The following is a 129915-nucleotide window of genomic DNA, read 5'->3' as shown; positions in this document are numbered from 1 at the left end:
TTTCATTCTTGCGTTCGCATATTATGTGTGCAGTGACATCTCCCAAAATACGTCCTAAAAAGTGCAGTTGCTCCTGGTGCTTTTGCATTGCCCGAATTATCCGGATTTACTGTGGTCGCGACACGTCGATTGTGTCGTCTCTCTTTAAATGTGAAGAGTTCCATTTGAGCTTGCAACGCACAGATTCTAATGTTAGGCATATTCATCAAGGCAGACAGTTGAGCAAGTTTGTAAACATTCATCTTGAGAAAATAAAACCTCTACAAACACGAACACAAGGGCACTATCCATGTATATCCATGTCTGCGCATTTATTGGTCATCCCGTAGCTTTGCTGCAGTCGGCACTTCGTCATGCATACAATCCTGAAACACTTTTCACTGAACCTCATAGCCGCGAGAGTGAAGAAGTCTTACCTTTGAAGCCTCCGTCTTACCGTATTTCCTTCTTTTTTAGCACAAGCTCAGGTAAAGACTTCGCCCTACTGCACTTTGGAGATTTCAGAGCAGCACGGTAGACGGCCCGCTCATTCGCTCCAATGAGCTTGCGGACTTTGCGGCATGTGGACGAGATGGGAAGCTGAGGCTGACTACTTCTTTCACCAGCAGGTACGTTTCACACCATACCATTTGTTTACTTTGACAACCATATCGGTTGTTCAATCTGTGATCTTCTTTGCCGATAGAAGAGGTATGACTTCGAACTACACAGCGGGCAGCGAAGTGCAGACGCAGTCTTCTTTTCGAGTGGCGGGAGTTTCAAATACCCGAAACGGACATGAATCCAGAAAAGCCGAAAAAAAAAAAAACACCTCGCACTCACGTTCCAAAGCTAGAATAAATGCATTTATATTAGAAATGCGGTCAAAATCATAAAGCTTGCTAGCTTTCTAAGGCGCAGCTGCTTATGTTAACCTAGGACTAAATTCAGCTGTGCCGGAAAATTATGCGTTTCGGCCCCGTAGATCTCCTTGCGCTGCCAAAAAAACTGCCGCGGAGTATACATCGCGCTGTTATGACTTATGACACTTTAACCATATATCTAACCATGACTATGATTGAAAATCCTTGACTAACCATGACCATGACTAGCTATGAATATTGTCACGAAGGCAGGGATTCATACGAAAAGTAACAGGGCAGAGAAACAGAGTCAAGGGCTGATCTACCGCAAGTCACAGTTAGAAGGGCAGAGCGAGTGTCCAGCTGGATGGAGTATCGGAGCGTCCCCTTTGAAACGGGGTGGTAGCAGTAGCTATCATGCTCTTCGTCTCAGCTTCTTCGTCTTTAGGGCGCCACCTAGAGCCACCAGGTGGCATTAACTACTCAGCACGACTAACTGGCTATGACTAACAATGACTATGACCTCGTGACTACGAATAAGACTCATCAAATCCTATTTATAATTATTAATCATCACCCATTGATTTCATTGTCTACCTCTGAATGATTGGCAGGTGCGAAAAGCGTTTTCTGGTTACACTTTCTGGTCATACGGTCGAAGCATGAGAAAAGAAAGGTTTTCACCTTAAAATTCGGATGACCCTGCCGGAATTCACTCGAGTAGAGCCAAAGCCGAAGACAACGTGGTGTTTCAGTTGTATTAATTCTTGGCTAATCTTTCAACAACATACCTCATTTTGATGTCAAGTTCGGTACTCGGGAAGAAACCACTCGAACTAGTAGGAATCGCGTTGAAACTGCCTTTCTCTGCGTCTCCACTTTGTCAATACAGGTGCAGTGTATTCTTGAAAGCGTGCCACGTACCGCAATGAAACCTGTTACATGCAATAAATCTGCTACGTAAACGTCTCTACGCAATGTCACGGTGTCCAGGGATATCGAAGCCTGTAGAATTTGCACACGCACGCCGTAGCAAGAATTATACCTGTTTTATTTCCGTCTATTTACATATGTACACAATTCACTCAGTCACACAGACGTGCACCAGTGTAAAAACGACGGCTATACAACGAGGGCCGGGGACTGGCCATTTTTTTTCCTCACCTCCATTACAGTATTGTACACACAGTGTGTTATCACAGCAGACCGAGTACTGCATGCCAAGAGCTACTCTGCAAACTAAACGCTAACCACCTAACGCTCTAGCGCCGCCCCGACTCCACAGGGGCAGTCGCTTGCGCACTGGGGCCACTTGACTGCGCCGCAGGTTGGGGCCACTTGACTGCGCCGCCGGTTGGGGCTAGTACTGCATCGAAGCAACTATGAACACCCAGAAATATCTCGCCTTGGTCTGGGGTGCCGGGAGACGAGAGTAGTCGTGTTGATGGCTGAATATTTCAGTGGACTGCAGTTATTTAAAACTTTAACCGATGTCCTTAACTTAAGCACCTGTTCTGCTTTTGCTTAGGCTTGACTGTGCTATAGTCTTTCGGAGCTGCTACCATCTGTCTTGTGCCGTTAGATGCATTGACGTACCGATACTAAGTGCACTCCTGAAAAATTGCCGATGACCGTGAACTTCACTAAAAAAAGCGGGAAGCGTACAATAAAATTCTGTAACGCAATGGGCAATGAAAATGCCTTTTAGGTCTTCAAGGCCCTCGCACAGATAACGCTTTAAGCATCTTTTCATTTTTTCCTCCGCATGGAGTTAAATTTAGCCTGCTTACTGCATCTAGCGCTCCGTAGTTAGACTTCTTTCGTGCAGGGGCCGCGGTCGTCATTAAAGTTCATGAACGGCCTTTAACCGCTTAGAATACTCAATCTCCGTGTGCTGTCTAGGCGTCGGGCCGGCAATACAATCTTTGCCAATGCACGCAGCTTGTTCACTTGTGAGCTCAAATGTCGTAGGTTAGCTTCAGTAGATGTCTGAGAATTTTTATAAAGCACGAAGTTTCAAAACATTTTAACACCTTTTTGCAGTAAAATAAAACAAAATACCACTGCCAGGTGAATCAACATCAAGCACTGTGTTTGTATGCATAAGGCCGGAACAGTTTTCATAAAACTTGAGTATATTCGTTCACAGAGCTTACTATGAGGGCAAGATTTCAGGAAATAAAAGCAGAAACAAAACAATTACAGCACAGCCGTCTTACTGAGCTCGCTAGAAGTTTCGACGGCTCATGAACTGTCCAAATTAGGGACAAAAAGGATGCAACAAACTAAATGTGAGCGCACACCTCTAATTGAACAATTGCAAATGTGTAGTCAGTGAACCTATGCATATATTTCAGGGGAGGAGCGCAATATAGCCCAGCCGGCAGCACATAGTGGCACTGCTGCAGTCTACGGTTTTCAAAAAAAAAAAAAAAGCAAGTGGTTTTATAGTGAAAAGTATTTTTTAAACCAAGCTGCTTAATGAACAACTGACCAACTTCAATTCGTCTCCATGCTCTCCGATCGTGACACCTAGAGAGTCTTAGCCAACTCTCCTTTTTTTTTTTTTGGTGCAATCTTCTTGAAGCCTCGTCTAAAATTGTTTTTTCCGCGTAAGCTTCGGCCGGGCACATCATAAATGCTAGACTCTCTAGGGTGTCTTGGTTTGCTTCAGTCGCTTCCGTAGAGTGCAACGGAGTATAAACAAGAATAACGTAGTTGATCAGGAAGGAAGAACATTGGAAACGTTAAAAAACTAGAAAGCTTTTTTTTCAGTGACAAGTTACGCTACAGAAAAGGCTACGGAAACAAATGTTCGGTCATCCTAAGTTTATACTACACTGTGTGCCACTTGTAGAACTAGAATTCAATTGTATAAATCAACAGACAGCTTTACAGAATACTAGTGAGCGAAAATATGTAAAATGGCGCAAGGGCATATAAATGACTCTATTCCAGGTGTCACACATAGCGCCGTCTATATATATATATTTTTTTTGCGCTGAAAGAGAGACTTCGGATCGGCAGAGGCCGAAGTGCTGCCGACTGAGCTTCTACAACCAACGCTTATCAAGGACACTAAGTGCCCCACACCGTTGCAAATGAATCACCTCTTTTCACAGTGACAATGTGCAGCACAAACAAAGATAAGCCAGTTTAAGAATATGCCTTGAAATAATTGTGTGACCATGTTCCCTTCCCACTTTCGCCCCTAATAACGAACTGACTGAAGTACAGTTGCGGGCGTAAGTAAACGGAGCACTCGCTGTTTTGGGCGAAGTGCAGTGAAACCTGCTAAAGAAGAAATAGGGACGCATTGCATATCCGCGGAAAAGGCTACCACCTAGCTCAGTTTTCATTTACAGTACGCTTCGCACAAATGTTCGAGCGTGTAGCCTGGACCGATATTCGCATCGCTCAGCGCTAGCTGGTGTGCCTGAAATCACCTGCACAATGTTTTGGTAACCGTGGAGATCGCTGGTGCCCTTAGCCAGGTACATTACAGTGCTGAGCGGTGCTTAAACTCGTCGAGGCCACTCGCTAGAGCATTCGTGTATTCAGGATGAGCAAAAGGAAATGCAGCCACGCAAGTGCCATTTCATACAATTTCCACCTCATTTGGTTGCCGTACATACAAGCACGTACCCAATATTAACCTTCCCAACTGTAGCCTTAAGCCACCCGAAAAAGATTATGTCATTCGATCGGATTGCGGCTCGCATATCCTGGTGAATTCTGTTCCGGTAGCACATGTCATACCTTCAAAATTTCATAGCGCAAAGCGTAGGATTCGCAAGTAAAGGTGTAATCAGTTGACTTAGCGTTCACACTGGTACATACATAAAATGCCAGCTTCAACCCCATCGTCTTTGATTTCGCTAGCGGCTCTTTTCACTCCTTTCGTTATATAGAACCACAGTTCAAGCGCGGTAACTGAGTGATATGCCAGCGAAAAGAAGTCTATGTCGCCAAACAAGCACCACGAACTATGACAGAAGCACCAGCAATAGGTTTGCGCACATACCGCTCTTATGCCACGGGCTGAGCAGTAAAACAGGGATGTACCTCAAGCAAAAATTTCGCACTAACTGCGCTTGCTGCATCCTTGCTAAGAAACGCTCCCTTTCAGAAGCAATGAGAGATGATGCAGCATTGTTAACCCTTATGTGATGTAGCCTTTTGAACACATATAGGCTGTCCGCGCCCGTGTGCCGTGCGATGTCAGTGAACGTTAAACAACCCCAGGTGGTCGAAAATTCCAGTCCTCCACTACGGCGTCTATCATAGCCTGAGCCGCATTCGGACGTTAAACCCCACAAACCAAGCCAAACCAAACATATAGGCTGCCCGTGGATCTCACGCCTTGTGTCGCGCAGGTGCCCATTGGTTCACAGGAAGGGAAAAGCACAGTATCTGTCACACTTGATCTGTGGACACCTGAACCGCGCCTTGAGCGAAGGAAGGAAGGTGGGAGTGAAAGTAGAAAGAGTGAAAGGGAGCCGTAGTGGAGGGCTTCGGAGTAATTTCGACCACCTGTGCTAACCGGGAATTGTGTAGTCTGTGCCGGAAAACAAATTGGCCAAAAGGCAACGACTGTGGAACGTGTTTCCTTAATAGGAAATGGATCCCCAGGTGTTCGAAATTACTCCGTAGCCCTCCACTACGGCTCCTCTTTCTCTCTTTCCACGTTCACTCCTACCTTCCTCCCTTCCCTTACGGCGCGGTTCAGGTGTCCACAGACGCAAGTGTGACAGATACTGCGCCTTTCCCTTCCTGTGAGCCAATTATTTATTATTATTATTAAGTAATAAACAACGTTCTCCAGACGACTGTAGATGGCGCACCTGCTTCACGAGGACTTTTTTGTCTTACAGAGCCAAGCGGACAGTGATAGCTGTGATTTCATTCTGCTGGAATAAGGTTGTTTTGCCCTTAACTGCATTTTCGCAGCTTCATTGCAACGGAAGTGACAGCTGCCATTGATGATAAAAAAATTGTATGAAATTCGAAAAAAAAAAAATAATCAAATAGCACCGACCAGTAGCGTTGTGACCAGAGGAAAGCGATTCCGTCGCATGACTCCAAACAAGGCTGGAACCATGCGGCCATTACTGTTTAAGTCTGAGGACCAAGAAACTTCATCATTAACTTAGCATGTGCCGCTGCTCATGAACAGTATTGCTTCGGCAGTGAAAGGCTTTTGCCGGCAGATGGTTTCTAAAAAGAAGGCGATCGTTCAAGAAATGAGACATTTGCAACATGAGCACATTTGTTTTTGCCGGAGCATTATGAAAATGCGTCAGCGGTGACATTACTGCATTCTGCTTTGACCACCTTCAAGACAGAAAAGCCATTGGACTGATATCACTCCGACCATTACCTAATCGTAAGTGGTGCCACTATGGTTAGAACTTCACCGATTAAGTCTTCTCCTCTGCTACCTGATACTGCTGCTATCTGGCACGGTGTGCAGTGAGATGCTGTGACGAGCTTTTTCACGACACGTAACGCAGGAAATATGGTGCACAACGCGAGAACCACTGCGGAATACAACAATTGCTCGATGTGACTGGTTCAGTGTTGCGAAACCCGCCAACCATGCACAAAACTGAACAGCTTGAGCACACTGGGGTGAACGAAATCCGAGTGACGCTAAATACAAATCAGGGGCCACAAACATCTGTTATTTTCAAGCACCTAATTACTACATGAAACAAACAGCGCTTGCCGAGGGTCTGACTAATCTAAACGCTTTCAACTGTTTCTGCCATTTTCGGAAAACTCCAGCACCTTCGTTGCATCAAAGCCTCTCTTAGTCTGCGGGGCCTGCGACTCCAGCTCAACATGAGTCCGCGAATTATAAGCCTGTCGACCAGCAAAGCCTTCACCGAAAAAAAAAAAAAATTCCTCTTGAATTCGCAGTCCAGTGACCCCAGTGACGCAACCATAGACGACGGCGAACGACGGCACGTTAACAACACCCACCAAAAACTACTTTCCCGTCCCGAACACGGTCGGTCGGGCTCTTTCAAGGCGCTACCGCTAGAGGGCTACACGAACCGTCCGCAGCTAAGACCCTCCCTAAACGGGCCTCAAGGACAACGCAAACGTCTTCCGCATTGAGGCTGGCGATTGCGTTGTCAGTGCATAGATGCCTACAGCTTTCACCGGGCACACTGCTCTCTCAGCTGCAGGAGTGATGGCGATCGCGATGGCAGGTGGCGTCCGCTTTGACGTACCCTGCCTCTGCGTTTACATCAGTGCAGCGCCTTAGTAGCAAGGATTCCAAGGCAAATCAAAACGAGACGCGTCCATGTCCTTTCTGGAGATTCTTTGAGGCTCAGCAAGCGTCTTTCCAGAAGTAGGAGATCCAGACCTATGGCTGAAACTTCATCGGGAAGTAGCTAGCCCGCATTCGATGGCAGCAGGTGGGGCCTATGATAAGGATGCCTGCCCATCCGTGCCACGTCTTTCATCAGTTATACCTCAACACGTGAGCGGCCTTTGTCGTCTCACGGTAGCTAACGATGTGAAACAACGTAAAAATGAAAGCCTATGAGCACTTTCGATTCATCTACAGTGGATTAAAAAATTAGTTCTGTACTGGATTTGTTCATCAACCCTGTTTGCAATTGCTCCAAGAAATGCGAGTTTGAAGAACTTTTGGTGGCATATGTAGCGAATAACCATTATTGCACATCCACCAATTTGTTTGTACTGAATCGTGAGGACAACCAGCATGCTTCAAAACTAATAAGATGACTTGGTGGTACTGATTCACCTCTTTTCTGCGTCGCAGTTTCTGTGCTAGGCATCTTTTCAATGCAGAACTTTCATTGGTTTTTGGCGAAGCGCGCAAAAGGTGAGACGGGTTTTTGAATGGGCGATCATTCTACGAATATTCGGCATTGACATACTGCAGCATGTCCCGGAATAAGTGGCGTAAATGCCTACGCTCCCATGCAAGATTTTATAGCTTCGAAAATGAACTATCACCGCGGGGCGATGAAGGAACAAAATTGACTGGCAATGTAGGATGAAGACAGGACGGAATCTGCAACTGAAAAACTACAGTAGTGCGGTGAAGTAGTTTCGAATCTTCTTATTTCAACGGCCAGTCAAGAAAAAAAGCACGTTTTGAAATCATTTCTCGTTCACCATCCGATGTTAAGGCTGGTAACACCAAGACACTGGAATTCCCGAATTAGGAACAGGCCGGCTTGTCCAAGATATAACACAAGTGCCCATTTTAGCTCTAGGGATCCCACAGGAACACTCTCCGTGACAACTAGCTTTTAGTAGCGAGAAATGGTTAGTAGCTTTGTCGCATTCATGTTGCCATAAAGTGGAAGTGCTCAGCTACATGTTTCTCGCCTCGTAGCACTGATCACATTCGCTTATAGTTTGACATATTCTTTAGTTGAATGGGAAAAACCTTGATATACTCAAACTATTATTTCACTGAAGTTCTTTTAATGGTGAACTTATTAGTTATTGGCTTACTCAAAGCGCGCGAAGCTGAGTCGGGTTTTGAAATATCCTATTGTTCTGGAACATTTCGGCAATGACATACTGAAACGTATTCAGCGAGAAGCAGCATCACGTTTTACGCTTGCAAAAGAGGATTCAGCTTGGAAAAGGAGCAAGGCATGAACATGACAAGCTTGGAACAAGACATGAGCCAGACTGCGGAAAACTGGGGAATTGCCGTGAATTGTCTCTCTAATATCAATAAAACGGGGAATAAACTTCTTTCGACAGTTTTGCGAGAGTAGGACGGGTCGCTGTTGAGTTGATTTGAGCAAAATGACATTCCTGCATGGGCACAACAAACAAGAAATCGATTTGCTTGAAACACGCCAGACTTGCGAAGATTCGTCCTCAAGTACAAAAAGGCCCATTCTCAATAGAAATATCTTCTCCTGGGTAGAAGGGTAGAAATGCTGGCGGGCCAAAATCACCATCCCACGCGTCCACTGTTTTTTTTTTATTATATAGCGTCTAATAGTTCATATGCTGAGACCATCAACGTTTCATGTTGAATAAATAGTCTCGGCAGCAACGGCCGGGTATATATGCTGAAAAGCAAATCAAGAGGAAAAACCGCTAGCAACAGCAGGTAAACCAGGAAGAACGGCTAAGTATAGCTGTGATTTCTTAGATTCTTTCGATTTAACATTTCCTTTAACATCCTAGCGCAGTGAAAAATTCTAGGCTTCCGTACATTCAAGAAACAAATATTAGGAATGGTATCTATACCTGAAAATGTCATTGTGGATGAAAGGTAAAAAAAAAAAAAAGATGTTCATTGTGCTCGCGGAGCTGCTCTCAACAAGAAGCTGCTGATGCGCTGCTCGTTACGGTTAGCATAATTAATCAGTAAAGTGTACCGGATATCACCGAATTGTCGTTGATGTCATCGAAGGTTGTTTGGTAGGTGGCAGGTTGTAGATGGAAATTTTTATGAACATCAGTTTTGGTAGTTTTTAAGTACTTAGCGCGATCGTACAGCGGAAATAAATAAAAACAAACACGGATGCTTCCTTTCTTTCTCCCCAAATGCTTTTCTTAGTTTTGCCAACCCAGCATTAGAAGTTAAAGGCTTCTGTGAGCTTGATTCCAGCGTCGCTTAGAAAATAGATACAGTCGGGAACTTGCAACAAGAAGAGAATGTAGTTAAACTCGGCTAATACATTCTTTCCAACAACAGCCATAGCACAGCTTATCGGTTATCCTTTCCTGGGCCTCTTTCTACCATGAGTGTAAACGGCATGTGCCGGCGCTCTTCCAGGCTCATGAAAACTCGGAATGGTAGTCTGTAACAGCCCGAAGATGCCCATACACTGCTGCCGAGTAAACCAGTGCATATTCCCAATCAGGCTGCACATTACTGAGAAATAGCCACCTGACCCAGCGTTTCAGACAAGGCTTCTTGCACACTTACTGACCGAGGTTAAAATCAATTCTGAAAGCTCAATCGAATGTAGCTGCTGTTCAGCATTTTTAAGAGAAGGAAGGCAAAAATGAAAGTTCTATCCTTCCTCTGCTGGCCGCCATTTTGTGTCCCTCGCGCAGGAAATGCGTGTCAGTGTGTCCATTGCACGTGACACGCCGATTTTTTTTATGGTGGCATTTTTAATTCTAATGAAGACAATAGAGACTTTTAGTTTACCGCTGCCGCTTACCGCGGCATTCTGCCGCTACCGCGTGCCGTCAGCCTATCACGAGCTGATTGGTCCCTGCGTGCGGAGTCCGGCGGAATTTGACAGGAACGTGGCGTCATCTGTAGGCCTCGGGGTTATCTGCGCATGCGTACTAACGCTCGCGCCGTAGCAGTAGACGGTAGCGGTGAGCGGTAGCGCTAAACTAAAAGTCTCTAACACCTGTGTTATGTCTCCACCTAAGGGGGTCGAATAAAGACCAACACACTCTTGAAATGCTTTGCGGCGAATTGGGAGTTCGCTAGATATGGCGGGCCTTTGGTTCATTCCATTCGCCGCGCCCTCCAAAGGTTACGGTAAAGGACCTGTGAGCGAGCACAGGTAACGGCTTCCTGGAGGTGTCCGAAGCTCACGGCAGTTTGCAAACATAGCGAGAGAAACACGAATATTTCTCTCGATGCTTGACTGGTAAATTAGAACGTGCCTTAGAAGTTCATGAAGTAGAGCTTCCTTTAAAAGGCTCCCTTTCTCGTGCCTCCGCACGCAGTGGCGGAAGTGTTTGTGAGCATTTGTCGTTAGTTGCACGCATCTTGCGGCTGTTTCCGAGTCTACAGTGCGATAAAAACATCACAGATTGGTGCCTTGAGGTACTGTCCGCTGGGCTCAGCCTGGTGTACCGGTGACGTCCGGTGGATGGCGTTGATGCCCATGCAGTGGCGATCTATCTTTGCAGCCGCATCACGGGCGCTGGGTCAAGTGCATTCTTCGAGTGCTTCCCGAAGCGTGGCGCAGATTTCCGTGAACGTGGGTCGGTCTTCGGGCCTGGAAAGAAACAAATTTTTTATTAAAAACTTCAATTTTTTCGTTTACCATACAATTCATTCTCTAAAAAGAGTAAATGTTTGGCCTGATGCTTAGAAGAAGCACGAAAAAAAGCAAGCAATAGTGCACACAATTCACCCTGTTTTCGAAAGTGTATTTGGTAATGTTCTATCGAAATTGATTTGAGATGGGAAGGCGCTTTTTTCACTGACATGCCCACAATGGCGCTAGCTACCCAGGGAAAGGCTAGAGGCTTAGATACACGTACCAATTACTGTATCTCGACAAGATGAATATATACTCCAGATTTTACGGAAAGGTTATCATTGTGTGCTGATCATCCGCGTGCAGGAATGGTTTACATATCGAGGCCTGGTAGCCTGAAATTTTGATATTCCTTCGGACCTATTTCTGACATTACTTATACCGCCCACGCTTTATTTAATGAGACGAAACAAGTAGGCAACTTGTAAAAGAAAGTGAAAGTTTTACAATATTTGACTGAACGCCTTTTCATCGTTCCGGGGTACCCAGCGACTTAAAGGCCAAAGGCCAAAAAACGGGGGGGGGGGGGGGGGGGAGGAGCGCGCGCCGCTGGATTCAGTCTGGCCGTGGCGAGGGAAAAGCGCGCAGCGAGCGGTAGACACCTATCCTTCGCCCGTCAGTCAGCGAGACGGACCAATGGACCGTCGTTCTCAGGAAGTACGTCATAACTGTGGCTCGACGGGCCAGCGCAGGAAATGGGGAAGCTGGCTTCCCGAAGGAGAGCATGAGAGAGCTTTGATTTGTATTTTCGTTGCTTTGCGGCGCGCTTATCACTGTAGCATTTTGCACAGACTATCTCCGGTACCTGATCGAAACACTGGGCTCCTTTGCTTAAAAGGTCCTTCCCTGGACAGTGGCCCTTTAAGAGCTTTAAGAGAAATCTGAAAGCTCTATGGTTTTGGCAACTTAAGGACAGTGATATCGGCATCTCAAGAACGACGTAGTTAAATCATCACGAATTTCTACCCAAAATCATGGCCGCATGAATAATTATCTGTGACAAGCTGTTACTACTTGCTGTTACCACCCAAAAAAGCTGACCACGAGATAAATTACAGGCACAAGGAGTATGATGTGTCTGGCTTGTTTCATAGTCTGACATAGTAGCACGTCAATTCCGCGCACTGTTGTGACAGTGCGCGGAGGCGTGAATCAACAAGATGGATGTCATCAGGGGTCTCAACTGCTGCTTTATAAGTTGTGCCTTAAGATATGTGTCGATTAAATTCTGTCATGGTAGCTGTATGTAACATAAAACAGAACCTGGTAATCTTAACTCAAGCTTTGTGCCAAAAGTGAATGGGCAGGCCTCCCTTTTTATAACCGCCAACTGCTAACGTCGTAAGAGCTTCCCAGCAGTGTTGTTTTCAACGCAGCGTAATTTTCATCTCACCTTTACTGCTATTTCATTATGTATCTTGTGGGTAAATCATAAGAAAAACCAGGTTCACGACTTCGTATTTAAGTAAATGCAGCCTAGTCACACATTCCGCGACCGCGCCTGTATCGGTGCGACTTACTTGTACTGCCAACAGGACTGCATCAGCTGGTAGACGCGGTCGGGACATTCTTCAGGCTGTTCTAGTCGCTGGCCACTCTCCAGCATCGCCAGGATGCTCTGGCCCGCAAGGCCCTATGTTTAGAAAACAAGAAGAGGAAATGAGACAGTCTGGGTGCTCATTAAATTGGCAGTTACTATCAGCCATACACGTCTTCCTTCACTGAAAGGGTTCACTCGACTGATGTTAGCCACTTTCTACTGGTGGAGTGCTGACAGCGTGCTTCCTGAACATGTTTAAAACGCAATCTAGCAACAAGTGAACTGTGAAACTGTTAAAACAGATATAGCACCTATACTCGTAACATGTTCAAACGAGCCTTCGAACACTATCGTCGTGCACGGTCATGACCTCTGAACGTACCTGATATGGCCGCTCTCCGTAGGACATGGCCTCCCATAGAGTGACGCCGAAGCTCCAGACGTCTGACTTAGTGCTGAATTTGAAGAAGTAGATGCATTCCGGAGCGTACCACTTCAGGGGCCACTTGCCTGCCGCTTGGGCCTGCGTGTTGCGAGGTAGAACACAGGGTAGAATTTTGTCTCACTGACAGAAGGTGTGTCCACTATCCTTTCAAGGCAGCACCGGGAAGGTTGGTTGGTTGGTTCATAGGAAGGGAAAGGCGCAGTATCTGTCACGCTTGCTCTGTGGACACCTGAACCGCGCCGTAAGGGAAGGGATGAAGGTGGGAGTGAAAGTGGATAGAGAGAAAGGGGAGCCGTAGTGGAGGGCTACGGAGTAATTTCGACCACCTGGGGATCTTTAACGTGCGCTGACATCGCACAGCACACGACGCCACTTCGTTTCGCCTCCATCGAAACGCAGCCGCCGTGGTCGGGTTCGAACCAGGGAACTCCGGCACAGTAGTCGGGCGTCTTACCACTGCACCACCCCGGCGGGGCGTGGTAAGGACGAAAAATTATATTTGGTAAAAAGCAGGATGATCCGAACAGAAGTCATGAAGGAACAAGCCGGTTCCTTTTATTGTATTTTGGTTGTGCTATACGAAGCATGTAATGCCATTAAGGCTATGCGCAAAAAAGACAACACAAAAAACAGAGGCAACGACAGGACGAGCGCAACACAGGATGAGCGCAATCCTCCAGGTTGCGCTCGTCCTGTCGTTGCCTCTGTTTTTTGTGTTGTCTTTTTTGCGCATAGCCTTAATGACATTACATGATTGAAGCCAACTAGCCCGACAACAACTCTTGTTGAGGCTATACAAAGCGCAAGATTGTTACGAGCAATGCAAGCGTGGTACCACTTTTCAACCGGGGTGGCAGTTGGCGCATGTGTTGCGCTTTCTTTTGGAGACCGGCACATTGACCACCCAAAACACTGGTAAGCTCTTTGTTCAGTCGCCACTCCCTGCGCGCTTAGGAATTGCCTTGATTGTAAACATTGAAAGCCCACTGTCAGGCCTGAGTCGTGAAAGTGGTGATTTCTGTCAAGCTTCAGGTCTGAGAAGGCACCAAGGCACTTTGGGGTTGGTTAATTTCTCATTGACGTTTTATTTGAAACCGTGCTTGTTTGGCCTGGTCCCACCTTTTCCTTGACTTAAGCAGAAGAATGTGGATCAGTAAGTGCCCATTAATTTCGACACTAGCCTCAACATACAGCCCCATTTCTCAGCGTCACAGCCATTGAGAATCTGCCAAGGTGTTGGATGTCTCTTATACTTCTGTCACACGGGAAAGTCTGAACTCCCTCGAACTTCTTTTCCATAAAGGACCACGCAGGGAGTTCAGCCCCAAAGGAGTTGTCGCCGTGTCACACGGCGAAGAACGAGCTCCTCAACGACACCGTCACGGTCCCATTAGGCGCTGTTCGTTTTGTGTATGCATACAAAATAATCAAGTTAGAAACATGTAAAGTAATTTTTATCTTCTTTCTTTTCAACAGTTTGAACTGAATTTAAAATATAAATGTACCTTCATTCATATAAAAGGAATGCTATGGTACTTTTATTAGCATAGTGGGTTTTGTCCTTTCTGCTGGCCACAATGTGCTTGCAAAATTCTTGCGTGTATGCTTAGATATTAGCGCATTTCCTTTTTTCCATGCTCTACGTTGTGCTACAGTATCAAAATTAGTTAAAAACGCAAATTTAATGCATAAGTGCTTCTTTTAAAACCTGCATTAAAGCTCACGGGGAACCAGAGTACTCCCTTTACCTGCTCGAGGGAGATGATTGGAACTCCTTACGCTAGGAACTTCCTTAAACTTCCTTTCCTAAAGGACTGCCGTGTGACACGGTGCGTATCTCCATTGAGATAAAGACTACCTTGGTTGAAGGGAGTTAAAAGGAGTTCAGCCGTGCCCGTGTGACAGCAGTATTAGTGTGGATAATAAAATAAATGAGAAATGTAGCGGCCTTTCTACACAGCTGCAGGACGTATCCCATGTTTGCCAGGACAGAATCTGACGCCTTCGAGGCACCACCATATGAATAGATAGTTGCACGCTAGAGAGTAGGAGTACCTTGTAGTAGTCCTTGCCGGAGCCAAGCGCTCGAGTCATGCCGAAATCCGAGACCTTGGCGAAGCGGTCGTTGACCAGGAGGACATTGCGTGCGGCCAGATCCCTGTGAACGAGCTGCCTCGCCTCCAGGTAGGCCATGGCGCCACAGATCTGCGTCGCCAGGGACAGCACGCGGCCGGTACCATCTTGTTGCAGCTGAGACCTGCGGCCGGGGACACACGCGTAGTCATTTCATAGACTTTTATTAGTGCGAATGTGGCCTCGCATGGGTAATTCGAACTGAGTCTAGTATAACGGCTCCAGCATGCGAATCTTCCCGACGGGTCTTTCGAGTTCGCCAACCGAGACAGTGATGGAGCGTATGATTGATCATGACCGCTTGTAATGTTTTCACACTAAAAAAAGAACATCGGAACGGATTCGAGCCTGGGCATTCGGGTTCAGTAGCCGAGCGTCTTCTGTGTTTTAACCATGAACCTATGTGGTTGGTGCTTCCGCTCGTTGCGACCAAGTCTAAGAAGAGTTAAACTTCCGCAATTTGTCGCGGCGGCTCCCAGATGGCACAACAGGTAGGATTCAAGCCGTGGCCTTCGCGATCAAACGTGCCGTTGCACCGAAGTTGATCGTGGAGGCCACGGTTAAACTTCAGCCATTTCACGTGCGGCTTGCATATGTCGCTACATGTATAGCTGAAAAGGAAACGAACAGGCCCATAGCCACAGAAAGTAATGGCAATCTAGCTTTCGGTTTCGAACGTAATGAATTTATGGGTAGAATATCAATTGATTTGACTGGATCTCATATAGGTGCAACTACAGATGGGAAACTTGCGAGATTGCGTTTCTCCAGCAGGCTTAATCCTCATGCCAAAAGACAGTTTAGATACTTACTCGCGCGTAGGTAAATACAGATTTTTAACGGTATCCCAAATGATGCCACAAACAATCTTTACATTAGATTATATTGTTCACTAAGTACTCACAATAAAAGCCAGCAAGCGAGTATGATTGTTTTAAAAGTTCCGATGCATTATCGCCAAGGTTCATTCGCCGAAATATCATCACTGCCTCAAGAACTTATTGCATCTAGTCCATTCCACGTTTTGCCTCATTTAAAGTAGCCATGTATATAAAATAAAGCAGTGTTCCTTTATGCACCAGAATTCCTTCTCTTTGCGCTTCCTTCAAGCAGCTCCCACACGGGCCCACGTATTCTTCAAGCTGTCATGTGTGCTTCCATATAAATGAGTGTTGGCCTCTTAAACAGAAAAGGTTGGACTTGTTTACAAGAGACGGGTTCCCAATGAAGCATTTCTGTTGCAGCGCTGATTTACAGATGTTCATCGTCCACACAAGTGCTCCTACGCATGGGAGATAAGCACAAACGTGAAGCGGAAGTCGGCTGAGCTTCACAGGAGCGTAACTGTGGGGACGGCGGGAGAATAATGAGTGGTCATCGTGGGGCCAGAGAAAAGGAGATTGAACAAGCAAATCCCAGCGTGCGACCGTGTACTGCATAGGGAACAATAATTTAGCTATTAGAATTACACAAAGAGGAAATGGGCTCTCACCTGTTGAGCTTGAGGAAGCGGTTGAGTGGCCCGAGCGGAGCCAGCTCCATGACCAGCATAAGCGACTGGCCTTGAGATACGCCTGCACACATGAATGACACAAGCAAAATACATGATCAGTTTCGCTGGTAACAACGACACTCCAAGGTGTTCGTCTTGTGAGCGTCCATTTTTGCAGCAGACAAAATAAAACATTCAGCGAGGGGAAAAAACGTGGCAGGGCCTTATCCGAATAATCACCTTATTCCTAGAGTCGGTACGAAACTTATTCCTACTAATCGCTTTGCCGAAGAGTATTTCTCCTGTTTAAGCGAAGGCAGCCAAAGATTCTATTCAAACTCAAAGGCGCCAGAGCAGTCATATCAAACCATCGTTTCTAGCGTTCATTTGTTGTTAGTAGAAAAGCTCTGCGCAGCCTTTTTGTCCCTCTTAATGCCAGTCTTACCAATCAGGCGAACGATGTGCGGGTGGTCCAGTTGGGCCATCGTCTGTGCTTCGTTCATGATCTCTTCCTGCGGTGGATAAAAATGGAAATCAATGAAACGTATAAGCATACAAATCAAGGCTTCACTGGAGATGCCACGAAAATTTGTCTTCCAGAGCTTTATCAGTTGTCCTGTTAGCATAAGTAAAACTTCTGCCGAGTCAATCAAGGCCCACAGCAGTAGAGTTCCAAAGGCGAATTTAGCGACGCTGGAATTAAATTCTATTATAGGCTGTTATTGTGGCCCCATTAATATATATGACTCGAAATATGGGCAATGTCTCTGCGATAAAAGTTATTTTAAGTGCATTTCCGCCCAAACAGTATAGAAATTCGTTCTGAGTGCAAATGGTGAAAGTTCACAAAGCCTATCGTATACCATTCACTTTCATCGCGCTGGTACTGGAAACTTCACTACTCCAACCACATGTTCTGTTCCTTGTATTCGGAGTGCAGTTCACGAAAAATACGCAGTGCGAGAACGCTGATCCCTGAGCAATGACTAATTTTCTTTCTAGCCTCAGATTTTGCAGTTCTTAGGTGCCTGCTCAATGCTCCTGGGCATGTGTATTGCAAGAGTGCCTATGAATGAGAATCCCTAGAATTCCTCTGCAGCGTGCAGCAGCACACAGAAAGCCGACTGAATATATATATATATATATATATATATATATATATATATATATATATATATATATATATATATATATATATATATATATATATATATATATATATATATATATATATATATATGAAGGAAAGAAGCCAACAGTCGGCGAGGCAAAGGAAGCGTTGGGGATGGTACTTTATGTCTTTTTTTAATGTTTATTTGGATAATCACAAAAATTAGTAGTGTAATCTGTTTAGGGGAAATATAATTAAACACAAAGTAGAAGAAAAAACAACGTGCCGATGGTGGGAGCCGAACCCACGACCTCCGAATATCGCGTCCGGTGCTCTACCAACTGAGCTACATCGGCCGCTGTCCCGCCTGCTACTTGCTTAGGTATTTATGTTGTCTGTATACGAACCTTGAGAGTGTTCACCAGCGCCACCCTCAGCCAAAGCGGCGGACGTGGAACGTCCTTTGTTACCGCCAGCGTCACGTAGAGCGTGATCAAGAGCGAGGGCGAAAGCTGTGCTAGAACCCTCTTACGCTACCTATGGCTTCAAGACTGCCAGAACCGAGACCCTCGTAAGCTACAAGCAGATCAATTAAGGGGAAATGAGGGTGCTCGTTATAATACATGAAGGAAAGAAGCCAACAGTCGGCGAGGCAAAGGAAGCGTTGGGGATGGTACTTTATGTCTTTTTTTTTTAATGTTTACTTGGATAATCACAGAAATTAGTAGTGTAATCTGTTTAGGGGAAAGATAATTAAACACAAAGTAGAAGAAAAAACAACGTGCCGATGGTGGGAGCCGAACCCACGACTTCCGAATATCGCGTCCGGTGCTCTACCAACTGAGCTACATCGGCCGCTGTCCCGCCTGCTACTTGCTTGGGTATTTATGTTGTCTGTATACGAACCTTGAGAGTGTTCACCAGCGCCACCCTCAGCCAAACCGGCGGACGTGGAACGTCCTTTGTTACCGCCAGCGTCACGTAGAACGTGATCAAGAGCGAGGGCGAAAGCTGTGCTAGAACCCTCTTACGCTACCTATGGCTTCAAGACTGCCAGAACCGAGACCCTCGTAAGCTACAAGCAGATCAATTAAGGGGAAATGAGGGTGCTCGTTATAATACATGAAGGAAAGAAGCCAACAGTCGGCGAGGCAAAGGTTGGTTGGTTGGTTTGTGGGGTTTAACGTCCCAAAGCAACTCAGGCTATGAGAGACGCCGTAGTGGAGGACTCCGGAAATTTCGACCACCTGGGGTTCTTTAACGTGCACTGACATCGCACAGCACACGGGCGCCTTGCTTTTCGCCTCCATCGAAAAGTGGCCGCCGAGGCCGGGATTCGATCCCGCATCCTTGGGAACAGTAGTCGAGCGCCGTAACCACTGCGCCACGAGGCAAAGGAAGCGTTGGGGATGGTACTTTATGTCTTTTTTTTTAATGTTTACTTGGATAATCACAGAAATTAGTAGTGTAATCTGTTTAGGGGAAAGATAATTAAACACAAAGTAGAAGAAAAAACAACGTGCCGATGGTGGGAGCCGAACCCACGACCTCCGAATATCGCGTCCGGTGCTCTACCAACTGAGCTACATCGGCCGCTGTCCCGCCTGCTACTTGCTTGGGTATTTATGTTGTCTGTACACGAACCTTGAGAGTGTTCACCAGCGCCACCCTCAGCCAAAGCGGCGGACGTGGAACGTCCTTTGTTACCGCCAGCGTCACGTATAACGTGATCAAGAGCGAGGGCGAAAGCTGTGCTAGAACCCTCTTACGCTACCTATGGCTTCAAGACTGCCAGAACCGAGACCCTCGTAAGCTACAAGCAGATCAATTAAGGGGAAATGAGGGTGCTCGTTATAATACATGAAGGAAAGAAGCGAACAGTCGGCGAGGCAAAGGAAGCGTTGGGGATGGTACTTTATGTCTTTTTTTTAATGTTTACTTGGATAATCACAGAAATTAGTAGTGTAATCTGTTTAGGGGAAAGATAATTAAACACAAAGTAGAAGAAAAAACAACGTGCCGATGGTGGGAGCCGAACCCACGACCTCCGAATATCGCGTCCGGTGCTCTACCAACTGAGCTACATCGTCCGCTGTCCCGCCTGCTACTTGCTTGGGTATTTATGTTGTCTGTATACGAACCTTGAGAGTGTTCACCAGCGCCACCCTCAGCCAAAGCGGCGGACGTGGAACGTCCTTTGTTACCGCCAGCGTCACGTAGAACGTGATCAAGAGCGAGGGCGAAAGCTGTGCTAGAACCCTCTTACGCTACCTATGGCTTCAAGACTGCCAGAACCGAGACCCTCGTAAGCTACAAGCAGATCAATTAAGGGGAAATGAGGGTGCTCGTTATAATACATGAAGGAAAGAAGCCAACAGTCGGCGAGGCAAAGGAAGCGTTGGGGATGGTACTTTATGTCTTTTTTTTTAATGTTTACTTGGATAATCACAGAAATTAGTAGTGTAATCTGTTTAGGGGAAAGATAATTAAACACAAAGTAGAAGAAAAAACAACGTGCCGATGGTGGGAGCCGAACCCACGACCTCCGAATATCGCGTCCGGTGCTCTACCAACTGAGCTACATCGGCCGCTGTCCCGCCTGCTACTTGCTTGGGTATTTATGTTGTCTGTACACGAACCTTGAGAGTGTTCACCAGCGCCACCCTCAGCCAAAGCGGCGGACGTGGAACGTCCTTTGTTACCGCCAGCGTCACGTATAACGTGATCAAGAGCGAGGGCGAAAGCTGTGCTAGAACCCTCTTACGCTACCTATGGCTTCAAGACTGCCAGAACCGAGACCCTCGTAAGCTACAAGCAGATCAATTAAGGGGAAATGAGGGTGCTTGTTATAATACATGAAGGAAAGAAGCCAACAGTCGGCGAGGCAAAGGAAGCGTTGGGGATGGTACTTTATGTCTTTTTTTTTTTTTAATGTTTACTTGGATAATCACAGAAATTAGTAGTGTAATCTGTTTAGGGGAAAGATAATTAAACACAAAGTAGAAGAAAAAACAACGTGCCGATGGTGGGAGCCGAACCCACGACCTCCGAATATCGCGTCCGGTGCTCTACCAACTGAGCTACATCGTCCGCTGTCCCGCCTGCTACTTGCTTGGGTATTTATGTTGTCTGTATACGAACCTTGAGAGTGTTCACCAGCGCCACCCTCAGCCAAAGCGGCGGACGTGGAACGTCCTTTGTTACCGCCAGCGTCACGTAGAACGTGATCAAGAGCGAGGGCGAAAGCTGTGCTAGAACCCTCTTACGCTACCTATGGCTTCAAGACTGCCAGAACCGAGACCCTCGTAAGCTACAAGCAGATCAATTAAGGGGAAATGAGGGTGCTCGTTATAATACATGAATAATATATATATATATATATATATATATATATATATATATATATATATATATATAAACAACGTGGCGATGGTGGGAACCGAACCCACGACCTCCGAATAACGCGTCCGGTGCGTCCGGTGCACGTTGTTTTTTCTTCTACTTTGTGTTTAATTATCTGTCCCCTAAACAAATTACATTACTAATCTCTGTGATTATCCAAGTAAACATTAAAAAAAAAGACATAAAGTACCATCCCTAACGCTTTCCTTGGCCTCGCCGACTGTTGGCTTCTTTCCTTCATGTATTATAACGAGCACCCTCATTCCCCTTAATTGATCTGCTTATATATATATATATATTGTTACGATGAAATAGCAAAGGGGTGTTTATTTACAGTGATATGGCAGTGGGATAAGGTGAAGCCTACTAGCCCCAGGCACCAACGCTTCGTCTGCTTCTTCTGCCTCACCATCACCATCCCTCATCGTCGTCATTAGCGTGACATTTCCCCCCTACTCAGACGAAGCCCTTTGGGCGTGTTCGTGAGTCGTGCGAGGCTGACACGGCTTCAAGCGGGCAACATGACACAGTTCGGTTTTGGCAGACCGGCGACCCGATGCTGTCAGGCGGGCTATCCCATAAGTTAAATCACTAAGGCGTTTGATAACCACATATGGGCCGTCATAATGGGCCAAGAGTTTTTGATGTAGGCCACGGCGCCGAATTGGACGCCATAGCCAGACTAAATCACCTACAGAGTACGTGACCCGCCGGTGACTGGAATCGTATCGCACTTTGGAACGTTCTTGTGAAGCACCAGACCGTAATCGGGCGATTCTCCGAGCTTCTTCGGCGAGACAGAGGGTCTCAGCCAGGCAGGGGTCTTCACGGCTTGTGAAGGGCAGGATAGTATCCAGAGAGTAGCGTGGCGGTCTGGCGTAAAGCAGAAAAAATGGACTGTATCCAGTCGTCTTATGCGTGGCGGTATTAAACGCATACGTGATGAAGGGCAGTATGGTGTCCCAGTTCTTATGCCCTGCGTCCACATACATGGCTAGCATGTTGATAAGCGTTCTGTTGACGCGCTCAGTCAAGCCATTTGTCTGGGGATGGTATGGCGTCGAGTGTCGGAAAGTTACGGCGCATAAACGCATGAGCTCTTCAACAACATCAGCAGTGAATTGTCGGCCCCGGTCAGTGATGACAATTCGTGGCGGCCCGTGTCGTAAGATGACTGAGTGCAGCAAGAAAAGCGACACCTGATGCGCCGTAGCAGATGGAAGAGCGGCGGTTTCACAGTAACGTGTGAGATAGTCCACGCAGATTACAATCCAGCGATTTCCATCCACGGACTTCGGAAACGGACCTACGAGGTCAATGCCTACTTGATCAAACGGTGCTGTCGGGGTCTTCACAGGGTGCAGCAAGCCAGACGGAGTTGCAGTTGGACGTTTGTGGCGTTGACATTGCTTGCAACTGGCAACGTATTGTTCAACCGTCGAGCGCATTCTGGGCCAGTAAAATCTTTCTTGAGCACGGTGGAGTGTTCTAACCGATCCCAAATGCCCAGAAGTTGGATTATCATGCATAACACGCAATACGTCCGTGCACAACGTCTTGGGAACTACGAGTAGGTATCGCTGGCCGACAGGCGAATAACTCTTTTTCCATAGGAGGCCATCATGCACACAAAAACGGCTTGTAGGTACGTTGGCTTGGGCAAAGAGAGGCTGCAGACTGGTATCATTTTGCTGTTCCGTTTTGAAAACATTCGTGTCGGGGAACGCTGGCTCGAGGGTCGATATATAATTGTCGAAATCGTCGCTTTCAGGTCCAGTCGTGGCCATTGGCATCCTAGAAAGACAATCTGCGTCTGCATGACGCCTCCCGCTTTTGTAAACCACGGCAAAGTCATATTCCTGTAACCGGAGGGCCCAGCGTGCGAGGCGACCACATGGGTCTCGAAGGTTCCGCAACAAACAGAGTGAATGATGGTCAGTTACGATAGTAAACGAACGTCCGTACAAATATGAACGGAAACGCTGCACAGCGAAAACTACAGCTAGGCATTCCTGTTCGGTGACTGTGTAGTTTCGCTCCGGCTTGCTCAGGGTACGACTTGCGTACGCGATAACATGCTCTCGTTCATTGTGCCGTTGGACAAGGACTGCACCAAGACCGATTCCACTAGCGTCCGTGTGTACTTCTGTCATTGCAGTAGGATCGAAGTGACGTAAGATGGGTTTCGATATTAAAAGAAACTTCAGTTGACGGAATGACGCGTCGCAGTCTGGTGTCCAGTTAAAAGTAGAGTTTTTGTGGAGAAGGCACGTCAATGGGTAAGCAACGTCAGCAAAGCGATGTATAAAGCGTCTAAAATACGAGCACAACCCTAGAAAACTGCGCAACTCCTTCACTGTCTGCGGGGGTTTAAAAGACTCAACAGCGGCAGTTTTCTGGGGATCCGGCATTACACCATCACCATTGACAAGGTGTCCTAGCACCAGCGCTTGGCGCTCTCCAAAGCGGCACTTTTTGGAGTTCAGAATTAGGGCGGCGTTGTGCAGGCAATTCAAGACACGTACTAGACGGTCATTGTGTTCTTGGAAGGATTTCCCAAATATCACGACATCGTCCAGATAGCAAAGACAAATGTCCCATTTTAAGCCGCGCAAAACTGTGTCCATAAAGCGTTCGAATGTAGCTGGCGCATTACACAGCCCGAATGGCATAACATTAAACTCATAAAGGCCATCTGGCGTTACGAAGGCTGTTTTTTTCTTATCTGCAGGGTCCATTGGAATTTGCCAGTAGCCAGATCTGAGATCAAGACAAGAAAAATAGGACGCACCAGAGAGGCAGTCGAGGGCATCGTCTATGCGAGGAGGAGGATAGACGTCCTTTTTCGTAACAGAATTTAAACGCCGATAATCGACGCAGAATCGCCACGAACCGTCTTTCTTGCGTACAAGAATAACAGGGGCAGCCCAGGGGCTAGATGACTCCTGTATCACCTTTTTCTGTAGCATGTCCTCCACTTGCTCATGAATGACTTTGCGCTCAGATGGGGACACGCGATATGGCTTTTGACGAATGGGACGAGCCGAACCAGTGTCGATGCTATGATGGGTCCGATGTGCAGGGCGAGAGGTTGGTCCATCTGTTTCAGAAAAGTCAAACATAGGCGAAAAAGGTAGAAGAATATCCACAAGAGTACGGCGTTGAGGTGAGCTGAGATCGGCGCTGATCATGCGGGAGATTGAAGTTTCATCAGCAGGCAAAGGTACGATGGCACTCGTAGCATCTGTGACCAAAGCAACGACGTGGGGCGCATCGGGTCCACAAGAGGCAAGCTTCAATCCCGTTGGTAAAACTGCGGGCTCGGACGATGGGTTGATGGTCCATAACGAGGCACTACCATGATGCACGGATATCATACAGTGAGGGATAATTACATTTTTCTTCAGGCATGCTGAGTGAACTGGGTGCACCATGGCCTGGAATGAAACCTTCTCAAGAAGTGGAACGGACACGGGGACGAACATGGCAGACAAGGGTGGAACTACTGTGTCTTCGGTAATACTAAAAACTGTTTCTTCATCACGGCCACTTTCAAAAAGTGTCGGCAGATGCGAGCCATCAAAATGAACCTCTTGACTTCGGCAGTCCACGGTAGCGCCACAAAACTTCAAGAAGTCCATTCCTAAAATGATGTCATGCGTAGAGTGGGGTAAGACTACGAATTCGGCTTGAAAAATTGCACCACCCACAGACACTTGCGCACTACACACACCCAGTGGCCGCAACGCCTCTCCACTCACACCACAAAACGTTGAAGCACGGTCATATTCAAACATCACTTTGCGTCCCAACAAGCGCCTAAACTGATTACTCATCACAGACACAGTCGCACCCGTATCCACCAAAGCTAATGTATACACACCATCAATAAACACACGAATTTTGTTTTTGAGCATTATAGTTGGAGGGATGTTGGCACACAGCACATTTCCAGCGGCCTCACCCCCATTGGTCGCGCTGGTTAGTTTTCCTGCTGATGATGCTGAGGCGACATGGGGCGCCGTCGTGGTGATGGAGAACGACGCGCACGGAAGGCGGGTGGTGGAGTAACACTTCTATCAGATGCAGGGGAGTGGTCGCGGATATTCTGGTTATGGATGTTGCGGTAATACCCACGCTGAGTATTTGATTGTTGAAAAACGGGATTGTATTGCCGATTGTTGGGTACTGTTGGAAGCGCCGGACGGTTATAGCGAGGTGGGAACCTACTGCGGCAGTATCTGGCGATGTGACCTTCGACGCCGCAGCGGTAGCATATCGGCGGAGAAGGTAGAAAATGCTGTTGCGAATAAGAGCAGGGAACAGCTGGGTGCGTCGTAGGTCTGTCTGAATGCTCATACTGCTCAGGAATCCTGGTAGATCGAATGGAAGATCTATGGGCACTTGAGGCGACGTCATACCTTGGGGCGTCAGGCACCGACGCATTCCGGTTGGCGAAATGCATAGGAGGATAGTCAATGGAAGCTGCAACTTCAGGAGCTTGTGGGAAAGGCTGAACGGTAATCGCTTGTGGTGGTGAAGCCGGCCGTCTAGATACCCTCTGGACAGAGACCTCAGCAGATTCGTGCAGGGGAAGTGGGTTGAGCCGCAGGAGTTCTTCCCGCACGATTTGCCGGATCGTCGACGGAAGATCTAGTTGGGCGTGGTCATCAAGGCTGGCCACGGTAGGCACGTTGGCCAGCCGCCCAAATTTTGGCACAATACGACGCGTTCTCAGAGCTTGAAAAGCGCGGATGTGTTTAATGACATCGGAGACGGTTTCAAGGCTGTCTTTGGCGATTAAAAAGTTGTATACGTCAGCCGCGATACCCTTCAAAATGTGGCCGACTCTATCTTCTTCGGGCATGTTGGAATTGACACATCTGCACAATCGGAGGATCTCTTCTGTATAAGTGGTACAAGTTTCATCCGGCAACTGAGCTCTTTGGGCAAGGGTCTGCTCAGCCCGTTTTTTGCTCGGTACAGAGTCACCAAAACGCTCTTTGATCTCGGTGGCAAACCGTTCCCAAGTTGTCAAATTGTCCTCGTTATTCTCGAACCATGTCATCGCCGTGTGAGTTAGAAAGAAGACGACATTTGTGAGCATGGTGATAGGGTCCCACCGGTTGTACCGACTAACTCGTTCATAATGAAGTAGCCACTTCTCAACGTCCTCACCTTCCTCTCCTGCAAAAGGTCGTGGTTCCCGGTAAGGCTGGCAGGGAATAGAGCTGGAGGGGGCAGGCCTGTCACCAGCCTGGCTTGCAGCGTCGCGGCCGGCGCGGTTAGAATCGCTGTGGTCCATGATGTTTGGAAGCGGTGGCAGTCCAGCAAGGCGGCGACTACGTCGAAACTCCAGTGGTTCTTGCTGCGCCGTACTTGGGGATCGAACGGAGCACCTTCCACCAAGTTGTTACGATGAAATAGCAAAGGGGTGTTTATTTACAGTGATATGGCAGTGGGATAAGGTGAAGCCTACTAGCCCCAGGCACCAACGCTTCGTCTGCTTCTTCTGCCTCACCATCACCATCCCTCATCGTCGTCATTAGCGTGACAATATATATATATATATATACATACACGTGTGTGTGTGTGTGTATCTGCTACTACGATAGTTTACTTGCCACAGGTCGACAGTACACGTACACACGTACATGCACACACGCACACGTACACGCGTACACAAACACACACACAACACACACACACACACAAACACGTACATACATACATACACACACACGTACATGCATGCATACATACATACATACATACATACATACATACATACATACATACATACATACATACATACATACATACATACATACATACATACATACATACATACATACATACATACATACATACATACATACATACATACATACATACATACATACATACATACATACATAAAGTACGTACGTACGTACGTCCGAACGTACGTATACATACATACATACGTACGTACGTACGTACATACACACATTACATACGTACATACATACACACACACATACATACATACATACATACATACATACATACATACATACATACATACATACATACATACATACATACATACATACATACATACATACATACATACATACATACATACATACATACATACATACATACATACATACATACATGCGTGTCGACTTGTGGTAAGTGAACAATCGTAGTAATCGTAGTAGAAGATACATCGTCAGCGAATGAGTTACCAATCTCGAATAAATAATGGCGACAAATTTATCTACTCAGACACAACTTTTTTCCAAACGCTAAGCTTCGATTTTAAGGAGAGACAAAATAAATGTGCTAAAACTATTACAAACGTAAACTATGAGATTGCCAACAGGGTTCACGTAATTCGAAAAATGTGCCGTTATTCTGCGTGCAGCATCTGTTGTTTCTCACCCCAGCAACAATATACTAAACATGATATTTCGGATGTCCCTTCCCACTTTTCGGTGACCAGCGCCGAACAGAGCAAGCGTCTTTATGGATGGAGTTTCCCGAGTTGGCTTCTAAGATGACATAAAACCACTGGGCGCATAACATACACCCTAAACTTGTGCAGACACTCTCTAGCTGAACAGGCATACATCGAAGCCCAGTTTAATGGCTGTCAGCCGCTAATTGTCATCCAAATCGACGTTCTCATCACGTAAAAGAGATGTGGGAACACTAAACGTTTTGAGCAGGTTGTGCTGCACCCTCCACAACGCAAGCGTCTACGTAACAGCCAAGCGAGCGACATGATGACGCTCAGGGAGTTCGTGTTGAAGATATCTTCGCTAGCAAGGTTAGTTTTAGGAATCGTCTTGAATTATCGGCTTCATATATGGTGCATCAAGGACACTTGGCCACGTAGCAACAAATTTGTAGACGTCGCTTTCATTGCTTCCTTGTATTTTCATTTTGGTCAGAGTGGGTATAACAGTACCTTAAACAGTTTCTAACGCTCAGATAACACGTATTCTTTAGGACGCTGCATATACTTTTGCGCACACTCACAATACCGAGATTATCCATGTGAAGGTCGCACTGAAGAAGGCAATGTGCATGTCACATGGTCGTTGTCCATCCAAGCGGCGCGATATTCGCATAACGAGCAAGGTTATCTGCTTAAGATCCACTAAAGTCTCAAAGTTTTCGTTTGTTTACGTTCGCGTGGGCGAAATAATCTTCTCCGTAGCCGACAGTGCCTTACCCGATGGTCACCGACGATCGTGTCTCTGAGCCTCTTCACTGCAATCTGCACCTCGACGGGGCTGCTGCCGAACAAGGCACGGTGCACTTCGCCGAAATTGCCCACGCCTGCGCCAGGAAAGCACCAATACACTGTGTAGAGCACGCGAAAAAAAAGCAGCATCTGCTTGTAGAAGTCACGTAGTTTCATAGTTTCGTTTTTTCACGAATTACGGTACTAATCTTGCCCTAAACATTTACTTTTGCTTCTACAGTTGGTGCACTGACAAAAGTACATAATTTCCCAGTCAAAAAAAAGAAACGGCAAAACCGCGTCATCAAAAATACGTCAATATGTTGTGCAGTTTTGTCACGTCAGGCTTTTCGGATGTTCTGTAGTACCTTTCTGTAGTTCTGTAGTGCTGTTTTGTTGTAGCAAAACAAAATTATATTGTTACTACTGAAAAGTCTGGCATTATTACAAGATGTTCATTCTAAACAACAGCACATATATTCTGTTTTAACAACAGGAAAGTTTTTGTACATTTTTCCTACTGGGTGAGGTCATATATAAAGTGTACTGGAAAATTTCAGAGAACACGATGCCACCCCCCCCCCCCTCCCCTCTTCACCGTCCTGAGGAATGAAAGACCTTTCAGTGTCGTCACTGTGCACAGGTAGTTAATTCAGATAATGGCCTCCTAAAGAGGCTATAGTTAGAATTAAAGCATGCGTATTAAGGCTTATAGATTACGGTTCGGGCTAAATTTTGCCCGAAGTAGCGATGATATGGTGCGCATCTGCCAGTATTGCTTTTTGCACAAGCTTACAAAGATTTGCGTTTTGCATAGGCATGATAGCATTGGAAGCGAGCCCGTTGGAGAGGATCGCCGTGGCACTGACCGATTCTGTCTTTGAGAACGATGAGCTTTGGGTCGACGCTCATGGGGCCGCTGACAAAGCGCTTCATGGCTTGGTAGGCGGACTCTGACTCCTCTTTCGACAGCCACGGCTTCAACAAACCTGCGGTAAAAGAGCAGCGCAAAGAGTGCTCACTCTTGAGTCAGTTTGAGGAATTGCCCACCGCCACATGAAAATATCATTAAATTTCGCCTTGAAAATTTTGGCTCCTAACTTAGTTAAAAAGAATGGTCTTGACTGGCTCGCGCACAGAATTGGTATGATTGAAAGCGATTGTGCGGGCTATTAGAATCAAAACCCGATCTTCATTTGCGATTTTGAGGGTGGACACAAACTTGATTAACAAGCCTTTCCGTATCTTCCGTAGTTTTCCAAATGTCGAGCGCGTGAGTTGAATGAACCACAAAATGAGCTCTCTGTGCTCTTCTAGCCACTAAAATCGTCGTCTGTAAATGTTTACGAAAGAATGGGCCCCGAAAAAATAACAAGTTTTTACAGTATATTGTGCCCCAGTTAAAAATTAAGCATGCTGAACCCACATTAATAAAACGACCAAGTGCTGCCAGCACCATGACAATTCCGTCCGCCTGCTTAGCTTTGCCAGAAAATCGAGCATGTTTTGTTATTTTAGCGTTGAATTTCGTGCTAGTTGGCAGGCCTACATTGCGACCCGCTAGGCTATCCAAAGAGGTTGCACATTAATCAGATAATACTCAACTTTCTTTTTTTTACGACAGCTAAGCCTCGTAATTATATGCAAGTTGTAATGAATACTAAAACGAAACTAAGCTCAGGACACCTCATTGTCGTTGCCATTCTGAGATGACGGTTAACCCTTTTGTGTTTGCAACTGGCGCTTTTTTGCAGACGCTCAGTCTAACTAATGTCTCTATCATCGTCTTTCATCCTATTTCATCATGAGCATAATATCGTTGTTAGTGTTCAAACTTGGCAATTAGCAAAGCTCGTCCCGACGACGTGGTTTGGTGCATACGATGTGTTAAAGAACTATCGGACAGCGACGACTGCTGACGAGAAAGCAGAAATCCTGTGTTTTTTACTTTTTTTTTCGAACAAGAAAATCTGTTGCACGTTCGTCGTAATCAGCCGAGCTAATCCAGCACAGGGCAAAGCTCTTCGCCTTGGTCTTCAACAAAGTACATCGTGTGTCTTGAGCTTTGTCATGGCATGCTTATTAATCTCGTCCACTCAGCTGGCTGTGTTCTTCCGCGCTACGCCTCAAACATTTTAGAATGCACTGCTTTTTCCTAACGGACTGAGAGTTATATTGACTTTGTATTATGTATAAAGGCCATCACCTTCCTGATTAAAGTCAATATATTATTAATTCGCCTTTGTTCCCTGTACCTTTTTGTCCCTATTTCTATCAATGTCAACTCCAATATTTTCCTCTGCATATCTCACTCTGCTTTCAGGGTGTAAATGTGATATACGTTCACCCTCACCATCTGAGGTGGCGGCTGGTGGTAAGTATCGCTCTGGCGATGCCGGGGCACTTGAGTCTTTGTCCTTGGGCAGGGGGGGTATGTCTTGGACAACGTCTATGAGGCAGCCGATGGTGGGGCTGCCGCCGCCGCTGTCCGAGCCTGGCAAAGTGGCAGAGTCCGACAGGCTGCCCGCCGAGTCGATTTCCTCATACGGACCGTCTTCCAGATCGCCGCACTGCGATTCGAGGGTATGCACATTCTTAACCTTCCATGCCACTCTTACAGCCAGTATCCCGTGTTCTGTATCATTTTCCCGGATAACTGCATACACACTCTCTTCTAGCATAACAATGATCAAAAGTGGTCTCTGTGAGATGGCACATATTCACACTAGAAGCCTGTGCCCTTAATCCATTCTAATCCCCCCCAAACAAAGCACATATTTCTCAGCTTTTCAAAAACAGAACAATTTTGATTTCATTTGCACCGCTAGAAAATCGGGTGAGATAAACTCGTAAGCCCTACATACCAGTCGACTTACCCATGAAATGTGAAATGAGCTTTCCTGTATCTGTCTTCCCAGTTCAGCCCCTCAAGCGCGTGGGCATAGTTTGGTTGAAGTTCCGGTATTCGCCACCACAAGTTAATACCAATATCGCCAGCCTCATGTAGCTTCCATCAAAGTGAACAGTATGTCCAAAATAACGAGAAGTATAGAGCATAGGCTCAAAACGTAAGTCGGTATAGGAGACCTCAGAATACAGCGTGGAATTTTGGTTTCCCTTGGCGCTGCCTTATTTTTCACTGGACAGTCATGTGCACCCCGCGCAAGCACTCTGGAAGCTACAGCGAAACCAATTTCCGACTGTCCAGAAGGATGAAATTTTGACAGCTCCCTCCCCCGACGCAAAAGGTCTATACTTGATTCCAAGGTTAGATGATCCCTTTTAATGAAAGGGATGAAGACAACAGAGCACACTGTGTTTCAGAGAGCCGCGACACTCATTGTGTATCAGAGCCTCTTGCGAGAAATATTTTCCATGGAGGGAAAACACTGAATTAATTACTCTTGAATAATTATTTCCCGACTAATTTGAGCACTGAGTGAAAGTCGACATGCTAGAGCAGAATAAATATGCGTACAAACCATGTTTTCCCCAACAAGTTACAAAATACATGCAGTGTACCGGTCGAGTGCTAAAGCTACCTGTGCGCTTGTGTTCCTATATTGGCGTAATTGCATGTACGTCTGTTATTGTATCTGCTAGTAAAGAGAGCTTGCGCCGACTTTGATATAGCCGTCTTATTAAAGGAAGGCAGGCAGCCTGCGTGTTTTTACAGTCGGTATATCACCATCAGTATCGGCCTGCCCCGCGAAAAAGCTTAGCATGCCTTAACATAACAGCGACAGATTACGTGACATGCAAGTTACCTGTCATCTTGAGTACGCCCTAATTAAATGGACTTGGGTGGTATCCTGCACCGCTTTTGTACTAACAAGAAAAGCGCGCTCAGCAGCGGTGTAGCTGACGTAGGAAAACGCCGGACGATTAACAGGGCCATTTGTTTGATCTACACCAGCTACACCTGTGCAGCAAAAATCTATTGTAGGTATAGGAGATTTCCTACACTGCTGTAGCTGGTGTAGATTAAACAAATGGCCCTAGGGTGTTATCGTGCACCGTTGTTACTAACAAGAAAAGCGCGCACGGCAGCGGTGTAGCTGACATAGGAAGACGCCGGACGATTAACAGGGCCATTTGTTTGATCTACACCAGCTACACCTGTGCAGCAAAAATCTATTGTAGGTATAGAAGATTTCCTACACTGGTGTAGCTGGTGTAGATTAAACAAATGGCCCTAGGGTGTTATCCTGCACCGCTTTTGTACTAACAAGAAACAGCGCGCACGGCCGCGGTGTAGCTGACGTAGGAAGACGCCGGACGATTAACAGGGCCATTTGTTTGATCTACACCAGCTACACCTGTGCAGCAAAAATCTATTGTAGGTATAGGAGATTTCCTACACTGGTGTAGCTGGTGTAGATTAAACAAATGGCCCTAGGGTGTTATCCTGCACTGCTTTTGTACTAACAAGAAAAACGCGCACGGCAACGGTGTAGCTGACGTAGGAAGACGCCGTACGATTAATGACGCACCTCTGAGAAGAGTATAAGCGTGGGCGAAGGGCTCCGTGCCTCGTCGGGTAGCGGCACTGGCTGAGGGAAGGAGTCAAGGTCAGACAGCACCAACGCCCGCGTCGCCACACTGGGCGACGAGGCACTGCGCCGGCATGGGCCGCCGGGGTTGCACGAGGACGATGTTGCCGAAGAAGCCAGCAGAGGAGGACCCGGAGGAGGGCTCTCCAGCTCGATCAGGGGCGCCAGCTGAGGAACAAGAACGTGCTGGCAACAACCACACAACTAGCTTGAAGCCGTGACGAGCAGTTTTTGTTAGGGTCATTTGGGTCACGATCAAGTAGCTGCGTGAGCGCAAAAAAGCAAAGATGAACAACAGAAATAAGACGAAACACGCGACATAAATAAAAAAATGGCGCCTTCATTGCAAGAGAAAGAATAAGCACAGTCAAAGCATAACCTGACCTAATCTTGTTTTTATTAGCAAGACCTTTCTGTATACAGCACGTCTCATTCTGATTTAACCCTTCAAGCAGTGCAGGTTTACCAGAATCACTCCGTATAACTCTGGATAGGCTGAAGCCCCATGCATGGCCCAGCCGTTCATCAAAAGAAATGCCTTAGCAACACATACCCAGCCGTTCATCAAAAGAAATGCCTTAGCAACACATATTACAACATTGTTACGGTGTGTAGCCGAGATGTCGGAAGACGACGAGGATGTTTTTTGTACGCTGGGTGGTACGACGACGACACTGAAGCTTAAGTTGTTGTGTTGCTGTACTCTCGTGTTGCGGAGGTACTTCTGACACTGAACTGAGAGTCGTACCGCTGCGGAATGCCCCGTAACAATATGACTGAGTATCCTTGTCGACGTAGGTCACCTGTAGAATTCTACCTGTCTGCATCTGCATTCGTGCTTGCGCTGGTGCTGTGTATTTCGTTTGTAGTAATTTCGCCTGCTCTTTCTCCGTTCTGGACCTTAAGTTGTAGGAGAGACTATGGTGAAGTAGAAGAATGACAGAAATCGAAGTAGGAATTTCCGCTTCATGTTCAAAGAGGTGATTGATACCGTGTCTCTCACTTGTAAGTAGCTTGGACTTCTGTTTCGCATACTTCACTGCATGTCAGGGAATAATCTGGGACAAAAGTTTTCAGGACACGATAAAGGCAACTTTGCCGTGCAACTGAGCAGTTGCTTTTCCATCAGTAGATTTTAATATTTCATGTGACAGAGCGCGAAACGGACTTTCACCTCGACAGGTCAGCCCTCCAGACGTCTACTAATAACTGAGCTATCCGAAACTTTCCTTCCCGACCGTTCATATTGCATACATTATTTATGACACCTTATATTTCCTCACATAAACACACACTATAGGTATCCGCAATATACCTAAGTATGGCTCGGTAGTGAGACATGCATGGCCAAGCGGTCTGTGCGGAACTTCTACGGGCTGAGCTTATAAGAGGCACAGCTGCGATACAGTACAACTATCTGTGATGAGGTGTTTTGCTGCTAACGACGGGAAAAATGTAGCAAATTCTATTCTTGTTTATATGTCTTCTCTTGCCACAAAAAAATAAGGCACTTCGTGGACCCGGTATGTGTCGTCGAAGCGGACAAAACCAAGGATGGAACTCATTTAACGTTATACATGGGACGAGAGTCCGCGACTGTTTTGTTTACTCTATCCTTGTGGTTATACCTTGTCTAGTGGCTCCAATAGAGGCCTGTAATAAAATGCATAAGCAGTGATACCCACTCCGTTATCAACTTCCTCTACACACAGAACGCGCGTACTGCAACTACTTAGCTCCAAATGCGGCACTCTTCGTCTTCAAAACTTAGTACTCTGTTGATAAGACAGGTCACTGAAAAGCAGCTTAGGCGTACTGACTCATCTCACCTCATTACACACTATTAAAGGGAGGGCTTACGCCACCTGCACTAATGCAATCATGAAAGCGGTGTTTGTTCCTTTTTTTATATCCCATTCAATGATTGCCGAACCTTACAGGTATTATTTGAAACAACACTTTACCCTTCACAGGCAACTTGCCTTATCCTCTGGCTTATTTCTAACTCCTGCATTCAACCTTTCTACCAAGGGTTACTCGCGCAAATGGTCAGAATGATATTAAACTGGTAATGTTAACGGGCCAGATGTTTCATACAGATGTTCACTTTTCCCACCTCTTCTACGGGCTTCTCCTCTGGGACTTCCAATAGACGTGGTTCCTCCCCGACTGGCGGAGACGATACGGCCTCGGATGCAGCGGCAGCAGCAGCAGCAGACGCGGCCGCAGCCGCGGTCGCGGCTCGCTGCAGCAGGGCCTGTCTGTTGGCATACACCGGGTCGTCCTGGTAGTCCCGGCGCGCCAGTGAATGTCGCGGCGCAGGAACAGGCCGTTCGCACGAGTACTCGGACGGTACGGACGGCACGCGACGGGGCAAGGTCTGCTCCATCTCCGGCAGCCGTTTTCCGCCCGAGCTTTTCCGACGGAGGGTCTGCAATGCATCGCCAGCAATTTCGGAGGCGTGGTTATGCTTCAGGCAGTTTAAGAAGCTTTGTAGTGAGCTTGCTATGCTTGGGGGGTCATGGCAACGCCAGGACATTGCAATTTCTTGGTTGTTTCAGCCAAATCGCAGGAGCGCAATATTTAGTGTCACCATAATCTGTGCGCAGTCAGTATTGTGGGTGGTGTCAAAGACATTGAATTGCAATTATTCTCCTGCTCAGTACGTTTCTGTATTTGACGACTGCTTTCGAGCAGTTGCGTTGAAATGCTTTCGAATACCCTTTGACGTAATCACTGCCTCTAACGCCGAATGGCAAAAATGACATCTCTGTTCATATCTAACATTTTACGTTTTCGGGTCAGCTGCAATTATTAACAATGTTTCCGCAAGGACAAAGAGAGCATAATTTAAGGCGGCGTATGGTCCCCCCGCGATGGCTGGGTAGTTGGGGCTTGATCCTGGTCGTGACGACAGCATTTCGATGGAGGCGAAGCGTAAGACATTCATGAAGAGTAGTATGTTACAGTGCACGTTAAAGAACTCCACTTGGTCGAAATATTAATTCGGAGCCCTCCACAACTGCGTCCCTAAAAACCGCAGTTCATTTGGGATATCAAAGATCATATACCATACTATACCATACCGTACCATACCATACCATACCATACCATACCATACCATACCATACCATACCATACCATACCATACCATACCATACCATACCGTGCCATACCATACCATACCATACCATACCATACCATACCATACCATACCATACCATACCATACCATACCATACCATACCATACCATACCATACCAACCGTACCGTACCGTACCATATCATACCATTTCGTACTGTGCCGTACCGTGGCACAAAATACTGTACGTGGAATTTTTATGGTATATTGTGAAAAACAAAGGTATTTAGGAGCCTTATCAGCGCTGAGAATTTCCTGTGATATTTCAAAAACGACCGTTTTGCAGCCATTTAAGTAAGCTTCCCGAGACATTGCTATTTTGAACAGAATTTCACTTTAATGTTGATAAACATGTACACAATGTCAAGTTTCAGGAACGAAGGAACCGAACTTTAATTTGAAATAAATTTACTGCCACGTTCCCAGGGGTATTTTTGATGCTTCAAAACTTTTTCGTGCACCCACAACATGCCGGAGTTTCTAGCATAGATGCACCTTAAGCAAAGTTAGTTACATTTTCGACTATTCAGGTGCTTAGAATCCAGTTTTAGTCTTGTTTGTAACACTAACGTATACAGCTAGTATTTATTCTGAGCGTGTTTGAGGCTTGGAGCATGCTAACGCGTAACTCCGTGCCGCGTTTGGCAACTAATAAAGCCACGGTGGTGCGAGGGAGCTTTATGGCGCAAATCTACAAGCACTAGCTGAAGGGCATGAAAAATGCGTATAACAAGAAAAACAATGGTCACTGCAGTAAAGGAAAGCATCGGAGGCTTGAGAGATTGTAAAAAGTATATGGGCTTTGCTGATCATGTAAACTGAATAAAAACCGACCGGAGAACATTACACTTCTTTCTAACCTTTGCGCTTCGCTTTCAGTGTGCCTACAATGCATTACTATCACATGCACGCTCATTTGAATAGGGACGAACGAAAATAACAGTTTTTTGAAGTTTTTGACACCGACAGCCAGAAATTGTGTTCCGGTTTGTCTATGGGAAGCCTCCGCATGATCGAATACCAGTAACGGCGGCCGCATGTCAATGGTGGCGAAATGCAAAACACGCTCGATTCCGGCACAACATGAATGCACAGTAAATGACGGCATGTCATCTAAATTATTATGGAAAGATGCACCAACGCTTCTTTCATCGTCGACGTACCACCTGGTGAACTGAATCCCATTCCACCACCTTTAAAATGCCATACGGTATCCTACAGCACAATATCGATCTATTCAGCACATCTGTGCAACACATTTTATACTCCATACTAGGCAACTTTCGACAGCGAGCGCGATAACTTAAAGAAAAAAGTTTATTCTTTTTTTAAGGAGACGCCCCACTTCTTACGAAACGCGAAACGGGTATAGTAATTCGCTCAAATAGATGTACTTTGTGCCTCTGGCTGGTGCTTCACACCAAGTGACGTAGAAAGTGCACGTGACCGAATCACCCTTGGAGAGTTCGCCGTCGTACCCTCTGCCACCAGCGCTCCGGGCTTCCCGAGTCGCAGGCACTCGCCTTTCGGTCCCCGTCTCCCGAGAACAGGTAGCTGATGAAGCCCGGCAGCAGATGGTCGAAGCTGGACGCCTTGTGCAGCCGGCTTCCGGTGGTCGAGCGCCGGCCGCCCGAAGAGCCGTGCGCAGCCGCCGACGAGTGGCCGGTGGTGGCACACGGCGCCACCACCGGAACGTGCTGCTGCGGCGGTGGCGATGAGCACGACAGCCGGGATGGAGCCCGAAGCCGAGGCATGGTCCGCGACCGCTCCATCGACTGCTTTGGAGGTGTAGGAATCCACAGAGACCCAATGAGAATAGATGCACTGCATAGATGTACGTCAGCGCTGTCTACAACTCCGGGCAAGCGCCTATAGCGCAGGTGTTTACGCGGCGCTTCCGGGTAGCTAGAGACACTTCTTGCCCGCACTATCGACGAGTGTGTGCTTTTAGCACGGTTGCAAACAGGACAGCTGCTCAAGGAGCGTTGTGCATTTGTACCACCGCTCTGTTTTTATCGCTGCCAATGCCTCTCTAGTGACCGGCCAAATGATTTTTTATTAGGGTGACCGTCCCTGCCCTTGCTTTATGCCCGGATAATTAATTTTTCAGTGGACCGTATAGACCGGCCTCAAAGGCAACCACTGTTCATTCATTCATTCATTCATTCAAGCTTTATTTTTCAAAAAGAAAAGAAAAACTGGATGGCCTCTTGGACTAAGAGTTAAGTAAGTAGCTTGACGGGGCCCACGAAGCAGATACAAGGCAGTGTTGCAAGGAGCAAAAATACATAAACATTTACAGCAGTACATACCACATACTCAAGAAATTAACAGCAAGAACACGATAAAAGACAATGTAATTAAACATGCATCACAATAAGACAGGAACTGAATATTCAATAGACAAAGTAATATAATATTACAGTGTGATAGTATAGGATGACAAGCAAGCAAATATCATTGTTCATAATTTCGCAGAGTATTGCTTTGGCGTTAGGTCGTTTGTGTGTTAAAAATTGGCGCTTGAAATTAGCGCGGAAATGTGGGATTCAAGCCATATAATTTTCGTCAATCTCATCGTAGACAGAAATCGGCTGAGAAGGAGGGGTAAATGTTAGTCTGCGTGGTACGCTCTCGGCTCTTTGAGTAAGCTTTTGCAGAACGGTGTAGGTGAAGCGGTTCGCGCGCATTCCCGAATCCGCCGTTCAACTACCCACTAAGTGAATGCATATTCTGTGCTCACCTGTGGCGCGATGCTGGCCACCAGCCGGTTGAGGATGCCCGTGCGAGTGGTGGTGGTACCGAAGCTCCGGCGTGCCTCCACCCGTGTGGCAGCCGATGATTTGTTGGCCGCCAGATGGCAGTCGGGACGCACGCACGCCTCGGTCAGCGGACACCAGAGGCCGTCGCTGAACAGCGTGTAGTGGCTGATCAGCTGCGTCAGTAAAAAGAGACGAGGAGGGGCTTCAGCGCAGCCCATGAATGCATGTACTTTGTGCCTCGAATAATACCTGATTTATGTTGTAATCCACTGTAGAGGAAAGGTGTTGTCCGACTATGGACTGCGCGGGATGCAGTGCGCGACGAAAAGAAAACGAGCTTACTGGATCACCGAAAGTAAAGCGAACACAAGAAGAAAAGTACAACGAATAGCGCCCGGCTGACAAGTGCGGCTTACTAGAAGAAACGACCAGCCCAGCAAACCAAATAACGCATGCGTATCAAACGCGCAAACGAAACACGCAAACGAAACACATACGTGACGAGTCATCAGAGTACTGCGAGTACACTGAAATTTATCACCACACATAATATATGTTCCTTACAACCTACAAGCGCGCACTTGTGCTTAATAACCTAACCTCTTTATGTGTGAATATTGGTGACGATGCGCCCATGCACTTGTGAATTCCTTCCATAACGTGCTAGGCCGTGACAGGTTATTGCTACTCACAAATAAAGAAGTTAGCTTATTAAGCAACAATGTGCAGGTGTAGGTTGTAAGGAACATAAGTTATGTATGGCGATTGATGACAATGTTCTCGCAGTAATGCGATGAGTCACCACATGTGTGTGTGTGTGTGTGTGTGTGTGTGTGTGTGTGTGTGTGTGTGTGTGTGTGTGTGTGTGTGTGTGTGTGTGTGTGTGTGTGTGTGTGTGTGTGTGTGTGTGTGTGTGTGTGTGTGTGTGTGTGTGTGTGTGTGTGTGTGTGTGTGTGTGTGTGTGTGTGTGTGTGTGTGTTTCGCACGTCTAATATGCATGCGCCATTTCGTTTCCTGGTATGCTCGTTTGTTCGAATAAACCGCGGATGTTAGTCCAGCGCTGTCCAGAGTACGCTTGTGTTCCCTTGTCCTTCGCTGATCCAATATGTTAGATTGGAACTAATTGGTCCATATGGTCACCAGGGGAAAGAGCAAAACTGTTATGGCAGAAGTATATACGTACCTGGCTCTGCTAATTTTCAAAGCAGTACGGCTTAATTCGCTTTTTTTTTTTGCAATTTCCTTTCCGCTGTCAGTTGCCTCCACCCAGTTGTGAGCCTGCCTCTACCATTATCTAATACAACAAAGACTTACAATCGCCTCATTTGGCAGATAGTAAGGTGAGGCCAAAAGAAAATATCCCCAACCCGCTCCCCTAACGCGTGTAGAACAATGTGACTTTGCCCCTTTCATCGTGAAAGTATACCAGAAGCCGCTTACATAAAGTACCAAGGGCTGGCACTAATAACAGCCCGAGTCCCACTCCATCAAAAAAGTGTTTATGGCAGGATGTAAATGGAAGCAATGTGTGAAGCTCTAGATGAATGATTACCATAAATCGTAAACAAGAATTTTCGACATTGCAACATCCATTCAAGACTACGAATAAAATACTCGACAAGGTCACTGTCACATATAGAAAACCTAATAGTTGCAAAGATGAAAACATAATGTCCGTCGGAAGCTATTTGTTTTATTGGGATTCGTTTTTGGAGAACGTTTCTAGTAGCTTCATAACTACAAACGTGAAGATGTACGGTATAATGTTCATACGCGTACACGCCTCTTAAGCCGAGAGCTTCACGGGTATAAGAAAAGAACCACCGCATATTTCTCGCGTTCTATTCTGCTGTAATGATATTTCTGTAGACAGAAGCATAGTATCAATGCGGTTACAAGAGGATTTAGTGAAGGTACGAATAGGACTCAGTGTTCAATGTAAAAGTGCGCCCTGTAATCCCTTTTTCCTCAGTTTTCATCGACTGTCCTCTTTGTGTAACAGTCGAAATATTCAAATAATACCAGGAATTGATCCAAACCACGGCTCTGTGTTAATTAAAATGCATAAAATGAGAAATTGTTGCATGTACTTTTATCTGTGCTAATGCATTACGACAAATAAAAGCAGTTTCTAACTGCTAGAACTTTTGCAATGAGTTACACATGCATAGTGTGCATAAGGTTAACTTCATTACGCGCTCAGTTGAAATTTAGAACAGCGGTCAGCAGATGTTCGCACTGCGTACCTTTTCCAAGCACACCATTCAGTTAAGAGAAAGGACAAATGATTTGACTCAGCCAACTAAAGAATATATCGAGTGAAAGCGCCCAAACCCTTACTATGCATGAATGCTTTTGGAATTTCCGACCTAATTTTTGGTCATGGGACACCCGAATTTCAGTGATGGGCCAAGCCTAATTGGGGGTGGATTAAGTCGGTTTTTAACGTGGCTGAACTGAATTTTTCATTTGGTCAAATTTAATTTGGGCGACTGTCCATCTGAATTTTGCGCTAGCCGAACCACGACGTGAGTTGCTGGCGGCTTACAAAGCGCAGGGGGTAATCCCGGACAGCGTAGCTGTGCTCCTGTGGCCGCCGGGCTGTGCGAGCGTCTGCGAGCGAGCTCACGTGAGCTTGTGTGAGTACATCGAACAGGCGGGCTTGATGACCCGCCTATTTCACCTCGCCAGATAGTGCGCGCTGGGACTGAACGCTCCACGTGTGTTATTTCCCACAATAACGGCCGATCGCCCACGACAGCCGTCAGTGTTTTGTACAGTTGGCCAGTGCGTGCGTTGTGAACAGTTGCCTGGACGCAGAGCTATTGCGGAGGCCCGCCCGATGTGCCTAGTGCTCAGTGACTTAAGACATTTGCGGGTGGGCCTCAAGCAAACTACTGTATACTGTACCATAGTGTATATATTTCTTTTATTTTTACCTGCCCTGTTCTTTCTCCCTATCACTCACCTCTTTGATTTCCTCTACCTTCTCCTCGCTATCCCTTTATTTCCGCCGCCCCAGTTCAGGTGCTTTAGATATAAGATAGCAGATACCGGGGCTGGCAAACATCTTTTCTTTCCTTTTGTACATACAATAAATAACCACTACAACAACAACAACATCTGAATTTCGGGGGTGGGCCATGTCAATTTTATGGGTGGGCGAAGTCGGTTTTAGACGTGGGCCCACTGAATTCTCTAATTGTGCGATGTCTGTTTTGGAGTTGACCAAGGTAGAACAGAGAACACCCTAATCCAATTTTCGGCAAGGGCCAGACCAGTTCACCAGACTAGACTTACCAACTCTCAAATTCGCCCAAGGTCTTCCCAAGGTCAAATTTCGGGTGGCGTATTACGTATGTTGGACATGCCCAAAGTAATATACCATGCATTGTTATTCATATCTTGACGAACCATTGGGAAATTGACAATTTTTAATGCGTTGCCATGAGTACCCATTCCCTCAGAGACTCCAGCAGTAACCTCCTTTTATTTCTCCTTACATCCGCAAAATATCGATATGTATGAGACAGGTCCTTTGGCAATCAAAATCAGAAGCTCACTTTAATGTCCTTATCTTCACCCCTCTGCACCTCTACAAACCGTACTGCGATGTCCGCGCAAGAGATCCTCCTCTCTGGTCTGATAACTGCCATCTCTCTTCGACGGAGGGATGTGTTTTATTGCTACCTGACTCTTTATTACCTTTACATCTTGACCTGCGATAGTACATTATACGACCGGAAGCGAAATCGTTCCCGTCACAAGGTCCACCAGGCTAAGGTGATCCAACGTCATTTTTAGGTTGGGGAAACGTCGCTGTTTATTTACACGTGCTCCCCGACTTCCCGTGTCGTGGCATGCCGTTTTAGTGTCGGGTTAATATCACATATCCCAGCGCTGTTCATTTTGAACCACGGTGAAAATACGAAACGACGAAAAATGGCGCCTTGGTGCACCAACGATGGAAAAAGACCGAGGTGGATATTTATGATTCCTTTACGTCTGTAATGAATTCTTTACGCCACGCCCACCTTCGCAAAAGTGAAAGAAAAGCGCTTGGACGAAATTGTTTTCAGACGCCGGGGCACGACTGTTTCGTCCAAATGCTCCGGCCGCGAGCTAAGAAACGGCAGGGGGAGCATTCGTACATAAAATAGGAAACGTTCCTCAGAAACGCTATTGCTCCCTTGGGGTATATATATATATATCCATATGCTTATTCGCTGCGTTTTGCTTTTATCCTGCTTTCTCTACATTTTCGTCTCTTTTTGCTAGCGCTGTGGGAATGACATTTCTCGGGCACCGAAGAAGAAATAAACACTCGCTCTGTTTATTATTCCTTCTTTTTTTTATGACGGACATGGCGTGAGAGCTTCTCTAGCTGGACCCGCTAGATAAATAAATCAGCGTCAACAGAAGCAATATGCCTCTGTGGTTGAAAAATCTTGGGTTGGTATTCTCGAGAGAGGTAATAGGCCGAAGGAAGAAAAAAATCCGCGAAAATAAATTAAAAATATGCTTGGAGCAAGGTTCGTCTTTGGAGTGGAATTAAGATTACGGCAGGGAACAAGGCGGGAGCCAGCGGAGCGTGCATACGTCGCCCAGGATTTCCTCAGAATGGAAGAAAACGAGTTTTCGTTCGCTCGCCATTGGATGTACCCGACACATTACCAGCGAGTGTCTTGTTTCTGGACTGGAAAGTGGAACGAGTTCAATCTTAGGTGATCCGCGTCTGTGTTCTGTCCGCTCGTGTGCAGCCAAACGCGTGGGTGCTTCAGACAAAAAAGGAAAGATAATCCTTAAAAGCGAAGGAGAGCTGACATCGTCGAAGTATTGCTCGACGACTAGAGAAAAGAAGTTGGTACGGGTGACCGGAACCGAACTGTGTAGTTGGGCACATAAAACTAGTGAGCCCGTTCACTTTATCTCTTGTGCTGGTATGGCTGCATTCTTTTTTGCTAACTCTTCCAGGCGTTTTGTATGTACTCGAAATTTCTGCTAATAAGTTGCATACAAAATAAACATAGCTCAAGTACTGAACACAAAACAAGAAATTATAATCCCTTGTTCAGGTCACTGTTTAGATCAAGGCGGAGACAAACAAGAGCCGCGGCTAATTATAGATTTATCCTTTCACCATGTCCCAATACCTTTACAATACAGGGTGTAGTGAGAGGAAATGAAAGTTCTGATGAAATTGAATTGAAACAGAATATTTCGGCTTTTTTGAAGCACATTTTTCTTAGTTGTCCCGAAGTATAGCAGTGAAAATGTTTTGTGTCTGGATTTGCTCATTTGTAACCTTTGTTTTGGTCTTGCATTTGTTTGCCATTTTAATTTTTTTACGCACTTTTCAGATCTGTATTATTATTACAGCAGTATTTTGGCGTCATGTTTTTATTTATGGTTGAAACATTTGATATATCTCTTGCGATTATTTTTTATATGTACCCTTCACTTACAAAACAGGATATTGGTACAGTGAAGATTGCGCGTTTTGTTTTCGCAAATAAAAAAAAAAGCGGGAAAATTGTGTATATTACGAACTCACTGTTTTGCTTTTTAAGAAGGTGCTCTAGATAGCGGTAGTTTCTTCTTTTCAAGCATATTTAGAATGGTAAAATATTTTCATTACAGCGCTTTTTTTTTACTAGCTATAGCCAACGCAGCAATAGACATTGTGCAAAATAGTTAGCTAAGTAGCTAACTAATAGTTAGCTAGCTACTTAGCTAAGTAGCTAGCTAATAGTTAGTCAGCTAAGTAAGTTTCCTGCATTTTGCTGCCGATGAATTTTTTAACATATATCGTTTTCTGAATTTCTTGCGTCATGACAGTTTTCGTAATACAAAGTATTTCTACAATTCTTATAATGCTGATTTTATAGATCCTGATCTTTTAATATTGCCAACTGGTGGTTTCAGGTGACGGCTGATAAATGAACAAATTAAAGACTCTCATGCGCTTTTTTGTTCTTTTGGCTGGAACTTGCGGTAGATCAGCCCTTGACTCTGTGTCTCTGCCCTCTTGCTTTCCTCGTAAATCCCTGTATTCGCGACAGTTTTGGTGGGAGTGCTGGGTGTCTGACCTCTCAATGTCGTACATCCCTCCGAGTACCCACGACACCGAACTCTTGGCTGTGGACACGCCAGTGGATCGCGTCAGCCGGAGAAACCTGGACAACCTGGGCTTTCCTCCCGAGCACGGGCTCTTAGAGCCCAACTTGACAAAGAACCTCCAGCCAGCCACGCAAAGCACCGCTTCAGTGATGCAGGGTACTCCTATGTACACCCTTCAGAACCCCAAAGTGCCGAAGTCGTTCCATCGCACTCAGAAACAAGACGCGAAAACTAGCTTACTCAGTTTGAGCGAGTCGCGTTCTATAATCAGTGGGACGACCACTTAAGCTACTGAACGCCATTTTCTGTCTCGAAGACAATGATTTTGCGCGGTATGGTCTCAATTGCGCCGTCTTATCCTAGAGACGTGTGTCAGCCTGGAGAGGCGTGAACGAGCAGAACGGGCTCAATAGTCCCGAATATAGATGCCAAACGAGTCGGTCATAATGTATGTTGAGGACATGACGAAACTCTTTCCAAGAGGGATGCAACCATGTCTGAAGACAAAAAGGCTGCGCCACCTGATGCGCATGGTTAAGGAGCAGCTTTCTTGTGGTCTTGAGCGCAGGTCCCAACTAATGTTACCTCGTTTTTAACAGACGTGGTCACAATGAAAAAGATGCTCCATCAGCGCTCGGCCTTCTACGACACAACAATCCTCGCTACGACTGCCGCCGAGCTTCGTACACCCGTTGTAGGCAACACCGACCACCTCCGCTATCTTATTCGCGCCCTTGTACGCGAGGAACTACAGAAGGTTTGTGGCACATCCCAACTAAGAGGCGATTCTCTCGTACATATCATCCGTGAAGAGAATCAGCAAGCCGCGCGGCCATCACTCCCTTACAATGATACATACATTTTCTTACAGTAGCCAATGCGGCTGTCACAAGAGAAAAAGAAAAGAGGGATGAGTAAAATGAGAGGCACGTTAATTGGCACGTGGCACTTGATAGAAAGAGAAAACTAAAGAAAAGATGGTGCAGTAGTATTTTTGGGAGATGCAGAAGACGGCGACGAAGCCGCCGAAAACGAGGCGGAAGAAGAACAAAATGAAGTGGACGCATAAAAGGAGGATGAAGAGACGTAGACACAGGAGAAATGTTCTAGGTGCACACGTTGGCGCACGGTCGTCAGCTGCTGTAGGAGTTGTTCGTTCCTGAGGTCTACCGACCAGGGTGGTCCCCACCGGCTGATGCCCCGGTATTGCGGATCACGATGCTCACCCCGTCTTCGGAACTCGGGCCCTGTGTCAACACCTCCGGAACGCCGACTCAGTCTGCGGCTGTTGCTACATCCTAGACCTCGTCATCGATACGAGGATGCTCCAACACCGACATCCAGCTAAGGTTGAGTGGCAGCACTGACTCCATTCACCTGATCCTCCTCAACGCTCCTCGTGTGTAAAAACGGCGTCTCTTAAGACAAGGTACCACCTGGGGTTTTGGTCCATACTCCACGTCCGACATAGCGTTCGAACCACTCGCGTTTGGTAACAGGACAGTATGAATGGGACTCTGTGGATTACACGTGATAGCCATTAGTGTGGTAGGACTGTGATGTTTTCTGCAGCGTTATTTCCGCGTGTGTGTGTGTGTGTGTGTGTGTGTGTGTGTGTGTGTGTGTGTGTGTGTGTGTGTGTGTGTGTGTGTGTGTGTGTGTGTGTGTGTGTGTGTGTGTGTGTGTGTGTGTGTGTGTGTGTTGTTTTGTTTGTTGTTCAGTCTTGTATGAAGTGTGGTGCCTTGAGTTTCCACTTCCAAGTCCTCTCCCTGCTTTTTAAGCTTACAAGTACACAGAGGGCTTACTGCTGTACACCGCAAGGGGATTTGTGTGTGACAGCGGTATGTGCGGCCACCGAGGTCACATGTGCGAAGAACGGACATCTAGCGGGAATACACTTACAGTACAATTACAACATTAAAGTGTCCAAATATTTTGAGTTCGAAATAATTTTACGTGCTTACAAGAAAGGTGATACTTTGCTGGAAGATCAAGCAGTTGATTTAGTGGAGGCCTTGACATGGTATAGGTTGAAGGTTACTTTTCTTTTTCTTTGTAGAAATGGTGAATGGAGCTTGAAAGTGATAAATGCTCGCTTCGGTTGGGCAAAACGTGGGGAGAAAGTTGACCTAAACGTGCTTGGGGCCGACGCTATTCTGGCTGGATTACCTGCACTAAGACAGGCTCAAAACTAAACACTCACTGCTTGAACAAACGTTGCATTCTTGTTAAGGGAATTTCTTTTCGTGCTTGCAATATGTACCTTGATCTTTAAATCGTCGCCCCAAGGAAGTTCTTAATATTTGCTTACTTTATGACGGTGGCCACCAATTTGCAGTGGTCAGAATATCGTTATACAATAGACATTGGAATATTAGAAGGGCCTCTATTTTACGTGCAGAACAGCAGCTGCCTATGACGTGCTGTTTCCATGGTACATACCCACACGGTAAGCATAAACATTGAAAGGGTGTGCATAGGGGTGCGGTTACTAATTTATTTAGGGCATAAATCTACGTCCAAGCCTAACCGAAAGAGTAGATCGCAGTGAGTGCACCATTGTTTAAGATTCGTTTTCATGAAACATATTGCCACCAGGACTTATTGTATTACTTGCAATTCGGCTACTGGCATAAAAAAAGACTGGTGACGGCAGGTGGGCTGCGTGGAGGCATTTTCAACATCTTGATGATTTCGAAGCCAATCTGATGGCAGGGCGAAGAATGGGGCAGACAACGTAGGTAAGCTTCCTATAATTTGATAACTAAAGGAAAAACAGTGTCACCGCTGAGCGCTTTCAGTTCCCAATTGAGGGTTGCGTCTTCCTTCCGTTCTTTTTTTTCTCCTTTCAATTGATAGCTTATACAGCTAATTTGTTCGAAAAGCTGTCGGCGCAGTAGTCGGCATCGCATGCCGGAAATTATCGGGGGATGCGTAAAAACCCGCGTTATGGTAAATCGTGACTGTAGGGATGATTGATAGCTGTGCGATAGCCAATGATGATTGAATGAAATCCCTGTAAGCAGTTATTTGATGAGATGTAAAAAAATATAATAAAGGCGGTTTCGAAGGTGCCAGAATGCTCAGAATGTTCAGCCACTTCTTGATGATGCTGATTAAGAAAGTTTAGCGTGCGGAATTGACCAATTTATTATTACAACAAAAATAAGAAATAAGAATGCATTCAAAGGTGCCGTAGTGTTAATGTTTGCCAATGTTTGCTGATTATAAGTGCCGAGGTATAAAAATAAAAAACGTAGTAATGAAAAAGTTGAAAACATCGCCCGTGTGTGCGAAACGCTATCGCGTCATGCCCTTAACGGTGGAGATAAAGTGTGCCGCTAATTTGTTCTTAATCGATGTGTAATATACATATGTATTATCAACACTTTAGCCGGCCCTTTTTCTTAGTTTCATATAAAGCACAGAGTTTTTTTTTAAGGCGAATAATAAATAAACAATACTAAACAGATGAAAATAATAAACGATTGATGATTTGCTCCTGCATATCAGACACCAGCGATGCTTCTATTTGCTTGCGCAGATCTCCGTCGTTCGACAAAATAAATAATCGTTTGATGGTAAAGATTTAATGTCTGGTAACTTCACTTCTACCACTAGATTGTTTAAGCCTTGCCGACACATGCTACCGTAAGTCAGCACCCGATCGGCTGCCGTTTACAGCGAAACGCGTCCGTTGAATAACAGACTTTAAGTTGTGAATATCGAAGGGAACGCCTAAGCTTCAGCGTCACAAAACACGTATATCCTAATTTGCTTTTTATCTCTACCTTGACAAAAAGGGGCTGATGATCACTTTGTACTCAATGCAGCACAGCTTCGAATACGGGAGCCTCTCATCTTTAGCGTAAGCGCCTGTCATCGCAAATTCCAGATATCGAGAGGCCCGAGCATGAAAATTGGTTCTCTGCTAACCTTGCTGTCTTTTTATTCCAAAGTAAATTTAATCCAAGCGCTGCTTCTTTTGCAAACGCATCTGAGTACGTAGATTAGATTAAGGGTCAGCGCAGATTAAAAGTAATTATATTTCGAATACAACTTCGGGAAGTAAATAGAAGTTGAAATAGCGTTACGGGTCCTCCATAGAGAAATGGGAGATAACCTTCTTTCTTGGAGCGAGTCCGCCTTTTGTCGCTACCTCCGCCTTTTTGTCAGCGGTTGTCGGCCTGCTTTAAGGTGGTTGCCTCAACCTATTTTGTGTATACGCCAGTTAACAAGTAGGCGCATTCTACAAGGCAGCGAGAACCTTTATGCTGCAATTTCAACCCCGAATAAATTTGCCAGATCTTTTTGAAAGCTCAGTACAATAAAACGAGGAATTTTAGTTTTCGTAATATCGTGGCTCTTAACGTCGCCTTTATGCTGGCGACACCTCCGTAGAACAGTAAGGCGTAAAGTATCAAGTGCGTTTCTTTTAAAGCGTCTTCATTCCCTTTATGCCCTGAGGTAATAAACAACTTTAACATAATAATAATAATAATAATAATAATAATAATAATAATAATAATAATAATAATAATAATAATAATAATAATAATAATAATAATAATAATAATAATAATAATAATAATAATAATAATAATAATAATAATAATAATAATAACAATAATAATAATAATGATAATAATAATAATAATAATAATAATAATAATAATAATAATAATAATAATAATAATAATAATAATAATAATAATCCTGCAGTGATGCAGTGCATTAATTAAGTTAAAACATGAAATCAATCTCTAAAATGAAAACATTACTGCATCTATATTTACGAGCTCATATGTGATAAATGCAAGGTCTACATGCTTAGAAGAGTAAATGTGTGGAATAAATTGCCAATGCTCAGCTGCCGACTTCTTCATCGGAAAGATTAATACTCGTACGTAATATGCGTAAGTATATGTGGCTCGATTTTCTGAAATTTATTGATTCGTTCGTTCATTCGTACTGTGTAGAAGAGGACAAGTGAAAGGCCGTTCTACGACGGCTTGACGCACGTGCACCTGGCTTCATAATAAGACGGAAGTAGTCGCCCAAAGACAGCTGAAATTGTTACTTCGTAACTAATAACTTTGCATAATATTTACCGATGCGTTGGACGAGAAGTTTCGGTCGACATGACTCTGCAGGGAAGACAGGCGAGAAGTCGCAGCAGCCACATTTGGTGCTCCAGATAACGGGCGCAAAACGAAATAAACATGTCCATTTATAGACACTTGCTTGAATACGCGCGTGACGGTGACGCAGGAATCCCATTTCTTGTCCGAAGTCTTTTTTAATAGGTCCACGGTGGCATGAGATTGTGTTTGTGTTGTGCTGTGAAGGGTGTCGTCGAACAAACTCGTTTGCGCTTGCAGCAGTCTACAAATTTCAACAAATACATCCACGGAGGAAAAAATCATGATGATGATGAATCAACATTTATTTGGCCCGAAATACATCCGTGGTGCACGCAGGCACCAGACGGGTGATTCCCTATTTTCGGGGCTCATATGTTCCCAGCAGCTCCTGGCCCCTGTCCGACAGTGCGAGCTGAATCGATAGGGCGGGGCTGGATAACAAGGTATCCCATCATGGTTCAAGGGGTTGGGAATTGGGGGTACTGGCGGGAAGGGGAGGAAGGGGAGAGGGAGACCTTGAGTTTTGTCCATTCTGCCAAAACGTGCGGCAGGGTTCCCTTTTCTTTCTTCTTTGCAAAAAGGACAGAGCATATCGTGTTCCGCAGGGTACATGCGAGTCATTAGTACGGGATGCGCAAGCCATCCCGCCTGCGCTCGACGCCGGATCGCCTGTTGTTGTCTGGTGAGTTTGGGATGTGGTTCTTGGCAGTCTCCACTTTTTCTCTCAGTACATCCGGGTAACCTCCCGAAAGCTGGTAACCGGATGCGGTAGCTCTTCCGGCTCGTGCTCGGCCCAGATTGAGATTTCTCGGGCATGGTAGTCGGCCATGGTGTTGCCTGCTATCTGCGAGTGAGCCGGGGCCCACGCGAGCTCTATGGCTCTTCCCGGAGACTTGCACTTGGAGAGAATGGCTCGGGTCGCGGAGGAGATTACCCCCCTACGGAAGCTTCCGTAGGCTGTTTGAGTCGGTGAACATGGTGTCCACGTTTGGCAGTGCGAGTGCGAGGGCCACGGCCACTGGCGATCAGCCTGTCCTTTGACGTAACCACCACCGCTGCACGGCCACTGTGTTTTAAGAGTGAGGTATCCGCGTAGATGACCCTAGGGTTCGCACTTGGCTCTCGAAGGTTGGCCGCGTGATGTCACGCTTTCTCCTTAGTTTTTCTTTTACCTCCACAAATACATCATTCGCTTCCCACCGGCTCTCACTCTCTGAATCACGGCACGGGTCCAAGGTTATGAGATATTTCTGCGCATATACACATATATGACTATATCAATTATGTGTGCGGTGTATGTAGCAAATGCATACACACATAGACACATATGTATGTACGCACCTTATGTATCGTTTTGTTTTGTTTTGGAGTTTGACGTCCCAAAGCGACTGAAGCGACGCTGTATAGTGGAGGACTCCGGAAATTTTGACCACCTTGTGTATGTATGTATGTATGTATGTATGTATGTATGTATGTATGTATGTATGTATGTATGTATGTATGTATGTATGTATGTATGTATGTATGTATGTATGTATGTATGTATGTATGTATGTATGTATGTATGTATGTATGTATGTATGTATGTATGTATGTATGTGCGCATGTGTGTATGTATGTGTATGTGCGTATCTGTGTGTATGTATGTGTATGTGCGTATGTGTGTGTATGTATGTGTATGTGCGTATGTGTGTGTATGTATGTACGTATGTGTGATGTATGTGCGTATGTGTGTATGTATGTGTATGTGCGTATCTGTGTGTGTGTGTATGTGTATGCATGTGCGTATGTGTGTGTATGTGTATGTGCGTATCTGTGTGTGTGTATGTGTATGCATGTGCGTATGTGTGTGTATGTATGTATGTGTGTATGTGTGTATGTATGTGTGTATGTATGTTTGTATCTATGTATGTATGTATGTATGTATGTATGTTTGTATCTATGTATATGTGTATGTATGTATGTATGTGTGTGTATCTATGTATTTATGTATGTATGTATGTATGTATGTATGTATGTATGTATGTATGTATGTATGTATGTATGTATGTATGTATGTATGCATGCATGCATGCATGCATGTATGTATGTATGTATGTATGTATGTATGTATGTATGTATGTATGTATGTATGTATGTATGTATGTATGTATGTATGTATGTATGTTGCAAGTCAACTGCAAGTTATAAGGGGCTGTTATGCACGCGTTGAGCAGGAGGGCGTAAACTTTCGATGTATTACGAAATTTTGCTTCTTATGTTTGCGATGTAATTAAGACGCATTAAAATCCATGGAACGTGTCCTCTTGAATAAATGCGAGGTAACTGTGCAATATTGCAATTTATTTTAAGGTACATAGTGATAAAAATGGTCAAAGCTTTCTATGAGCACCAGCATTTTGCTTGTTATGCTTTTCCTATATGTGCTCACAAAAAAATGTCAGGCTGCCATAGAAAAGTAGTCGGCCAGTCTTAAAAAAAAAGGAAGTCTGATGAACGACCTGCAGATGAATTGATTGTTATCGGAATGGTAAACAGTATGAAAAAATTAAGTTCAATAACTATTTCCCCAACAATTACCAACACTTCAGGGTATATGGTATGTTATGTTTGGCAAACTTCAGTGCGCCGCTATTCCATCCATATTCGGGAAAAGGGCAGAGGGTTATGTGGAGGACATGATGTGAAAGTGCATGCATTTGCCTACCGACATGATGCTGGGGAAGCGCTGCCCGTCCTGGATTGCGAACTCTCCGCTAGGCGTCACGTCCACCTTGTAGTGCTTGACCGAGCCGCCGTGGCTGAGACAGAGGGCATAGCTGCTATCGTCGCGTTCACGGACACTGCACCGGCGAGTCGGGGAGAAAGAAGTCAGTACAAATGAGGCAGGAAAGAAAGTCTGCTCAAAAGCACTTTTGCACAGCTACTATGTTGAGACAAAATATAGGTGGACTCCTAACAAATCACATTTCCTCGAAAAAAATAATAAAAGAAAAATTGCATGTGACAATTGAAACTGCGCTGAAGAGTGCTTCAGACTAAGACGATGGTTTAGCATCTGGCTTCGTACCGTGAAACCACGTCTGTTCTGAAATACGTTTACAGTCTGCAGGCTCCTAGCTACACTCATTAGTCTGCCACTTAAGCCGAAGTGCAAAGATTTCCGAGCGGGTCGAGCTTTTCACAAAGCCGATCGATCGGGGCATTCCGCCATGTGCGTAGTCGTATACAAAGCGCTGGGCCAACGCAGTAAGGAGCTAGAGCTCTCTTCAGCTTACTAGTTACGACATGCGCCGAAATGATAGCCAAGATAGTCGGCGAATCATAAGTCGAGGTAGCGTATGCGGGTGACGCATGAACAGGCGCTATGTTTCTATTGTCGGGGCGATGACCAAGGCTGCAACAAAAGGGAGACTCGCACTAAGAAGTGAGATGGATATGGGCAAACGTGACAGCAAGGGTCTGTACGGATGTGGACGTTTTGTGGAAAACCATTATTATCAGTGCTGAAACGTCTGAAGGAGTTGTGGAGGTCTGCTGATCCATACAGGTGTTTTCATTTGATTCAGTTTATTTTCATGGGTTTAACGTACCAAAGTCATTCGGACTGTAAGACGCCAATTTCGACCACGTGAGGTTTTATAGTGAAAGCTACACTGCGCTAAGTTTTCAAGCAGTCGGCGTGGCACCGTGGCACCGTGGGAGACGAAGAAGAAGTGGAAAAAGGAAGAAGCAGAAGAGGAAAAAGAAGTCAGATAACTCTGTCGTACAACAGAGAGTTATTTGGACAGAAGGTTCATTTGAGCGCTTTGACGGCGGTACATTAAATCCAGGTGTCCGCAAAAAAATTCGCTGCTACACTCACCTCTTTCGCTCTATCATTAGGTTCAAGCCATGCTTAAACCACCACATTCTTTTTAACATGTACTGACGTCGCACAGCATACGGGTGCCTCGCTTTTCGCTCCCATCGAAAACCGGCCGCTGCGACCAGGATTCGAACCCGCATCCTCGGACACAGCAATCGGGCACCCTAAACAATAAACCAGCGCGGCGGGGCGTTCAAGTGTTTCGCGTAATCAAGGGAGAAAAATGAGGCCGGATAAAAAACGGTTCCTCTTAGAGTATTACAAAACCCACGGCTTCAAGCCTCTATAAATGTCTGTCGTGGCTTGCCTTTTTAAAAGTATGATTAAGAAGAGCAGAATTTTGCAAAGCTGGATTAAGACCGCTCAATGGGACAGAGCAAAGACAATCAGAAAAATATAGTAACCATGGTTGTTTATTTCGCTACCGGACACGTTACTTTAATTAATGAAACATAAGGAAAGCGAACGGCAGGACCATTTTAGTAATCTCATTGCTACGGTTACCATAGTTACCCGAGGGTTCATTATGTTTCCGCGGCACTAATGAGTTAACCTATGACTGTCAAATATGAGCGTTTGAGTAGAGTATGATGACTATTCCGGTTTTCGTTGAGATATTTCGAAGCACATTCTCCGATGAACTGCGGGGAAAAAAATACAGGGAGTTTTATAGGGTGTCGTGCAAGTAATCAAGATGCAGTGAGCAGGATAGAAAATATAAGCACACTGCCATCAGTGTAAAGGAATCACCGGAACAAAGAAACAAAAACCAACGAGTATATATGGAAAATACGGGCGGACAGTTATGTTATCCCACTAATGCACTTGAACGCCATCCAGAACACATTTGCTGCCGTCACTGTCTGACCAAACCTCTGCAAAGGAAGGGACACTCACGCACTTCGGAGTACAGGTACATTTGCTGGCACATAGCAAAGCTAGACTGCATGGTAGACAAAGAAGGAGCGAGCCCAAGGGACCATCGTTAGTTAATTCGCAGCAGCGACGCTACACGCGTGGCGACAGTGCTTTGTTATATTTCCAAAGCTTTAAATGTTCAGTGACCGCTTCTCTCCGTATACACCACTGATTCGAATTTGAAGCTCCTGCACTCGGATAAATGCGCACTACGACCACACCCGTTACATTCACGGGCCTGCATCTTCTTGCAAGTAAGTCAGTTACAACCTAAATATCCGTGCTGTGCTAGTGCCGCAGTTAACGTCCTAATCAGCAGCAGCAGTGACAATGTAATTGAGAATGATTTATCAAATTGCGCGTAATGGTCCCTTCAGATAACCTCTCCCTTACTAGTTAATCGTCTTAAGCAGTCAGTGTTGAACCTACCTACCAGTTTTACCTCAGTTTTTATTGAGTGACTACTGTAAGGCAGCCATCTGCATTGTAGTTCGCGTTGAGCACGTTTTGGCCCATGGAGTTTTGAGCGCGTTCACAAATATCCAGTTTGTCTCGACAGCTTGTGAAATTGGATGAGAGGAAGGGGGGGGGGGAGGCTGTTCCTGGCCCTACGGGGCTGAAAATGATAAGCCCCCGCTGTTTGCGTCGGGTGCTCGCCAGCCACCGGCGGTCGTACATGTTGTAGGCCGTCACTGCACTCCGCCACCGAAGCTGTTGCGACGCGCGTCTACCTCTCTCCCTCTTTTAAGGCGAAAGCCTTTATTGCCTCATCGTTGTCGTCAGCAAAACTGACGCTTTTGCGGCGACCCTGATATGTCGAGGTGGGATGACGTCATGGACGTCTCGACCAATCACAGAGTACCACCATAGTATGCGCGAATACGTGCCTTATATGGCCATATGGCAATCAACGATCAATTTATAATTATGACCAATTAATTACAAATTACTAATAAATAAATTACGAATTGATAATTGCTACTTATTAACTAATTGATAGCAATTACTAATTACTGTCGCGCACCCGGTAAAATCAACTACACAACAGTAAACGTAGAACAACTGCGAACATACAAAGGAGCACGGTCTGGTCGCTGCCAAGCAGAATTCACTGAATAAATGCACTCGCAGAATGTGAAAGACTAGTCGCTCGCTTTACTCCTAGCAGCAGTCATCGCTACATGCGCAATAGTCGCGTAGCAGAATTCAGCTCTCAGGGTTTCGCCTTTCACCACTTTAGTCACCAAATTATCCTCGATTGTTTTCTTTCTTTATTCACTATTTTCTCCTCTTTCCGCACTAGGCAGCGGAGGTAGCCCAGCTACAGAGCCAGTAGCAGGCCATTTTCTTTTCCTTTTTCCTGCAGTCGCAACAACAACAACTTGTAAAATTGCTTGCATCATATGGGACTTCTGGCTGTCTTCATGGTTCAGGGTTACCACTATCGCCCGATATTATTTTATTATTTCGCGCAGATCTTTGCTAAGAGGCCATGTGCCGCATCAGCAGCTTACAAAACTGCGTTTGCGGAAATGAACTCCTGAATGTTCTTTTCTGCTAACACTCCTATAATAATATACATATCGTAGTATAATATACACATATCAAAAGAGTTTATTTCATTTCGCAATATTTTTGGTGTCATAGCTTTAGATGAATAAAGAAAAAATATTCAGTGTGTACGCATAATTACAGGACTATAAGGGGAAAACAACAAATAAACTAAACGAAAAATTTGCTAAAATATTTCCAAGGCTATATTTACGGGCGCACGAATTCACGAAGGTGGGTTTATTTGTACCTTCTGGCTATTATATTACCGCAAATGTAGATTGTCATACGGGTTCTGCTCAAAGAATCCCGACGTTCATTTGCCAGAGTTTGTCATTCAATTACATGCTAGCTACAAAAACTACGAGAGACCGCCGTGCGATGGTCGGACGGGCTCGTGAAACGATTTTCGATGAAATCAGTGTCGTGGGTTAACCCGCACGATTTTACGAATGACTGCGCTGCGCATCCCGTTTCACGCTCGGCAGGTGGTGCGGTGGCGTCTGTTTCATTTTTATAAGTTGAAGACTCTATCAGCGTAAGTTCACTGAGAATGAAGTTGCATACAGTATACTCATGTTCCCGGAAGCGTGCAAATATAGCGAAGGAATAAATTACGAAAATGCTCTTTTGATAAGACTGGCATGCGCAAACTGGACTGTGTACATTCCTCCCAGGCGCGAAGGAAAAAAAAATAGAAGAGTGCAACGCTGCTGAATCGAATATTGAGCGAAAGCAATAGCTGCGGGTGACCGAGCATTCTAATTCTTCTTCTTCTTCCCCAGCCCACACATAAAGCCCCGCTTTAACCGAATGTGCCTTAGTGGCCTAGAGGGGTAACGAAATGCCAAGGTCCTGGCAGGCTGATTCTAACATAAGCGTCCCATGTGAAACGAGAGACCCAAGTTGGCAGCTCCTGCCAGCCCACATATAAAACCCCTCTTTAACCAAGTGGGAACGCTGTCCCCGTAGGATGTTTGAGTGTAAAATTCCGCCATCCGCCCCTTCTCCCCCCCCCCCCCCCCCCCCCAAAAAAAAAGGCGTTATGCACGTAGCCTACAAATTATATTCGCTCTGATGATGGTTATTATTGAAGTCTATAGCCCGTCTATCCACGCATAAATTTATATTCAGGTCGATCTGATCTGTATCGGCATTGGAGCGGGCGCTGTCATTAAATGTGATTTGACGGTGGGGTGATAAATATGCCGCTGATATTGTTTTCATCCAATAGAAGTTTGAAAAACCAGAATTGTCAGTCGCTAGCAACAACACGCACCATCACCGCAACCGTGTTGTAAAGATGGCGAAGTGGCGCCGAAGCGCTTGCTCGAAGCTTAGCAGCTTCACATTAGCTTGAGCCGTTTAAGTTCACGTTTTGGAGCGACCATGACCGGGCACTTTCGGTGAACTACGTACCCACGGCTGAACTCTTAATTATCTGATCATAGCGGTATACCGAGCCAACATATAAGCTGTTCCGTCTTTGTTAAGACCATTCGCCAACATTTATTAGTCCATTCTGGTGATTCAATTATTCAATTATTCATTCATTCATTCATTCATTCATTCATTCATTCATTCATTCATTCATTCATTCATTCATTCATTCCCTGACGAACTCTTTTATCTGACTAGCCTCTCTATAGCTACCAACTCTTGGATAATCCTTGGTCTAGGCATACACCATTTGCTGTTGGAAGAAAAAATGAGATAACAGCTAGAGCACAAAGCGAGCAGGACGGTAAAGGCTTCCTGCTCTACGACGAGTGCGCTTTTCCTCCTTTCCTCCATGACTCTTTGCAATGCACCAACGCAATGACCTTCACTTTGCGGCACCTGGTTTCTGAATCGTTTCTCGTGAACGCGGAACTTAGGTCGACACGCCCTTCCTTTCGTCACCTCTCCAAACAGCCAAAGCACACACGTAAGCAGTACACTCACAGAAACCGTCCGTCCATGTGTCCGGCGTCCTGGAGCCGCCGCTCGGCGTCGGCGCGGCTCAGGCGCCCGTGAAACCAGGGCTGTATCTCGTGCAGGGTCTTGCTGAGCAGCGACCGCAGGTCCCCGGGTGCCCCGCCGCCGCCCCCGCCTCCGCCTCCGCTGTCGGAGCGGACTCCCTGGGGAGACGGTGGAGTGGGGCTGCCCTCCAGCTGCTGCTCCTGCGAACGGCATATGCGGCCACTCTGCTGCTATACGGGAAAACTTTGAGGCGTAACTTTTGCGGCACGAAGGGCAAATTATACATTGAATAGCCTCTATGCTATTCCAAATGCTACTAGGAAATGGAGCACATTGTGATCCAAGCATAAGAGTTAAAATAAGAAAGAGCGAAGAAAAAAAAAAAACATTACGCAACCTGGAGATAAGTAACGAGCATGTTCTGAGTTTAAATAAGGAACGTGTTTATTAAGGAAAGTGTATTAAGGAAAGTAGCCACTCCAATTCGCGTGATAAAAAATAAGGACGCAACATATGTGTACCGGCCGTGGTACCGGCACTGGGCTCTGATCGTTAGCTTGGGAGGCATTTTCTTACGTTCCATCCGAATAACATCAACAAAGGATGCACAGGTAAAGAGACCCACGGACACACCTCAGCTTATACAAACAATTTATATAGCATCCTATAATATTTATAGCACAAGGCTGGGGCCCAGATCGCTTGTGTGAAATTCAACGCTATTTGAAATTCGCGAAGTCATCGCCTTTTTAAAAGCTAGCAGATGCACAAAGGTGGCGCTGCGTTTAGGGGCAGTGCGCCGCTCTAAGGTTCTGCGCATGAGCATCTCAAACTATATATGCTCGAGGATACCACAGCTTTAACTGCATTGCGCAAACAATGTCTTTGGACTGGAATAAGGAATAACTCGATTATGGGAAATCACTGCCTTGATCGTTGAAGTCTTCGCTACAGAGCTCTCCAATCGGGTCATGAACGCTCCACTGCCTCATCTCTCGTACTCACAAACAGCCGACAGGAATCGGGCCCGTTCACTGCCCCATGATAATAAATGATGATATGGACAGTAAAAGATGGCCTCTGTCGATACAACGACGTGTTCCAATCACAGAGACCCGACCATCGCACTGCAATCAGCTTGTAAACGAATGCAGGGGAAGAAACAAGGCGTCACCGTGATTGCCAGATTTCCCTCCAGTTGGTGACGTGGACGTTGGGAATATGAAGCGAGAGAGGGGAACTGTTTTAAATGCAATTTAATTATGCAAGTTTGACACGCAAAAAAAATATACAGTTTCTTTTTCAAACATTTTGAATATATGTAGGCATCGCGGAAATCCTCCCCTCAGCTTAGGGCCGATAAAGCTGATAACTCGCAATAACATATTTGAGTGACCTGCGGATCCTGGCAAAAACTTTTTTCCATCACACGGCTTGACTCAGAGCAAGGCAATAACTGGATAAGGCAGTAACGGGATGGGAACGCCGCAAGGCTTCGGTTAGCGTCAGCAACAGACTGCACATTTTGCCCGTAGTCCAACTATGGTTACATCTTAAAAACGTTTCTGGTCTCTGGGATGTTTTCATGGGTGACGCGACATCGTGCACAGAGTGCGGGCAGGAACAGAATATGTGGGTGGCGATAACCCTGAATACTCACGTCCATGCCCCAATGTCTCGCCTTGAGCAACATGAAGGCGCGCACGGTGTCGTCCGAGAGACCCCAATGGGTGGGAGGCAGCATGGCGTCCCGTGCGCGGTTGCAGGGCAACGAGGGTCTCGTCGCCAGACCCTGCACGCCCTCCAGGAGCGCCCACGGGTCGCGGAACTGCTGTCCCGGGAGGCCGCACAGCTCGACGCCTGCGACGCCGCAACGACCACAGACGGCGTTAAGCGTAAATGAAAATTGCGCGCAGAACAGAGCACAACATGAGCGCTCTAGTGCGAGTTTAAGCTATGCTAACCCGAAATGAACTTGTCTAACCTTACGCCTTGCCTCTAAGGGATGGAGCAAAGTTCTAACATCGAAATACCGGGAAAGGCATTGGTGAGTCTGCGATACGCTCTTTGGCATGCAAAAGCAATATTTGGAATGTGTGCTAAGCATTACGGAGGCGTTCAATTATCACTGAGTGATTTCAGTGCCTTACGATTCAGTCTGTTTTTAATTTAACTGTTTCTCTTATGCCAAGTCTTTCTCATATTAGTATATTTTGTTATGAAGCTATTCCTTTCCTCATTAAAGCTTCCTCGCTCAAGTTTATTGAGCAGATTTGCTTTTTGCTGAATCGTTGGAGGCGATCATCATTTTTACAGGTCGTTCATTGTAATTTTCGATTTTGCCGAGTCAATCTTAACTATCAGGTTTGCAAACTAATTTCAATGATGACATTTTTTGAGTTGTTCCCATGGCAGCCACCCGCCGGTATCCCCCTCCTTTCCCTTACAAGTGGAGATCGGGATTTCCCTCCTTCCATTGTTCTACGTGCCGATAGGGACAAATGACAGGTGGCATGCCGCTTTGTTAACGCTATAGCGATAAACGTGGTAGCGATAAGAAAATCTGGAGTTGGCGGATTCGGAACTAGCTAGAAAGGAAGCACCGACAACATTTTTTGTCATTTCTCCCTGCAGGTTAAGTATACGGTTCCTCTACACAGCAGTTGGATTATGGTCTCCCTCCACCCTTTCAACTCGCAATGCTACAATGTGAATATAAGTTTTTTAAAGGAAGCTGCTCTCTCGTTGCTCACATTTGTGCGTCGCAGTTTTGAGTGCGCATCTTTGTGTATTATGAGCTTGCATTTATTGTTCAGCGGAGAGGAGGAGGAGGAGGAGGAGGAGGAGGAGGAGGAGGAAACAACTTTATTTAACGCATTGCATTAGGCGTTAAGAATGTCCTGGGCCAGGGTCACCAAGGCCAACTGATCTTGCAGCTGGTCAGAGGCTAACCAAGCCCGCCGCGTTGGGGGAGGAGGGTGTGGAAAGTGAGGAGATTGGAGGGCGACATGTTTCTGAACGGCCGTCATGCCTGAGGCCAACGCATCGCCTGTGTTCGGGACACGTGTTAAAAGTGGCGCCGTTTCTGACACGGGTTCGTATTTGACCTGAGCGATGGCGCTATCGTCGCTAGTAGGGGCGCAGCCGCCATAGAGAGCAACTTGGTGCGGAAAACATTTCTGTCTTGATGTATAAAAGACATCAACAAAACCTACTGCGACACAGTTGACGAATCTCATCTCAATCAACACACTGCGGCAGCTGCGACCGTCTATGCTGCCTTGTCTCTGGGAGGCATCACAGTGCAATAAATGATATCGGAAATGGTGTTGGAGATTGGCTACAACATGCCCTGCGTTCACAATGCATGGAATTACTCTAATTTGCGCTATTTATAAGACATCCTTCAAAATAATTTAGAATTGACGCCGAGCGAAGCCGGGTTTTTACCCGAATCCTCGCGCCGGCTATCGAAAGAGCGTTTGAAGTCAACAGTGAAGGACTCTCATTGATTTGCTAGGCTTTTCCACCATGTAGGGAGAGTATGATATGGCCGTCGACAAATTGCTTTCATAGTAGGTGATAAGCGCACACACTGAAGCGCCTGTCAATCGCTCGTCACGGAGTTAATGGAAAGGATGAGATTGATTGGTTTATAGGAAAGGAAGGGAGAGACTTACGCGATGATTCAACATTAATGAAGAGGGGGGGGGGGGGGGGTTGTTAGACGCGGTGATGGAAGGGTGCGTGACAATATGTGTAGCCGTGTATTTGAAATCTTACAAATCCAAAACCGATATGATCACGTGGCAACATAGTGTCCATGGCCTATTTGTGTACATATCGCATGTGCGTAGGAGTATATATCCACCGCTGTTTACAAATCAGTACGTTTGCCATTGACTGAGTACAGAACAGTGAAAGTGCGACTTTGAAGAGGCGATGGCATTTGCCCGGAGTCCGTGAAGCGTGCCGGGGATGCGATTAAACTGAATACTGCACACAAGGCTGATTATGCACGCAGCGTAGAAAAAAAAAAGCTTATAGATCACTGCAGCATTGTGAGAATGCGAAAGCATTATCGCTGCCTTCTAATATTTATCTTTATTTTATTTTACTCTTTATTTCTTTATTTTTAATTTTACTTTACTTATGTTATGCTATTGTATTTCTTTTTCCAGGAATATATCTTTATCACTAATTATTAATTTTACATAGCCTAGTAACGCTTTCGTAATTGGTTTACAAGGTGGGAAAGGCACAGTATCTAGCACACACTCTTTGTGGACGTCTGTACAACACCGCTTTAAGATTCGCATACACAGTCGTGGCTTCACTTTTGGCGACAACGTTTTGTGTCCACGGTTTAGCCTGACCAATATAGCCTATTAATGCTTTTGCAATAATATTATTAGCTTGGGACGCGCATATTAAGGCAGACGCCTGTGAAACGCCAAAGCAGGGGTGCAGCTCCAGATCTCACGGCCGTTGGTGCCGTTCAGCTGACGCTGAATAATGCGCTCAGTAGGCGAGCCTAGCATTGCTTTCCTAAGAGGGCGAACAGCTTGTGGCGTCAAAGGGAAACACAGTGAGCACTCACCGGCGCCGGCGAGCCGTCGTATCCGGTAGTGCAGCACACTGCGGTCGAAGCATAGCGAGAGCACGTAGTCGGGCCCCGATCGGCGCAGCAGGTACAGGCCGTCGGCGCATCCGCGCTCCCAGAGGATCCACTCAGCCGTCTCTCGGCTGACGGCGCCGTAGAAGCAGGCCGCTTCCTCCAGGGGTTCCCCTCCGTCCGCGTCCGCCTCGTCGTCGGCGCTGGCGCAGCACGAGGGCTCCGCGGCCAGCGTCACGCCACCACCGCCCGCGCTGCCGGCCCTGAGAACGCCGGTGACGCCAACACCGTTGAAATGGAGCGTTGTGTATATCTCGTACGTATATCGGTAATCTAAGCAGCAAAAACAGCCACTGGGTTTGGGGCCTTTTAAGGTATAGGTCTCAAACCTGCTGCTCGCGGAAACTTACCGTGTTGCCCACTTGCCCTAAAGGCAAATTCTTCGCTGCGCATGCGCCGAACAGTAACGGTTTACTTTCTGTATGCCCTCATTTCAAATTTCTGCCACCACTGACCGGTACGTCTGCGGTTAATTAGTTCCTAATTTGACACCGGCTGGCTGTTCGCACTGTTTTACTAAGTAGGCGGGGATGGACGTGTTTTCAGGCGAATTCGGGATGTGCAGTAATGCTCGGCTGTACTGTATCTTCTTCCTAGGCGCAGTAGGACTCTTGTTGTTGTTGTTGCTGTTGTTCTTCAAATAACATATGGTACATATCCGCACTGAGGATGGAATGGTCTAAGACAGCAATTAAATTTCTTCGTCCTCTCCCCTGCGACGTTTCACCCCCTTATTCCAATGACTGCTATTAGCTTGTTGGATGCAAACATCTCCGCTAAGTGCGACGTGGTGAAATGACCTTGATACTCTTGTTCCAAAACAACAGCCTCCCTCCTTCAGACACTATAGGACTCCCTTGACTTGCCCAAACCAAAATGAGAGCCACACGCGGGAAAGGGGGAAGGGGGAAGAAGGAACGAGGGGAAGGGTGGAAGGCATTCTGGCTGGCGTTCGCCAAAGGCGGAACTATAATGCAGAACGTTTTACAACACTTGACTTGCCCAAACCAAAATGAGAGCCACACGCCGGCGAGATGCCACACGGCTCTCGTGTCCCCACAGCGCTCCGTAATTGCTACTTTGCAGTGAAAACAAGTGTTTGAAACGTTCCCGCTGTTCTGGATTGTGGAGTGCTGATACTAAGCATATTGCCTACACGGTTTACTGGCAACATCGCGTCGACTGAATTGTTCAAAATTTTCTTCAGGTTTGACACACGAAGTAACCCTCACACTTCTCGTTGCTCACAAAATCCGCCTCTTGTGGAAATGTATGGAAGGTAGTGAAGGAGAGCAAAGAGGTGTCATATACTGAAAGGATCGGAAATAATTTGATGTGAAATTATATTATAGGTAAGTTGCAGTATCTGTCACACCTTTCTCTATGGACACCTGCACCGCTCCGTAAGGGAAGAAAGGAAGGTGGGAGTGAAAGAAGAGAGAGAGCCGCGCCCTTCACACACTCATCGCGTGTTTTAGAACGGGAAACCAACACTCATCGCAGCATTCTGCGCGAGCGCACTCGCGCCCCGCTTTTACCTTATCTCTTGGTTGGTTTCCCTATTCTAAATCTTTCTAATCGCGGGTTTCGCGCCTCTTTTGTCACCTTATTACCCTAACTGATAGGGCTCCACAAAACTCATTAATAAAAAGACAACGCAGCTTTTATGTTATGTCGAATAGAGAAGAAAAGTGAGAGGAGCTTCTTGCTGTCTTATTCTTGTGATTTTGGTAATTTCGAGATTAATAGCGCCTCCTGTACATTTGGCAATTCACATGTCTCGAGTCAGTGAACCAAGTTTAGATGCACCAGAGCTGACGTCGCTAAGGAACATCGCTGGTTGGATGTGTACGGTTCGAGGTGTTCGCGTACTAGTAGAAACGCTTCTTTCATCCATGCAAGAGGTATACATCAACATCCCGTCGTACAAGACGGATGAGTTGAATGTTCTGCGTCGTCATGCATGTCCACTGCAGTGAGTTATTCCCGCCGAGACGGCTCATTGGTTATTACGGTTGACTGCTGAATACAAAGCCGTAGGTTCAATCCTAGCCCTTTTCGATGGAGGCACAAAAACACGGCGCCCGTGTACTGCTCTATGGGAGTAGAAAGTTCAAAGTTTATCTTGGTTCAGATTGGATTCATTCTTGTTGCTATACATTTCACTCGCTTGCAATAGGGCATCGAGTTGTCGTTATGTCTCTTCTAATCTACGGCAAGATCCATGAGCGATGCATTCACTTTCCATGTATGTTTGAGGGACGATTTGTCTCTTCCGGTCATAAAGGAGAATTCTGGCTTGCTGATGAAAATGGCTTCTGCTTAAAAACCATATGATACAATAGGCTGAAATTATGTTGCCTCTATCACAACTCCTTTAATTTAACAATTGCGCACAAGCTGAACGGAGTTTGGATGGGAAAACAGCGTAACATCGCTCAGATAGAAATTTTCAAACTTTCGTATGTTCTTTCAGAGCTCGGTACGTAGAGGACGCCTACTTATACTTTTCTGCAACCATGCAGGCATACATCTCGAGCAGACGAAAAGCAGACGATGAGGTACAGAGGAACACGATTTAGGCGCATCCTTAATTGACTAATGATGTCTTAACTAGTGGAAATTATTGAATGGAGTATATAGGTGAATACGACGGCTGATATATATGGAGCACCGTATTAAGCGTGCATTCGAGTCAGAAGCCAAAGTCCGGGCGCATGCGTTCTTCGCATCGGTTCCTTTTCGTTCCCAGCCATCGTTTTCTACGGATTGAGATGAACTGCGTTGATTTCGCTAGGAGCTCTTTTCGCACGCATCTTCAGCATTCCAATTAAGCGAAATTTCGAGATTGAAGCCGTCCTTGACGCCCGCCTTTCACTTGCTGTTACAGTGCATAGTTCAAAATAGAGAGGGCGCCACACGTCTAACCAAGTGAAGCAAGGCACCGTGGAAGTTTTGTAAGAGCGCCCTATTTGTCCTCACCAAGCTTTCGGATTCTAAAAATAGAGGGCTGCTGCTGCTAGTGCTTCCGATTTTTCGATTCGCTTTGTAATGTTACGATGTATGTATAGTAGCAGGAAAGGCGCAGCACAAGCTGCTCAAATTAACGGGCAGTCATCTAACGCTTGAAAACTGAGCAAAGGAAATTTTTTAACCCCGCTATGGGGGGGGGGGGGGGGGGGGGCACCTCATTGTGCACTCATACAGGTCCGAACAATAGGCTACAGGACAAATTTAAATATTGCTCGTTCCACCTGTTCTGCCAGATTGGCCGCTTTCCATACTACGTGATATACGAGAAAAATGAAACATTATGTATTCTCAAATGTAGACACAGCAGCGTGCAATCTGACTTTTTAAAACTATGAAAGGAAGCGCGTGGGGATGCAGTGGAGGTCTTTGGATTAGCTTAGACCACTTGGGGCTTGATACGACTTATTAGATCACAAATGGTGTTTTGCATTTTGATTTAATCTAAATACCGTCGCCGCAGTGAAAATCGAGTCCGTGACCATGGGATCAGCAGCAGAACGCTAGAGACATTCCGACATGGCGACGGGTCATTTTATTCATCATTTGAAAAATAAAAACCATTTGGTGAAACCTTTCGTCGTGATGCGTGAATATATGCTGAATTTTCACACAATGGCAAATCGTGTACAATGTCAATCATTTACATGACAATGTCATGTAGCGTAGCAGACAAGCACGAGCTGTGAAATGCATTCTTCTGCCACCGAACAATCCAAAACAAAACAGAACACCAGGTTACCTTCGATGATGATGATGATGATGAAAACTTTTATTGAAAGCCACATTGGATTAGATTAAGGGAAGGCTGGTCGGGTCCCTAATCCGGGACACCGTTGGCAAAAGCCGCTGCTCGTGCTATTTCGACGATCGGGCTCGTTGTTCCTCGATGTACGAGCTGGACAGGGCCGCCTCCCAACCTTCCCACGTTGGCTGATGTATTATAGCAATAATAGTATTTTGTTGACAAGCCCATACCATATGGTATAAGTTTGCCTTCTGGCCACAAAATTTGCACTGCGCCGAAAAGGATTCGGGCTCTATGGCGTGAAGAGTTGCTGGATTTTAGTTTGTAACTTTCGAAGATGACACTCTTCTAATTTACTAAGACCCTTAGCGGGATTCGGCATTGTCTGCCTTTCAAGACGCAAATGCTGTAATATCTCTCAATACTTTGTTAGCGGAGAGGAGGAGCCTAAATCAGCAAGGGAGGACGTAGAAGGATTCCTAGGAAGAAAAGCTCGGGCCGAAGCGTGTGCGCGCTCGTTTCCTTCAGCTCCCTGGTGACCTGGTACCCATATTAGCTCCTTCCGTGCAGCTGAAGTCCTGCATTGACTCAGAATTTTGCAGGCTAGCGGCGTAATTCTGCCACGCATATAGTTCTTTTCTTGCTCCATCATCACTAAAATTAGTGTACGCCAGGTACGCGCGACCACAAATGCAATATGCTTCATCTGTATAATATTCTGAACACGTCACACTGACACACCTGTTGGTATCTGTGCAGAAACATTCAGAGCATTTAATTTTGTCTAACTATACCATTGTTCAGCTAAGGCTACGAAGATGAAATTGCCTTTATACCTCATTTCTCTATAGCTACCCGCCCAAAATCATAACTGCCTTTGTCTGTTTCGTAAGATTTTCTACAATAATAATAATAAACTTCGCTCCCGGTGAATTCAACCAGCACCATAAACTTCCCATCGCAGTAATCATCAACAAAAGTTCCCTCAGTGCTCCATTGGAATACAATGATATGTGCATTACTAGACTCTCCAAAAACCTGTAAACAAAGGAATTCTTTATCCGTATCATAATAACCACCAACAATGATCATATGAGTTTAAAACTGTCGTTACGATGCTAATTAACCAATTGCTGCGTTTTTGTTCATTAACTTATTTGTTACGTAATTTTCGTGTACCGCTTCATATTATTCTCCATCAATTCTTTCATGTTGTATGAAAATTATTGCCTATAATATTTTTACGTCTTTTCCTCTGTATTCTTATATAAGTTATGCTTTGGGTACTTCTCTTTGTGACGAATGCTCTTACTCTGCAGCCTTAGTGCAAATTAATTTAATTAATTAAAACAAATGTACTCAAAACATAACATACCCTTATAGATAAAAATCCGCGATGTTCTTCCAAATTCCCAGAGCCTCAAAGACAATTGCAAGGACGCTCAGCTATTTTATAGCTGACCTGCAGTAAGAGAGAGTTGAGCCTGGGTTAACAAGCCCACCAGAAGACGCATTAGAACGCTTCAGTAGGCCGCCTACATTATACGGGCTGAAAGACTTCGCGTGCGGCCCTCCTTTTAGCCACGGTTGACCAAAGCCGCGAGTCAGGTCCAGGTGCATGCTTGTTTATCGATCCGGACAAAAGAACCATTTCGCCGTGATCTATACTGCCCACACTGGCCCCGAAATAAACACAGCCCCACGAGCACGAAGGGCTCCTGCTACAGACAAAGAAAAAGTCGAGCCTGTTGCCTCTAACCATATTATCGATTTGATGCACCCTTGTTCCGTATGGACTCTCTTTAGGGCATAAAGACGGTTCGATGGCTTCGCGTGAGTCAGTGTAAGCTTGGCCGCCGTTCACAAAGCCTTTGAAAAGTAAAAAAAAGCAGGCATTGTGTTTTGCGTTTCTTTTGTGTTGTTTTTATACAGCGAAACACAAAGCCCACAAAGCCCGCATTGCGGGAGCTTTCTTTTTGCGACGCTTCTGACTATGCTCACACGTCAAAGTGCTCTCGCAAAGGCCAGAGACGTGCTCCTTTTGCCGTGCTGAAGAATAACAAAGCTGTTTTGTTCGGTGTTTTGCCTATTTAGTACGGGAGAGTACATAAAAAATGCCGACATGTTGCATTTCCCTGACTAGAAGCTCGAACAAATGGTCTTCTTATGGCCAGAGTCAATGCGATGTCGCGGCTCACAGCACTCAACTATATGGCGGCTTTCTTCTCCCCGGATTTGTGAGCTTTGTCCCAGTCTAAAGGGGAAGAATGCTCAAATTTAAAGCCAATTCCGAGTAGCGAAGAAAATCCGCAGGACTTGAACATATAGTCTAAAAAGAATACTGCAGTATTACATAATGCATAAGTTTGAAGAATTTGAGACAGTTTCTAGCTTTTCTGGTTCTTGCTTCCGAACGCTTTGAAGGAAGCGCAGAAGAGATGACCGGGCGTCCTTCGTCAAGCGAAATGTGCAAATGTTGGCTTTTAGGAACGGGATCTCTACAGAATGTAGTTGGCCGTTGTCCATGTGAAAGTTTGTTTAGCGTTTAGTTTTTTAATACGCATCCTGTTTAAACATGATCGTTCAGGTCAGACACGACGACTTGATGAAATAAACATGCTTAAGGCAAGGTAAGCTACCAAATATATTCTTTAATAAGGGAGTAATTGCTGATTGGCATTCACCCAAGCGCAGTCTTACGGCTACGAAGGAAAGCTATACAGCTTTCTCAGAAACTTCGTAGTTAAACAAAAATTGGTCCTGATTCGGATCAGGAGGAGGAGTTGTATAGCTTTCCTTTATATTCGTATGGCCGCGCTTGGGTGGACGTCATTGAGTAATTACTCACTTATACAAATATACTCCACCTTGAGGGACTCCCTTCAATATTCAATCGATAAATACATACTTAAAACAATAAATTTTTCCCAGGATACATCGGAAAATACCATCATTGTTATTCAAGCTCGGACGTCTTCAACATTATTTTCTGTATGTTCTATATTCTGCACATCCTTGTTGCACAATCAATGGCCTTACATAAATTCAACTCGCCATTATAACCACGGCTGCGGTGTAGAATCTTTCAATTTTAATACTGACCATCCTGAATGCTCTTTGTGCTTGTCAAGAGGAGCTGGCAAAGCACTTCTCAAACGGCATCATGTATTATGGATGCGTATTCTGTACTGTGGGACGCGTGTCATGCCGGGTATGGGGGATCGATTCCCAGTGCGCTTTGTAGATCGATGCAGAAGGGCATGCGATAAAGTGATACCTTGCGAGAATTGCGAAACGAGGGCAGCGAACGAAATCTATTATCTTCTGACATACGTCGGTTAGTCACTGTCGATTACATATAGCCTGTTGTGAGTTACATTGGTACTCATCTCACAGTACTGGGCACGAAGACAGGTTTTCTTGCGAGTGTGGATATGTAATAATGTGCGAACTTTCTTTCGCAGCTTCTTTAACGTCGCGAATGTTGCGTATAACGCACATTCGCTTCGCAGAGAAGGGAACAAACCAACATGGCGGGCATACGCTGAACGTCAGTTTAGCCCCGTGAGCCCACAGAAAGGTCCACATACCTTCAATGAGAATGGAGTTGGTACGGCAGGTGCACTTAATTCATTTAGTTTCTAAAGCATTTTCTCTCGTCAAGCTACGTTCTGTGAGATGAGCTCCCGCCAGCACCAAGGGTTAATGCCATGGGCTGTTTTCTGGACGCACTTATCACACCAGGAGCTTCTCATGCACGAGACATATGACCTGGAGACTAATGCCAATGACGTGCAAGATGCTCCGAGAACCGTGTAGGCGGGGCACCCCTCACGAACTCCATATGCTCGAGCAGGTCCATTTGAGAAGTTCGCTTTCCGAATTGCTTATAAATGGGACTTTTCTCCTTATCAATACTTTCGCTGTTCACATTCATCGGGCGAGTTAGCGTGGTCGTCGGGGCAGTCATGGATGACTCACTGTCGCCTTGAACGTTGACGCAAGAAATTTATTGTTTTATACGAGCAGTGAATACTACTGAAATATAAGGCTTAGCCTAATCCAGATTAGCCGACATCGTCAGGCTCCACAATTTGGTTACGCACGCACGGCAGGAGCTTATCTAAATAAAAAAATATGATCGAAGCAAGTTTTATTATAGCCCTTGTCTGCCTACTGTTCCCACTGCATAGCAATACATACAAATAGGCACACCTGCTTGAAGAGCACTGCACCGCATCAGCGCACAACACAAAGGCGACACTTCCTGTGCTACCTTTCATCACCTTCCCTTTTTCACCGCGTTTAAACACAACGCCTTCGCTTTGAGAGTTTTTTTAATTTTCAAATTAACTGTTGCTCTTCAGCTTAATAAAAAGTATTTGAGGTTACCTCCCCGAGTTCCCACTTCCGCCCTCTCCGAGTTCGCGCGATAATTAGCTAGAGCGGCACTCTCCAAGCGGCAGTTACAAGCCATCTCCCTACTTCCGGAGGACACGTTGGAGCCCCCGCCACTCCGGGAGGAGAGACAGTGCCCCCGTCCCCACCGTTCTTCACCGAACACGATGACCGTGCGTCATTTCCTGCGAGGCATCGTCCTGCGTGAGAGGGTTCCGCACGAGAGCGGGGATGAAGTTAAAAGCCCACAGATTTCCTGGATGAAACGGAACAACGACTTTTTTGGGCACGAGATGCGGCTCGCGATGGAACGGGCCCGGTCGGGGGAAGTCATTTGGGCGCGCCGGCTCTGCCCGCGTCAACAAAAGCCCCGCCGCTTCTCCCGCAGCAGCCCAGCCGAGATTCAGGACTCGGGTTTCCTCTCCTCCGACACCCTTTCCTCCCTTCCCTTCCCGAAGCAAGGTTTCCCGGAACCCGGCTCCGTCCCTTATCTCGCCAGAGCACGCAGCCGGGCGAGCGAGTCCGCTGGGTGTTCGGTAAATACGGATTTCTGCTGCCGCGTCGCCCGGTACGTTCCCTTATATCCGTCCTCTCTCTCTCAATCCCCTTCTTTCCCTCTTTGTAGACTGTGTTTACGGGCGCTTTTGGGCGTTTTTCACGGAGGTGCCGCTGACCGCTTATCTGTGGCGGAGCCACACGGAAGGCCCTCCCGAAGCCACCTGTTGATTGAGAAAAGTTCTCCCCTGATCTGATGCTCCAAAACACGAGCAGGCAAACGATTATGGCGCGCAGAAAAAATGGCCGGTAGTTGGAAGATGGTTTATAAGAGCGATGTTTTTTGTTATTTTATTTTATTTGGTTGTATTCAGGTTATGACAGCCGACAGAAAGGCAGAAGGACATCAGGATCATTCTTTTTCTTTTTCGCTAGAAGGCGTGAGGATTTGTAGCGAGTGTCTGATCTTGGAGCCAGTGATTGACCCTGTCGTTCGGTTATGGCAGGTAGTGAGGAAATCGGAAATTGTTGTGAGGGCGCTCTGGGCAACACCTCTTTTTGTTCTTGATTTTCACCGTTTAAAGCCATCACCATCGTAAATTTCGGGAGAGAATGGTATTTCTAGACGTGAAATATTTCCGGGCTGTATCTTCTTCTTTTGTTCGTAATTTACGAGCTGGGGAGTCTAGCATCCAAACCTATATTTAAAATGTAGTTTTACACGTTAAAGTTTACGTTATCAAGGTTCAACAGTAATGAATATAGACCTTTCAGTGGTCGAAGGGCTGTGATTCTACCACATGGAAGAGCTGATGGCTTATCGTCCCCAAACATGTCCGACAGCCCTTGTAAAACCTTTGTTTCCATTGGCTTCTGATGGCTTCTGTATCAAGCTTCCTGCATCTAAGTAACGCAATTTTTTAAAACCGGCCCTAAGTAATGCTGTGCGCCTATTGATCTTACAGCGTCAGTGCTAAACTGTGATATTAGAGGTTTCTGTAATACTAGGTGGGCGTCGCCACTCGCTCAGTGCGCATTGCAGAAGTCACTCAAGCTGATCCAGGTAACACGTTTAGGCGAGTGTGTCTCCTGTGTACTGAAATTGTCGCAAGCTTGATTGAGTGTCCCGTTGTAAATCGGAGCCATATAATCTAAAACAACTAAAAAAAAGGGAAGGAAACAGGTAGCTACAGACGCATTCGTCCCGGTCTCGGTGCCGCCGCCTCCAGACCGAGAAAGTCACGCGGATCATGCTACTCCTCTTCATGACACTATCGAGGCCTAGGTTCTTTGTCGAGACTATATTGGCGCTGTCAAAACTTGTCATAAGTATCAATAGCGCTGCTGAGCCCTGTCGTCCGTCGGCCATGGACTCGGAGGAGCCTTTTTTCGAGTGAGCGGCGAAGTGAGCCTGTTCCCTTTCCCACTATAGTACGTCTTTCACTCGGGTCACGTCACTGGGTGCAGCGACCGATGAGAGATGAGCGAATTTTCCTAGCGAAAAAACCGTATGAGTCACAATAACCTCGTACAGATTTTTCATAAAAACTCATACAAATCTCATACAATATCATATAATTCTCATACGTTGAATGATATTTGTATGAGATTATATGAGAATATGAGAAGAGTTTAGTATGAGTTTAATATGAGACGGAATGACGTTATTGTGACTCATAGGGTTTTTTCGCTATGGAATGGATAAAAAAGTGAACGACTCATTAGAAAATACGGCCAGCAGCGTGCTGAAGCAACAGTGCCGAATACTAGCGTAAATTCGCTGGCCGATCTTTGAAGCAGCACCTTGCTATAAGAGGGTAGTATTCTCTAGGTCAAATGAAAAAGCGCACACGTTTATAGATTGCGTCCTGCCCTTTGTACGTAATGGAGCATGCCACTTCTCAAACAACCAATGCTCTTATTACCGTGCCTGCCGTTTCACAGAATGCTTTCCCTCAGAATAACCCCCTTAGCAGTGAAGCCTACAAAGAAAGGGGAAAATTTTGATCTGGCTGAATTTTTTATTTCGGCCTATCAGTGATTATTATCAGATGTGTTTTTAAATCGGGTTCATCGCACTTGATCATGACGCCAAACTTTGACACAAGGTAACGATGTACGAGCTATGCATCTTTGTCCCGCACGATATATTTGCGTAAAGCCCGTTACCAAGCAGTGAAGCCCACCAACGACTATCACACTTTGTGCCGCTTACACAAAACGTAGGCACAACTTGGGCGTTTTGCGCGGGCTAAGAATAGACAGGTACGAGGTGGGACCTGAATGTACCCCTATGCGGATTCAACTGCTTTTCGTAATACGGTGCTGACCCACACCGCCTTTAAGCCAGCATTCTGTTGCTGCGCATGTGCACGTATACCTACTGCAAAATCAAAAGTTCTACGGGGCAATAACCTCAGACATTCTCATTAAATCGCATAGACTCTCATAAGGTACACATGATTATCATAAAATATCTCGCATAATTTATTATAAGGCGGAAGAAACTATGAGATCTCATGCAATTATATGCGACTTCTATGTGATTTCTAATGTGGATTGAAATAGATTTTGCGCGAAAATGTGAGGTTATTGCCTCTGATAAGCGGGGATCCAGGCACTGGTAGTGGGCCTCATACACCTCATACAATTTTTTTAGTGTACTTTATGTGTGCACTGCGTGCAGCAATAAGCTCTGCTGATGTCAACGCATCATGATGTCTCCCCCTTATCCGTTTTTTTTTTATCGCCATTTGTGCATATAAGCGAGGATATCAGTGGCGCCGATGTCTCATATATTACCTGTGTAATTTGCAAATAAGCTTCAATTCTTAGTAGCGCTTGTCCTTCTTTTCTCTGTCCCCTGTCGCAGGACTGGTGATGCTTTCGAAGATGTGCAAACTAGCTTAAATTTCTCTTTTACGACGGCTTCTGGCATGGTGTGAGGTTTAACTACTAAGGTCATTTGAAAACTTTCTTAAGTGTAGAGCTACCTAGACTGTCTAGTTTGCCTGAATATATTAGAGAAAGAAAATTCCGCTTATGCGGTAGCAAGCAGTACTATGAGAGAAGTCTTCCAGACTTCGGGAAGCATGATTCCTTAGACTATGTGGAGTGGAGTGGGGCGGAGAGCTCATGTGCGACCTGACGGTACACATTTATACTGACTTTGTAGAAAAAAATCAGCACCTTCAGTCCTTGAACATATTCGCATGCTTATCGTAATAGTATTTATAAGCTGTTAGGAACGGAACCTTACCTTTATGCCAGCTTTGTGAAATGAGAAAACTATTTCGGTATGTTTAATTTTCGCTTATTTCCATAGTACGCTCTCATTCCTTCATTATACCACACGGAAGCAGCTTTGAAAATTATATATTTGCGCGTTGGAAAAACATATATAGGTGCTATTAGAAATGACATTCCCTACTCCACGATGCACCTTACAGAGCATTAAATGCCCGTATTTTATCTCCCCTATCATTTCTTTTATTATCCTCACCATCCTTTTTCAATCTTTCCTTCCCCAATTCCCCTTCCCACACTCTTAGAAAAAAGGTTAGTAAGAAGCTAGTAAATGCAGCAGTTACTAACTTCGAATAGGTTTTACTACCTTTTTACTAACCTTGAACTAACTCGCAACTTTTTGAGGTAGTAACGGCTGCCATTACTAACAAGTGAGTTTCTGTTAGTAGTTTTGACGAGTTAAGTGCTAGAATCCCTGGGCAACTTTACCATAGTATCTTGCTAGCGTAACTTTACCAATATTTTCAGAAATTCATGCTTTGGCTGTTCTTGCCAGTCATACATTAAAACTTATTCCGGAATTAACGAGATACATTACTTTAAATCATTTAATGGCGTTCGTTTTATTTTTTTAAAAAATCTAGTTTTTGTGCACTCTTCAAGCTAAAGAAAAAACATTACAGAATTTGAGTTTTCTTGCCCCATGAGAGCTCCTGACAGCGTAATGCGGTGTCGAAAAAAGTCAGAGCGACACTTAGCTCTTTCAGGAAAAGCCTGCAGTATAGTGAACTGGGATGCTTTGTGGGAACGACCCGCAGTCAGTCACGGAAAACGCTCAAGTGCGGATGGCGTCATTTTAGAAGCAACGCATTTTTAAAGAAAATTGAAAATAATTTGTATTCACGTTGCATAGCACAAGGTTTTTGCGTCTACTGCTGTTGTTTTGTTCATCTTAACGTTGTGCTTTCCACCAGTGCAACAGAAATGCACAACGACCAGAAATCAATACCTTTCAACCTCGCATGTAGTTGCCTGCAATCAACATTTATTCCATTTTCTCTACGTATGGTCCAAGCATCAACATCCTGTAAACACACACACACACACACACACACACACACACACACACACACACACACACACACACACACACACACACACACACACACACACACACACACACACACACACACACACACACACACACACACACACACACACACACACACAAAAAAAAAAAAAAAAAAGGTGCCGGGAGGAATGCGCGTGGGCTGGACGGCTGGCGGGGGCTGTACCGTCGACATTTGATCCAGGCATCCGAACGTGCCGGCGCTGCAGGTGGCCGAAGTTCGGCGGACGGTAGACGCCGAAATATGAAACGGTTTCACGCGCGGATATAAAGAGAACAGTGGGGCGATGGCTAATACTCGGGCATATTCTTCTCTCACTTTACGCATGCTTTCCGCTGTGCGAAACTGCGCGCTGTGGACGGGAGCGTCGTCGTTGTGCTGCTGGAATGGTGGTTGTCGAGTCTCACACTTTCGTAAATGTCTGCGTGTCCTGGTCGACATATCAAAGTTCATGAGCACCATCGGAAAGTCCACACATCAAGCACCACGTAAATGTGGCTCTTACAGACATCGACTCCAGGATCCCATCGTTTTTGACAGCAGCGCCGCCGCTCGTTTGCCGCGCATTGGGCCAGCATTGACTTGTCAGACTGGCTTATTTTCATTCGTTCTGCTTCGAGGTGTTCGCCGTCTGCCACCGATACTGATTTTGGCGGGAAGAGTGACGCCGAAGCGCTGTGTTCGTCGCCCATGTCTAGTGATTTGGAAAGACCGAGAGAGTTATTCAAGCCAGCGGGCAGCATCGGCAGGAAGATCTGATAAATGCTTTGCTGGATGGCGATTTAGGGATGGTGCAGAAAACGTGCGCTTCGAGGTAAGTTGCCCGTTTTCATCTTCACTGCTTGGAATGCAAAGACCGGAGTATTGCAAAAGTAATTATTTATCGCCATTGTTAACAGATTGTGGCCGAGTATTTCCTGATCCTGACAAGAAGTAAATGCCGTTGAAATAATGCCACCTCTGTTGAAGAGAAAATGAACAGAGTAAGCTGTAGTGCCATTTGCTACAAACATTAAGCTCAACGAAAACGACATGTTTTGAGAGGACAGTAGCACATGTTCTGTTGTCGCCTTTCTTTGTCCTGTGAACATGCTGTTTTTGTTGAGCATAAACGCCGCTGAAAGTAAAACGAACCTAACACAGTAAAAACTATGCCTCGTGCGAAGGAAGCAATGTGTCATTTTTTTTTATTTTTTGGAATAAGGTTTGCACAAGTCTAACTAAATCATGTTTTTTCGCACGTGATTACATCGCAGTTCTATCGTGTTTTTGTAGTAATTTGTAGGTTTGTAGTAAACCCAAACCTTGTGGACATTTTTGCTATTTTTTGGCACCCGCAGTCCTAGAATTTTTTGTAGCAAACTGTAGGTTTGTAGTAAATTCAAACTTTTGCTGATATTTTTGTTATTTGTCGGGAACATATAACTTGGTCACAAACTTACTTCAAGACCGTATAAGCTGACTTTTTCTGCTTTGTTTTGCATACAATTATTGGATCCTAGTGCATCTGCTCGAGCTACGCGGGTCTTTAGAAATATGTTTCTGTAATCTGTACGCAGTCCAAAAAATTCCTACAGCCTTGTCACAAACTGGAAATGATTTAGTCAAGTGAAACCAATTGCTGGGCTAGTTTGTGCATTTCACAGAAAAGGAAAGATTCACAGCGCTAGCAAGTACGCACTCATAGACACACATAGAATAGACGCCGACTCCAACTTTTTTTTTTTTTCAAAACGACAGCAAAATGAAACGTATGTATTTTTTTTTTTTTTTTAAGAAGTTTGGAGTCAGCGCCTGTCCTGTGTGTGTCTATTTGTGAGTATGTATTTTTTAGCGCTGTGAACCTTCCCTTTTCTGGAAATGATTGCATAAAATATCCATCCCAAAATTTATATCTGTGTGTTTATATCTATCTTTTTGGGAGAAGCTTCGTTTTGGTGAAAGGCACTTACTAGCTTAGCATGTGGTGTTACTTGACTAAATAATTTCCAGTTTGCGACAAGGTTGTAGGAAGTTTTTGAACTGCATACAGATCTTTTCATTTTTTAAGAAGTTTCATTTTGGTGTCCTTTCGAAACAGAAGATGGAGTCAGCGCCTTTCTTGTGTGTGTGTATTTGTAAGTGTCTATTTGTTAGCGCTGTGAATCTCTCCTTCTCTAGAAATTATTCTATAAAATATCCATCCCAAAATGTATATCTGCGAATCTATATTTATTTTCTAAAATTTCATTTTGTGAAATGAACCAACTAGCCTAGCAATTGTTTTTACATGACTAAATCATTTCCAGTTCACAACAAGGTGTAGCAATTTTTTGAACTACATATAGAATGCTTTTTTTTTTTTTGAAAGAAGTTTCATTGTGGTGTTTCGAAAAAAAAAAAAGATATTCAGTGCCTGTCCTATGTGTGTGTATTTGTGAGCGCTGAAAATCTGTTCTTTTCTGGAAATGATTGTATAAAATACCCATCCCAAAAATTTTTATCTGTCTGTGGTATCATAATTCTATGAATGTTGTTTTGTGTTTAGCAAAAACAAAACAGCCTGTAAATCTGAAAGCACAGGAATATATGAAATAAAGGTAATAATTTTCAGTGGAATTTAGGCGTGTTCAATAAACTGCGGACTTCATTATTTGAAAGAAAAAAAAATCAATTTCATAAGTTCTAAGTCTTTATTGCTCCCTTTTATTGTCATTGAATAAGTGATTTTAATATATGTGAATTCTGTAATACTTGCAGATCACTTTGCTACTGAATGGTGGAACTTTTGCCTCTGCATGGTTGTGAAAGAATTGAAAGCCACATTTCCGGTGAGGCCAGTAAGTATAAATTTGTTATAAATTCATTTATGAAGTTCTAATTTCATTACTTTCAATGTTCCATTTTAGGACATCTACCCAGCATTGGAGCGCGTACGGATGAACCCTGATGACGCTGACGCAATATATGCTGGGTTTGAAGATATCAAGGTCGAATGCTGGACGTCATCGTGGGACTCAGGCATGCCATTGAGAGCTACCGGATATTTAATGTTAGGCATTCAACGCGCAACGAAAACGTTTGCGCAGTGCTAGAGCATTTATGCAGCCTAAGAAGCTCATCGCCACTATGCCCATTAGCTCTCAGGGCGATTTCTGCCATTAAAAAGGGCATAGCCACACTGTCTTTAAATACGAATAAAGTGAGTATTTGTTGTCCGGAAATTTTGTCGTCATCATTGCTTGAAGATTGGTGCGAACAAGGTAAAATTAGTTAGCATCTTGTTTGTAGATCAGCTCAATGTTGCACCGAACTTGAAGCCGATCACAATTGACCACATATTACGAATAATACAATTATTTTTATTTACCAAATCTTTATTAAGGTATTCAATATGTTCAGAAATAATTTACCTATCGATGCATATATTGGCTCCATACAGGTAGCAACTGATACCAGGTTTCTGCCGCAGTAAGCACTAGTACCTATGTAGTGAGAACCTCTAGGCCAGGTAGTATTTTATACTAAAGAAAAGGTTGCACATTATACTACCTTTTCAATGATAACCCATAATAAGAACTAGGTATATGTTGTAATAAGCACTACGTCCTATGTAGTACGAATCTCTAGGTGCGGTAGTAGTGCGTACTACCTAGAAGGTAGTATCTTCCACTACCCATCAATGGCAAACTATAATGCACTAACCTACTACTAACTGGCGCTAGTACTGTTCACTAACTTCCTGGGGTAGTAAATTTCACTAGCTGTATTTTTACTACCTCGAGTTACTAAGAAGGTAGTGATCTATGGGACAAGTAAAAGGTTAGTAGTAACTTAGTGAATTCACCAACCTTTTTTTTAAGAGTGCATGCAGAGTAGCAAGCCAGAGAAATCTAAACGCCTGCTAAATTCCCTGTTTTTCATTAAAGGTTTTTTCTTTCTCTCTCTCTCTCTCTCTCTCTCTCTCTCTCTCTCTCTCTCTCTCTCTCTCTCTCATGTTCCCTACTTTATAATCTGTTATGAGGTATACTAAGCGTATATAAACGAGGGGACGAACTTATGAGTGCGGTGTGAAATTAGATAATTCATTTGCCATGTTTCCTTTAAACATGCATTTTTACACCCACTGAGGTCAGCAACGTCAACGTATCATGCTTAAGCCGCAGATTAATGTTGGTACGTGGGATTACGTTAGTACATGTATACAGTGCACGTACTAAGAGCTCCGATACACTTCAGTGCAATGTGAACGTTGTGAACCTGTTATTTCGTGAGGAGAAATGCTATGACGTCCCGATAATCTGAAGTCATTGGAGCGTCGACAATGCGGTGAGTCGAGGGGGAAAACTTGCCGTGAACACGAGGCACTAGTGTCAGGCGCTCATCGCATTGCCTAACCTAGCGTGAAATGTATTCTGCCAGGGGATCAAAAGAGGAGCGCGGTGCAGGAACGATGTTCGAGCGGGCATTGCTAGAGTGAAGCCAAATTGTCGGTGTGGCATCCACTGTATTGAGGCCTAATGACTAACGTTGCGGGCGCGTCAGAGACACTATACTTATAGTGTGCAGAGAGGATGGTGTGGACTACGACAAGGCGGTGGCGTCTTTGCATTGTAGCGTCGACTGTGTTTGTTACTTTACTCTGGACGTATCACATAGTCAAACGCACGCAGTCAAAAAAGCGGTGCTTTAAATGTTATAGGTAAGCATAGATTCAGCACACTTTCTGATAGACATTTTTCTGCGCAAATCTTTTATATCCACTCAGCCCCTTCCCCCAGTGCAGAATAGCAAACCAGTTGCTTTTACGGGTTAACCTCCCTACATTTCCTCCTTATCTTCTTCCTCCTCCTCCTTGAGCTCAATGCGCCCTTTTTGTGCGCAAGATTTTCTTAGTCGCGCTGAGAAATTTAATTCTGTAGAAGAACGTCTGATTGGGCGAGTTGGTGAACCATGATGGACTGTAAAATAAGTGCGCAACAAAAACGAGACAAAGGGGAGAAGTGGACAACGACGGCGCAGATTTAATTCACATTCTGCCACTAGGGACGTTAGTCTATCTCCAACCTTACATGAGCAACTATGTGAAATAATGATGTAAAATATGCCATTAGCAACTGAACCCCGGCGGCGGTGACGGCCAGAAAGAGACCAGAAAGAGGGGCAAGGGGGTGATATCGGAATCAGTCTACCAGGACCCTTGTATTCACGTTACCCCTTGGTCACGCAGACACGTTCACGCGGCTTGGTTGGAGCGGGGCTTTATATGCGGGCTGGTAGCCTACGTTATCGGTTGATACCCTTAAAGGCGGACTTTAAGTGGCCCACATAATGTTTGCATTGATTTTTTAATAAACTATTTGATTAGTGTGGTGAATTGCTTTGAAGTCATTATGACAGCCACGTGATACCAGTGGTCCCCTAGATGGCCGGGTAGGTATATAAACGTCACTGCTAAATCACCTCATTCTGCCCTGCCGGGGTGGCGAAATCGGTTAGGTCGCTCAACTACTGTTTCCAAGGATTCGAGATTGAATCCCGGCCTCGGCGGCCGCTTTTCGCTGCTGGCGACAAGCAAGGCGCCCGTGTGCTGTGCGATGTCACTGCACGTTAAAGAACCCCAGGTGGTCTGAATTGCTGGAGTCCTCCACTATAGCGTCTGTCATAGCCTAAGCCGTTTTGGGACGTTAAACGCCCCAAACCAGCCAACCACCTCATTCCACCTGTTACTGTGGATTAATCAACTTCTTTTTGTATCCTAATTCACAGTAATGTATTTCTTAATTCTCCCCAGGCTTTCGCATTACCAGTATACAAGAAGTTTCAAGCGTCCTCGGAGAGTTTTTTTTTTTTGTTTTGTTTTGTTTTGTTTTCTGAGGCATGCAGATTAAACATGTATTCCATTCAAGCACCAATGGTATAAATAACTGAGTGGTTGCAATTTAAGCTCTAGAAACCCGAGTGATTCTTTTTCTACCTTCACTTCAAAGGAAAGACTGCGCTTGCAAGAAAGGGCTTGAACTTCCGACAGACATCGGCGCTGGAATAAATGGAATTTATCCGCGATCCCGACTGTGCAGCAATCGAGAATAAATATATGCGCCCTAAAATTGCACCCCTGAAACGAAAAAAGATTTCCCTTTTATGCAGCTTTCTCTAAAAGGGATTTCGAGGACAGATCCAACCATTTATGGTCTGGGTAAAAAGAATAATTCTCTGGCTCCTTTTGGAGATGCTCATTTTCCTTTCCTTTGACATCAAAATACATATTATGTTGTAGAGGAAATTGGATTTGAAAATTTTGCCGCCAGTCAATGCAAACTCTCGACCTTCTTAGCGAAAAGCGAGCTTTGGGCTGCTTTTGAAGTCACTAACTGTGTAGCGTATCATCTGGGATGGGCGCTCAAAAATAGACGTCGATGCGCGCATTTTGTTCTCGAAATTGGGGAGCGATACCGATCCTTCTTTTAGAGCTTCAATATTTTCCCTTGTAATAGCTCATTTTTCTGTAAACTCGGGCCATTCTGTGATTGAAGCATGGCACTGGTACACCCCAGTTTACATTTGTCATCACTCTTCTATTAAGGCGATGTGCGGAAAACGCGAACTTCTCTGTAGTTCGTGCTTCATAAGTTTCTTAGAATAGAAGACGTCTTTGAAGAGTCAGGTGGGCATATAAGGTACAGTAAGATGAGGTGAAATAAGATTAAATAAGAGAGAGAGAGAGACGTGCCCGGATTTGATAGCCGCAGGTTGGCTATAAGGAAGAAGGGGTTATTTTACATTGCTGTGTGTAAATATAGATTAGGGCTTATAATAACGGCATCGACGTGATTGACCGCAAGCTGCTTTGCAAAAATAAGTTCTTTGGTGATTCCTTTCATACATCATGAGGGGAATCTTCTCTGCAAACTGCACCATTGCTTCTTAAGATAGTAATGATGTTTGTTCGTTTCTTTTTCTCCTACCAAACCATCATTTCAAATATAGGAGGAAGGAGACCCCGAAAAGTTTATGCTTTTTTGAGACGAAAATTTATGATCACGCTTGTAAACAAATATGATTTCTCGGCTTTATAGAATTGCGTAACGGGAGGACGATATGAGGCGAGAGTGAGCGATGATTTCTTAAAATTAACAGTAGGCATGTGCAGTTTAACTATTTCCGGGTGCAATTTCTTTTTTACATCGACGACAAACATTCCTTCGCCTAACCACTGCATTCAGGCCTAAAAAAAAAAGATAAATTATTAGTTTACCAAAGCAAAGCATCACAGGGTAATATTTCATAGGGATGCGCAAACTTTCGTACAAAGTGTCATTCACAAAAATAGCGAAATCAAATGACACGACTTCTCAAGTGACCGCCTACAGGATCGCGAAATGAACGACTGTTTCGTTGATGCACATTACGTTTGAAATCGCCCCAACAAAATACAAATCAATGCTAGTAGCGGAAAACTGGGGTTGCCAGCACGAGTGCTGACCCACTTAACGCTTCTTAAAATATGATTTATCGCGTCTGCAGCACTGCACAAAAAATTACAGAATTGAAGACAAAAAAACTGCAATTTAATCTGGATTGACAATTCGGTACTGCACTCGCTCGAAAATAAAAAACAACTATATTTACTTTATGCGCAAATGTGTACAAAACGCCTTCAAATTTCCGGAATCCTCCACAACGGCGTCTCTCATAGCCTGAGTCGCTTTGGGACGTTAAACCCCACAAACCAAACCAAACCAAACCAAACCAATTGTTAACGCACGGAGGCAATGTAGTGGCCTTGCAAGAGTGCCGTAGCGGATGGCTCTCGACAAATCTTTCTGTATTTTGGCAATACAATTTGTGTACATTAATAGTCCTCTTTAGTTGCTTTTGAAATTTACTTTCAGGGAAAGTCTCACCGGCGGTGTTGACCATTCGACCTCTCGCTGTATATTCTTGCTCTGGATTCCCTAACAGACTTTCAAAACTACGCTTCTAAACGCGCGCCAACATCTTGCAGCCTACTGACACCTTTGCGTTTATTCTTGGCCCAAATTTTCATTTAGTGACCGCACATGCCTTATAAGTCGGGCACTACTTGAAACTGAAAGCAGCTCGAGATTACAAACATAAATGACGTGGCATGGACGGGAGGAATGCCCAACATGCCAGCGCAACGACTTCATCTGCGTTTGAGATCTCGGCGGGACCTGAATGTTTAGGGACAGTCCTTCATCTTGTTAGAGACAGATCACGCGGCTCGGCCCAGCGGCTGATATCAAATACACATGAGCATACGAGTTGCTTTGATGGCTGTTTTGCGCGAACGAAGAAAAATTACAGGATTACGCGTAAGCAGTGGAAAAGGTGACAGCCCGTTTACAGAACTGCCTACCGTGACTGCATCGTCATTGTCATCTCTCCTATCATCCTCATCATCATTATCAACTAAATGCATCGACATTGTCATCACTACTACCATCATTATCACTAACTGCAGTGTCATTACCATAGCTATAGCCTCAATCGTAATTATCAACTGCTCATCATGGTCATCACTTCTATCATCCTCCCGCCACACAGGGAGAATAGCGATTATTGTTCCACGAGCCCGGCGTGGAGTAGGGGTTTGCGCGCTCTGCTGGGGATCGCTGGGATAGTGGTTCGATTTTCAGTGGAGACGATAGAATTTTGTTCTTTAGGTGTCAGTTCCAGTTCGTGCGAGCATTTACGTAGCCGATAAGCCAAGAAATGATGAGCCGAAAGCCAATAAAATCCATCGTTTATCCTAGTTAGACCGACGATACCATCCAAAAGCACGCTGAATTGCTCGCCCCAGGACACGTGTACTGTAACGTCACTTTCTGATGCGCTATTAAGAAGTCAGGAGCAGCATTGTTGAAAAGATCATTACCTGTCTCTGGCATCCATATCAGTGATTCGGCACGAATAAGGCTCTACAATGGTTGAGTGCTAATATTTATTTTTGAAAAAGATCTTTGGACAAAACCTTGCGCACACCGAAGGTTGTGGTTGTCTTCCCACTGGCGGTGTCTTCCCGGTGTTTTTAGGTCAATCATCAACTTTACCAATTAAGCTCGAATCTTGTTCATCTGCGATTAGTGCACAAAAAGGCACCGTGTATAGGCACAATAACAGTAAAAAAAAGATGCCTCAGCCTACGGAAAAAGCGTATACAACATTTTATTATTCGTATCCCGCCAAAAAGCACGCGCTTACTTTGCTGGCTAATTCTCTACAAACGACGTCGACCAATCAGGAAAATAAAGAGAGCAAAATGAACGAGGTAGTCACTCAAAAGATTCCCGGCCACTTATTGTGTTCCATCTCGGCCATCCAGCTTCGTTCCTTCCGCCGGATCCGTTCGGGCACGGATCGCCGGTCGCGCAGCGTCAGCACATCAGTCCCGCGGTCACCTCAGGCTCAGCACCTATACGGGCTAGCATAGCAGCTCCGCCAACGGAGCTTCCCCATCTTTGTCGCGCGGATGGCTCCCCAGGGAGAAGGGCACAGCTAGTGCCCACGCTCGCGCCGATAGCCACGCTCGGCCGCTTCGCGGTCAGAAGCTCGCTGCGCGTTCCGTGACCCGCATGGTCGACAGCCGTCTTGGAAGCAGTCAGCCACGCGGAACGGCTGCGCTTCTCCCGGGGCATCTTTCCCCACGCGCGAGGAGATTGGGGAGAAAACGGGGATAAAGGGTGGAAAAGAGCGAAGGGAGTGGTCTGCTCTCTTCCCTTTCGAATTCCTTCTTTTCGCGCTCGATCCGTCGGCCCAGCTATTTCCCTGAGATTCGTTTTCTTCGACTATTTTGATTTCACCGCGTTATCTCCTCGATCGCACTTCCCCAATCCTGTGCCTTCCCTCTGCTCCTTTCTGCACCGTACCGGTTAACGTTGTCCACGTGCGGAAAGTCAGCGAAAAGACCGGCACGTCACCGCTTTTTTTCTTGCCTGGTTTCCTTTTTTTCTTGCCCTTGCCCTGCAATAAAATAAAGAAGTGCTTGTCTTTCGTTACGTCGTCCGTGTCTCTTTTCCGATAACCCCTTTTAGGGATCTCCTCGATCGCGCCGCTAAACCAGGCATGGGACAGACACGGAAGCATCGAACGATTCCCTTTTGTTTCTCTCCTCCCCATTAGCTTTCTCCGAAATATCCTAACTCGGAACAACCCCTCACTTGTGCAATCTAACATAACCGGCATTCCACATTCTCCTTCTTGCTTGTTCACCCGCGCCTTTCTTCCCTCAACGGGCACATCACTGCCTTTTTCCCGCTGCCCTCATTCCCGCAGCTGCGCTCCCAGAGGTGACCTCCACGTGTACAGGAGGGGGAGTCACTTACAAGCCACCCGGCGGATCCTCCTCGAGCTGCTCCTTCACTGAGCTTCTCATCAATGAAAACAGCCCAGCGGGCAAGCATAGTGGAAAGGAGAGCGGGGGAAAAGGAAAAAAAGGGGAGAAAAGGCGGATCCGCACTGATGCTAGGCTGAAGGCTTCGACCTCCCCTCCTTTTCTTCGTCGTCGTCGTCAGAGACGACGTCGACGACGACGAAGACGCTCGCGCGAGCGCTTTGGTGCGCAGCCGGCGCCCACAGCGGCCGCATCTGCGCTCCGAGTCGATGTGCGCTTCGCTTCGCTAGCGCAAAAAAAAACGACAGGAAAGAGGAAGGGGAGAGGGCTGGACGCGGGAAAAAGGGAGGACGGTCACCGCTGCTGGCAGCGGATCACTGAGCTGCGCGCCAGTGTTGCCGCGCTCGCCCACGGCCTTCCAGCCCCAGCTGCGTTCCTAACGTTTTTATGTTGGCTCGTACATCCGTTCTGGCGAATGTTTCTGCACGGTTCGGTTTTGTTGTTGCCTGTGCGGACGAAGCCGGGGCGCTCAAACCGTACCACTAGCGGATGTAGCAGCCGCCCTCGCTGCTGCTGCTGCGTTGCGATGCTCCGTATACACCGCCGCCTCAACTGTGTGGGCGCACACGAACTCCTCCCACCACCTCCACCTTTCGAAATCCTCCTTCCTCACAAGTCCGATGTTTTTCTTACTCTCTACCACCGTCGCCGTTCTCATTTTCGCATCCTTGGCCGGGCGCCGTCTCATTTTCTGCAGCTCATCACGTTTCTGCCAAAGCCCCCGAATCACGGTAATTTGGACGCTTATACCAAAAGGGGGCACAACGACTTTGGCGCCCGCCTCCACTCCCCCTTTTCGATCCTCTCTTCTTCCTCTTTTTTCCCTTTTACTCCGCCTCCTCTTCTTTCCGCTGAGCGTTTTCGCGCTAATGTCGATTGAGCGGCTCACTCTGCTCACTCTGTGTTTGTTCGCGAACCTTTCGGAGAGACTGCAGCGTTTCAAGGCGGCTGCTTGCGAAATTCACTCGCAACCGCTGCGCAGGAGGTTTCGGACAAACGAGGCCATTGCGCCAGCACAAACGAACGACCGATCGAGCTCGGCTTGGATGTGGGAAACGAGGAAAGTGAGAACAATCGAGACGTAAGGGTTGAGTCAGTCCCCCAAATGAATAGATATTTCGGTATCTGTGGTAAGGAAGGGACGTCTGGCGCATGAGTTAGCGGCAAATGGTTCCAACAGTGAGTAATGAGCCATATATGCTAACCCTATATATGGACGGCGTTAAATGGAGGAATATGGGAGGGGCATTCGTTCTTCTGTGGGCATTGTCCGGCTGATGATGATGATGATGATGATGATGATGGTGATGATGGTAGTCACTATATGCTTAAGCACTGCTGACCTGTTTCATACGCACACTGAATAATATATGGAGGGATTTAGATATGTCTTGAGTCCGCAAAGGTCTGCGACTCTGCACTGATTTGCCGCTTTTCACTCATTTGTCTCTTTCTTTCCTACCTTCTCTTTTTCTGTCTTTCTTTTTGCTCCTTTTGCTCTTTTTCTGATGTGTTTTGCACAATTTTGGCGATATTGCATAATTTCGACGTACGTGGCTGTTTTGACGCGTCTATACTATATCGACGTTCCTTGCTTATTATACCGTGCAATTTACTTTCTTGGCTGCAATGCATTAACTAATTACTCCATTTTAACAAAATTTTGTACACAGGCACATTCTCGCCCTCTACCTCAAACTGCCATTCATTTACTCGTCAATCAATTTTTTTCTGAACACTGATGGTGAGACACCCTCCGCGGACGCACAAATCCTGTCAACACTCATGAAGCTCTAAGGGCTTTCGCCTCAAAATTACAAGGCTGCGCTCAAGTCTACTTAAGAGCGAAGATGGCGAAATCCCTTGTACAGGGCTGTTTCCACAAACTGCACTGCCACTTTCATCCCTACTATCGTCATTAGTGCCTATATTGTATATATCAACTAAATGCACATTCATTCCAATCGCTACTATCATTTTTATTGTTATCAATAAATGCAGCGTCATAAATACCGCTACTATCATTATTATCATTATCACAAACTGCATCGTCAGTTTCATCGCTGCTATCATCCTCACGCTAGACAAGAAGAATTACAATCGTTAATTGTTTGCGCATCGGTTGAGAATCGGAGGGATAGTGGTTCGATGGAGACATTACTTTTGCTTATATTTTCATGCGGCGGACATTCCCGGTGACCACCCCTGACAAAACACATCCAATGAATGGACACAAACGTCGCCGTGAGCCTAGAAAGTATTTCGCCTCAAAAAAAGAAACGATGCTGTTATGCGTTGCTCTCCTCCCCGACAATAGAAATTAACGTTGCGAACGCGCTGTTCATAATCTGGCTCTATGAAGCGCCGGGATAGTTCCTGGTGTGCTAGGGGGTATAGACACCATTCGAGCCGATAATGCTGGAGGGTGTCCCTGTATTTAACAAGGCGTGAATGAGTGCCTTCGGGAGTGTCAGAGGAAGCGGCAGGCTGAGGACGCTGTTCCGCCCTGTAGTTGAGCTCTTGGGCTAGAGCATCCGCCTGTGCGTTCCCGCTGAGCGCGAGGCCGTCTATTGGCGCAAAATACAAACAGAAACCTTCCCAAACCCATGGCTATATAGCAAACGTTTACCAAATCTTATTGCACCTACGTGGAAACACTGCTTACAACCGGCCACATTCATTCACGTGATGTGGAATTGTACACAATACAACGCAGACAATTCAGCTACAGTGGATGCGTGGGAGTCCCTCCTGAGTACCACCGAACTCACCCAACAGCGCCAGCTCATTTTGCGCGCATTGGAGGCTGCAGAGTACCAAGGTATCCCTGCTGACCTCCTCTAAGTAGTGCAACCAGTCTTTACGCTGGTTCCCCTATTCTGGGAGTAAATAAAGAGCTCATCATCATCATCATCATCATCATCATCGTCGTCGTCGTCGTCGTCATCTATGAAGCGCCAGCAATATTTGCTGGTGAGCTAGTTCGTACAACGAAGAGTTTCTACCATGTCTGCTATGTTTTCTAACCTCCTAAAGACACTTTAATGACACTTCAGTCAAAACACATTTGGAGCTCATTTGGAAGGTAGGCATGCAGGCATGCATTATTACTAGCAGCTTACCGGTATCACTCAAGAGGAAAGTGTATAACAGTTGCTGCTTAACGGTACTGTATTATGGGGCTGAAACATGGATGTTAACGAAAAGGGTTCTACTTAGGTTGAGGACACCGCACAAGGCCATGGTACGGAAAATAGTCGGTGTGACGTTAAGAGATAGGAAGCGTGCGGGGTGGGTGAGAGAAATAACTCAAGTTACTGACATTCTAGTCGAAATTGAGAAGAAGAAATGGGAATGGGTAGGGCATCTAGTTCGAAGAGAGGATAACCGATGGTCACTAAGAGTAACCAACTGGATTTCAAAGGAAGGTTAGCGTAGCAGGGGACGGCAGAAAATTAGGTGTATGGATGAGATTAAAAAGTTCGCAGAGCTCAAATGGATGCAGCTAGCACAGGACCGGGTTAATTAGAGGAAAACGGGAGATGTCTTCGCCCTGCAGTGGGTATGATCCAGCTGCTGCTGATGATGATCCAAAAAAAGTATTTTGGTTTCCATTTAACTCTCGGACAAATGAAAATTTGTACTGGAAGGGTCATGCTCATTGAAACCCGGACATGTGGCGGCAAATGACAAGTTAGGGTCGTCAGGAGCCAGAAATAACAGCCGCTCTGTGACGAGCCTGGCTCGTCCAAGTCCGCAATGGTCCCTGAAAGTGTGAGGAGTACCTTGAGAAAATCCTCTCTGAACGACTCAGTCCAAAAGCGATCCGCATGTCGCGAAGGATGCGATATTTACTAACAAAGGATCAATACAGGCACTACACTACACTACACTGCACTAAACTAAACTACACTACACTACACTACAGTGGTTGAGTACAGATCTGTAAATAAGAATTGTTTTACCTCCCAAAGTATTAAAAGAGCAACGGGAGGCTTAAGATTAGACACGATATCGCCTTTAACACCGCATTTTCATTACACGGGATGTTTCTTTGTTGTTTGGGGTTTTTTTGTGTGAAAAAGGCCCAAAATCTGTCTCACTTCTCGGCGGACACTTGCACTTACTATTAATTGTTTTACAATCGGATACGCATATGTGGTAGGTTTGAATCCATATAAAAAACTACAGCTCCCAACTCGACTAGCAGGAAAATGAATGCTAAATGGGAGGCAGAAAGGTATGATGTCAGGCTGAATGCTGCGCAAAGAACGGTTGCGTGGGTCAGACATAGTTCAATTTTGGGGGTCTGGAAGATTTTTGTTTTTCTTTGCTTGCTACCAAACTTGGAGTATTTCTGCGACACGGTGTCATTGCGCCACAGCGTAAAAAAAATGGAAGGCAGAAGCCATGGTTGAAAGCTGCCTTACTTACGAGCACAGAGCTCCTGACTAGTCGACGCTCTGAGGCTGATTGTATAATATACGAGCTGTGTAAAGAACTCTTGACATATAAGCGTTGTCCGCGCATATTTTTATCTGGCTGGTTCTCAGTTGTGTAGTGTTATACTAACATAAATGCCGCACCCAAAGGCAAAGTATTTTCATACTTTTCTCCCTGTCTTAGTATCGTCTTTCGTTTACTGTCCTACTTGTGATTTTTTTCACAATGTTTGCTGCCAAAAGTAGGCCTTTTCATTCATGCAAGCGACGTTTTTCTTGCACACATGTGAACTGCGTTGTAGTATGTACATTCTTACTTCTGATCGTGTGTGAGACACACTATTTGCTGTCTTACGCTACAAACATTTCGTATTCTCCCTAAAACCCAACCTTTGGTGGCTAAATTTGAATGAGGAATATCATTTTCACTTCTTTTTACCCGCCCACACCAGTTTATGTCGCTTAGAGGCAGTACCTCTTAACTTAACGCTTCTCTTTTCGTGCTTCCTATAGTCGACGTCTTTCACTATTGCTGTAAACCGGACTCCGTAAGCTATTCGAGGCATATTTAAACAGGTGTTTCTCGAGGTAACAATTCCAGAATTGTGTATATGCCGAGGCAAAACAAAATTCAGCTAAGCCTAAGCTTTATGTCAACTAATACGCAACAATGGTACACCATAGATCAACTTCCGCTGTCATGATTGCGGCCACAGTTCCATGACTGATGAAATTCGGCCGACTGGTCCTTTGGCGCGAATGTGCAACAAAACCTTCGGCTTTTGACATGCTACAATGGCAGCGCAGTCGGCGTGATCTCTATTCTTTGACCTAAGAAAACCTCTCATGATTTGTTGAGTATAAAATGATGGTGGGGAGCATGCCAGGCAGGAAGCGCGTGTCATTTGTCTCTCAGTGGTAATCTAAAGTCGTCGGTACTGACTAACCGACAGTTCAATAGACGTCGAATTTAATCAGTTATTTAGGTCACCTATTTGTTGAACGCTTTATCGAGACACCTATCGGACCTCCCACAAGCGATCGCCAGCGTGAAAAGGCAGCTCTTGGTCGGAGCGTGACCGGCGGGCTTAGCCCGAAAGTGCGTGCGCTGCATGGTGCGAAGAGCGGATGTCGTGATTTCGCACCGTCCGCAAACGGCCGCGGCAGGGGGACGAGATGGACAACGCGAGATAGAAAGAGAGAGAGAGAGTCAGGAAGAGAAGGGGCGCATGGCGTCGCTTTCAGCGCGACACCACAGCCTCCCTAATCAGCTTAGCGCGACGCCGTTCGACCGAGGAGCCTCGCAGTCCTCCCGCGATGCGCTTCTGCATCTCGTCGCCTCGACCGCGGCTCAGATCGGCGAGGGCTTAAGGGGAGGCCTAAGGCGAGGAGGGGGGGGGGGAGGGGGCGCTTGTTGCAACTCTGCGTCTCTGCGTACAGTACGAGCGGCGATCTTTTTTCATCGCCCGGCGAAGGCATGACCCGCCAACCGCGCCCCCGACCGCGTGTCTGCGCCCCGTCTTGAATGAATGGCCATGCCGGGCGTCCCATATAGCGGGGTATATAGCGGTCCGATATAACTCCTCGGATCGCTGCGGCTCGTCTCGTATTGACATGAAAGGATGAGGGGTCCGTCAGTTATTATGACCGCAGAGACCGAATCTTTATCAAAGCCTGCCTCAATGCTTGCTCGGGTTTTGAGCGATGAGATGAAGTTGGGTTGCGCGGCTGTCACAGAAGACAGATGTGGAAGAGAGTCGCTCATATCTGTGGGCATTCGGGCCTTTTGTGGTTGTAGCTGTCGTGCATCTCGGTGGAAAGTTTTGTGCCATAACCGTGGTTCCTTGACCCTCCACCCTACACGTGCATTTACTAAGTGAGGCTGAAACGCTGGCCCATTTGCACCACCGAAGCAGTGCGGGGAAAATACGCCACTGGAAAATAAATGACAAGTGCATAAACGAAGGATAATTCTATGTTCAGTAGAGGAACAAGGTCGGGATCCTACTGAAAAAATTCTATTCCCCGCTTAACAGAGGCAATAACTTCACATTTTCTCACACAGTCTCACTCAATCGACGTAAGAAATCACATACAAGTCGCATATAAATACGTAAGATCTCGTAGTCTCTTGTACATTAACATATATTATGGAATATATTTTATGATAATGATGTGCACCGTATGAGAGTCTATGTGATTTGATGAGATGGTGTGGTTATTGCCCCGTAAAACTTTTCGCTTTTCAGTAGGGAAGAAATAACTATATGAGATTGGCTGAAATATATCACCCAGGGGGGCGGCATCCTTTGAAAAAAAAAAGGGGGGGGGCGGGGCTAGCGACCACTAGACGCGAGTTAACTTTTTAGTACCAATGCGTGGCGCTGTGGTAAGACGCCCGACCACTGTGCCGGAGTTCCCGGGTTCGAACCCGACCTCGGCGGCTGCGTTTCGATGGAGGCGAAACGAAGAGGCGTCCGTGTGCTGTGCGATGTCAGCGCACGTTAAAGATCCCCAGGTGGTCGAAATTACTCCGTAGCCCTCCACTACGGCTCCCCTTTCTCTCTTTCCACTTTCACTCCCACCTTCCTCCCTTCCCTTACGGCGCGGCTCAGGTGTCCATAGAGCAAGTGTGACAGATACTGCGCCTTTCCCTTCCTGTGAACCAACCAACAACCAACATATGCAATGCACAGGGGTAGTCAAAAGTTCCTGGACAAAGGATTCTGCTTCTGGTTTCCTTCAGGCGCTCGAGATCTTCTTATAGCCATCGATTAACTCAGAGGTTATAATAATGCTCCTTCTACCCTGCACAGATGTTTTTAAATTTCGGGGCGTCGCAGCTGCCCGACTATATTCCTGAGAGGCATTCCATGTGGTCTGGGAACTTTTGGCCACGCCTGTACGTACTTACCTTCCCAATCTGATCTGGAGTGATCTACAACACATGTCGCGGTGCATAAGGTTAACTTCGATAAACTGAATGCATTTTATTTTTATAGAAATATAGAAAGTTTTGTTTACATCTATGAATTGATGTTTCCGTCTCTTTTAACGTTATTGTCGGATCATTGTACAATAACCAGAATTTCTACGCGTGTCGGCCATTGTGTGGGTGCAAAGTCCAGCGCATCCTGGACAGGCTGGACAGGTAGGGCGCTTTGCGTGCCGGTGAAAGCATGCCCAACAAAATTATGGACACGCGATTTCTTTTTGCAGTGCAAAGTTTTCACAGGCGTACAATTTTGGCGCATATGGTAAAAAATTATCGCAACAAGTATAAAAAAAAATCAGAAGAAATAAATGTTTTAAGGCGAAACACCGCTAGCGCAAGGCGCTGTCGCGAAGCCCGTATCCAATGCTTTCTCTCTGGCGCGCGCACCACCACGTGACCGCTAGCGTCTCTTCCTGCTTCTCTGATAGCGGCCTCTGCACCAGTCTTCATCCTCTGACTGCGCTCGCTTCACTATAGGTAACGTAGTGTGTTGGGGTCCTCAAGGCATGCAAATCGAGATACATATTGTTACGGGGAAGATGTACAGTTCGAAAGCTGTCCACACAACTAACCTTGATGACAGCACCGATATCACTACCCTCAGCGTCTTCTTCTCGGAGTCTGTTGCACTTCGTCATCCTCAGCATGACTAGCGAATACCGCTAAGTAACACTACCCCCCCCTCTGGAAAAGCACAGTCTCGGTGCGGTATACGTTGGCGAAATAGAACGTGCATAATAGGGCTTCAGACGGGACACATGCACTATTTCGGAGGTTGGTGCTGTGACCGAGGACTTCGGTAGCACAGATTCAACGTCGTATGTGACGTCGGCCACGGGGCGCAAGACACGGTAAGGGCCTGTGTAACGGGGCAAAAGTTTTTCACATAAGCCTACTCGACGGCACAGGAGCTGCAGCAAGACGAGATATCTAGGAGTGTAATGGACATCACGGTGGCGACTGTCGTACCGGAACTTTTGAGAATCTTGCGATGAAAAGAGCCTGGCACGAGCTATCCGGCGGGCATCATGAGCGCGGACAACGGCCTCACTGGCGTAAGCACTGGTGGCGTCTGCCGCGGGTAGGAAGGTGTCGAAGGGCAGTAACGGGTGTCGGCCAAATAATAAATAAAATGGGGAGTATCCAGCGGTAGAATGGACAGATGAATTGTAGGCGAATGTCACAAAGGGGAGATGAACGTCCCAATCTCGATGGTCGTCAGACACATACATGGCCAGCATGTCGGTGAGGGTACGGTTTAGACGTTCCGTGAGGCCGTTGGTGGGGGGGGGGGGGTGATATGCTGTGGTGAATTTGAATTTGTGGCGGACGGAGCACGAACGAAGAATTTCGTCAACCACTCACGACAGGAAGCAACGGCCACGGTCAGTTAGTAGTTCGCGAGGGGCACCATGAAGAAGAATCACGTTTTCTAAAAGGAAGTCAGCGACGTCTGTGGCGCAGCTGGTCGGGATGGCTCGGATAATAGCGTACCGAGTAGCGTAATCGGTGACGACGGCGATCCATTTGTTCCCCGAGGCGGAAACTGGGAAGGGGCCAAGAAGGTCCACGCCTACACGGGAAAACGGGTCAGTCGGTATGGAGATTGGCTGCAAATGACCCGAAGGCAAAATTGTGGGCTTCTTCCGACGTTTACACAGTTCACATGCGGCAATGCACTGCTGGACAGAGCGGTAGAGCGCCGGCCAGCAGAAACGTTGGCGCAGGCTGTCACATGTGCGAGATACACCCAGGTGGTCAGCCGTGGGAGCATCATGAAACTGTTCAAGGATGGTGGAACGCAGGTGTTGAGGAACGACGAGCAAAAGGTCTTTGCCATCTGGTCGCATACTACGTCGTTATAGGGTGTTCTCGTGGAGCACAAATAATGCGAGAGATGGATCAGGGGGGTCGGAGGTAAGACGGAGGATAATGGAATGCAGCGAAGGGTCTAAGTGCTGTTCGTCGGCAATGCTAGAAAAGGCCGAGACAGACAAGACACATGCGTCATCGTCAGAGTCGGCAGGACTAGGGGAGTCGACGAGATGGCGGGACAAGCAGTTTGCATCTTGGTGAAGCCGGCCGGACATGTAGGCGACGGAAAAGGTATATCCTTGTAATCGTATCGCCCACCGCCCCAAATCACCAGTAGGATCTTTGAGGGAGGAAAGCCAGCACAAGACATGATGGTCTGTTACAACAGTAAAAGGGCGACTAAACAAATAAGGGAGGAATTTTGTAATAGCCCAGACAAGCGCCAGGCATTCTCGCTCTGTGATAGAATAATTTTGTTCGGGCGTTGAGAGGAGGCGGCTGGCATACGCAATCACCCTTGTACGGCCGTGTTGTCGCTCAGCGAGTATAGCTCCTATGCCATGGCCCCTTGCGTCGGTGCGGAGTTCAGTATTGGCGGATGCGTTGAAATGGGCCAAGACGGGTGGAGTTGTGAGAGCAGCAATAAGCTTCGAGAAAGCTGCAACTTGTTCAGGCCCCCAAGAGAATGAAACGTCTTTCTTGAGGAGGCAGGTGAGAGGACAGGAAGGGCTGCGAAGTTCGGGACGAATCGTCGGAAATATGAACATAGACCAATAAAACTTCGAACATCGCAGATGAACGCGGAGTGGGAAAATCTTTGACGGCACGAATCTTGTCATGGTCAGGCTGAACGCCGGAAGCATCAACCAAGTGACCAAGGAATTTGATTTCTCGGTTACCGAAGCTGCACTTCTTAGAGTTTAGTTGGAGTCTGGCGCGGCGAAAAAGCGAAAGGATTGTAAAGAATTAACAATATATCGGCCGAAATTCGACAAGTCACGAGGTAATGATGGACCAGTTCACGAGAGCATCCCCTTAAGCGCAGCCGTAAATTACAAAGGAAAGCCGTAATATTCTAAGGCGAAAGCCTTAACAGGCTCATAAGTGTGGACAGGATTTGCGCGTCAGCGGAGGGTGTCACGTCGTCATTGCCGAGATATGAATTCATTAATGACTAAAAGAATGGTTGTATGGGGTAGAGGGAGAAAAGTGTCTATGTCAAAATTTCGTTGATGTAGAGTAATTAGTTAATTAATCAGAAGGAAAAAGTTAATTTGACGTCAAAATAGCCAAAGACGTCGATATGATGTACAGACGTCAAAACAGACGCGGACGTCGAAATCGGCCCAGAAACGTGCAAAAACGTTGTAAAGCTTTAATGCCAGGCCTTTTCATTGCGTAACAAGTTCGAAAACAGTTAAGAGTAAAAAAGGAAAAACTAAGTAATAAAGAAGAAAACGAGTAAAAATAGTAACGAAGAGAGAAAACAACGAAAAGAGAAAAAGTTACTGAAAAGAAAAAAGGAAAACAAGAGATGGAAATGGGTGAAAGAGCAGAAAAAAAGTGCAAAAAATCGCAAGAAAGGCTTTCGTTTTACCACACTTAAGAGATATCTAAGTGCCATCATCGATTTGTTTCTTTATATTGGGTGGATTACTTCCTTATTTCAAATCTACCATACCTTGGGGTATTTCACTTAGACATTGAAATGACACAACGTGCTTCTATAGTTTACAGAAGGTCAGGTAAAACACGCATTTCCGCAGCGATTCACCGGCCTGAAGCCGAGAATCGAGGAAGGCAAAATATTGTATAACTCTCTGTGCTTGGGAACGCCCTCAACCGCCCATATCCGCAATACCTTGATCGCCACCTTAGGCCACCTGATTAATAGTGAGGCACGTTGACCTGCCTCCTCAAACCGTTTTATTGAAGAAAGTTATGCGGATGGAACAGTTGTGTATAATATGGCATTAGTGGCCGGTTGAGGAAGAGCGATGGAGGGGTGCATGCTGTGTGTCTTGTTTTATTGCTAAAAAAACTACGCAAAAGAATATACAAGTAAGAATAAAAAAAAAGCTATAAGTTAAATACAGGAACAAAGTGGGTGTACTATATAGCTTAACTTATGATACGTAATGCGAAGTGCGTGGATGAAAAATACTCCCGAAGCAGACACATGCGTCTCGCTCGCCACTCATGGGATATTCTTTCAGTGCACTACAGAGTCGCGAAAAAGAGAAGGGTTTGCAAGGCACTAAGGTCAGCCATAGTGAGAGGTTTACGACCCATTATAGTTTTCCCCAACACAAAAAGCCTGACAACTGCCTAACCGCACCCGCTGTTCGCTTATCCAGGGAGATAGCCATTTATTAAGTAAAAAATACGTGTGATTGCTTGCCTCTGTTAGCCTTCAGTATTTGTAGCAACATCACGCAACTACAATCATCTGTAAATTAGACGCTATATATTGTCCTTTCTTTACTCTTCACAACGTTTTCTTTGAGTTGTTATTAAGCCGATATACCAGGCAAGGTTCCTTTCTGCAGTCAATTACGGTCGCCAGGGCCCTGTTTCCGGCGCAGTTTTGAAATGCACTCAAGCCACCCTGCTTAATTAACATGAATTAGCATTTCACTCAAATCCTTTGCGTGCAGCGTCGTCAAACATTTTCAATAAAATGAGGCGTTGCAACGCACTATATATTAAGGATAGAGACAGCGCAATGTAAACACTGAGAAGAACACAGCGTGCGCAGAGATGAATTTGTGCGCATGCGAAAAGGCTCCAACCCCCTCCCGGCACCGGACTATCGGTCTATACAATGGCCCTCTCTTCTTTTTCTTTAAGCCCTTCTGCCGTACAAGCTTTCCATTCGCCTTTTCTACATGACGCTACTTGCATGCAGCAGATCGAAACTCATTACCTTTGCGTGATGCTGAATTTGAAAGCATACGCGAAAAGAATGAAGCCGTTCGCAAAACGAGCGCGTGCGAATCAAAGCAGGCAAGGAGAACGATTTTCCCGCCGTCTCAGCGTGCTTCTACGCTAAAGCAGGGAAGTACGGCCGCTATAGCCCTCAGCAGCTTGATGAACATAACATTCGGTGCGACTAGTCTCAGTAGCTCGCTTTGAGAGTGTTAGAGTGAAGGATTAATGTAGGCGCACTTCAATAGCAACGCTTACGGCGCGGATGAAGTTCCGCGGGAAAAGAATCAGTTCCCATGGTAACGTTGCAGCGAATCATTCAGAAACTATACAGTTATTTGTAGGCGAACGCAAATCAGGCGCCATCAATTACGGTGCAGTGAAAAGAAGAAATGATTGCTCCCACTCCGAGCCGTCGTTTTCATTCCTCGGGACGTCACAAACAGCCAGCGTGTATACGAGGGCTCTGCTTCTCCCGGACTTTCGAGAGACCTTGAAGTAGCCCGAAATTTTGGCGCCTGCATTTACGGCGAATCATTTTTCAAAGAGAAAAATGACGAAGCGCTCTTTTTCTCTCGACTGCTCCCGAAAAGAAGAAACTTGCTCAAAGTGCGCCTTTTTCAGCCGTTTTTACGCTTTCCCCAAACCCTTATACAATAAAAGGACACATACCCCTCAGAATGTTTCGCTCTGTCTGGAGAAATTACGACGATTTTCGTTATTAGGCAGAGCGACGATTATAGGATAATGCACATGCAAAAATAACGTTTCTCCTTTCCCCTCTTGCAAATCATTTCTGTAGCCTTAGTGTATGGACCTGTTTAGCTTCATTATGCCGGCACTCCTTAAGAAATATAATTTGGTCGCGTAACTTACTGCTCTAAGTAGTGAAACATAACTATTATAGCGGAAAACGAAATGCCAAGATTCTGAAAACAGCACTACACACAGTTATTGAAGACAGACTGACGAATGCGCTGACTACAACTCACTTATGTGTTTTCAATTATATTTTTCGTTTTCTTTTTGCTGCAAAAGCCTTCCGAAGAAACGTCCGAGTGAACAAACTACACAACAAAAAATGATACGAGGGCCTCAATAAAGTGTAGGCCCTCACAAATGCTAGCCATAACGGACGGCTGTTAACCAAAGGGCATTGAGAGGTTATTAAAATATATTGTTACGGAGGATGCAAAGGGACAACATTTCAGTTCAGGCGTTCAGTCGTGTCCGAAAGGGACAACACGGGGTTTATATTGCCAGGTTTACCGCCCATCAAACTTGTGCTCTCTGGCAGGAAAATAGTTGCTCAACTTATCACAGAAAACGGGGTAATATCTATTCAGCAGTTGATGCCCTAAATCTAAGTGAATAATAAAAAAAAAACACTTCTTAGCTTGAGTCCCACGCTATTTTCATTGCCTCATTCTCTACATACTTCTTTTGCATGCGCGTAATGGCTAATGTCTATAAGGCTATAAGGCTAATGTCACTCTTGTGCATTAGGCTCCTGGAGCGCACGTCTAGCCACCATGGCGATTCCTGGCTTGGTTGTCTTTTTTCCTCCTCGCAGAAAGAAAGAGCCGCACCATCGTAGACGTCCTGGCGCGGAACATCGTGGACGCATTGTCGTCCTCGGCGGGCATAACTTGTCAGACCACAAGAAAGCGCCATTAGAAGCGGCAGAACTGGCCGAAACCGGACGGCTTGCGTCCAAGAAAAAGCAAAGGGCGAAGAAAGCGCAGAAGGGAAATAAGGAAAGGCTGGCTTCGCCATCGAACCGGCGGCCATAGCTAGCCGTTCCAGCCGGGCTTTTTGAGGAAAAGGAGGGAACCAGAGGAGAAAAACAGGGATAAAGGGAGACTGGCGCCGAGGCGAAAAACACAGGCAGAAACGCGGGGCGATTCATCTTGAAAAACGTCGCGGACTCCGCGGCGCGCACGAGCGCGCGCGCCTTTCTCCCCATTTCTCCCTCTTTCCCGTAAGAGAGGGGGAAAAGAGGCCACCACCGTCGGAGTGTGTTTTGCCGCTGGGCGGCGCCCCCTGCTTCTGCCTTCTCGCGTGTCTGTGTGTGTATCCCCATACCCCCCTTCGGTCATAATAGACGGCGTTCTTCGACGGAGGGGATTCCGCGGAGCAATCGGGAAATAAAAGGTTGATCGATGGACGCGAATTGCGGCCCGGAGCCGCGCTGCCGCCGCCGCTTGAGCTGCTGCGGCGTCTTCTCGGGCCCGGGCCCTTGGCCGCGTAGGGAAGCACGGGAATTAAAGTAGACAGCGAGGAAAACAGGTCGGCAAAAATAGGGAAACAAAAGCTGGCAACAACACTGTGGCGCCCTCCAAAAGGAAAGAGTACAGGGGACGGAGAGGCATCCTCGAGAAAAGGAGAGGCAGCGGCTTTAGTGTACTGGAGAAAAATGAAGACAGAAAGAGAAGCGCCTGAGTGGAAGGCCTTCGAGGGAAATGGAAAGATGGACAAAGCGGAGGAGGGAATAAGGTCGTGGGTGACAAGGAGGGAGACGGAGTCGGTACACCTTGGAGAAGCCGGGGCAGAAAGAGAAAAAGAGTGGTGGGTTTTTTATGTTACCACGACTCCGAGTCTCTCCTACGTCCTGCAGAAGTTGTCTTAACAAGAAGCGGTTGGAGGATCAGGGAAGAGGGTTTGTAGGACGAGATTGTGGGTCAGGTTATTTTGGGGGAAGAGCTGGATTAAGGAGGCCTGAGGTTATAGTCGAAAAATAGAAATTCTCTTAAAAATACAGTTCAAACAGACCAGAAAAGGAAAACTGCTCAGCCGAGTATTTTACTTGAATATTTTACGCAACGAAAAGGAGGTCACTCGAGTAATCGCTCCAGTCGGCTTACGGGCACTATAAAGCGAGATTGCGGAAGGTAGCAGTCCACCAAAAGAGGTGGGCAGAGGAGGCAACAAAGAACCTAAGGAAGCGTGAGGTAATGTGAATAGCATGCCAGCGAAATCTAAACGCCGGTAAATGTTTGTTTTTCATTAAATGTGTCTCTCTCTTTCTCTTTACCACGTTTTCCATGTCGAAGTGACCACTTTTTAGGTGTTCTATAGCCCCCAAGAGCGCATGAACGATCCCTGCACTGTCGCACATATATTGGGTGAAGCTTACCCCTTGTTACGCGAAGTAAAGGCCAGTTTGCAAACTAGAAGTGGTTCCTTTTTCCTTGTAGCAGCAGTGTTATTCATGGCGATCGGGAATGCGGCATTTTTATTTCTATTTCTGATGAATTGCTGGGAGCTCCTCCTGCGTCTTGTAAGCGCCTGCACCGATAATTCCTTGGGCACGCAACCCGTGGTTGGCGTCGAATGTTTTCTTAATCCTAGACCTTGAACAGACCCAAGCTGACGTCTGTTTGCATCGTTGCACTCCAGACGGCTCCACTTTCGTTCTTTTTTCACTTTTGTACTGAATTATTTCTCGAATGCACACTAAAAAAAATTCGAGAGGGCTCTTTAGACCACTAAAGTGCGATGAGGCGAAAGCCATTATAGCGCGGTGGATCGTAGCCCTCCACTACGGAATCTCTATCTCCCTCTCTTCTTTCACTCCCGCCTTCCTCTCTTCCTTTACTGCGTGGTGCATGTGACACCTCAACCGCGCCGTGAGGGAAGGGAGGAAGATGGGAAGTGAAAGTGGAAAGAGAGAAAGAGGAGCCGTAGTGGAGGGCTACGGAGTAATTTCGACCACCTGGGGAACTTTAAAGTGCGCTGACATCGTACAGCACACGGACGCCTCTTCGTTTCGCCTCCATCGAAACGCAGCCGCCGAGGTTCGGGTTCGAGCCTCGGCAGCTGCGTCATATTATATATATATATATATATATATATATATATATATATATATATATATATATATATATATATATATATATGTGTGTGTGTGTGTGTGTGTGTGTTATGCTTTATTTATGGGGTCAACGTCCCAAAGCGGCTCGGCTATGTGAGACGCCGTTGTGGAGGGCTCCGGAAATTTCGACCACCTGGCGTTTTTTAACGTGCACTGACATCGCACGCCACACGGGCGCCATGTTTTTCGCATCCATCAAAAAGCAGCCGCACCACCCCGACGGGGCATGTCTATTTTACCTTCGACCTAATTATTGTACGCACCGGTTTGACTAAAACTAGACAAAAATCCACAACGACTTTTGAGTAAACTCTATGCGCACAGTATATGAATAGACAGGCCCACAGGACGGTTTCTTTCAAATTTCTTCTGTAGTAATATACAAACTGTGAACAGATGTGACAGCCAATTTTACAGATTTAAAGAGAAAAGTATTCAGCATCATTCCAGTGTGTTCTGCTATGCCTCGAAAGCATTCGCTATCATCTCCTTAAGAGCCAAGCCAACCTTATCTCTAGACACTGATATCGTGATATATGTAGCCTTGAAAACCCATCACATACTGATTTCTTTCCTTCCTATTTTACTTCAAATTGGCATTGCTACGTCACAAGTTAAATCATCAGTTGCCGCTCACCAGCAGAATCGCAAAGAGAAGCAGGCAGCGGCTTTCACACATGCATTATTCTACACATGGGGAAAAAAAAAGACAGGCCATAAAAAAGCATTGAGATTTGAGCAAAGCGGACATTGAAAATGTGTAATAATTCAGCGCGAGCGAAGAAACTCATAAAGTGACTTTGGAATATGAAAAGAGGCAAACATTATGTCGATATAAAAAAAGGGGATGCCAGTAAAGGCTGTGTGTCTTTCTGAGCTGTGGTAAGCGATCCTGCTCCGCGAGCCGGCAAGAACCGCCCCCGGTCGAGCCGTTGGCTACGATCGAGAGCGCGGAGCTCGCACGCTTTTAGCCCTTCTACACTTCGCACGCTTTCCCGCCAACCGACCGCCTCTTTTCCCCTATACATCCACCACCTTTCTCGCCATCTTTCGGGCGGCGGCGAGCGTAATGGCGGGGCAGTGGCGTCGAGTCGATCGTTTCTTGCAAAGTGAGACCGCCGGATTGATTTCTTAATGCACCCGACTTTCTCAGGGGTGCACCCGCCGGGCACGTGTAAGGGGCCATTCATCGCTCTTCGCCGACGACGCCAAGGGCCGCGTCGACGACGGAGTACTCGAGAGTTTTTTTCCCCCTCAAGCACTCCAGAGAGGGAGGGAGCGCGGAAGGACCTCCCTAGGAGTAAAGAGGGGAGGCCGACGCGCATGATCCCTTCTTCACCGTGTGTAGATAGACGCGGCGAAGACGTGCGCGCCGAGGGGCGCTTTTGGGTAAAAATAGGAGTCACGAAAGAGGGTTGGCTTCCTTTAATGCAAGCCTCGAGGTTGAGCGCGCGGATTGACTGCGGCCGCGGCCGCGGGCGATTTGTCACCGAAATCGAGAAGAAGCCGGGCCACGGGACACGAAGTATAGAGATAGCCATCTGTACGTGTATGTATGTATCGTCGGTGGCTTCACTATCGATGAAGCAGGATATGTATACTTCCAGCCCTGAACCATTGTTTTTTTTTATGTGTGTGAAACGTCCATAAGGACGTAGCTTGCGATGGTAACTTTTGTTCAACGCTGCTTTTGGGCAGCGATGCCCGTAGGTGCAATGGAGTAAAAAGGGAAAAAAGCCGTCCTCTGCGGCGATGCCAAAAGAGAACGAAAAACGATCAAGTTCGTTTGCGCGAGGTATTCTTTTGTCATTTATCGGGTTTCAAAGCATATCTTCCGAAAGTGTAGCTAGATAGAAATTAGCCGGATGTTCATCGTAATAATGATGGAGTTCGCATAAATTTCGAAGTATGGTTGGCTAAGAACTTAGTGGCCGTTATTGAACAAGAAAGAAAGAACTGGGGTCAGTTTTTCCGAAGTGTAGAAAAATATTCTTCAGCTTTTCTCTTATGAGGTCTGAGGGCATTAACTTGACACTTGCATTAGCTAACTGGTGTTCATATTGGAGATGAACGATTATTTCAGCAATAACGTTGAATTGCAGCGTACAACGCAGTAAAGGACAGAGCAGTCGCCCTGACGAATTCAGACGTTCTCTTTTTGACGAGTTTATGTTCCACCTTTTCATGGCTGCTTTTAAGTTAGTATTTAAGTGGTAGTATTATGTGTTAATTGTCAGTTGGATGTTCAGTGCTCATGCGTCAACTGATCTCCGTTCTGTCTTTTGCTGTGTTGCGCGCTGTTCGTTATGGAGTTAATGTCAGCCCGCACTTTTCCCTATTGAGCTTAGATAGCTATAAGGGCACTGGAATAAATCTAATTTGGGCAGGCAGTGACTGCAGATTCGGATCACGACAGTGATATGACTGGAAGAAAAAGAATGGGATGGAGCGCACATGGCAAATACTCGCAAGTTATGAATTGCAGTTTACCAGAGTCCCTCTAGCTAAAGGTGGTTAACAGCTGTGTTTTACCGGCACTCATGTATGGGACAGAAACGTAGCTGCAAATAAAACAAGATTAATTAAATTTTAAATAAATTCAATTAAACTAAATTATTTAAATTTATAAAGAAAACGCAGTGAGGTATAGAAAGGAAAGTGATAGGCCTAAGATTGAGGCAAAATGAGAGAAGAGTGGTTACTGATACCCCAGTCGAAGTTAAGAAGGCTGGACAAGTGATGCGAAAGCAAGAAATCCAGTGGTCAATGAGTGCTATAAATTAGATTCAAAGGGAAGGCAACCGCATCAAAGTGAAGCAAAAAGTCATGGGTGGGAACGAGATTAGCAATTCTACGTTGATGGCATGCCTGTAGATGGAAAAGGACAGGGTTAATTGCAGAGCTGTGGGAGAGGCCTGTGTATAGTAGGGGCCAGACTAACAAAGATTATTATGATGATGACCTAGATTGACAAACCAGTAACAATAATTCATCCTTTCCTTCACTTTCCTCGGCATGTACATGAGCGGACTACTTCTGTGAACGCGGCAATAGCATGTCCCGTCAGCCCCGTGCACATGACACTGCGCCCATTCAGACTCCAATGCTTTCACATTCCGGACATGACCAACCATATACCAAACTCTTAATGCACTGGCTGAGGGTGATCTGCACTTACTGAAGCTTGAAGAAACTACACGCTAAAATCAGGTTTTGTTACTTGTCGGCGTTGGTTACGTCTCATTCAACCAGCAAATGCCTACGTCAACTTGTAGTTTGCCTCAGTGACACGAAGCGCGCGTTGAGAGTAATTAATTGTTGGAATTTTCTTTCAGTGTAAATGTGCACAATGATGTCTCTTCTGTTCCCCACAAAACGGTTCAAAATTGATAAATTGAAAGCTTTATTTGCTGGCTTTTTCGTCCTTTTTCTAAGGTTACGGCTCATATGTCAACGAGAGAGAAAATGTAGTTATGAAATGGAAAAGGGGAGAAGTTGGCTGATGGTAAAGCAATCTTGGCCCGCTGCTTGCTCCACGGATGTTCACGGATGGTATCCAGGGATGGTGGGCATATATACGACGCTTTATATTTGCTTATAAGCATTTTTATTGTCATAATGAACACTATTGCTGGTAATTCAAAGCTCCGCATTGTTTTATACGAACCCTCTCTTATTTATTGAGTAAAGTGCAAGCAATGAAAGAAACATGCTCCTTGTGATGTTGCCGCAAGTGCCATTTCCTTGACCAATCGCACCCTTCCTTCGTCAACAATTGATAAGATCAAACATTTCATGAGAAATGAGACTTTACAACTAGCTCACTCTTGGCTGGCATCCGTACCATACTGTGAGAATAGAGATTAGAGGGAGAAAATTTTCGACAGTCTATAGTAATGACATCTCATATCACTCAATCATTTCAATTTGCCTCCGAAATTCGACCACGACGACCGGGGTTCGACATTCTAATCTGCAGAAGGTTCAGCACTCGAACGCCGCCACCACAGTGCAACAAGTGCTATCGGCAGAATCTCAAGGGAATCACGCTCGAGTCCTTACTTATCACCGCCAGTAAGTCCATCCCCATGCTTGAACTTAGCTGCGACTAAGATAATTCATTGGGTCTGAAATTTCCTTGTGTCTTTTTCCGGGCTCACGGAAAAATTGGCCAGCGCGACACGAACTTCTTGTCTGGCTCTCTGGAGGCTATTATTGTTTCTTGAACACACCAACAATACCGTTTCTAATGCAGTGTCGCGGAACGTGATGGCTGTCAATGGAAGGTCCATGACTAATTAATTGCAGTAGTATGACACCCATGTACCGGATGAGAATGTACCGTGGGCTTATTAGGTAGAAGGGGGCACGCGATGAAAATTTTAGGAAGAGAACGACAGCTGAAAAATCTACCGTTAATTGAGTGAGAACGTGTCCTTAGATGCCACGCGTGCACTCAATAGACAGCTTGTCAGTACCAACTGTTTATCCACTCCACTGTATTCAAAAATGGCCTCAGCACACGATTCCTGGTCTCTTTTGTCATCTGAACAATAGGTGTCCCCAGAGCGCTTCACTGCAACGTCCGTCAGTCAAGGCTACGTTTTGTCACAGGGGGCGTCGCTTGCGGCATGGGATGGGGTACGTTCATTCCAGCGAGAATATTTAAAGGAGTCAGAGCCATTGTTTGGCTGGCAGGCGTCAGTTCGGCTCTCAATATGCTTCACGTAAACCACCACTCCAATCCACGCTCTTAATACGCACCATCATACCACACTGGTACATTTCTGCCTAAATTGGGGCCCCTCGCATTTGTATCGAACAATGGCCTAGACAAGTAGCCAAAAAAATCAGCCTTTGGAGAGAACTGTGGAAAATGGGACACCGAAAAATTTAGCCTTAGAAGCAAAATGACGAAGTTGTCATCGATCTAAAAGATCAAGCACAGCATCGAGGCTGCCTGCGTTCTTCGGCAGTCGCCACCGTAATCGGACGCCATCACAATGCCAGTCTGCGGACGACAGCCGGCCTTCCCGCTTTATTGCAGTGGGCAGCTTGGACAGCCTACACAAAGCGCCGCCTGGCGCGGCAGTTTGCCGTACTCCTGCCACCGGCAGCAGGGACGCCATCCTCTCGCTCCGGCAACAGGTGCGTAAACATGGCCGCTGGCTTCTCCACGGCTGGGCGAGCCATTCAGCTTCGCTTTGTTCGTCGTAAATGTCCGTCATAAAAACGAGACTCTTGCCCACCACTCGCGGGCACATCTTTCTCTTTATTTTGCTCTGCAACAATGCGGTGGCAGAAAGAGTTCTTATCCTCACTCTCTCTCCTTCCCTCACCGTACTCTGCACTGGAGAGACGCTCTCAAAAGGCGGTAATCGCCGTCGCACTCTACCTCGGCCTCTTCTCGCAAGCACACATACGCGTCCTTCTGTTTCTGCTGTCCCTCCGACAATGGCATTGTTGGGGAAGCGCTTTTTATTTCGCCGGGACAAGATCCACGGGAATGAAAGGATAGAAGGAAGAAAGAAAAAAAGGTTTAGGCGACGAGAAAGAATGGCCGCTAACGATGCGCCGCCGGCGCTGGCCGCTCTAAGGGACGACCCGAGCAGGAAGTCCGCCCGGGGGGACTTGTTCATCGTCCGCGGGTCGAGAGCGCGGCAATCCGACCGAGCGAGTTATAAAAGAAGCCGCGGCGCTTCAAAAGCGAGCTTTCGCTTCATTTCCAGAGGGTCGTTTTCGAAAAGAGAGGCCACTCGAGGCACGGCAACATTTTGTTTTCCTCTCTGCGTTGAGTGGCTAACCATTACAACCGCGGAGTGAGGCAGACAGCGACCGCGTATTACAAGCAGCGGGACACGGGCCAGAATTTGTTACAAAGACAGCTACGGCTGCTCGAGTGCGCCCTTAACTACCGCGCTGGGGCATTCGCTTCGAAGCGCGACCGTTACTGCTTGAGGGGCAAAAGAAACGTGACAGAATGAGTTACGATGGAGCTGGAAGGAATGTCACTGCGCTCTCCGTACGAGCAGTCCGGGTACGCAGAGATGCTTTTCAGAGGTGCCTTTATACGGACAGCTGCAGGAGACATAGTGGCTGCAGAAGACGGCAGTTGCTCTTGCCATAATGCGTGAATTTGCCGAGCCACGCGCTTTCATCGTAGACTGCCCTAAAATTTTAAGTCCAGATTTAATTCAAAGGCGTTCTATGGCTCATGGGGGGCGTGGACAAGATGTGTGAACCGGATGTGGGACCAAGATTTGTGTACATTAGATAACGATGATACCTAACGATAACCAAACAATTAACACAGGATCACTAGTGATAATGGCATAAGTCAGCAACGTTGTGTACAAATTACTATAGTTAGTAATGATAATGAGGTAAGATGTAGATCAGACTGATTACACACCCCAAAGGAAATTCGGTCACCATTAGCGGTAGGCGTATGACGTCGTAAGGTTATATAGATAGTTATGACGTCATTGACCAACCAGTGATGGGGGTTCAACTAGTTACGTGATCGAGATAGTTGTGAAAAAGACGATGTCACTCTAGCATGATGCAAACATGTTAAACAAGAAGTTGTGAATGTCAAAATAGAATATTAACAACAGCGAGTTAATGTTTTCGTAGCAGTATGTCCGGTCAAGAAGTTGTGAACGTCTAAATAACAGAACTTATAGGTGCGGCAGTGCTTTTACGTTTCCGCACGTACGAAGACCTCCACCCCCGTAATTGGCGGTTGCGTAAATTTTCTAATGGCTAGGTATCACGTTTAAGGGGGACGGCTGTCTCACACTTCCCAGGCAATCAGCAACCGCTTTGTCTATACCACCCTCCAAAATTTTCCCTAGATGGCGCTACAGGCTACTAGTCTGTAGCGCCATCTAGGGAAAATTTTAAAGGGTAGTATAGACAAGGCTAGTACAGGCTTATGACATAAGTGACTTCAAAGCCAACCAGTACGTTTGCAGGAAGCCAGAAGAGGAAAATAAAGAGCTATAAATTAAACGCCGGGTTAAAAACACAGATGTTGAGAGTTGATTAATTTAATGTAAAATGAGCTGAATCTTGGATATGTATGAGAAGTGGAAAAAAAAAAAGCTTTGCCGCCGCGACGCTCGACTGCTCATTCCGAGGATGCGGGCTCGTTTCCGGCCGCGGAGGCTGCGCTTCGTAAGCGGCGAAAAGCTAGGCATCTGTGTAGATTGATATGTCAGTGCACAATAAATAACAATATTAACAATATTCATAATTGCTTTCGTATGGTAATTGTACACCGAAGCCCTCCCTTATGACGTCGCTCATAACCGATGTCGCTTTGGGACGTTAATTCCCACATACGATATCAAGCCAGTAGTAGTAAAGGGAGGGCAATGGCGAAGATTTGATTTAAACATATATACATAAAAACATCGCATTTTTCACGTGACATCAGGCATGATGGTACCTTGCAATGCTAGAAGAGAAAATCAAATTCGACTATTATAATGCCACGTCTGCAGCTGAGTATGAAAATAGAATGACGCAGTATATTCATGTTGTGTGGAAACAGACTGTGACTGTCTCTAAAATCGTGGCATTTAAAGATAAAAAAGTTGATGTGGATTAATCTGGTTTCAGTTTTGAGGGGTGTAACGTCCCAAAGCATCTCAGGCTACGAGAGACGCCGTAGTTGGGGACTCAGATAATTTCCACCACCTGGGCACACGGGCGCCTAGCTTTTCGCCTCTATCGAAAAGCGGTCACCGAAGCCGAGATTCGATCCCGCATACATGAGAGCAGTATTCGAGCGCCGTAACCACTGCGCCACCTTGGAGGGGCGTGGGTGAAGCTGTGGCAGACCCTGGGAAAAATCTGCTGAAAAATTGATGGGTCAGAGGCACGGCGGCAACATAAAGATACGAGCAAGTAACGAAAAGCTAACCAAGCTTAAACGTCACTACTGTAGATGCCAACATAAAGAGGACTTTTTTTTTTTTAGTGATGATTTCTCTGATGTTAAGAGGCTGGCGAGAGAGCTTCAATTAAGAATGCACCGGTGATCATGCGATTTGAAGCGAAAAGTCTACGCTAGCCATATCAGGTATACATCTCATTTATATTTTTATCAACTTCCCATTGCCTTTCAACTGATTTCACCGTTGGTATCTGGAGGGTGTTTGATAGGTGGGCGATCGCAGGTGGAAAAGGCATTATTAACTGTGGGCGCTCCAGAGGATCCACCTTCAGGACATCACATTGTTGCAGCAGGAAGGGCAGAAAGACGGCGCAGGCGTTGGCTATCAGCTGGTCGTAGGGTTGCCAGGAATGCGGCCCGATTTACTGCGGTGGCTTGGAGCGTTAGGGGTTGGAGGTTTCACACAGAAGGGAAAAAGAATTTCACAAAAACTGGGCTGCGCTGATAACGAGAAAAACAAGTACCGCACACAGTGACGCCCAGCTTCCCCCACGCCTTTTCAAAATGACGCTGTTCACACCCACCCATGCATCGCGTAGTGCGTATAGAACCGGTCCCGCGCTAGACACGACAGAGTGAGGCGATTACTCGCAACCTCGGTCTGCGCTACACGTTTTCGAGTGGGGATGTGAATAAGCCGTTCAAGGATGCCTGAGTGGGTTCGGTGCAAGCAATACCTGTCACTGGGCCTTAAAGCTTCAGGTTTCCTGCGCGGTTCAAAACGCGCGGTGCCTTGAAATGTAACAAGCCTCATTTTGGTTGTGGTGTAAATACCTTTGGCGGGGAAGATATTAGCGAACACTGCAAATTTGCTTCCTTTAGGATTTAGTTGGCCCAATTATGTTCACTGGCACACTGACATGGTATAGTGCTGTGCAGTACGGTACAGTTGTGTGAGGTATCGTACGATACCGTACACGGTATAGTGTAGCAAAACATGGTATGGTGTGGCACGTATTGGTTGGTAGGTGGATTTGAAACTTCATAGTGTGCCATGACTAGGTTATGGGCGGATTGATTTTGGCCACCTGGGACTCTTAACCGTGGAATAACATCGCATCTGGAGTTTTCACATTTTGTCTTTCTGAAAGAGACCGCGCTTTGCGGATTCAAATCGGTGGCATGGTATTATTAACAGAATGCCACTGCTACTATCGGCCACAGTGGGTGATGAATTGGGGCTTATTTTATCCATGTAAATATAAGAGTTCAACATTATACTAACAAAAAGATCGCCTGAAAACAAACGATCCCAAAACCCTTGGTGAAGATATCGGACATAAAAAGCAATTTACATAACGCTTGTGTCTCGTTCAGATGAGTCTTAGTTTGTTGTTTAAATGGTGCAAATCACGAGGCGACAAATTTAAATCTTGCTAAAGAAACCTGGTGACAGATCGCAGTGTGTTTTGCAAGGCTGAGCCTCTTGCGCGCGAAAATCAAAAACGGTCCGCATGTTCGCAGGCATCGATGATCCATTTTAACAGCGATGATATATAAGCCCCAAATTGTCCTATCGTGCGCAGCCTCATGTGTTCGCAGTAATGACGTCATCATGGCAGGGAGTAACCCAATGACCGCATGTGACGTCATCATGACGACATATTTAATGATGTGTAATAAACGAAGCAGACGTCATCATGGTGCCACATCCGGTCACGATGTCACATCCGGCCATGACCGATGACTTCATCGAGCGACTCTTACGAAGCTGACCCCGCCGAGCGCCCGATCCGGGCGTCCGTTCTGCGCCTTTAATTTTACACTTTCTTGACCACCGCACAACAGAGCTTACGGAAGCAGGCGCAGTATATAGCAGGAATCAGGAATCGGTTTACGGAAAGAAGGGGTATCTGTCACACTTCTCCGCCAATGGCAATATATAGAAATGACTAGAATCGAAGTATATTCACGGATAACTTAGTCTAATCAAATGCAAACAGCATAGCGTTTGCGTTTGATCCAAACAATGTTGTTTTGCAGGTGCATTACAAATACCCGGGTGACTGAAATTGTCCACATTCCTCAAGTACGGCATCCCTCATAGCCTGAGTCGGCTTGCTACGTTGAGCAATATAAACCATAAACCATTTCACTCCCAGTTCTTGTACGGCCGCCGACGTTTATAAATTCCACGTCGATCAATTGCATTTTCAATGAAACTTAGCAGTCCAAGGGGATAGCTTCCACAATTACACGTGCATGTGGTCCGAATCATATGTCCGGGTCAGTCCAATCAACGGTTCCATTTCGTAAAAACGCATTGGCAGGCTGTAGTTAGTGAAGCATCTTCTGAAGTGGGACATCCTAAAGCACACAGGCATTTTCTCATTTTGCCTTGAAAAGAGACCACCTGTTCCTGAAATCAATCCAGCGTCTCGAGCTCAGCAGCCGGAGGTTAGTGCCACTATATATATGGCACCGTAGGTTGTGGTCGAATTGGGGCGGCGTTTGTTTCGCTTTCTTTTATTTTCAACAAATACAAAACGCAATAGAATCAGAGTATATTCGCTTGCTTACACAGGGCTTCATAAGCTGTTTTTTTGCGGGTCGTAGCTACTAAATCTATACTGCTAGCAAGGTGACAGAAGCAAGGTCAAGAACTTTGACTCTGTAGGCAGGAACTATACGCATACGCTCTACCACGGCAGCATGTCGATTAGGGCGCTGGAATGCTGGACCAGAGGACCCGGATTTGATCCTCACCACGGCGACCTTGTGTTATCATTACCATAATCCACTGAAGCGCGAAGGCCTTCCCATCCCAGGATCTACTTGAACCCTGCGATCTTTTTACCCACATCCGCCCGACTGACTTTCTGCCGCCCCTTGCTACGCGTTCCTTCCCTTGGAATCAAATTTGTTACTCTAAGCGACCATCGGTTGTCATCTCTACGCACTATATTGCCTGCACATGACCATTTCTTCAGTTCTACTAGAATATCATTAACTCGAGTTATTTCTCTGACTCATTCTTCGCGCCTCCTATCTCTTAACGTTACATCTACCATTTTTCGTTACATAGCCCTCTACGTTGTCCTCAACTTAAGTAGAACTCTTTCCGTTATCCTCCACGTTTCAGCGTTTCAGCAACATTGGTGCATTAAACCAAAACTGAACTGGAATACTGAATCACAGGACCAGGTTTTGACCACATCACGGCGAATGTATTTCATCATCACCATCATGAACCGAACTGTACCCACTGCAGGGCGAAGGCCTCTTCCATATTAAACCAAATAACCTGGTCCTGGGATAGCTGCATCCACTTCAATCCTGCGATCTTCTAACCACACCCGCCCGACTGACTTTCTGCTGCCCCTTACTACAATTTTCTTCCAATGGTATCCAATTCTCTACCATCAGCGACCATCGGTTATCCTGTCTTCGCACTAAATCTCCATGCCCATTTCTTCTCCTTGATATCTACAAGAATATCATTAACTCGAGTTATTTCTCTGACTCACTCTGGGCGCTTTGTATTGCGATAGCAATACTACGCCAGGTTTCAGCCCGTCGGGTAGTCCTGGGAAGGGCCACGTTTGACCTTCAACAGCCGCGAATAAGACGAAGAAGAAGTAGACGAAGGCGAAGACTAAGAAGAAGACTAAGACTAAGAAGACGAAGACGACGAAAAAGAAGAAGACGAGCAAGAGGTCGAAGAAGAAGAAGAACGACGAAGAAGAGGGCGAAGAAGAAGAAAACGAAGAAGAGGATAAAGAAGACAGAGAACGCTCGGTCACCCGCAGCTAATGCTTTCGCTCCATTCGGTTCAGCAGCACTGAACCCTTCTCATTTATATGTGGGCTGGTAGCTTACGCTCTCGCGTCATATACTCTTAAAAGATGAGCTTAAGTGTCCCCAATAATGTAGCACCTTATACACTCATAGGGTGTGATAGGGGAATAATGTAGCTGGTAAAAGAAGCTTCAGCCATTGCTATATCGCCATTCAACTAGGGTTAACCACAGCAAAACCACAACTAATTTTTTTTTTATCTCTTAATGTTACACCTACCCTTTTGTGTTCCATAGCTGTTTGCGTTGCCGTCAACCTAAGTTTAACCATTTTCGTTAGCCTCCAGGTTTCAGCCCCATAGTTGAGTATAGGTAAGATGCAACTTTTGTACACTTTTCTCTTGAGCGATACCGGTAAACTGCTATTGATAATCTTCGAGTACTTGCCACATGCGCTCCATTCTAATCTTATTCTCGCCGTTATTTCCCTTTCATCATCCATATCCGCGGTTACTACATGCCCTAAATAGACATGCTCGCCTACCGTTTCGAGTTTTTCGCTACCTATTGTGAGCTGGTGTTTCTTAGTGAGGCTGGTGAGGTCACGTTTTAGATGGAGGCTGAACCATGTGAGAGCACTTTATAGAACACCAAGGGGTAGATTTTATTAGGAGCCCACCACAATGTCCCCCTAAAATTGTTAGTTGTTGTGCATTGGTGAAAAATAATTAGGCCGAACCACGCAGACCACAAGCAAGAAAACGAGACACAGGTCTTCTTTCCTGTGGTCTGCATAATTTGGCGCACTGTTTTCACCAATTCAAGTATGCACCAAACTGGCCCAAAAAGAGGTGTTAATTTAGTCGCTTTAGACCGTTAAACACTTTAACCAAATCATACCGGACAAATCACGTATACAAGTGGGCTACAAACAGAAATTTCAGGATTTTTTTTTACACATGCGTTCGGCAAGCGCTTTGAATGCCTGGAATCTCCTTTCAAAGTGCTCTACAAAATTTACTTTTTTTTGCCGTTCGAAGGTACAGACTTTGAAGAGGTACACATTAAGCTGCCAAGCTGTTGTATCTAATAGAGCTCAAGGAACTGCTAAAGAAGTTGACATCCTCTCGAAAGATATATAGAAGCTAATGTTGCGAAACAAGCTACTATGCCTGCACTAGAATCGGGCCCAGGCACCTCCATGGTTTTGTCGAAGGCTGCATATAATGAAATATCTTAATAACAATCGGAACATCAAATGCATGGATAAGTTAAAGGTGCTGCACGAAGGTGCAGCTACACGGAAAGCATAAAAATTATGCTTTTCCTTTTTTGTCACCTAAACGAGTCACACCGCTCGCGCCTTTACGAATGACGGCGCTCCTTAGCTGATAGCCCTTCTGATAGCCGGGAATAGCCATTCTCCAGCCCACATACTACTATATGATCTCACTCATCGAGAAGCACAATTGCAAAAATAATTAATAAAAGTGTTCCAGCCTTTTTCGACAAAATGGCTGGTTTTGATGATAATGACATTAAGTCCTTACAATGGCGATTGAAGGCAAAATCGATACCCAGACAGACGAAGGGGAATCCTCGCCTTCAAACTGATTAAACGGCTTGCATAATGTCACTACGGCGCCGGATGTAGCGCGGAACTTACGACACGGAACTGAACCAGTGACGTTCGCGCCTCGACCTTTCGGGATAATGCTCTCCTGCTGGAGCCGAACAAAAGCTCCAACGACACATTAGAAACGAAGCGAGAACCGGACCTAGAGAAGGAGAGGTTCCTGTCTGCAATCTCGCTGATGAGCCGCGCTTCGAACCAAAAGGACCGACTCTACGAGTCGCTTAGTTGGCGCATTTTTTTTTCTTTTGCGCATTGTTCTTGGGAGAAAGCCAGAGAAATGCTCTCGAAAGTGTCTGCATTCTAGAGCACTGATTTTATTTGTGTTGTTTTGTCTTCCGAAGTCGGGAGTCTGCCAGCTCAGCTTTAAAAGCGACTTGCCCTCGAAAGACGTTGAAACGCTAAATAAAAAAAAAACTGAAAGTGTGAAACACAAAAGACGTAATTGCAGGAGTACCCTCTATTGTAAATCGCCCTAATTACTCTCTTCCCTTCTAGGGAGCGTGCGGGAGCAGCTAACGCGCTCCTTTTGGGGCTGAAGATTCCTTTTCGTCGAGCCTTTTCGCGATTGGAGCGACAGCTGTGAAGCAAGGTGACCAAAATAAACAACCAGAGTATAAAGAGAGCCCATGAACAGCGCGAGGCCAGAGCCGGCAGCGGACTCGAAAGTGCCCTGTCGTCGCAGCCACCGCCACCGAAGCGTCTGCTTTCCGAGTCAGCAGCATTAGGATCGGAAGGAAGGACTGGCTCGTCTACAATGTGACTTCGACACCATGTGAGATCCAGAAGAGAAGAGCGAGTTACCCGAGTTCCCTCTCTCTTTTTGCTTTTCTTGGCAAAAGACAACGTTGTTTCTCGCAGCGGTTGGCTCCACTCTCTCGATTTCATACTCCCCTCTCCTGTTCCCGGGATGGGGTACTTTGCTTTAGCTTTGGAGCACGCGCCCTTTTCTTCATGCTCTGGTCACGACTCCATCGGCGTGCAGGCCTTACCCGCTGAAAATTATGTTTATGTTTCTTGGAGGCACACCTCGGAGGAAAAAAGAAACGAGAACCTGTCTTCTCTTCATTGACGTGTAGCGCGTCACGGAAGTGAAGGAGAGGATTGTGGAAAGAGGGCAAAGGAGAGAGGCAAGGACGTCAAAACGTCACCACCTCAACCGCTGAGCAAGCCACCACGATCACCAAATAGCGAAACGGCTCACGAAGCGGCAGCAACGTCAAAATCTACACCATAACGCCGGAGCGAATCGGAAATTTGGACCTTGCACGCTGGTAGGAGCGCTGCCGCTTCGCGCTTGGGGGAACACGGCATTCCCCGTGTTCAGAGAAACGGGCGCGCGCTCGCTTCAGCGCAGCGAGTAATAAAATAGCTAAAAAAATCGGGAAGGAAAGGATGAATCTGCGGGAAAAAGGGAAATACGCGGTGACGGCAACGACTCGGCGAAGCCCTTTCCTCTCCGACTCTAGCGATCGCCCTGCGAAGTAGGCCCCGTGGCTCCCTTGCTCCGGGACCTCCTTCTCTCATCTTCGTCTCCGTCTTCGTCTTGAAAGGAGCACCGCCTGAGCAAGACGGAATTGCGGACGCGGTTTCTGCCGCCGCAGCAGCGAACGCCGCGTTGCACGCCGGGAGGGGAAAAGCATTCCCGTTTCGAGAAGAGCGCGCACTTTTTAAGAGACCTTCCCGCTCACTGCAGCCTCATCTTTTTTCACCCCCTTTTCTAGTTCGCTGCTTTCCGTAAGGGTCGAAAAGGCGGTTTCCCGAGGTCGCCATGCCGGCGTCGACGCCACCGCACCCGCTTGCCAGCTTCACGCCAGCATCTTTGCCGCTGATGTGAACTGGCGCGAATTCGTTTAGCGAATTTACGCTGGTCGGGGCAGAATATTAACGAAAAAAGGGAACGACCGAAATGCGCTGGGAAGGGTCCCGCGCATCGTGCGCGGGGGCGTCAAGAACTCGGCTCGCAAAACGTCGTGTGTGTCGAGGTTTGAGAAACGACTGCGTACTGAAAACGAAATGCGAAGTAAGAAAAGGAGATTTGAAACGCAGCGAACTCAGCCGCAGCTTTGAGGACGCTGATGCACTTTTTTTTTTTCTCGCGTCGTCCGCACCATAACAAATGAAAGCTCTTAATGAGAACTCGAATTATCTTTCATGCAATGTGTCCGACCGACAGCGGCACGGCTTTCGGTGCTTAATCATTTAAGAACAGCGCTCGGCGTCTGAGAGTAAAACACCCGACAGCTATCGTGTTTCTTTGGGCGCGCCACTTGGGGACGTTGCCGCTTTTGCTAAATGATTTTGCGGAATGAATGAAGACGGGCACTTTCACTTTTTCGATTCTACCATTTAAAAGAACCGGAAATGTATACTATATTGATTTTGTTTCGCATTTTATTCAGTTTCGATACTAATGGATTTTAAGCTAATCTGTAACGCGTTAAACAGAAGTTCACTTTATCAGTTTGAACGGGGTTTTAACGTGAATGATTTGGACCCCTCCTTGCTGACGCCAGAGGTAAGCTTAAAGAAGTCTGGGACTAAATAATTTATTGGCTTACACAATTACGCATTCGTGATATTTTTCAAACAAAAAGTCCATCATATTGAACAAGAAGAACATCACGTGAAGTGAGATATGCACGGTAGTGAACAAGGCTGAAATTAAATCATATGGAAAACATTTATTACCACATCTCGCACGAAACACTGCGACGCGGACATACCATGTTCATAAATAATGGAGCATTCCTTGCAAAAGCGTTTTTGAAAAGAAGTTCGTTTTGCATTTGTGACTGCGGTATAAAAGCAATATATAAGGTGATCATTTATGCAGTTTTGTAGTTCTTTTTTTTTCTGCTATTTTTAACGCAACACATAGGTTTTCTATGGTAGTCTTAATTAAACGCTGTCACCGAAGGAGGAACAATAGAAGGGATTGGCAGACATTGGAAACTTGACGCATTTCTATGAATCATCACTAGCCGTATATAACCGCTCCAGGGCGAAGCCCTCTCCACACATTCACACATGATAAACAGAGCATCATTAGGCTGGCATATATATATATATATATATATATATATATATATATATATATATATGTATATATATATATATATATATATATATATATATATATATATATATATATATATATATGTATATGTATATGCATATGCAACTTGATGATATATTTTCTAGGAACACATTTTGATGCTATAATGGTAACCGAGACTTGGTATCGTAGTGAGTTTGGAAAAAATGAAATTTCCGGGAGAGATATCATACAATATATATATATAACCCAGATGGATCGAGCCGCTCAGGAGGAACTCGCAGCGGAACGTCAGGCGTGGCGAAACAGCAAGGCAGCGACCAACGCGAGGAAAGTAGTGCTAACGCAACGGTCCCCAATCTCCAAAATTATTTCAGATTCAATTATCTCCTTTGTGATGCTGCCTTTATATTTCCTGTAAATATTGCATTTATCGAAAAGGGGGTTTGCCTTCTATTTTACGCTCCTTAGTGCATTTGAGGCTGTGAAGAAGCAGGTTACGGTCTTTAGACGTTTCCACATCCGCTTTATGCTCTCTTAATTCTTCATTCAGGCATCGTCCCGTTTGCCCTATATACACTTTCCCACATGATAGAAGAATCTGTACTTATGTTTTGTCTTGCAAGCAAGAGTTGGCTCAATCATGGAATGAGTGACGCGACTAAGTATTAACAGCTTACACGGAGCGAAGAAGACTACTCGTACCTGAGAAAGTTGTGCTATCTTTTTTTTAGATTATGCGACAGGGCGTAAATGTACAGTTACAACGAACTTTTTGACAAAAAGCTGGCGTTCTTGGCAACGCATAAAACAAGATAATTGGCTGTGGTTTCGGCATACGCATCGCTTCTGTTTTTTCCCTTACGCATCAAGCCATGTATATACTTGTACACTTCTGTTTTGTGTCGTAGCCTTCTGTGTTTGTGTCTTTCTCATCTTTGTTCTTGTCCTTCGCGCTGTTTATTTCAATGAACTAACAACTAGCCCACACTTCAACGCTTGTATGCAAACTGCTGTTCTTTTAATAGTCTGTTGAACGTTACCTTAATGTCCTGCATATTATTTTAGGCGAGCCTTTCTGCGTTTACTGTTTATGTCATCAATTATTCTTTACAATTCATGCCCTGAGTTACTTGGCAAGGCAATGTCATCAGCGAATCGCAGTTTACTGATCCCTAACTGATCCCTAACTGCTCCCATAGAAGTCTAAAAACGTACTCTAAGAAAGCTGTGAATAGAACTGCGGGGGTCATGTCTCATTGCCTAACACATTTCTTTATTGAAATTTTATCACTTTCTTTATGCAGAACTATGGTTGCTATGCAGCCACTGTATATATCTTCACTACGTTCACATATGGCTGACCTACGCTATGTTTTCGCAATGCAATAGAAACATCGGCCAAAAATCATTATATTCCGCCATTGTGCTTCAATTATTTTCAAAAACTCTGTTCATTTCTTTTATGGCTGAGTTAGCTGTTCGGTGCGTGAGCAGGGAAAGCTTTAAATATATATTTTTTTTCACGCATCGGGTACTCCCTTATCAAAATGGTAGTCAGCAATCTTTAGAATCTGTATGGTCCTCTTACTGACTCTATCAACGTTGTACGTACTTTCAGTCGGTATGAACATGATTAAATACGAAGTTAATAGAAGTTTACTGCTCTTCATGTACTTTCGTGAATAAAGGACTGTACATAGAGTTGACAGGTGGAGATACTTCTTTGTATATACTCCCGTCAATACACAGCACCTAGAAAATCTGGAAGCGATTTTAGATGTCAGAGGAGTGTAAGCATCCCGAGGGGAAGGTAGGATGTGGACAAATTCTGAATTGGGGCGGGGGGGGGGGGGGGGCATACTGTAGACTACAGTACGCAGCGTAAGCGTCCACGACCTCCGCTAACTGTTGCAGGCTTGTTTCCATGTGTCTAAGATTGCCTTCCGTTGGCCAGATAGAGATATCATCCGCATATATGGCGTATCGTATGCCAGGCATGGAGCTTAATTTTGCGGGAAGATCTTTCATTGTAAGGTTGAAGAGGAGGGGAGAAGATCTTTCTTTGTAAGGTTGAAGAGGAGGGGAGACAACACCGCGCCCTGTGGTGTACCCCGGGATCCGACGGTATAGGGTCCACGTTCCTTGTCTTGAATTCGAATAAAGGATTGTCGTCCCGTGAGCGTTTGGCAACGTCGAGCGTGGAAAATAGTTCTTTCTGCCAGAAAGCTTCAATATAAGTTACCAAACAAACTGAGCAGTTTTTAAATTACAAGCGTTTACTAATTTTTTTAATTTGCTGCACACTGCACGAACAATATGCTGGAAAGAGTTTTCATCGTTTAGCGTTTTTATCATATAGTTAAGTTTTAAAAAGTTATCCTCGATTGTCCGCGGCCTCTTTCCGATCATTCTGCAACATAGTTCAGATCGTCCAGGTGTTCTTTTTTTTTCGGAGATATTACTAATTATTCAAAGGTAAACAACCGCTTCGCCTCGCAGCCATAACTGTCAAACTTCAAATATTGAGAGAGGCCTTGTACTGCGTAAAAGCTATGTAGACGTATAAAAGCTGCACTTTTTATATTCCATCAGATGTGTGCGATCGCTCGCTACCTATTTTTTATTTATACCGTTTCTTTGTTGAGCTATTTGCACATAAAGCCGTTAATTCCAGGTTGATTGGAATAGTCCGTAAGCAATGACGCAGACTCCAACGCAGTAATATTTATATTTATAGCCTTAGTAGGTCAGTACGTATTGTTTATTTATGTAGTACAGGCCCAACGTTTTTTTCTTTTTTTAGCGGAGGCATGGCGACAGAAATCCGGCAAGTTTTTGTGGGTCCCCTATTGAAGATAACCGTATAAGTCACAAGAACTTCATACAGATTTCTCATACTGAACTTATACAAATCTCATATAATCTCATACAAAGCTGATGAACGAGCTTTGTATGAGATTATATGAGATTTGTATGAGTTTAGTACGAGTTTGATATGAGAATTTGTATGAGGTTATTGTGACTCATAGGGTTTTTTTACTAGGGTCTGGCTGGAATTCGCTATGAATTAAGGGATTCGAGCTTTGAAACTTAGTCTCCTGTTTTGTTTAGTTTCTAAGAACCTTTAAGCTTCACAGAGAAACAAATTATGAAAAGAATTTCAACTATGGAAGTTCTTCATTTTAATAATGTTTGACATTTCTGACAAGGGTCAGAAATGAAACTGATGATAGGCTTCGGTTTGTTGGTGGCTTATGAATGTGTAGCCTTGACCTGCGAGGAGTTCATTTTCTGAATCAGATTTTCTTTAGAAGTATAGGGAAAGTAATAGCATGTTATCACAGATTTTTATAAGCATGAATTTAATTAAGTCGTTATTTTACTGCATTTATGGCTCGTTTGTCAATAATGCTTTTGCACCAGATTTCATCTGCCATCGAGGGAGTGCTGCCTGAATATGAGGCAGCGTCACGAATCTGTTGGGGCAGTTTAACCTATCAGCCATAGGTGCCTTGCCCTAAAGCATCCTTCCTGTAAAGGAGACATTGAATTGGTAGGTATCGCATACTGATATTTTTTTTTTGCATTCTTGTGTTTGATTTGAGACTGTCAAATTTTACTGGTTCATGCTCTCTTGCATTGTTTTCTTTTGAGAGTATAAAGGGTGGTGGATGTGAAACAGGCTTCATGAAAGAAAAGATTGAAATCAGCTCGGTGTTATACGGTTCTTTCTGGGTTTTTAGCTCAAGATTGACCTGTTGGTGTATCTTGCTCGTAGTCTGTACTATAGAAAAATTTTCGTGGCCTCTTCAGTGCTTTAAAACAGGAGATATACTTAGCTGTTTTATTACAGCAGTACCTACTAAAGTTCGTACAACTGAATACTTTGTTTAAATGACGTTCGTTCAAGTGGTATTGTACTGTATTTCTGTGTCTAAACGAGAACATTTACTTTGCTCAAAGCAACATATACACAAATATTTACTTTCTTGCTAGCCACCACGATTTGCTATTAACTCCCCAACTCATTTTAGTCACAACCTAAATAATTGCATTGTTAACCCCTGAGCCAAACAGTTACTAGCAGTAACATCATGAATTCGAAATTTATCTTTTTTAGAGAACATTTTTTGTTTAATTGTTTTTGTGTGTTTTTGCGGTCTGCAAACATGAGTGGGCTTGTTGCAGAAGGGGTTGGCTAGAAGGAAAGTATCACTGTGGCTGCCCTTTTATGGGTATCAGATAATAAGGTATTGTAACGTGTAAAAAAAAGTTCGTTTGGAGCCTGCTGGGAAAATTTTCTTTTTTTAAATTGCATGTTGGGGTTGTACCTGGGTAAACATGGATGGCGAGAAAGATCTTTCTGCCATGGGGTGTGAACTGTATTTTATGCAGAAAGCCAGACGCTGTCGAACATGTGTTTATAGATTGTTGTGATTGGGTTTTTTGGGGGAATATCCTATACAGAACATTACTCAAAGATGTCCCTTTAAACTCCCATGAAATTTAGTTCTTAGCTGTGGGAAATGACGCCAGTGTTCAGTAAGATATGATAATGCTATTAAGCATGCATAGCGCATGGAAGCGCCAAATGGCTGTTCGCCAGGCTGATCTTTATTATCAGACCTATCCAAGAGTATACTGAGGGTTCTGTCCAACAGATGATGTTTTGAAAGCTCAGTAATGATTACCTGAGCTTATCATGAAAGCTCAGTCATGTGTACCTGAGCTTATCAAGGTATCTGAAAAAGTGATCAGATTGATTTTTTGATAACTAGAGGTATTGTATGTAAAATAGCTCTCGGCCAGCCTGTAGTGTTTGCGAAAAGGCAGCAATGACAAAAATGGTGTTTTGCTAGGGCTTTTAAGGTTCTTAAATCTGTGCACCTCTGATTTAGTACATGCATTGTCTCCTGTACATGACTATTTAAATGAATTCTGTTCATTTTATTTACGCAAAAGTAGTTCTAAAGCTTTAGATAAGTTTGCTCACTCGTATTTGTGTGTGTTTCCATTGTGTTCACCACGTTTCCTATAGCTGGAAATGACACAGTATTAGTTACAAGTAAATAAATAAAAGGAGCAGTAACTATATTTCCTTTGTCCGCACATTTTTGCGAGAAACATACATGGGCACATTAGATTTTAGCGTTGTTTGCTACTCTGTTTGGTAGTGAAAGGTCGTCCTGTCATTGCCTATAAATCTTTCAGAAACTTCTGTAATAGTCTGATACCTGGTGGCGTGGAGGTTGACTTCCCAGACAGTATTGTATTCCTTTAGTACCGTACGCATGCATAATAGATAAACGTAACCCATTTGCATATATCACTGAATCTTCCACTATGAAAGAGAATTTTGTGCACAAGCCTGTCACTGTAGTTTTTCCTCAGTGGAGCATGGCATTTCCAATTCTGGGTTTCTCTTTTTATGCTTTTACTCAGCAACCATATTAAATACTCCTCGTATGTTTATTTTACTTGTGCATTTGTCTTTTCTTTTTTTATTATTCAAAAGAACTTTGTTCCTGCTGTTCTGACTAGTGTTCTCCTATATGCAGTCCTCTTGTTGCTTCATTCGACCATATCTGGAGACTCCCTGTTGCCGTGGTTTGTGCCGACAAGTAAAAACGAGGCAACCTGACTTCCGGGACAAGTTGCAGTGGGACGTAGCAGCGTGGTGTCTTCAGCATCCATGTGGACTTCTTATAAAAGACTGGTATATTCCTTAAATTTTACTTTCATATGTGATCAAGATTTTACCTTGCTGACAAGCTCTTCAAAGGAAATGATGGACGTTAGTAGCACTTTCTTATTTTCTTACTCTCGGGAATACACTATTGAGACTTGTTCCCTGCATATGTAGTGAAACGTATGTGTGACTACGTATTCAAGGGTAACTGTAATATACTTCATCGTTCCTTATTATTCCTCTTGTATTCACCTAGTAGCTTGGTGTAGCTGGTATGCTTCAATAATTACTTAGGTGTGTGTGTGTGTGTGTGTGTGTGTGTGTGTGTGTGTGTGTGTGTGTGTGTGTGTGTGTGTGTGTGTGTGTGTGTGTGTGTGTGTGTGTGTGTGTGTGTGTGTGTGTGTGTGTGTGTGTGTGTGTGTGTGTGTGTGTGTGTGTGTGTGTGTGTGTGTGTGTGTGTGTGTGTGTGTGTGTGTGTGTGTGTGTGTGTGTGTGTGTGTGTGTGTGTGTGTGTGTGTGTGTGTGTGTGTGTGTGTGTGTGTGTGTGTGTGTGTGTGTGTGTGTGTGTGTGTGTGTGTGTGTGTGTGTGTGTGTGTGTGTGTGTTATCTGCAATGGCAAACATAGGCATCATTCATAGTAGAAAACATAAGAGCAAACATGCATAGTGGCATCACTTGCTGGTAGCATGCACCAAAATGTATGTATACAAACTAATAAGTTGCTGCTCAACATGATTCTTTGCTTGATATGTAACAAATAGCAGAGCAGAAAGTTTACTATTGACTAACAGTGTGGTGACAAGGCATACTGGAGTGTAAATGTCGCTCCTTTGTTTCCTGGGCCTCTATTGTGATTACCCAAATGTTGAATGATGTAGAGGATGAAAAGGAATACAGCTAAAGACAGTAGTAGTCTCTATCTGCTAAGGCTGTTATGCGGGTACTAGTTTGTACAGAAAGTGGCCGGAAACCAGTTAGCATATATTTGAGGAAAAGAGGCATCTGAGTGAATAGAGGTAAGTCGGATGCTAGAACAAAAAATGTGGAATTGGAAGAAAAGTTTTAAGCATGTATATTTCTTATCTAGGTGACACCATGATAAATTTTCATATGGCTGCTACATCAGAAACAAAATGTCATTGTTGCCGTAGGAAGCCAAGCGCTTCTGTGTTAAGGGTTTGTGCAATAAATGAAGGTATGAATTTGCATCTCTTTCTTTGACCAGTCTCACTTTTCATGAAATATTACATACATGGGAACAGTGAGTAAAATCTACATTATTATTCGACACTTGAAATATGGTTAGCATGATAACATAAGATATTATTACTTTGTATGAACACGATTCTTTGAAATAACGGTGGCCAATTATTGGAACGCAGTCGTTAGGTATATATATACATTGTCTAAGCCAATCATAGGAAGTACAAATACATTCTATGAAAATACATTCGATTGAATCACGGTGGCCATATTGTCGGAAGAGTGGTCATACATAGATCATATGTGTTTTAAAGACACCCTCTTGACGGTCGATGGCTTCCATGATCATATTGTCTAAAGACGTCGCATAAAGTGATCATACACATTTCTGTAAGCGCTGATACTTTTACTAGCAACACGTACTTAACAATATCTTACAATATTCCGCAGGTGTTCAAACAGAATGATGTGCCACACAGGGTTACTTGCTTACTAGCTGACAGAAGCACTTCTTTACCGCGAGACGCCATCGCCCCGCAAGTGTTGAAACTGTTTCGCACGTATGTACAGTCTTTGTCAAAAGTTTAGAGCCCCCGAGGTTTGCTATATTGTGCCACGCCGGGGGGATCGCAATGCATTCGCAGCGTTCGAAATCTCTCGAAATTGAGAATATTTTTTGTCCGAACCTGTTTTACCGAAAGGATTTCCACGAACTGAAAGGAGCGCTTCTATACGGTTTAGAAGCAGACTCCCTTGACTCTAAACTTTGGACAAAGACTGTACGCTGCATCATGTCAGAAAACACTGGCATGGGTTTGAGTAAACGGAACACGCTATTCCGTTCAAATTGGGATCAATATTTCTCCACTGGAGATCAGTAAATATGTTTTTCCTATTAAACATTAAGCACCTTATAGCGTCTTCTTCAAGCATGCACACGTCACACCTGGCAGTTTCAGTTAATGGGAAACACGTGAAATTTGCAGAATGCAATATCCTTGACCTTTAAAGTTTCCTTACGTCGGCTCTTTCACTTAAATATATAATTTGTGGGTGTTCGCCGGTGTGTAGTTGAATCCCGCCACAACGAATACCGCCACAACGAAATTTCCGCGACAACGAATAATTTTTTATTCCCCGCGAGTATCCTATAAGAATTAATGGCCTAAATTTCTCTGCACAACGAACCATTTTTGCAGAGCGTTTCCGCTTCAACGAAATTTTCGCGTTCAAAATCGAAACCGAAACTAGCTTTATTGGCGAGAAGTCCAAGTCAAATCCAAAGCCACATTAAGCATGAAATCACGTGATTGCAGTTCCGCCATTTTGGCTTTGTGTCGTGGTCGCGTTGTTCACTCGCTGCCTTTCTCTTCGACAACGACGAGTTTTCATCCGCAGGACACGATGGCAACGCAAGTGAAAAAACGCAAAACTCTTTTCCTTGAGCAAAAAGCTCAAATAATCGCCCAAGCAGAAAGCGGAAGGAAGAAAGCGGCAATTGCTGAAGACTTCGGAATTCCTGCAAGTTCGCTGTCAACGATTCTAGGCAATAAGGACAGCGTGAGAATGGCACTTGCTTCAGGCACATCCTCGAAGCACAAAAAGGTGACGCGGCCCCTCCATGAAGAGTTGGACAAAGCAGTGCATGCGTGGTTTGTGGAAGCACGAGCCAGCAACGTCCCCTTGTCCGGAAGCATCGTCCAGCAGAAAGCCTTGAACTATGCATGCCTACTTGGCATTGATAATTTTAAAGCCAGCATTGGCTGGCTAAACCGTTTCAAGGCCCGCCATAACATCGTTGGAAAAGTGTTGTGCGGCGAGTCAATGTCAGCAGACGTGGACGGAGCAGCTGCTTGGAAGGCGAGTAACATGGCCGGAATTTTAAGCAACTTCGCGCCTGCAGACATTTACAACGCCGACGAGACCGGGCTATTCTACGAGATGTTGCCGGCTAGGACGCTCGACTTCAAGGGGCAGCGCTGTCACAGCGGCAAACACAGCAAAAAACGCATCACAGTGCTGCTTTGCACAAACATGGATGGCTCGGACAAGCGTCCGCCGTTAGTCATAGGCAAAAGTGCCAAGCCGCGCTGTTTTAAGGGAACTCGTAGCCTACCTGTGCAGTACAAGGCGAACAACAAGTCATGGATGACCCGCGCTATTTTCACCGAGTGGATGATGGCATTCGACCGCGACATGAAGCGGCAGGGCCGTAAAGTTTGCTTGCTTTTGGACAATTGTTCAGCGCATCACTCCGACAAAGTCAAGCTCACTAACACGGAGCTGAGGTTTTTCCCTCCCAATTGCACGTCTGTCTTACAGCCTCTCGATCAGGGCGTGATTCTTAGCCTGAAGCGCGCTTACCGCGGGAGGTTAATTCAGCGGCTGCTTTTTAACACTGAAACCGGCCGAGACACGAAGGTGGACTTGTACGTGGCACTGCAGATTATGTCTGCTGCCTGGAGCACACTGGGGCGCTCAGTAATTGTGAACTGTTTCAGGCACGCCGGATTTGCCGAAGGTCGACCCGTACACTCTGCTGGCCTAACACCAGGCGTTACAGACGACGACGAAGAGGCGTCACCGGCTCCGGGGATCGCGGCCGCCTGGAAAACGCTGGGAGAAATAGGAACCGTGCCGCCTAATCTCGAGCTCGACGAATACATCGGCGCTGACGCTTGTGTTGTTGTTCACGAAGATGTGAGTGATGAGCAGATCATAAAAGCTGCCCGGAATGATAAGGACTCTTCCGATGAAGAAGACGACGACGTACAGGAAGCGCCGGCTGCGGCAACCGCCGTACAGGTGATGGACGCTTTTGATGTCATCAGGAATTTCGTTGCTGTCCGAGACGATGTTGCAATGGGTTTGCTGACCGAGTGAGAAAATCGCGTGACGGCGTTGCTCGCCGTGAAGCGTAAGCAAACCAAGCTTACAGATTTTTGGCATTAAACGCCTTTGCTGCTGCTTGGGCAATTCTTTCTGCGTTTCACGTCAAATTTTTGCGATAACGAAGTTCCGCGAGAACGAATTTTTTTTCGTGCACCGTGAATTTCGTTATAGCGGGATTCAACTCCTCCGTAAGCCTTTTGAAATGACGCCGTTCCGCAAACTTCCACCGCTGACTGATACTTCGCGGCAGCCCTTTTTCATTAGCGAGCGAAACAATCGTAGACGCAGTATCTCCGCGTGATCAATATGTGCATCGGTGGAGTTGCGGTTCGAAATTCTTGTTGACATTACAGAAAAAAAAAAACAAAATTATCGAGCCAAAAGAACAGTCGACTAGTTCTTCTCCGTTTACATAATATGTCTTGGTCTTTCAAATAAGCCACTCTCTTTCCCCGTCTCCCGAGCCCATCGAAATCCGGCGCATATTTCCGTAGCAGCCTCATATTACTTGCAAAGCGTCTCTTACGCAATGCAGCCTCTTGAAATTCGCTCGCCCTTTTATATGTTCGAGAGTATATTTGCATAGGGAACCCTTGCCTCCTTCCTTCCCGATAGCTACGCGGGAAATCCCGTTGTCAAAGCTGCGGGCTGGCATATAGGAGGCGCTTCCGAAGCGATTTCGAGCGTAGCGAAGTTAGCTCTTCCGAAAATGCGTCGAGAAGAACATCGCTGCAGCACAACCGCTGTTGCGTATTGTGCGCGCTCCGCATTCCATAAAGCTGCAGGAAGAGGTTCTCGCCGATATATCAGTGTATAGGTGGGCCGTTGATTGTCTCTCTTTTTTTCTGGCGTAGTTTCGTCGTAATGGCATTCAGGGGTTAGAATAGACTGCGCATCCGGTTCGTATGCGTAGCTTGATACAAAGTTATGATTTCTGGCTTATGATCAGCCCAAAAGACGCGGTATAAGAAGACTTCCTTTTGTTCTTAAATGACTCCCTTTCACTTTAGTTGGTGAGAATTCGCAGCAATTAAAATATTCATGCTATTTCTTCTAATGACGCCATTGAACAATGTGGCTGGTGCTCATATTCTACATTCTTCTGAAGGTTCGGAAAAACACCGAATTCGATCTGCGTGTTTTGAGAATTGGCGGGAATTCACTGCATGATACAAGGCTCATTCTCGCAGCTTATATATACCATGATATAGGAACGAGTGCAGGCCCCTCTTTAAACACAATAAGCCCACCTTACAGTCGTAATAAGAGGAGTGTTTCTAATGGTGTCGAAACAGTTACAAAAGACCAGTAGTCT

At 45.6% G+C, this 129915-nt stretch overlaps 1 protein-coding gene across 1 annotated transcript; it reads right to left on the bottom strand.

Moving 5' to 3' along the window:
• Nucleotides 1-10755: 10755 nt before the first annotated feature.
• LOC146181198 (tyrosine-protein kinase SYK-like) lies at nucleotides 10756-63318 on the bottom strand. The gene is made up of 18 exons (XM_084575722.1): nucleotides 63276-63318; nucleotides 62851-63198; nucleotides 59911-60110; nucleotides 58233-58450; nucleotides 52659-52794; nucleotides 38669-38860; nucleotides 37449-37703; nucleotides 34909-35214; nucleotides 32724-32951; nucleotides 30584-30800; nucleotides 29100-29219; nucleotides 28219-28325; nucleotides 16926-16992; nucleotides 16481-16562; nucleotides 14911-15112; nucleotides 12793-12933; nucleotides 12391-12503; nucleotides 10756-10825 (listed from the first exon to the last, which is right to left on the bottom strand). Exons 1-18 carry the CDS (start codon nucleotides 63316-63318, stop codon nucleotides 10756-10758), a joined length of 3045 nt encoding a protein of 1014 aa, XP_084431848.1.
• Between the last annotated feature and the right edge of the window lie 66597 nt (nucleotides 63319-129915).

This window comes from Amblyomma maculatum, chromosome 8, assembly GCF_055883805.1.
Source record: "Amblyomma maculatum isolate TAMU_Amacu chromosome 8, ASM5588380v1, whole genome shotgun sequence".
Taxonomy (NCBI): domain Eukaryota; kingdom Metazoa; phylum Arthropoda; class Arachnida; order Ixodida; family Ixodidae; genus Amblyomma; species Amblyomma maculatum.
Note: the sequence above shows the minus strand (reverse complement) of the source record. Positions and strands in the feature narration are given on the sequence as shown.

Coding starts and splice junctions, on each gene's coding strand:
- LOC146181198 (XM_084575722.1), bottom strand. CDS start 63,318: ATGCGCAGCGAAGAATTTGCCTTTAGGGCAAGTGGGCAACACG. Junction 28,326..29,099: donor CGTTCTCAAAGACAGAATCG/GTCAGTGCCACG, acceptor TTCCTGGCGCAG/GCGTGGGCAATTTCGGCGAA. Junction 12,934..14,910: donor CCGGCAAGGACTACTACAAG/GTACTCCTACTC, acceptor CGCAACACGCAG/GCCCAAGCGGCAGGCAAGTG.